Consider the following 144,179-nt stretch of genomic DNA (forward strand, 5'->3'; position numbering starts at 1 on the left):
AAGAAGAATTTGTTGAAGACCTTCTTGAGCATCATAAGAGGTTTGTTTTCTGATAAATAGTTTAACATTTCTTCCTTTTAAAAATGAAAATAAAATATCTTCTACAAAAAAAACAATCGATGATAATTTCCCAATACATAGACTTTAGGAGAAACGAGATTTGATTGTATTTGAAATTATGAATGTCGTTACCTTGGGTATACATATTTGAGTTATTCACAAATTAAAATATTTGTATACTATATATACCATAAGTTAGAATCAATTATCATGTTGTGTTTTAAATATTACTCGAAGATTGTAACTTTAACAACAAAGAAACCACAATTTCTCTCCTTTTCTTTTCTTCATCCAGCAGTTCTCCTTCAAGGAAGACATCAAGGTATTGCTTTATCAAGTTCCAAAATTGAAAACTGAAGGTACCAACAATGCCAACAACACCAACACTGTAAGGAATACTTCTTTTTGACATTTGTAGGATACCAGTTGGGAAAAACTTTCTTGGATATTTTCAATTCCATGTTGTAAGCATACTAGTCCAAATCTCCATCATGAACATGACCCATGCTTTCTACCGACCCATCACAACATAGTACCAGTACATAAATGACCGAAGAATAACAAGTTTGTTGAAGATGGTTGCTGCCTCTTCAAGATTGTGTTTGATGAAGACCTATATGTTGTGTTTGATGAAGACTTTTATGTACATTTCATGTGTATTGTTGCTTTGCTTTAAGTATGTCTTAGTTAGTGCTTAGAGGTAGTCTAAGAGTGGGCTTTTTGCTGAGTAACTCACCTCATAACCACTGGCCATGTGTTAAGAACAAGCATAAGTTTTCTTAAACTGTTTTTCACATGTTTTACACAAAAACACGTTTACTGCATAAAAATAAATTTGTTCTTTTCTAAATAAACATATTCATTTTCTTCACTGATGCCTTGGCTAAAGTCTTGTGAAAATTTGATTTTGTGCATCAGGTATTTTGACTAAGTCTTCTTCTTTTCAAAACGACTGAGTTTTAAATTGTTAAACTTTCTCTGTTTTCGTTTTGAAAAATAAATCTGTTCATCTGTAAATGAATAGATTCTTTTTGCCTCTGGTGCCATGTCAAGCTTAAACGTTTTTCTGTTTTATCTCAGCACCAGAATGGTTGACTAAGTCTCCTCACTTAACAAATTCTCTAACTGCTTTTGAAAATAAATCAGTTCATTTTATTTTCAATCTGTTCATTTTATAACAGCTTTAACTGTTTTTCAAAATTCTGTTATAAGCTGGCTTTCTATAAAATGCAAACTTGTTTCTGAGTTTAATAACGATTCAAACAGTTCATACATTTGCAAAAAACAAGTTTTGACAGCAGAGAGTTAAGTGTTTTCAAAGGATTAACATTTGTTCTTCAAAGATTTCAAAAATCACAAAGTGCTTGTTCTTGGTTTGGTTCCAAAAGCTTGGTGTGAGGTGCAGCTACTGTTCTAGCAATCTTGCCTACTGGTTTAAGGCAGATCTGTGTATCCTCAATCAGGTGTAGTCGTTTCACATCTCTATCTTGTAATAGTTTGGTTGAACACTCTTCTTGATAGGTGTTCTTGAAGAGTGGGTGTGAGTGTATGCTGAAATAGGTTTTTTCAGCAAGAGTACCTAAGTTCTTGTAGGTTTCAAGAACTGTGGGAATTGTACTTGGTTGTACTGTGTGTTAGTGATTTCCACCTGTTGTTGGTGAAGACTGGATGTAGCTCAGGTTGAGTGAACCAGTATAATTGCTTGTGTTCATTCTCTCTCACTCTCTGCAATTTCGTTTCTGCATAACTGATAAAACAGCAAAGAAATAAATCTGTTCAATTGAAAATAAATCTGTTCTTTCTGGGCATTGTGCATACTGTTCTTGATTTCTGAAAAAGCTGTCTTAATCTGATAAGAACATATATAATCTGCTAAAAGCCATTGGAACAGATTGACTGTGATAGGCCGCTCAAGAAACTGTAAATGCTATTAATTGAACCTTAAACAAATTGCTTAAAGTTGAAGCTTGCTGTTCTGTGATTCATTGTTCTTAATTTCTGGAAAATTGCTTGACATCAAGAAGAACACTCATAGTCTGTTAAAAGCCACTGGAACAGCTTGTTTGCAAAGGTCACTCAATTAATTAGCATGCTATCAATTGAACCTTAATCACTTGCTTGAAATTGAAGCTTGCTGGTTTGTGTTTCACTGTTTTTCAAATATGATATTTGTGTGTGTGCTGCTGGAAATTCTCACTGCATAATCTTGTGATTAACCTTGCTGAATTAAAAGCTTTTCAAACAAAAACAGTGTTGAAATAAATCTGTTCATTTTCACATAAATCGATTTATTTTCTGTAAAACTGTGTTAAACACTGTTTCTGCGAGAAAGTTTTAAAAGGTCAATTCACCCCCCCTCTTGAACTTTGGCACTATTAAACCCAACAAAGTTGACCCTCATTGACACTTCTTTATATCAGTAGCCATCTGGTTTTGCTGCAGCAAGTTCAACCTCACTAGAGTGCACACCATATGCAGTACCAACAATAGAGCACTTCAAAAAGTTCATCTTCAAGTTGGTCTCTCCATCCAAATTCATAATCTCCATTTTTTTTTGGCAGATCATTTTGTTGCAAAATTTCAATTGATTTTTTCTCACAATCAACCTGTTGTTCCAAGAAAATACAAACATGGTTTTAACAACCATGTTTGTATTTTCTAAGAACAATAGATTGATTATGAGAAACAACAATCAGTTGAAATTTTGCATCAGGATCATCTGCCAAAAAAAAATGGAGGATATGAATTTGGATGGTGAGACCAACTTGAAGATGAACTTTTTGAAGTGCTTTATTTGTTTTACTGCATATTGTGTACACTCTAGTGAGGTTGAACTAGCTGCAGCAAAACAAATGACTTCTGATATTTTGGAGATCAAGATGTAAAGCTTTATAAAGAAGTGTTAATTAAGGTCAACTTGTTATTCTTGGGTCATTTCTTTACTAGTACTATGTTGTGATGGGTCGGTAGAAAGCATGGGTCATGTTCATGATGAAGATTTGGACTAGTATGCTTGCAATATGGAATTGAAAATATCCAAGAAAGTTTTTCCCAACTGGTATCCTACAAATGTCAAAAAGAAGTATTCCTGACAGTGTTGGTATTGCTGGTTCCTTCGGTTTTGAAGTTTGAATTGTAAATTTTAATATATGATGTTAATTTTCGTGTATATTGTAATTTTTACATTTTCAATTACTTAGAATTATATATAAATAGGATTTCTCACTTTAACTTTCTCCCTTTTTTTTCTATTTTATTCTTATATCAATATTTGATTTTATTTCATTATTATGGACATTGCGTCATTTTCTAAATTTTTCAAACCCTAAAGCTTATTCGAAACACTTCAAAAAATTTAAATTTTAATATTTTCAAAAATTTAATATTTTCAAAAATTTTAAATTTAATATTTTCAAAAAAAAATTAAATTAAATTTTTTTAAAATTATTAAATTTTTAAACCCTAAAACCTTTTCAAAATTCAAGTTTTTTAAATTTTCAAAATATTTTCATCTTTAACTTTCTTTAAATTTTTTTTCTTTCTATTTTATCCTTATATCAATACTTTATTTCATTATTATGGGTATATATATTAACCACAACAACAATAAATTTGTATTAATAGCAACACTAATTTTACTTTAACAGCAACAATAAATTCGCATTAACCACAACAACAATAATACTACTAGCAGAATGCTAAAATGTTTTAAATTAAGTAAATGTATGATTTTTTTTTACAAGACAATTTTATTTGCTATAAAAAATTACAACATAATCAAACATGTAATATAATTCATTATTTTAAAATCAATAAAATTAATTTCTTAATTCAAAATACAATAAAATTTTATTATTAAATCTCAAGGAAAGTATTCCAGAACCCTGTTAAATATCATGAGTTTAAGAACCTCCATAAAATACCATGAGTTTCAAAATTTTCATAAAAAGTACAGGCCCAATGGTCATCGAAAATCGTCTTAGCAAGGAATCACAATTTAGCCACACTTATATCTATTATATCTAAGGAGAATAAACACTAAATAAAACACTATCTTTTTCTTACTCCAATATTATTTCTTCCATCACCTTACTGCCCCAACTTGGATCACAAGTCATTGTTACTAAACTCAACAACAACTGATGTTTATAATTGTTTTATATATCAAAATAATTGCATTATCTATAAGATGTGGGCTTCAAAGTCATATGTGTTTTTTTGCTAAAGATTGCAAAAACATATTGCGAGGATAAATTAACTTTATTACTTCTCATTTTTACTGTGAATTAATCATTAGATGCATTTATTTTAAAATGCCTTAATTTAAAATATTTCAAAATTATGAGAATTAAATATTAAAAATTATAACTAAAACTAAAATTGTACATAAAATATACATACATCAAAAGATAAAATAAAATAAGTCAGACTTTTTTGAAGTATGAGCCCGTAAAAAAAATAGATATTATATAAACTAACTATTATCAATCATAAAAAATATGTAAATATGGTTGAAATACTTATTATCCAGGATTAGTTGTTGAAATATTTATTATCCAAGGTTATTTTGCTGAGTTTTTAAAATAAATTTTTGAAACTTTCGAAAACTTATTTGTAATGTAAAGTTACACTTTTAAAATTTTAGAGAATTTAGTTATAAATATATAAAATATATTAAAACTATGTATTTTTTAATCATTTATTTATAAATAAATTTAATTATATTTATTTATTAAAGTTTGAAAATATAGAATGTTTTATTGAGATTTTACGTTGAGTTTATTAAGATTCTATTTTGATTAGGTATAAAATCATCTTATATAGTTTGTGTAAGATTATTATACGACAAGGGTATATAAAAAATGGGGTAAAAAATGAAAAAAATATGTTAATGGTGTAATTTTAGAAGAAAACTGTTTGGAGAGGAAATATTTGTAAAATATGCAATAAATTTGATTATTATATATGAAAATATTTTTATTGTATTTTGAATTAAGAAATTAATTTTATTGATTTTAAAATAATGAATTATATTATATGTTTGATTATGTTAATTTAAACATTCTGGCATTCTGCTAGTTGTATTATTGTTGTTGTTAGTGCGAATTTATTGTTTCTGTTAAAGTAAAATTATTGTTGCTATTAATACAAATTTATTGTTGTTGTGGTTAATATATATATTAAATTGTTGTGGTTAAATTACATTAAATTATATATGAAAATTTTGGGAGATGGAATTTTAAGTATGGAATTTTGTTATTGAAGAAAGTTTAGATATTTAGTCAGAGAGAAGTAGAATAAATAAACTTTAATATAAGTTTTTTTAAATATTGGTTTTTTGAATTGATAAATTAATTAAATAGCTATGCTGATTGAAATATGTGTATATTATTTTTATAATTATGTATCCGTGTTTTCATTGTCAGTAACAACTGTAATGATCTCGTAATTAAATTACATGGAGGTGAATATTGCAGGTGAAAAGAAATAGAATAAGAGAAGTATGAATACTCTTCCATATTAATTAAGAGTGAATTTTTAAAGTTAATAGATCATAACATTCACCATTAAATGTTGGAAAGGGAATGTGAGAGAAACTTTTTTTCAATAAGAAAATGGTTCGGGATATCAATTGTTAGAAATTTTGAAGAGAAAAATGAGAGTTTGCTTTGATGAGACCTAGATGCGTTAATACTTAACCCTATAATTTTGTATAAAGAGTTTTCATGATAATAAATAATAAACAAGTTATATGAATATTCTTATATGAATATTCTAAGGCATGTTTTACATAAATTGAAGCTCATTAAATGTTTTAAGTAAAGTCATAATCATAAATGCTTTTTTAAGAGATAAAATGAATCAAAGATGAGTATAGATATAAGACTATATACGCCTTAAAAATGACTAAAAGTTTTTATATAGAAATTGTATATTCTACCATGTTCATTTTAGAAAATAAAAAAGAAAACAAAAGAAATGCATTGTGATTCATAAATGCTTTTTTAAGAGATAAAATGAATCAAAGATGAGTATAGATATAAGACTATATACGCCTTAAAAATGACTAAAAGTTTTTATATAGAAATTGTATATTCTACCATGTTCATTTTAGAAAATAAAAAAGAAAACAAAAGAAATGCATTGTGATTCATAATCATATTGTATCATGCTTTTATTATTTTTTTAATTGTTTCCTTACGAAGATAAGATAAAGTTATAAAATATTAAAATTTATTAAAACTTCTAATTAGCACAAGTATAGGAATGTAATATGTGATATACGATGATGTTGATAAAATATGATTAAAAGGATGCAAACTAAGCAAGTTTGAGATAGTTAAAAAAAATACACATGTGTTATTCAATTTTTCAATATTCATAAATTCTTACTTGTTTTTTTGTGAATGAGTTAAAATTTTGTATTTTTTCAATTAGTGAAATTAATCCCATGAGCTTAAATTACTCTTTTCTTATGAGTTCTTTATAACTTGTTTTATGGTTTTAATTTTAGAGAGAGATTAAGATGGAATAATCAAAAATGATTTATATACTTGTGATAGTTAGAAGTGATTTATGTGCTAGTAATGAGTTGAATAGTGAAACCTCCTATAAGTTATTATAGAGGAAAATTATTGAATATAATTAATGTGTTTGGATGAATCAATATAAAATTATTATTTTTTATTTTATTTTATTGATTTGCTACAAGATTTAGTATGGTTCTGGGTGAGAAGAGAAGAATTTAAGGTTCTACTCAATTTTCATTCTAAAATAAAGTGCTCTAACATATATTTAACAAAGAATGAAATGTATATTAAAGGAAAAAATACCAAACTCAATGTTTTAATAGTACCGACACACTAACAGCTCGCAGATATTTTTACGAAGATAAGTTGAGTTAATGATTTTTACCTACCAACTTGAACTTGAGAGTGTATTAAAGAAATAATAATTATGAAATTATACGCAATTATTGTATACAATATTGTACTCAATTATTTAATAATGATAGAATCTCACTATGGATGGATAATAAAAACATCTTTTTTCTTTTTATATACAATTTTCTTATAAGCAAAAAATTAAAAAGATTGAAGACTGTTGAATTAACAAATTTGTGACATGTACATTGTACTAATCCCAAACATGAGGTTGCAAAAAGAACCAAAGGACTCCTAAATTAGTAATTTTACACAACCACAAGTGGTGAAAATACAAAAGTCGGAAGAGGAGATAACGGCGACAACGGTTGAACGTTGAAAATCTCCTTCACATCACTATCCCAAAACCCACGGCATTAACGACATCTCCCTAAAACAGTTCACCTCCTGTTCTGTCGTTTTCTCTTTCTTCACCTCCTCTACCTTCGTGATCTTCCCCTACCAACTTTAGGGGAGTATTAAAGAAATAATAAATTATCAAATTTTACGCAATTATTGTATGTAATATTGTACGATATTGTACCCCAATTATAAGCAATTAATTTAATAATGATAGAATCTCATGATGAGTGGATCCCTACCTAATTAGATTGTAATTTGGAAAGAGAAAGTCTCGCTACACTAGTATATATTTCCTATACATGAAGTGTGTACATACAATTTCAATTTTCTTATAGTTTTGATTGAAGACTTCCATTATAACTACTCGTTTAGGGTAAAACCTCAAATTGAACCAATTTCACATACAAAATAACTCATTCAAATCATTTTCATACTATAAGTACCTTGATGGTCTAAAGTTTAGACAAAAACGAAAATCAATTTTATGTTATAATACATGAACAACAGAAAACATATTTAATCCTTAATTTATTAGAAGATACTACTTGAAAATAAAGAAAATTGAAATTGAAAAGTTTATATAGTTATAGCACACTAATAATTAGTAAAGGGTAAAAAAAAAAATTTAGTCTTTTATTTATATTTCATGATTTTAGTCTTTTATTTATTAGAATATTAATTTAGTCCTTTTAATTTTTAAAATCATTCAAAATATTTTTCATTCGTTTAAAACTTTTAAAACTGAAAAATTGGACTAAGGTTGATTAAAGAAAGTGGGGGTGTGAAAACGAAATGAGAACAAAAATGATAAGTGTGAAACGCTAGATTGTGGGGTTCTGCTAAGTCACATGATGTTGGGTGTCCAAATAACAAATGAAAGGTTTTGTTCTTGAAAAATAGGTCGTCTTTGTGAATCAAGTAAGGAACTTCATTAATAAATCATCAATATCAGTAGAATGTAAGGGGAGAACATTTTGTTCCCTAAGTTTACCCTGAGATCTCAGGCGTTTGAACAATTGAGCATACCATGGAAGAGGTGTTTCATTATAAAACTTCTTGGTAAAAATATATAGGTTTCTTGATGATGAAGGATTTGGAAGCTTGATGGCAAATTTGACCTGATGGATATTTATATCGCAAGGATATACTTTATGGTGACTTTTGATTCAGAAATACATACGGATAATGTTATGAGCAAGGGTCCATGGATGATCTTTGATCACTGCCTCCTCATTTGATCTTGGACACCAATTTTCATTACTCCAGAAGCAAGAATTGAAATATCATTGGTTTTGTTACATACAAAAGTATCAACCACTTCAAACCTAGAATATTTAGTATATTAAGAAATAAGTGTATTCTTAGTATTGTCTTCCTTTATGGTAAATATCTTATCCCTTCTATATTGAGTCTTATTATTGACTCAATTCAATAATAAAGGCTAATTAGTAGAATTTTTTTATTTACGTTGATACAACATTAATCTCCGATATGAACATCGGCAAAAGATCTAGTACGCAACATCGGCTGGGACATGACGATACAGGTTTGGATATGTTTTATTGGATTAGGTTAGTGTATTGATGCCCTAGTATGACATAGGATCGATTTGCACGTGTTTGTGTGGAGATTGACTTCAGTATTCTGACTGTGGATAAATTGTACTTGAAACAAATCCTTTTTAAGTATTAACAGTGGATGAGAATTTAGACAAGAATATGGAGAGTGATAATAGTGAACAAGTAAGTTCCAAGAAATTGAATTTTCCATATGCAGATCCCAATTCATGGGACATTATTTAAAAGTAAGGCATACTGGACATGTGACAGCTTCTAGAAAGAATAATAAAAAAGGGTTAGAGTTGACATTTTGTGTGCAAGGTGTGGTGAATGCGAAAGGAAGAAGAGAAGTTTTATCATGCATCCGTTTTCATTGTCTTTCAAACACATTGTATGTTTGTTGCAAAGACTCCTTAAAAAATTATATTTGTTATTTATTTGAAGCCTAAAGCAATGTGGGAGCTATTTGGGTCCCTGTGGACAAAGCTAACACTTTTTAACACCAGGGAAGTCTGAGGCCACATGTTGTGACCTTCTTAACCTTTTATGCAGGGTTTCAATGGATGTGCACGGCAGTATATGCATCTCCCTAATATAATGGTTCTCGGGTTGTGTGGAGCTTTCATTCACTCCTTGTGGTTTCTTAATTATTTAGATTTTATTTAGATTTGAAGATGGATTTAAGAGAGTGAAAAAGAGTCGATATATGAGTGAGTGGAAAGTGAGATTATTTCGATCAAGAAAAAGAAAGTAAAAAAATAAAATAAAATAAAAAAATTATGAAAAATTGTGTTTGATGTAATAGGTGTGATTTACAAATTGTTTTATTAATTGATAAAAATATTAAATTAGAAATTTCTACATGAAAATCTTTTTCGCTCAACATTGTTATAGAGAGATAAAATAATGTCATTTTAGTATTTTCACTTCATTCTACATGATTTTCCTCTCCTTTCTAAGCATGTGAGCGAATGTCCCATATTTAAGCATATGAATTGATAGTAACATTGTGATCTTCGTACCTAAACCCTAAACCCTAAACAACATTAATGAAAAGAAAAATATTTTTTCTCTCACACAATTTTTTACCTACATTTAACAACTACTTTTCATAATAAAATATTATATTAAAATAATAATAATTATAAAATAAAGATTAATTAAGTTTCAATAAATTTGAGTATTTTTAATTATTTTATTATTATTTTTTTTTGCCTATTGAGTACTTAAAAATTTTATATTTTTTATTTGAGTATTTCTTGTTTAGTTTTTTTGTCTTGTCATCTTGGTTAGTTGTCCCACATATTATTTTGTATTAATATTAACATCGTAATTCTGTAGCTAATATAAAAAATAACTTTTATTGTTAGATGAAGATAAAAAAAAAAAACTAAATACAATTTTAGAATTATTAATTTTGACACACCTTAACTCTCTAAATAGTAAATAACAAATATTATTGTTAATGGAATTTAAACAATCCCAAATATGCACTTTCTCTAAAACAACACTTACTAGGTTGATAACGAGATACATATATATATAAAAGAATTATTAAATGGAATAAAGCACGAAAAAGAAGTATTTAAAAATTCATTATAATAGAAAAAGCAAAATTAATAATTGAAAAGAAGTATTATAATTTTTTTAATAAAAGTAATGTTTCAATCTGATTTAAAATAATTTTGAAATATAATAATCAATATATTATCCTCAATCTAAAATATTTTTCTTGTAATTAAGACATCTTGATTGTAGGGTAATGCATTATGAGGCTGTGACACTTCTCTTAAATGGCGTATTCGTGTTCGACATACGTATCGAACACCGACACTAGTATGTTACTCGTAGGACATGTATTGGTGAAGTGTCCAATTCAAAAAAATTTGTTGGATTTCTGAAAATTCTAACACGATTCTAACACAATTTTAAAATATATTTATGCTAAAAAACTGAAATATATTTTTGTGCACATAAATCGTTATTGTCAACTTATATAATTATATAATATATAAATTTGCGTTCTTGTGTCCATATCGTATCATGTCTGTATCAATATTTGTGTGAACTAACTAATTTGGTTAAACTGGGTTTGCAAACAAAAATAGACAAACCATAAAAAGAAACTAATTTACAAATCATCGAGCTTCATAGCATATAAATATAAATTTAGAAGTAAAAAAATAATTTGGCGTGATATTCTAAATTCAAATTTGTTGTTGCAGGAGAAAAACATTGACTTGAGAAGAAACAAAACAATTCTGAAGCAAAAGAAGTTATTTTGGAATAACATATAAAAAATATGACAGTTAAAGTTACTTGGAAGAATAGAAAGGAACGGAAAATCCTGCCTATATCCAAGGAAAAGAAAATGAAAACAAAATTTAGACCTAACATTTCATTCAACATCTATTTTCTTAAATCTTACATTGCATATTATTTTCTTTTCCTTCTTTTTCTATTTTATTTTAACGAAATTAGTGAAATTAAGCGCACCTGTTGTTTTGCTCAGTATTTTGATGCTTTGGGTTTGTTGGGCTTGAGTATAATTCAGCCCAATACCTTTTTTTTAACACACCATATATATATATAACGCAGTTTTGCTACGTTACACACAATAATACAAAACTTTTTTTTTTCTTTTTCTACGTGTCTCTCACTTACAACGCTGTGCATGAGTCATCTTCTTCTTTCTTGAGCTTCTTGCGCTGTTCCCTCTAATGGAGAAAGTCAATACCGTAAAAGAATGAAGAGTATTGGTGGAGATGGAGAAAAGAATAATGATGAAGGTAGCATCAACACTGTGAATTTTTCTCTCTCTCCAAATTTAAAATCACAAAAATTTGGGAGCCAGGATCTAACGGTTCCCATTGGGTGTGATGCTTGTTATATTCATTTGAATGGAATTCAGTTTATTTTGTGTCTGACACTGGTAATCGTTCTTTCATCCTCTCTTCTCCTCTTCTTTCCTCTCTCTCGCATTCGCATTTCCCACGGTACATCACATTCCTCATTTTGTTTCTGTTTTCTACATTTTTAGATCTGTCAATTTTCTTCTTGTTTTTTCAAGAAGATGGCAGACGCTGACGATATTCAATCCCTTGTTTGTGATAATGGAACAGGAATGATTAAGGTACACGATGTTGATAAAATCCATGTATGGTTTTCAATTGGGCCATTTTCCTTCTCTCTACATTTATCTCCTTTTCGAATGCAATTTCATCATAAATTCATTTTATGCTTCTACATATAAGCCCACCAAAGTTAGTTTCAAGTTGCTTACACAACTTCTCTTTCTTTCACTTGGAGGATAGACAATTCTTTCTTTTCTTTTTCTTTAATTCTTTCTGTTGTAGTGTAGAGTACTCATTTTTTATGATTCCATTTTTAAAAATTCGGGCACAGGAGTTGCTTAAAAAAATCCTACAAAAGGTTCCATAGAGCACCATGGGTTTTGACTTTCGAATCCCGGTTATGGGAATCTGAATACTAGAATCTCTGTGAACACAATCTTCCTTGTGGTTATTTCTAACTGTTAAGTGTGCAAACATGGTATACATATTTGAGTTATTCACAAATTAAAAAATTAAAATATTTGTATATACCATAAGTTAGAATCAATGATCATGTTATGTTTTAAATATTACTGGAAGATTGTAACTTTAACAATAAAGAAATCACAATTTCTCTCATTTTCTTTTCTTCATTCAACAGTTCTCTTTCAAGGAAAAAATCAAGGTATTGCTTTATCAAGTTCCAAAATTGAAAACTAAAGGTACCAACAATGCCAACAACATCAACACTGCAAGGAATACTTCTTTTTGACATTTGTAGGATAGGATTTTGGAAAAACTTTCTTGGACATTTTCAATTCCATATTGCAAGCATATTAGTCTAAATCTCCATCATGAACAAGACCCATGCTTCCTACCGACTCATCACAACATAGTACCAGTATAGGAATGACCAAAGAATAACAAGTTGATCCTCTGATATTTTGGAGATCAAAATGTAAGGCTTTATAAAGAAGTGTTAATGAATGTCAACTTGTTATTCTTGGGTCATTTCTTTACTGGTAGTATGTTGTGATGGGTCGGTAGAAAGCATGAGTCATGTTCATGATGAAGATTTGGACTAATATGCTTGTAATATGGAATTGAAAATATCCAAGAAAGATTTTCCCAACTGGTATCTTACAAATGTAAAAAAGAAGTATTCCTTGCAGTATTGGTGTTGTTGGCATTGTTGGTACCTTCGATTTTCAAGTTTCAATTGTAAATTTTAATATATGATGTTAATTTTTGTGTATATTGTAATTTTTACATTATCAATTACTTAGAATTATATATATATATATATATAAATAAATAGGATTTCTTTCTTTAACTTTCCTCAATTTTTTCCTATTTTATTCTTATATCAATATTTGATTTTATTTCATTATTATGGACATTGCGTCATTTCCTATATTTTTCAAATTTTTAAAATTTCAAAACCTAAAGCCTTTTCGAAACACTTCAAAAAAAAATTAAATTTTAATATTTTCAAAAATTTTAAATTTTAATTTTTCAAAAAATTTTTAAATTTAATTTTTTCAAAAATTTTAAATTTTCAAACCCTAAAGCCTTTTCGAAATTCAAATTTTTTTAATTTTCAAAATATTTTTATCTTTAACTTTCTTTATTTTATTTTTCTTTCTATTTTATCCTTATATCATTATTTTATTTTATTTCATTATTATGAGCATTGTGTCATATTCTATTTTTTCAAAATATTTAAATTTTAAATTTTAAACCTAAAACATTTTCGAAACACTTAAAATTTAAAACTTTAAAATTTTAAATTTTTCAAATTTTCAAAATCTTTAAATTTAAAATTAAACTGAAGGCTTTATAAACCCATCAACATCTTTTTCATTTTCCACAGTTTGAATAAGCGAGGAAGAAGTTTTTCGTTTGATATAATGAGAAGTTTTCTATTTGATTTCGTCATATCTTACCATTTTAGTTAGTTCAATCAAAGAACTTACGATCGTATTGACACATGCTCTTTTTTCATGTTGATGTTCGTGTTGTTTCTTTTCTCTCTCTCTTTTGATTTTTTATCTTCTGTTGAGTGAAAATTAGTGTTGTCCTTTTTGTTGTGGATGTTCGGGGTTTTTTGCAATGGCTATGGATCGTTGATTGAGAAAATATCTAGAAGCTTTGGTGTTTACGGTATGTTATGTGAAAATCTCTCCAAGGTTGCCTTTTTTTTTCAAGGAACAAAAGAAGTTGACAATTTATTGGCTTTGATTTTGTTTCAGAGTATGCAATATATTGATGTAAGTTATTGGGAAGAAAAATTTGTTGAAGACCTTCTTGAGCATCATAAGAGGTTTGTTTTATGATAATTAGTTTAACATTTCTTCCGTTTAAAAATGAAAAAAAATATCTTCTACAAATGTCAAAAAAAAGTATTCATAACAATGTTGGTGTTGTTGGCATTGTTGGTACCTTCGGTTTTCAAGTTTGAATTGTAAATTTTAATATATGATGTTAATTTTCGTCTATATTGTAATTTTTACATTATCAATTACTTAGAATTATATATAAATAGGATTTCTCTCTTTAACTTTCTTCCATATTTTTTCTTTTTTATTCTTATATCAATATTTGATTTTATTTCATTATTATGGACATTGCGTCATTTTCTATATTTTTCAAAAAATTTAAATTTTAAATTTTCAAACCCTAAAGCTTTTTCGAAACACTTCAAAAATTTTAAATTTTAATATTTTCAAAGATTTTAAATTTATTTTTTTCAAAATTTTTAAATTTTCAAACCTTAAAGACTTTTCGAAATTCAAATTTTTAAATTTTCAAAATATTTTCATCTTTAACTTTCTTTATATTTTTTTTCTTTCTATTTTATCCTTATATCAATATTTGATTTTATTTTATTATAATGGACATTGCGTCATTTTCTATTTATTCAAAAAATTTAAATTTTAAAATTTCAAACCTAAAACATTTTCGAAACACTTTAAATTTTAAATTTTTTAAAATTTCAAACCCTAAAGCCTTTTCGAAACACTTTAAATTTCGAAATTTTAAAATTTCATATTTTAAAATTTTCAAAATTTTTAAATTTAAAATTTTCAAAATATCAAAATCTTTAAATTTAAAACTAAATTGAAGGCTTTATAAACCCATCAAACATCTTTTTCATTTTCCAGAGTTTGAATAAGCGAGGAAGAAGTTTTCCATTTGATATAATGAGAAATTTTCCATTTGATTTCGTCATACCTTACCATTTTAGTTAGTTCAACCAAAGAATTTACGATCGTATTGGCACATGCTTTTTTTTCATGTTGATGTTCGTGTTGTTTCTTTTCTCTCTCTCTTTTGAGTTTTATCTTCTGTTGAGTGAAAATTAGTGTTGTCCTTTTTGTTGTTGATTGGTTGTGGATGTTCGGAGTTTTCTGCAGTGGCTATGGATCGTTGATTGGAAAAATCTCTAGAAGCTTTGGTGTTTACGGTATGTTATGTGAAAATCTCTCCAAGGTTTCTTTTTTTTTTTCAAGGAACAAAAGAAGTTGACAATTTATTGGCTTTGGTTTTGTTTCATAGTATGCAATATACTGATGTAAGTTATTGGGAAGAAGAATTTGTTGAAGACCTTCTTGAGCATCATAAGAGGTTTGTTTTCTGATAATTAGTTTAACATTTCTTCCTTTTAAAAATGAAAAAAAAAATAATCTTCTACAAAAAAAACAATCGATGATAATTTCCCAATACATAGACTTTAGGAGAAACGAGATCTGATTATATTTGAAATTATGAATGTCGTTACCTTGGGTATACATATTTGAGTTATTCACAAATTAAAATATTTGTATACAATATATACCATAAGTTAGAATCAATGATCATCTTGTGTTTTAAATATTACTCGAAGATTGTAACTTTAACAACAAAGAAACCACAATTTCTCTCCTTTTCTTTTCTTCATCCAACAGTTCTCCTTCAAGGAAGACATCAAGGTATTGCTTTATCAAGTTCCAAAATTGAAAACTGAAGGTACCAACAATGCCAACAACACCAACATTGTAAGGAATACTTCTTTTTGACATTTGTAGGATACCAGTTGGGAAAAACTTTCTTGGATATTTTCAATTCCATATTGTAAGCATACTAGTCCAAATCTCCATCATGAACATGACCCATGCTTTCTACCGACCCATCACAACGTAGTACCAGTACATAAATGACCGAAGAATAACAAGTTGACCCTCATTGACACTTCTTTATAAAGTCTTACAACTTGGGTCATTTCTTTACTGGTACTATGTTGTGATGGGTCGATAGAAAGCATGGGTCATGTTCATGATGAAGATTTGGACTAGTATGCTTGCAATATGGAATTGAAAATATCCAAGAAAGTTTTTCCCAATTGTTATCCTACAAATGTCAAAAAGAAGTATTCCTGGCAATGTTGATGTTGTTGGCATTGCTGGTACCTTCGGTTTTCAAGTTTGAATTATAAATTTTAATATATGATGTTAATTTTTGTGTATATTGTAATTTTTACATTATCAATTACTTAGAATTGTATATAAATAGGATTTCTCTCTTTAACTTTCCTCCATTTTTTTCCTATTTTATTCTTATAACAATATTTGATTTTATTTCATTATTATGGACATTGCGTCATTTCCTATATTTTTCAAAAGCCTTTTTGAAACAATTCAAAAAATTTAAATTTAATTTTTTTCAAAAATTTTAAATTTTCAAACCCTAAAGCCTTTTGGAAATCAAATTTTCAAAAATATTTTCATCTTTAATTTTTTTTCTTTCTATTTTATCCTTATATCAATATTTTATTTTATTTCATTATTATGGGCATTACACAATTTTCTATTTTTTCAAAAAATTTAAAATTTAAATTTTCAAACCTAAAACATTTCCGAAACACTTAAAATTTCAAAAATTTTAAAATTTTCAAACCTTAAAGCCTTTTCGAAACACTTTAAATTTCAAAATTTTAAAATTTCATATTTTTAAATTTCAAAATTTTCAAAATCTTTAAATTTAAAACTAAACTGAAAGCTTTATAAACCTTTTTCATTTGATTTCGTCATATCTTACCATTTTAGTTAGTTCAATCAAAGAGCTTACTAACATATTGGCACATGCTCTTTTTTCATGTTGATGTTCAGGTTGTTTCTTTTCTCTCTCTTTTGATTTTTATCTTCTGTTGAGTGAAAATTAGTGTTGTCCTTTTTGTTGTTGATTGGTTGCGGATGTTCGGGGTTTTCTACAGTGGCTATGGATTGTTAATTGGGAAAATCTCTAGAAGCTTTGGTGTTTATGGTATGTTATGTGAAAATCTCTCCAAGGTTGCTTTTTTTTTCAAGGAACAAAAGAAGTTGACAATTTATTATTGGCTTTGGTTTTGTTTTAGAGTATGCAATATACTGATGTAAGTTATTGGGATGAAGAATTTGTTGAAGACCTTCTTGAGCATCATAAGAGGTTTGTTTTCTGATAATTAGTTTAACATTTCTTCCTTTTAAAAATGAAAAAAAAATCTACAAAAAAAAAACAATCGGTGATAAACAAGATCCGATTGTATTTGAAATTATGAATGTCGTTACCTTGGGTATACATATTTGAGTTATTCACAAATTAAAATATTTGTAGACAATATATGTACCATAAACTAGAGTCAATGACTATGTTGTGTTTTAGATATTACTTGAAGATTGTGACTTTAACAACAAATAAACCACAATTTCTCCCCCTTTTCTTTTCTTCATCCGGCAGTTCTCTTTGAAGGAAGACTCAAAGTATTGCGTTATCAAGTTCCAAAAGTGAAAACCGAAGGTACCATCAATGCCAACAACACTAACACTGCAAGGATTACTTTTTCTTTTTACATTTGTAGGATAGGAGATGGGAACAACTTTCTTGAATATTTTCAATTCCATATTGCAAGCATACTAGTCCAAATCTCCATCATGAACATGACCCATGTTGTTTACCACCCCAAAACAACATAGTACCGGTAGATGAATGACCCAAGAATAACAAGTTGACCTCCATTGACACTTCTTTATAAAGTCTTACATATTGATCCCCAATATCAAAAGTCATATGCTTTTCTGCAGCAAGTTCAACCTCACTAGGGAGCACACCATATGCAGTACCAGCAATAGAGCACTTCAAAAAGTTCATCTTCAAGTTGGTCTCTCCTTCCAAATTCATATTCTCTATTTTTTTGGCAGATCATCTTGTTGCAAAATTTCAACTGGTTGTTTCTCAATAATCAACCTGTTGTTTCAAGAAAATACAAACCTGGTTGTTTCTATGAACAAGTAAATACATAAACAACTAGGTTGTTTTTGGACTCTATAATGCGTTAATTTTGTTATTGCCATAACTCTGATACACTACATATTTTTGTTGCAATTCTGATATGATATCACAGATTTGTTGCTATATGCACTAATTCATACTGGTTTTCAATGATGAAAAACTCTGATGCAAAGAGGTTTTTCTTCTTAAAAAATGAGTGAGGTATTATTGATTCTCAAACTCTTTCTTAATTTTATTTTTATCCCTCATATTATTCTATTTGTGAAGACAAATAGAGAGAAAATATTTATAAATGCGATTATTTACCACTTATTATTATATGATTGGTGGTACACTTATCATTCAACAAATTGTGAACAAATCGTGCTTCACACAAATCTACTTTCACATTTATGCATTATATTAATTTATGCTAATTTATAATGATTTGTGCATATGAAGTCACAACCCAAATATTGTCTGATATATATATATGGTAGGTGTTATAGCATGTATTTGCTAATTCACCTTACACTTCAGTTTGGAGGTAACCTTGATACTCCCTCATGCCATCTGATGCAGAGCAACACTAGTAACACCAACACCAGGAGAAAGTTGGAATGCTGAAGCAGAAGCTCTCATATTACATGAATTTATTCTCTTTATAAGTACCATCAGAATTTATATTTTAAAAAACTAAATTCGTACAATAAGTTATTTTACATGATACATACACTCACTATTACACATGAACCATTATTTGACAAGTGACTACTCGACTTGTAAATAGAAAAAAAAAAGTTTAACCTAACACATAATATATATTACAATATTTGTTAACATTTCATTTTTAACACAATTAGTTCACTTTGTTTATATTTAAATATATTATTTTTATTTTATAATATCAATTAAATCACTCATAAATTTTTCTCATTTTTTTCACTGTTTTTTTTTAATTTAAACAACATATTTTTTACCATCTTTGTCTCTTTTTTTCTTTCTCTTTTACATTAATGTTTAAGATTATTATATGATATTTAAGAAAACAACATATGAATTTCAATTTTTGTATTATATTTTATTTTGACTGCTCCAATGTTTCCCACTGCATGCAGGCAAATCACCACTTGTCAGTCAATTTTGAAAATGTGGTTTGATTATTAAGACACAGAAAAAAAAGACAACATATAATATGTATGGCCATTGTTTTGTTAATAAACCCAAGTATGCTGACAACTGTTCTGTGTACTGTTAGTTCTTATCTGGTTGGTGTCAAAACTCACCAACAAATAAAATGAGTATAGAAGACCAAATCAAGTGCCAGAAGTTGTCTCATGACAGAAATTTGAATCAACCTCAAAACCTATATCCTATTTTCTTTTCTTTTTCCTCTTCTTTTGTTTCATATTTAGATGCCATGGTAGTTACCATAGTTAATGATGTCCCAAGTTTTCTAGCAATATTATTTTGAAAAGAATCCAAACATCTTGGAGAGACTAGAAAGAATAAAAAAATTGAGTTCAAGATGAGAAAAACACAGAGATGTCTGTACTTTCTTTGTTATATAGTAATATTGGAAATAAAAATTGGTACGTGGGTTGAATTGAAAATCCACGAAAGTATTATACATCAATGTCTTCATCAACTTAAAAAATTCATGAAGTTTCAAGGATTTGATTGTAAAATTGTTTGATGAATAATATTTATGTTTCTTATAAAAAAAATTATGTGTAATTCATTGAAATTATTTTAAAAATAATTTATCAAAATATGTATCTTTTAATACTGTTTGACCTTTTATAAGTTTTAAAAATGTAAGTTAAGTAGCTATGGATTTAGTTGTCCTCTTAGAAAATTTGATTACTCTAATGGAATACTATACAACTTGATTATATTATTTAAAAGTAAAAATGAAATACCATAATTTATAAAAAGAAATTATTAACTTTTAAAAAAAATAATATCTTAATCTAATCTGCTATTTTTTTTTAAAAAAAAATATCTATATATGTTAGGTGAGAATTAACACTCCAAGAAAATCATAAAATAGAAACCAATTTTTAGATACAAAAATTAGAGACTAAACAAACTTTGATTTCTAAATTAGTTTTCATTATTGTTAAATAGTTTCTAAATTGGTGTTTAATTAGCAATTAAAGTTTTTGCTACCAATTATGTATCAACGTGAATATATATATATATATATATATATATATATATATATAAATTATTTTTAAACTACTTAACATATTTTAAATTTGAATTCTTTTTAGGTGAGGGTGATACATTATGTGTTTATTTTATGTTTTATAATTACATACATAAAATTCAACCTTGTAAAGATGTGGTCTGATAGTGACTCAATGGCATGATGCATTATAAGTCTGTCTAACAAATTCTCGTTAGGATGGTTGGCGTGTTGGTGATGCTCGAATGTTCACAAGTCTCCTTCTTTCAAAGTTGGTAGTCGGTCGAGTACCAGCGATTGCACTCTGACGCTTAAGTCAGTGTTCAGTTTAGGGATGTGTTATGGTGAGATTTGAAAAAGTACCTTTCTCCTTTGTCCAGCCCCTTTATATGAGTTTGTTTCTTGTCTCTATTTGTTACACCTTGGAGATATTGCATCCCTACTTATTCATTGTTAATGATCATTATTAATGATATTTGTTATTCATTTAACGCTCATGAAGGTTATTAATGATGCTTATTATTTATTTAATGCTAATGATAACTACTACTAACACCCATTACTTATGATGCTCTTTATGTTGTTACTTATTTCAGACGGTTGGTGTCAGACTCGTCCTATACGGACCGATACATTATATGTCAAAAGACATTTATTTTTTATAATTTTTCTTAAAATTTAATTTATATTAAAAGTATTTATTCATTTGTTATGAATTTTATTTGTATAAAAATAAATATCTATCGTTTGTGATTCTAATTATTATTATAAATAAAATTTGTGAAATAGGTAATTCAAAATTTCCCTCAAATTGAAAACATTTCCCTTTTTTTTAATTTTTAAAATAAATAATTATATTTATTAAAATAATTATAACCGAATAACTATCAATTCAATTGCAAATTTTCATTATTTCAACATTTAATTCAATGAATACATTTAAAACATAACTTAATTATAGAAAAGTTAAATTAAAACATTATAAGAATGCATTTAATTAACCACTTTTTTTATACCAAACAACTTTAAACATCATTTACTAATTTTATCATGTTTAAATTAACTTAATAATATATAAAACTTTAAATTAAACCAGGAAAGTATTGCTGAAGAAGATGACATTAACATATAGCAATCAATATTATGTGATACCGTAAAACAAAATAATTAAATAAAACTTAATTTTAGAGAAAAAAATAATTTATTACTGTATTAATTAAATTAGATATTATATTACAAAATTAAAAATATATATTTTTATATAAATTAATTTTTATTATTAATAAATAGTTTATACATTAATATTTAATTAGTAATCAATTTTAGAATATAAAATATTTGATAACTAAAATCTTATAACTAATTATATATCAATTTATAAACTATATTAATAGTGATATTTATATTTTACTTATATTTGCAAAATTGTTATATTTGAATTTGTTGCTCGATTTGTTGTCCAATAAAAAAATCTCAATTTATTTTATATTCTTACGTGATAATAATTACATTAAATAAGAAACTATGCGTAATCATTTTATTTTATACTTAATTCATTTAAAATCATATTGTTTCATATCCAAAATATTAACAATATTTTGTTGTCTATTTAAAGATTAATTTTAAAAAAAAACTATTGTATTGTCATATAATTGAGGTAACTATATCATCAATATGATTTTCATAATTTAATTATATATTTTGATTCAAGATAGTAGATAATTTAAATGGAAGTCTAGCTACAATAAGTATCAAACAACATTAATAATGCGTATGGAAAAAATAACATGTATTTGAAATATGTAATAATAAAAATAACAATTGTATATAATATATTTTTATCACTGTCTTTTTATTTGTTTACTTTATGTTGAATAATTTTTATAAAGAAAAAATATAATTTAAATGGTTTTCTATTACTAATTTATGTTATAAAATTCGTAGACATATTTAAGCTATATTTATCAAGTTGCTACTTAAAAAACTATAAACGACTTTCTTCATATATATATATATATATATATATATAATCAAAATTTTCAAATTTATATAAAAATTTGAAAAAGCTATATAATAAAATCTCTACATGTATAAAATAGTTTTACTCAACCAAAATATATATATATATATATATATATATATATATTTATTAGCCTTACACTTAAATTACATGGATTAAATTAAATATGATAGCAGACGCATTAATGAAAGAATTTAAGGACAGATTGTATAGTGCTAGTAACCACATAAATTAATGTTTTAACTTTTGTTTTTTTTATAGTTATCATTTATTAAGACAATTATATTTAAGGTGTAACAACACAATAAATGGTGTCATCTCTTTATTTAGGTATTTCACCACTTGATGAACTCACTTTTTCATTAGAACTTACACAATGACATTAAATTCCTAGTTTAAATGTATCAAATTAATATAAAAGTATGACAACTAAAAATAGAATATATCTAATTCAAAATTATTTTTTCAACTATGATTTAGGTTTAATTTTTTAAAATATAACTTTCTTGTATAATATTAAAATAACTATAATAATTATTGAAGATCCCACGTCGACTAGAGATTAAAGCATTTCATAGTATATAAGTAGATGCAAATTTTAAGAAATAATCATTTATTAGAGTGGTTAAGTTAATACTTTCTAACGGATTCAAATCTTAACTCTAAATGGGTGCAAACCTGTGCAAATTTCACATAAACATAACATACATTGCAGAGAGATAACATTGATATATTGTGAAGACTTTGTTTTTATGTTTCTTTCTATGTCATTATTTTATTATAAATTTTGCATCATGAAAGATAACAATGTCCAATGATGATAGAATAATAGATAAAAAAAAACTTAACAATGTACTAATAATTAATGGAATAAAATTATCCAAACTTGTAAGCATGTAGGAGAAACACACAAAATAGAGTAGGAAAAGAATACATGAGTCATAATTTTAACATGAAAACCCTCAATATAAGAATAAATACTGTGAATAGTCCAAATCTAAAAAATAAATTCACTGGTCATCCAAATCAAATAAATAAATTCAGTGTGGAGAATAAAAGGTATAAGAGTATCCAACAAGTACATAAACAATGCATACAATTAATTAAAACGCAAAAACAACAGTACTTACAAAAAGAAAGAAAATGAAAAATTACCAAATAGAGATAGTAAACTATCTTTCTCACCCTCTCAAGAGGTCTAATCAATAATTCAACTTTGAAAACAATGAACAAATTCTTACAAATTTCCTGGGTAAAATTTACCTAAATAATAAATTCAGAATTGCAATTTGAAAATCTACATTCTTATAGGTATGCAACAATAACAACAGTTTTTCTTATTCTCTCCTATTTGTTACCAAGTTTTTCTTAGTCTCTCCCTATTTGTTACCTTATTTCGCACCCTTAACCCTAGTTTAATCTCTTTTTAATTAAATAAATTTACCTTACACAGTAATTAAATGTTTATTGTCCACGTAAAAGGAGAAGAACGGCATCCACATGGTGTTAAAGTTGCAACGATGGCTGTTAGTGGAGAGAAGAAGGGAACTTCCCTATCCTTTTTTAATATTCACTAAATATGTAATTCTTGTTGTAAACCTTTTATTTATTTTTAATATAATTTTCAAGTACCATTTCTTTTAAATCACAGTTTTAAGAAACTAGCGAGATGAATTCAAACAGCATTCTTCTTCACCAGAAAGTAACTTCGATTGCTATGTCCAGGTGAAGTGGGAGAGCGATATTAGTAAATTTTCTCAGCATTCTTCTTCACCATAAAGTAACTTCGATTGTTATGTCCACGTGAAGTGGGAGAGCGATATTAGTAAATTTTACGAGAAGAAAATAAAGACCTGGCACACCCCAAATAAAAGCAGGTTATTCATATAAATACAAGCTTATGACGATAGCTTGCAGATTTTTCTTCAAGGTAGCTTTGACTGCCGCAAATAACTACGCTGGTCATGCTATGTTTATGAAACTGATTGGACAACAGAGCTTCGTCTCATTGTTGACCAAAATCATTTTTTTCACCATCATCAACCAAGTCACAAAAAACAAATATTAACAATCAAACCCTTTTAATGGTAAAAATTATAAGGAAGAAAAAGAAACAACGAAGCTTGGATTCCAAATGCTAATCAAACATTCATATGATCAAAAGTCCACACAAAGGGTATTTCTTTTACTTTCTCCACTTTCAACTTAAACCCTGAGCCAGGAACCCTGGCTGTATCCCCTGCAGTGTTATTGGAAATGAAATTTGCGAAAGTGCACAAGTGAATAATAATGTAAACTAAATTTTTTGCCTACCCCTGAAGTCCTAATCCACAAGCGACACAGAGACCTGAATCTTGATTATTCAGGTCTTTAGCTAAATGCTGAAAAGAAAAAGGTATATTCCAGGATACAAACTCTTGTGTGCAAATAAGAATAAGCGAGTTTGCAGTTGTTCATTAAAGAATGACAGAGAGCTAAGTAGGAGTCCTGCCTCTGGTTGAACGTGTAGTGCTCAAATTTTTATAGTCGAAAATCATTTGAACAGCCAGATAACATTATATTTTATACTCCGAATCGGAACAAATGAATTTTAATCCAGTGTAGAAGCTTCTTCCCATTGATGTCTAAGATTTTGCTTGTCTTTTATGCAAAGGTGGTGATGGTTTGATTAAGGTCATCGATGCAAAAAATCAGAAGTAGTGAATCAAACCAAATAAACAATATAAGAACATAATATACATACGGAAAGGCGTCAAAAGCATGCAATCATTGCAGTTAACTTTCAACCTCATCAGTGTCTTCCATCAAAGTCGGCTTCCGGAGCCAGTAAGGAAGCATGGAGATGCAGTGCCTCCAATAAATTGAACTGATGATTTGGCTAATTAACTACAAGCATGCTACGCTAAGCCTGTCAAACATCGAAAAACCATTTGATGCATCAGAAATAATTTAAGAAACCAAGCAAAAGCTCTGAATTGAAAAGATTATCATTGTATTCGACTCTATTAATTAATCTATATATACTCATATCATATTTTTCTTTCCTTACAGCGATGTAAACTACTAAAATCATCTAAAGCTGCCCCTTGCATCTAAAACCTAGTGCTGGGAAACAACACAAGCAAGGAAACTAGCATCATCGTCATGTCGTCATTCCTTCTTTCTAAATTCCAATCCAACATTTCCTTCCCCTCTTTACAAAATTCCACACCTCTGTACCTCCTCGAATCTCCATCACTTGTCTGAATTCGCTTCACCTCTGCAAGAATCAACCACCAACTGATTAGTTTCCTCGTAAAAATCAAACAGCATGCTAAGAATCACGTATGGAATGTGAAAGCTTGTAAAAATCACATCGAAAATGTGAAAAAGCAAACAAGCAAACGAAATAAAAGACAAAGAGCGGAAAGAAAGAACCTTCGTAGGTGTATCGGGGACTCTGTAAGCATCCGCAGTTATCCCCACTAACCATAAGCCAGGGAAAACACTCTACAAAAAAAAATATATATATAAGAAAAAAGGTTTAGAAAAACAGAAGCACGAAAAAGGAGGAAGGAGGGGGAGAAAAGTGAGAGAAAGTTAAGAAGCATACATCCATTTGTTTCTGAACGTTCTTGGGCCGCTTCCTGGGCCTGCGGGCGGGCCTGGAGCCAGTCATGACGAAGATGTCCTCTTCGATCTCTTCCCTGGAAAGAGCGATCCAGAATTTCCTCTTCTCCTTCTTCTCCGCGCACTGCGTGTCCGCGAACCCTCGCAGCCGGAGCGACTTTGGCGCGGGGTTCTCGCCGTGGTGCGAAACGCCGTCGTGAAACTCTCCCACGCCGTTGTTGGCGTGGTTCCGTGAAGGACCAGTTCCGATCTCGAGCGCGGACTTGGGGAGCGCCGGTTTGCGGGGGCGCAAGTTCCACGGCTTCTGCACGGCCTCCTCGGCGTCCTCGATGTCGCGCTTCGCGGCTTCGTCGTCGGTTTCGTCGTTGCACGACGGCGGCTGAGGCGGCTCTGGTGGCGGAGGTAGCGGCTTGAGGGAGCAGGTGGGGAGTGCGAATCGGTTGCGGGTGGTCCTGGATCCAACGCGGTGGGGGCGGGAGTCGGGGTCGGAGTCAGGTTCGGAGGCATGATCGGATGAGAGGGAGGATGGGCGGCGGCAGCGGTGGTGGTGCGCAGCGTTGGTATGGTTCTTGCCGCTGGCTCCCCATTTCAAGAAGGGGAGGGCGAAGTTGTGCAGAGGCTGGGACTTCACCGGAGGCTGCGCCGGTGCGGTGGCCATTGAGAAACGCAGAAAGTTCTGGAAGGTGGAGGAAGATTGGGTGTTTGGAAACGGCGTGGTTGGGAATGAGCGTAAGAAAATGAGGAAAAAGAAGAAGAGAAGAGAAGAGAAGAGGAAGAAGTATGATATTGTATGCAAACAAAAGAGTAGAGAACAGAGATAGTTGCTTCTTCCTTCCTTGCTCACTCTTTTCTTTGTGTTTCGGTGCTTAAATTCTATTTGTTTTTCTTCACATTTTTACCCTTTACCTTTCTCTCTTATTACTTCTAATTCTCCTCTTTTTGGATTTTAGGGTCCCAATCCAGCGGCCCACTACTGGATGCCGCCCCCTTTCTCAAACCATTTATTTCCTTGCAACCGCGGCGCTCCTAACCCAAACAAAAACAAAACTGTTTAATGCCACTTTCTTCATCACTCTTTCCGTGCACATCCTAAATCTCTTTTTTCACATTTTACCCTAACTTAATACCATCTTTTCTACTTTCCCTTCTTATCAAATTAACGCCACTTTTTTTTATGCCTTTAATCCTTCTCTTAACTCACATTTGGACTTGTTGTAAATGTTAAATTATTTTATTAATTTATTATGTTCATTATCAATATCTGCATTTGTATTCAATGAAAAAATTACTTATAAAATTGCAAAGAAGAATGCCCGTTGAGAAATGCTATGCTAAAAGATATTTATTTTCATGTTACAACCTTAACATCATGATTACGCTCATGCATGAGAGTCAAGAGTTCTTGAGTAGTATGAACATTCAAACTTCCCATTTTACTTGGTTTAGTTCATTTTATCTTTAAAACATTACATTCCCTCAAGTAAATTCTCCACGCCGGAATCAACATCATCATAAATACCTTCTAAAAGCGAACAATTATGCATGAAGTAAATTGGGATGGCTTCAAGAATTAACTTCAGTCAGTTCAGAAACTCACCCTACCAAATTTCCTTTTATTTTGTCAATAATACAAGGGAAAACAATCTTCTTCCCTCACCTGGTCTAAATTGGAAAGTCAAGGTATCAGTCAATTCTTCTGGAAAACAGTAATAGAACTAAATATTTCAATCTTCTCCCCTTCACACATTTTTACAAGCTGGATATCTTAGTTTATTTTTAAATCAACAAGGAGAAAGAGTCCATTAACTTAACTTGAGAAATGGTGACTTTGGTAAAGAAAAGTTAATCATTATATTGTGTTTGCATCCGGATAAGCATTATTCATCCGGGTGGATTTTTCAATTATTTATGTTGTTTCGATTAGTGATTTACGCTGATCTACGAGCGAGTAAATGCAAGTGAAGTGAAAATAAGGATTTGTGCATATGGTTAGAGAAATTAAGAATAAGTCACGTAAACTTGTAATCATTTACATTGATACCTTTCATTTTTTGTGAAGAAAGTCATGTCACCTCTGCGTAACAATGCAGATTCTTGAGGTAAGAATACCAAGTGGGAATCGAGTTGAAACCAATTACGTGACACAAAACCCATATGTAATCATTGTGCATAACATTGTGACAAAAAAAATCGATTATGTGTGTAATTTTGAAGGGATAACTGATGTTGGTTTATGGATAATCAATTATATGTATAATTTTTAGGAATAATCGATTATCTCATCCCATAATCAATTATGGGTTCCTTTATACAACTTAATAAATTATGTGCATATCCTAATCAATTATGGGATGACATAATTGATTTGCTATGTTTATTTGGTCTGTAATCTGATTTTGAAAGTAAAGATTGGTTGATTTATGTATATATTTTGGTAATCTTTGATTTGGATTAATGAGTTTTTTCTTGATTGCATAGGTGTGTTGTTTTTGTGTTTGTGATTAGCTATTCTTGGTGTTGTGGTGTTCATTTGCTTTGGTGCTTTGCAAAAACCTTAACGTGGTTGATAATCTACAAGGATGAGCAAGTTTTACACTTTTTTTTTGCATGAAGTTCATGTATATAATAATGACTTTGTTGATGAAGAGTTTTGAAAGCTAAAATAAAAATGTCTAATCCTTGTATGACTTGTTTTATGTGCAAATATGTTGTCTTTTATAATTGTTTGTAGATTTAGGTTATGTTTACAATTAATTTTACTGTTTAATTAATTTCTCTTTTGGTAAATAATTTATTTATTTAACTTTATATCAAAATAATAGTAACAAATACTTTAAGAATTTTATTTATTTTAAATTTATCATCAATTAAGATTATGAACCTCTATATCAACAAAATAGGATTTATGACAAAATTAATAACCTGCAACATCAACTTCATGACTTCTTAGAGTCTTTTGAATGATACATATTTCACTCTATCATTATTCTTATTTTTCTGGTACAAGATATGCATTTCATATTTCTTTTTCATATATATAACTGTAATGTACTATGTTTAATATTTATTATGCATGCACTTTATCGATAAGTTTCATTTCATCGTAAAAATCTTTACTATATTTCCAATGAACCATCTACACTTTTTTTTCCTTTACGCAATTAAAAATTTATTTAATTTAACCAGACAATTTTCTAACAATCATAAATATCTTCTGTCAATTTTACATAATTCAATTTTTTTTCAAAGTTAGTTCTTACACAGTATCATAAATAATTTTTTAATTTAAAACAATTATAATCCACAAATAAATAAATAAAATTATTTTTTCAATAATTTTTAAATAGAATTGTAGAAATATTATATTTTTATTAATTAAAAAATACAATTTTAATCACGAGATCATTTACAAACTTTCATAAATTTTTCCTACACTTTTTATTTTATTTACCTTAATTTATACAATTTCATTTTCTTCACATAGTTCAAATAATCTCAAATTCATTTCCTAAAATGTCTTCCCTAATTCAAACAAAAACACTAGAGAAAAAAAAATGGGAAATATGTGGTTCATTATTAGGAATACTAATTGGCTACAATTGATTTACTTGCATTTTTACTTGAACAAGCAAAGCAATTTTGTCTATACATCAAATGAAAAAGACAGGTAGCATAGGAATCCCTGGTCTCAAACCTATAAAAGAAGAAAACTTATCATTATTCCATTTAAGAGAAATAATAGATTCTTCTGAGCAGCTAATTTTCAAATTGATAATCTTTTTAGGAAAACCAAACTCTTTATGAAGTTACTTCGCAGTGGACCAATAAGAGAGTCCAAGTAAGGTATGCTGGAGCTAACTTGGACTTTTTGAAATGATCTTAAAGATCACATTACATCCTAAAATTACTTACCTTGTGTGGATGAAGCATTTTTAAAAGGTAATTTATTTTATAAAAAAATATGGATTGTTATGTGATAGAGTTTGTTGTGTTGAATAGAAAATTTTAAAAGATTTTTCTTTATTGAATTTCTGAAGATAATTTAATTATTTTAAATTAAATAATTTTAATTTAATAAAGTAAAGAATTTTAAATTCATTTTTTAAATCTATTGTTTATTTTCTTATGGTTCTTTTTCAAGATATTTTTATTGATATTACTGAAATTATTGTTGTAAGATAAATTTATATTTCTTTTAATATAAAGTAGATTTTATTTCATTGAAATATTTAATAATTTTATCAAGATTAAAATACTATTTATTGTATTTTGTGATGATTGAAGTTCTTTATGAAAAAAATAGGAAATATAAATTTATCTTATTAAATAAAATATTTTAAAAATTAAACAATTTAAAATAAAATAAAAATTTGTCCCAAATCTTCTTAGAACTCGTAGAGTTATCCACATATAGGTATAGAGTATAAAAGAGAAACTGACCAATACTACTTATTGAAAAGAAATTCTCAAATATCCTTAGAACACACAGTCCTAAAAAGAATGGAAATGTATTAATCCATTTCTTAAAACAAAATATATTTAACTAAGGGCAAATTTTTAAAAAAAATAAAAAAATCAAGAGAGGAAGATAAATAAAATTAAGTGAATATTTTTCTATGTTAAAATAAAATTATGTATAAACTAATTTTTTAAAATATTTTTATATAATTTTTTATCTTAAATTTGTGTATAAATTAATTATAACTTATAAAAATATCATTTATGTTTTTTTAAATATGAAAAAGTTTGTCTGGACATAATTTTTTTATAGAGACTAGTATTTAAGAAATGTGTGTTTACCCTAAGTTATTTTATTCATATTTAAAATTTTATTAATGATGTGTGAAAGACAATTATTCATGTTTAAAAACTATAGGATAAAGAAAATTTCATGTGTTGGGATTTTGACATTTTGTGCAGCAGTAGTGAGTGGGTATGTGATTAATACGAAGTCATGGCAATTAGTTTTAAAGTAATGACTGTATTTAATTGTTGTTAACATTTACAAATCCCTACCTTATCACATATTTAAAACAAGAAAATTGAATGACAAAATAGGAATAAAGGATCACTTTTAAATACTTGTTCCATTTATGATTTGTGTATTTTCCAGCAATATTAAATTAATCTAGGTCAGTTATATTATCACTTTTCTTCAGTAGCATTCAATGACATTATTATTTATATTTAATCAAGTTTTAAAGTAGAGATGCTTTAATCGTTTTACATGAATACTTATTTGTTTACAAATATTTGTTTGACATAAAAACTAAATTTCTTATATATATATATAGTTGATGTAATCTATATATATTTTAAAATATTAATGTTATATACTAGCGTACTATATATATGCGTTTTTTTTATATAAAAATATCATTTAAAATATATAAATAATTTTTACGGATAATTATCGATAAATAATATTGTTATTTTTAGTTAGGATTATACCGTTACTTTTAATCTAAGAAATTTATCGTTATGTATTTTATTTCATTTTATCAAATAATAAAGTTATTTTAGTTTAGTAATGAGTAAAATTGTTTAGTTAAAACTAATTATATTAAAAAGTTCAAATGATAAACATATTTTTTTATAACTAGCTTATAATAAATGGATCAGGTAAAGATTGTAATATAAATTGAAGAGTTATTTTTAATCCCATATAATTCATTTATAACTTAAATGGGTTTAGACTGCATCAACATTGGTTTGGTCGCACGGAATATTTTTCTTTTTGTTTTGAATCCTACCTCTGATATCTATTAGAAAGTTTTTGAATTAATAGTTTGTTTACATTGTATGACCAAAAAAAGAATGAAAAAAAGGAATGAGCGAACTAAAAACAATAAAGTTATTTGAATAAGAACTAAAAATAAAAATAGGTAGAAATTGATATGTTTCTTTATAAATAAATTTATTTTTGTTCTTTTTATAAATTTGTTATTATTATAATAGTAAAAATTCCATTATTTTTATAAGTTATACATACTACATTATAAATAAAAAATATATATAACTATATAGAAAATCATTAAATAAAAATCATTTTTAAAGAATAAAAATAAACAATTATTATAATAATTAAATTAAATATCATTTTAAAAATTAAAAAAATTATTAATTTTTATTGTTGATAAATAATTTTTAAATTAATATTAGTAAAAAATAAAAAAGTTGACTGCCATAATTGTAGATTCTAAATTTTGTTATCTTTCTCCACAAACACCAAATGCTTAGTGTGCAGAGTTTCTTATGAAAGCTGAAAATGACACCAAAGATATTGTCATTTGAATTTCAAAGGCTTGACATGCTCAGTGAAGTTGTTATTGTGACTAAACTGCTTGCAATTGGAATCCCTAATGAGTTATGCAATGAGTGTTTAACAAGTAAGCAAACTACGAACTCATCTATAGCTCACCTTCCTGCCAAGTCAAAACACATGAGATATATACTGAGATGTCTGTTGTCCTTTTGAGGTGAACTCACTAGGCAGTAATAAGTATTTTGTGACATTCACAGATGATTTCACAAAGAAGACCTGAATTTACCTAATCAAGAAGAAGAGTAAAGAGTAATGTGGTGAGGCAAAGTGAACAAAAACTAAAGTCACTAAGGACTAATGGGGTGGAAAGTACACTTCCACTGAGTGAAAAATTATTGTAATAGAGATTTTGATTCATGAAGTGATTACACTCTACATTCTAAAACACAATGGCACTGTAGAAAGGAGAATAAGACCATCTTAAACATGGTCAGAAGCTAACGACTAAGAAATTATCCAAAAGATTTTGGGGTGAAATTGTCTTAACAGCTATTTACATCTTGAAGAAAGCATGGTCAAGCTTAAGTTGGTCACTTCAGAATCTTTGGCTCCATGTGCTACAAACATGTCTCTGATGTGCAGATAAAAAAACTAAATGACCAGGGTGAAAAGTTTAATTTGCTTGGATATCCTATATAGAGTCTACAATCCTCTTAGTAGAGACTTGAAGATTAATGAAACTCAGTACAGGTATTGGAATGATAAGAGTGATGATCCAGGAAGATAAACAATGATATATCTTAATGAGGACATTGAACAATAACGTTCCAGAGGCAGAAATTTAGAATGAAAGAAGACCTCAAAGAATGAGACAAACTCCACTAAGATTGAGTGATTATGAAATCTTGTCCAGCTGAAGGTGACTTGGTCCACATGGCTTTGTTAGCAGAGATGGAACCAGTGAACTTTGAGGAAGCAGTGAAGGAGACATTACTGGATGAAGGCCATGAAAGAAGAACTTGGGATCAATTGAGAAGAACAAGATTCACTCGACTGTCAAGGGGGAAGAAGTCAATTACTGTGAAATGGGTGTATAAGGTAAAATTAAATCCAAAGGGTGAGGTAGCCAAATACAAGGTCAGGTTTGTAACAAAAGGTTTCTTGCATAAACAAGCTTGGATTATGATGAATTTTTTGTCCTGATTGCAACATTAGAAACCATAAACTAGTGGTTCTTGTGGCAAGTTATCACTGCTAACCAATAAGTCAGATGGATATCACATATGCCTTCTTATTTGTGCCAAATATGTCAAATAGAGGAGGAAGTATTTGTGTCACAGCTATGGAGTTTGAAGTTAAAGACAAGGAAGAAAGAAAAAGTGTACAAAATTGCTTAAGACTCCATATGGCCTGAAGTAAGCTCCAGGAATTGATGGCATCTTACTACAGTTTGGATTTGTGAAGTGCACCACTGAGTATGGTGTGGACATAAAGAGATTGAATATGACTGATTTACTAATAGTGTGTCTATATGTTGATGACCTATAGTAACAGAAAGTGAAGTAGAAGAAATTGATGCATTCAAGGAGGACATGAAGAGTGAATTTGAAATGGCTGCCTTGGTAAAACTCTCTTATTCTTGGAACAGAGTTAACTAAAGGTCGAATTTTCATGCATCAAAGCAAATATACTATTGATGCGTTGGAAATGCTTTAGATGTTGAGTTGCAATCTAGTTTCAACACCTGTTGATACTGAAAATACACTTGACAAGTCTTGAAGAGTTCACGGAGAACAAGATTTATATAGACAATTTGTGGGATCTATTACTTCATATAGTCTTAAAGGCTTTGCAAATGCATTGAGTAGTCAATTGTTTTTAGAAAAAATATATTATTATTTGACGAAAAAACTAATGTTTTTTAATTATTTTCAGAAGAGTTTGATTAGATGTTCCTTTTTCTATTCTTTGATAGGAAAATGATGTTTATAATTATTGTGATGAGTTTAAAAATAAATATATATAATAAAAAATAAATTTGTAATTAAATAATATGAAAAAATATTAAAATAATAGTATTGATAATTGCAAGTGGTTGTATTAAAATTATGGATTGTGAATCTCCTTTGATTAGTTAATTATGTTAACATTAGAAGAAATATATTATCATCCGATAAACATTGATGTTTTTTTAATTATTTTAAGAAGAGTTTGAGTGGATGCTTCTTCTTCAATTCTTTGATAGGAAAATGATGTTTTTGAAAATTCTTAAAATTGTATAAATTTTAGTGTGATGAGTTTAGAAATAAATATATATAATAAAAAATAAATTTATAATTTAATTATATGAAAAAAATATTCAAATAATAATATTGAGATATAATAAGGTACTATCTGTATTAATTATTATTTTAGATAATATATTAAATTGGAAAACCATCCAAAAAAGAAACCTAAGCCTTCTAATCAATAGGAACAAGAGAAAGTAGAAAAAGAATAGATGATGACGCAGAGAATTGGTTGTGGTAGATGAGTGTAAGTGAATGCAAATAACACAGCGAATCATGAAAATAATATTTATATAATTATAGTTATATAATGTTAGACGATAATGATACTGAGATGATTCAATAATGCAACATAGTTGTATTTTGGGTGGTGAAGTGATCGAAGGTGAAGACAGAGGATTGATTGAGTTGAAGCGAAAATGGCTGCGACACTGAGTCTTCCTATCATAGACCTCTCTTCACCCCACCGTCTTTCCACGGCGGATTCCGTGCGTCAGGTTTTCAACTCATACCCTTCTCTTCTTCTCTATCTGCTTTTCTTTCTCACAAACACAATATTGTTATGTGGCGAATGAATAGGCATGTGTGGAGTACGGTTTCTTTTACCTTGTGAATCACGGGGTGGACACCCAGTTTTTGAGGAAAGTCTTCCACCAAAGTGCCCACTTCTTCTCTCTTCCCCTCCAACACAAAATAGACTTGGCTCGCAAGGAATATAGAGGCTACACTCCTCTCTATGCTGAGACTCTTCATCCCACTTCACTATCCAAAGGTTTTCTTCCTATTTTTTTCTCCTAAAATTAATCCCCATTTCAATTAAGTTCATGTGTATGTCCTTGCTAACAGGTGATCCAAAAGAGAGCTACTACATTGGTTCTTTAGAAGATACCTCTGTTACTCATCTCAATCAATGGCCTTCTGAAGGTATGGCGTTACTTTGCATCCAATTCATTAGGAATGGGTACTGTAATCTGGTTTTTAAGCACGGATTTTTTTCATACAAGCTTAATTTGGGATTTTTTTTCTTCTGGCAAGGACACTCCAGAATTGCTGCCAAACTGGAAACCTACAATGGAATCTTTATTTTGGAAACTACTGTGAGTTTAATTAGCTCCTCAAAAAAAAAAAAATTGATATCAAACATGTATTGTAAGTTATTTACAGGCAAATATACATGTTCAACATTTGTTGCTTTTAGGTTTTGTTCCAAACAGTGTCAATAGCATATTGATTTCTTCGTAAATTTAACTGATCTATAGGAATTATAGGTTTCTGGCCGTTGTTTTGTTTAGAACTTTATTCTTGCGTCTTTTCATTGTGAGTTTATGTGCTTGTGTGCTATATGTGACTATGTACTGAAGGAAAGGATGGTTAGCCTGTGCCTGGCATTTATATGCACGTTGTCTTTTGTTTTATCTCTTGTATGATTTAGAATTTGCATATTCTTCTTATCTTCCACAGGGCTGCTGGAAAAAACCTGTTGTCTCTGATTGCCATGTCCTTGAATCTGGATGAAGATTACTTTGAGAAGATAGGGGCCTTAAACAAACCAGCAGCTTTTCTCCGCCTACTGCATTATCCAGGTTTACCGTTTATCTTGCTCTTTTGGACCTTAAAGATGGGTAAAGCACCTTCCCCACAAATCCATGCATGTGTTTGTTAGACACTTCAAATTTTATCTTCCATGTTGACTTCAACTTTATTTTTACTGCAATTTCCTGTTAATCAGCATGTTGAAAAAGGGAACACAATTTCTTTATTTTCAAGTATTTATTTTGAGGCCTGAACTATGATCTACATCAATGTAGCAGTAGTCAATATGCCATTTTGAAATCATAATGTAATATTTTTAATGAAATGTTGGGTATATTTATAATGTGCTTGTTTATTTTGGAAATACTCCTTTCACTAGTTGCTAAGTTGTAGCTAGATTTGAGTAACAAACTGAAATTATGACAGTAATTGAAGTTTATGCTTTATAATATATTCTGAAGTTCTTTGTGCCGTTTTATTTGTAGGGACCAGCTTTTCAAACCAACTATCCTGTGTAACTTTTTACTTTTGTGATATGCCTTGCAATTTCATTAGGTGAATTGGTCTCTGGTGAACAGATATGTGGTGCCTCTCCTCATTCAGATTATGGCATGGTCACTCTCCTAATGACTGATGGCGTTCCTGGACTGCAGGTTCTCTTCTCACCTATAATATACTTTCGGTTTTATTATTGTGCTATGTCCCGTCCCTGGTAATTAGGGAGAGGAAGTGGAGTTGAACTCCTTACTGGCTGGAGATCCTATCTCCCTGTGTCAGGATTCTGAATAGATCAGAATTTGAGTAAAAAAAATAAGAAAAAATAAAGGCAAAGGAAACATTCTCTGGACCAGATACTCCCAGGCCCTTAAACTGTATCATTCTTCCCTCTTTCCTCATCATGTATGCTGAATCTTCCTTTCCATTTGTGGACCACCACCTGTCCAGTTTGTTACTAACATGCTCATCTCCTGTCATTTCCATTCCCTCTTCTTGAAATACCTTTTGTTTTGACGTGGTGCTCCTCTAGGGTGTACATCCCCTACTGTCCCCTCCTATTTCACTTTCATACACCCTCATCTCATGCTTCCCTTCTCACGTATACGTTGTTTGTTAGAGCTCATATTGTTATTCATCTGTAAATTCTATTTAATATTTTGAATTCATAATTTCATATAATTAAAGGCTTGAGATTTACACTATAGATCTGCAAGGATAAGTTCAAGGAACCTCAAGTCTGGGAGGATGTGTATCATGTAGAAGGGTGAGTTAATGATTAACTTTTTTTGTTAGCATACTACTACTTCTGAGTCTGTATAAATCACAACTGAATTGTATTATATAGAGATTCTAGAATACAGTACCACTAAAAATTCTACGTTTTTTTGCTCTTCTTTCCTAGCCTTAGATGTTTGCCGTTTGTATCTGCAGGGCCTTAATAGTGAACATTGGAGACTTGTTGGAGAGATGGACAAATTGTTTATACAGGTATCCACATCCAACAAAGACTTTTTTTTTCTTTCATTTTTTACCAATGAAAATAATTGAGCTACTTCTCAATCGGTTTTTTTATACATATTAAAAGATCTTAGTCTACTGCCATACTGGTAATATCATTCTCAGTTTTTGTCATTACTATTGCAGGTCAACACTTCACAGGGTTATGTCAACAGGAAAAGAACGTTATTCTGTAATTACTGGACACTTCACTTCACAGTTGCTTTATTGTGTTATTGTTATTTTTGACTTTGAATGATAGTTATGATGGCATTTTATTTCAAAGGGTAGGAGAGAATAAATAGAATTTATACCTTTTCTCTTCATGCAAACCAAAAAGAAGTATGTTTCACCCTTAATAAACGATGTTAAGTTAGAGATGTTTGCATGATCCCAAATTCTATGGGCCGAGTGAGTTTTTAGACACAGGAACACCGAACCGAGCATGCCTTCTGCACTCATACACACACGGATATTTTGTGATTTCCCCAAATCTGTTTCAAATTATACATGTTTTAGCCTTTTTCTTTTTAGAGCTTAATTCTTACGCTATTAGTGCTAATTTTAACATTATGAATTAATTAGAAATTATGATAGGCAAGATGTTTAAAGTAGTTATTATAAAAGTTAAAAACTTAGCATACATGTCAATTTGTAATCGGAAAATAGTATAAACCCCCCTCACATAATTACATTGTCAATGCACTATTTTCTGTTTTTTTAATTCAAAGCTATTCATGTTTTACAAATTTTAAGTTTCATATTTTTTTTCATATTTTCCTTATTTAAAGTAATTAGATTTAATCTTTATGCACCTCAAACCTATTTAAAAAGTACTTGAAAAGACAAATCACGTTTACACTTTATACTAAATAAAATTATTTACTTTAAATATATATTTCACTAGTTAAGTACTCTTTAATTTGTATGCATTAACGTCAAACGTGAATGCTTTTGGGAGATAGTACAAGGCTAGATGACACACATCTGGTTAAAGGTTCTCTCTGTCATTTTGTCTTGATCGTGCTACTCTGCCACAGCATGACTTCCCTGTAAAGGATTTGAAGAATTTTGAACTTAAAAATAGTTTATTTTAAGCATGGATGTCACTGAACCAGTTAGTTGGTGTAGGATATGCTTTATCCACTGAAATACTGTATCAGATGTTGATGATATCTTTTCAAAGAGTCTTGATGTTTAAGTTTTTATGACTTTATCTTAAAAGATTAACGAGGAAATTTACTGATGTCATGGATAGTGAGAATGATGTTCTTTCTACCCATTACTTGAAAAATTCATCGTCTTTCTGCATTCTGAGGTTGTCTTCTAGAGCATTTCCAGGAAAATATGAATGAATAATGTGCAATTTTTCAGGCGGCATTCTTCCTCGACCCACCCTCAGACTGTTTGGTGGAATGCTTTGAAAGTTGCTGCAGTGAATCATCTCCTCCCAGGTAGAAAATTTTTTTTCAACCAGGCTGAAACTAAGAAATAAGCAATAAGAGTTTCTTATAAAAAAGAAGAAAAAAAAATAGAGGAAAAGAATGTTGACTTGAGTTTTTTATATTATCATTCAAATATTCGCATTATTAAAAAAAAATATCTCTCAGCAAGGTGGTCAGGGTTTTGTTATTGATTAATTTAAATACTTCTCTGCTGAAAGTGGATACAAAATAAATCAGAAGGAAAAGGTGGAAAACTAATTTATTATCTCTGGACGAGTTATTCTTTTTAAATTAAAATCAATTTATACGTTTGGCGTATAAATGCTTTTATATAATTTAAAAATATTATTTCTAATTTCTTATAAATTAATTTAAATTTATAAAGAAGTTTTTTTTGTTCTAAAAGTTATTATACTAGAGAAAATTATCCAAACTACACTAAATACTAGGACGGATAAAGAAAAGTGACAGAACCAAAGATTATCCTTTGGTGAGGGTCTTTACTAAAAGCTTATATGAATACATTTTTTTAAATTTTTCATTAACACGCAAGTTACTGCTATGAACTTAGTCAATTTTTGTTGCAGATTCCCTCCCATACGCAGTGGGGACTACTTGAATGAACGGTTCAGACTCACATATGGTTCTGAAAGGGAACTTAAATGCTCTATATCCACTTAAACACCCTTCAAATGTATCCTTTTTTTCAAGAGAAAATGTGCTTTTAATTTTTGTACTTTTGTTGTGGTAAAGGTTCTTTATGTTCTTTTGTATTTGAGAATTTAATTCTTCTGTATGCAAAAATATAGAAACTTTCACTATATTTACTTTTATCAAATTTCATCTTGTAGTGTATTTTTCCAACTCCGTCTTTAATGAATATTCGAAAATATAAAAATTGGTTTAGAAATTCTTAATTTTTTAATGTCTTCATTTATTTTAGCATCTGGTTCGATAAGTGACATCTCATCTCACAGGAGATATTCATGTCTTTATTCTAATGTATTAGAAGTGTTTATGATTATTATTATATTTTTATGTACTACTAATTTTTAAAAAAATCAGTTTTTTATCATGTGAAAAAAAATTGTTTTTTTAATCAATGCATTAAACATGTTTTTATTAATTCTCTTGATTTCATAAAAGATGTTCACCTGTTTTATATCATATATAATATTTAATACGATTTCTATATTAAAAAGATATAAATATCCATGTAGAAAAGATAAAATTTCAGTGAAAAGTGTCACCATTATAATTATTTTATTATAATTATCGTATCAATGAAAAGTTTCATTGTTATAATTATTTTATAATTATTATTATAGCAATGAAATGTGTCACAACTTTAATAGAGTATATATCTATGTCTCTGTATGTTCATTCGTTAATATATGGTTAATATGATTTTGCATAAAAAAAATTTATCCATGATGTGTTTTTTAATAAGTATTTGTTAGGTAAACTATTTATTTTTGTGTGTTATAATAATTTATTTATAATTTCTATATTTTATGTTAATAATTTTATATATAAACACTACCTTGTTAAATAGAATTGTTAGAATGTATGACTTTAAACTAAAGGGGTGAATGGTTTAAAAAGGGTTTTTGCAAACTTTTTAGTCTAGAATGAAATTCTTTCGAGAAAACTTGATTCTGAATTCAGTTTACCAAACACACAAAGCAATTTAGCACAGCACCAGAAAAACAATCGGTTGTTTATACCAGTAAACAAATATAAACTGAAATTAAAGAGTTCAAGGGATAAAGAGATTGCACACACAGTTTATACTGGTTCACTCTTAAACCAAGAGCTACATCCAGTCTTCCCAGAAACCACTGGGGGAAACCACTAAGCAATCAAACCTAGATTACTTACACACACCACCAAAGAAGTGACATTGATCCCCTCAAGACACACACTTCCTTTGGCTCAGCACAAACACCACCAAGAATGTTGATCTTGACAACCTCAAGAGCACACAACACTTCTCGGCCTCACACAACAGAGTTTACACAAAATACAGAAGGATTACACTTGTTACAGAATGATCTGAAATCAATACAAGATGAAAATCCTATTCCACTCTCTCTTGATCAAAGCAATCTTAAAGCAATCTTTAACTCTTCAAAAGCAAAATCAATGAAAAACTCAAATCTGTTTTTCTATGATAAACGTCAGTTCTTGTTTGTTACATAAACTGAAAAACTATTTATTGCTTTCAAAGATTGGTCAAAGCATTTAAAACTGGAGCGCATTCAGTTATAAAATCATTTAAAGCTCAATCAAAGCACAAAACAGTTTTTTGTTATGGTTCCAAAACAAACAATCGGTTGAATGCTCGAATCAATCGGTTGTTTTGGTTTGACAACAAGTCAACCACCAAAAACAGTTTTCAACCTTTCTCAAAACACCTAAGTATAAAACAATCGATTGTTTTTCACTTAGTTTGAAAAACACTTTCAATTAAAAAGGTTTGAGAATACTAAAGCTTTGGATTCAATCAAGAGTGGATTAACATAGATAATCTACCCCAGATCTTATTCTAAAACACCTCAGCAACAACAAGCACATCAAGCCTTCCATCAAACTCAAAGGATTTGGATTCTTCAAAGCTTGAACACACTTGATTTAACATAAATAACTTTAGGAATTGAAATGACTTTACAAGATGGGGTTCTCTCTTCAATTAGAGATTCATTTGTTTGAGAAGTCTTCCTCTTTTTTATGTCTTCATGATCATATATGTCAATTTCGTGCATAAAATCGAGTTTAATGTTCCGGCTTCTCCAACCTTCAAACCAACTTCAATAATCTTCGCCAAGAAGAACGGATGTTGAAGTTGGTTCGAAAATTGAAGAAGCCCGAACCTTAGTCCAACTTTATGGACGAAATTGACATTACCCTGCATTCCATGATACCATCCGTATATGAATTAGATATCAAGAGAAAGAAAAAGAGATAAACCGATTAAGCAAAAGAAAAGGAAAAAGGTAAATAACATTATTTCTTTTGAGTCAAACTTTAATAAAGTATATATCTATCTCTAGATGTTCATTCGTTAATATATTTGTTAATATGATTTTGCATAAAAAAAATTATCCATGATGTGTTTTTAAATAAGTATTTGTTATGTAAACTATTTATTTTTGTGTGTTATAATAATTTATTTATAATTTCTATATTTTATGTTAATAATTTTATAAATGAACACTACCTTGTTAAATAGAATTAAGGTAAAATAAATATCCTTGGGAATTGAAATGACTTTACAAGATGAGGCTCTCTCTTCCATTAGAGATTCATTTGTTTGAGAAGTCTTTCTCTTTTTTATGTCTTCATGATCATATATGTCAATTTCGTGCATAAAATCGGGTCTAACGTTCCGGCTTCTCCAACCTTCAAACCAACTTCAATAATCTTCGACTAGAAGAATGAATGTTGAAGTTGGTTTGAAAATTGAAGAAGTCCGAACGTTAATCAAACTTTATAGACGAAATTGACATTACCCTGCACTCCATGATACCATCCACAAATGAATTAGATATCAAGAAATATAAAAAAGTGATCAACTGATTAAGCAAAGGAAAGAAAAAAAGATAAATAACATTTTATCTTTTAGGTCATGTAATTAGAAAATGGAGTGACAATTTGATTACAAGTTGTTGAAACACTCAATTTTTTTTTTCTCAAATGCAAAACTTTAAGTTCTCGATAACAAGTTATACCTCTTGGATTTTGGTTTTTCATTTTTTTGTTAAATCCAAAGATTTTGATTTGTCATTTTGTTATTAAATCCTAAACGCTAACAGATCCATGAGCAACTGGTTCTATACAATAACTTATGTCCTTTTACAATAATCAAATTCCTTAAAATAAAATAGTACCTACCTTTCATTATAAAGTAAGCCTTTGAAATACATTGAGAAAATTATAACATAAACTTTCCTAAAATAGAAAATTTAGCCCAAACTATTACCCTGTTTGCAAACTTAACAATTGGAAATAACCACAAGGAAGATTGTGTTCAGAGATATTCTAGGATTCAGATTATTAGAATCCCATAACTGGGATTCAAAAGTCAAAACTCAGGGTGCTCTATTGAACTTTTTGTAGATTATCAAAATATGATATTCAAAAAACAACTCCCGTGTCCAAATTTTTAAAAATGGAATCATAAAAAAATGTGTACTCTACACCAGAAAGAATTAAACAAAAAGAAAAGGGAGATTGGTCTACCTTCGAGTCAAAGAAAGAGAAGTTGTGTAAGCAACTTCAAACCAACTTTGGCCGGCATATATGTAGAAGCATGAAATGAATTTATGATGAAATTGCATTCGAAAAAGAGATAAACGTAGAGAGAAGGAAAATGGTCTAATTGAAAACTGTACATGAATTTTATCAGCATACCTTAAACATTCCTGTTCCATTATCACAGACAAGGGTTGAATATCCTCAGCGTCTGTCATCTTCTTCTAATATCTGCTCTGCTGGAAAAAAACAAGAAGAAGAAAATTGACAGATCTAGAAATGTAGAAAACAGAAACAGAATGAGGAATGTGATGTACCTTGGGAAATGTGAATGCGAGAGAGAGAGGAGAGAAAAGGAGAAGAGAGGATGAAAGAACGTTGGATCCTGGCTCCCAATTTTTGGTGATTTTAAATTTGGAGAGAGAGAAAAATTCACAGTGTTGCTGCTACATTCATCTTTCATTCTTTTCTACATCTCCACCAATACTCTTCATTGTATTGACTTTCTCTATTAGAGTGAACCGCACAAGAAACTCAAGAAACAAGAAGATGATTAAAAGGCACAGCGCTGTGAGTGAGAGAAAGGAAGGAAAGGAAAAAAAATGTTTTGTATTATTGTGTGTACATAGTAAATTTTGAATTATGTTAATTTTTAAAAGTAAAATAAAAATATTTTGAATTATGTTTACAATTAATTTAAAATTTATAATTTATAATTCAAATTTAAATTTCAAAACTTAAAATTTAAAATTCAAAACTTAAAATTTAAAATTTAAAATTTAAAACTTAAAATTTAAAACTTAAAACTTAAAATTTAAAATTTAAGATTTAAAATTCAAAATTTAGTTTTTAAAAATAAAGAAGTCAAAAAAATGACAAATATCTTCTCTCGTACATTTTTAAAATAATAAAATAAAATATAAGTATAAAAATAAAATTAAAATTAAAATAAAATAAAATAAGAGAATTCCTTTATATATAAGTATAGATTATTTTATTTAAATTTAAAAAATCTGATAAGTACTATCATCAAAATAAAATGAAATATTAATATAAGGATAAAATAAGAAAAAAATTATTAGTTAAAAAAGAGAATTCCTTTTAGCTTAAAAGGCGGAAACACAATGCATCTGCATTTTTTTATATTTACTATATTATATATTATTATGTATATTCATATATTTTAAATATCAAAATAAGATAGAAATATTTTTTCTCATCATTTATGAGTTTCAACCTACAATTTTAATAATTAAGTTGCAGTAAAAAATATATTAAACAAATTTAAATTATAACACAATAAACATAACCAATTTTGATTTGTTGTTACTAACATAAAACTAAAAAAGAGAAATATAATAATGAACAGAAAAAATAAAAATAAGATAAGAAACTCAGTAACAAACCTTAAAAAATATTTATTTTCCAATCTCTTTCTTCTTTTCCACAAGACTGTTATAGTGCATTCATTATCTCCATGCCCACATCAACAATGATGTCAAGTTAACTTTGTACCTTAAAGAAATTACGTCATCATTGTGAATCACTAATTTTGATTGGTTGTTACTAACATAAAACTAAAAAAGAGAAATATAATAATGAAAAGAAAAAAAAGAAGAAGAATAATATGAGAAACTCCGTAACAAAACTTAAGAACATATTTATTTTCTAACCTCTTACATTTCTCCGCAAGAATGTCATATTCGCATTCATCCTCCCCACATCAACAATGGTGTCAAGATAACTTTGTACATGTGCAGTATTCCGCCTTCGGTGTACGAAAATGAAAAGTAAAGCAAAAAACATAAAAATGATAAAAATGAGTAACATTGACAATTAAACAACCAAGAAAAGAAAACTACTTACCAAGACTAACGTGCGATGTGTGCTTTTAAAAAACTAAATTCAAAACTAATTTACGTTCAAAAACTTCATTCTGATATTTGTTTTACATTCAAAAACTCCATTCTGATAACTATTTTAATATTTACAAAAATATGAAATAAATAAAAATAAAATTAACTTTTTTATATATAAAAAAAACAGTTATATCAAAAACAATTATGAAGGTATATATATATATATATATATATATAAACAGTTATATAGGTATAGATTCTAACCATTTGGAAAGATGATAATTAGAAAACAATCCAAAGCTCACCACGGCATAATTTAATTATAAATCATTAAAAAATTATTTAATTAATTATTAAAACTTCGTGCATGATTAAATCGCAGTTTAAAAATTGTATTTCAATAAAACTGTATAAATAAACCCAAATTTATAGAAAGTCATTCATCGTAACAATAAAGGAAGTATATCCTTTTATACTTGTAGCCCATAAGATACAAATGGCTCTTAAAATTTTCTGGCCTTAGAAAAAGGACATAGTTTATTGTGATATCCCATATTTTTTAAAATTATTTTTTGTTTTGTTGATCTTTTTCATTTCAGAATGGATAATCTAGAAAAAATTTGCATTATAAAATCTAGAAGGTATTTTTAGACTGAAAATATTTTCCAGATTTTATAATTCAAAATGTGTTACTTTAAAAAAAATATTTTGAATTATTTTCAGATTATAGAATATCTAGAAGATATTTTTAAATTATAGAATTTATTATAGAATTTAGAAGATATTTCTGAATCCGGAGGTATAAATAGAAAAAATACATTTCCAAATTCAAAATTTTAAATATTTTTTAAAAAACAAAATAATCTCTGACCTATAAGTATCCGAGAAGGGAGGTGCAGGAAGAAACAGCCATCTTCTAAATTATTCACAATTGTGGGTCCATCATACAGGCCTGTACATTTAGATCCATCCTGTATTAAGAGAGTTGGATAAAAAATAAAGACAAATGCTTCCCATACCCAATATTTTTAAACTGCACCCAACATATTTTTTTAATTTTTAAAAATATCCTTTATTTCGAAAATAAAAATTCGAAATTGAAAATAATATATTTCAGAAAAATAAATCCGAAAGAAGTTATTGAGTTTCGAAAATAAAAATCCAAAAACAAAAATTAAAATTTTATTTTAAATAAAAAATCTACAATTAAAAATAATACATTTCAAAAAAAAAGTTTGAAAGAGAGATTATTGTGTTCTAAAAACAAAAATGAAAAGCTCATTAAATTCATAAAAAAAATTTGTTCCAAAAGAAATACTGAATACATATTCCGAAAAAGAGAATCCGTATGCATTTTTATAAGCACCTCATTTTCTTTAAGAAATTTTCGTCCTTTTCCCTCTGGAATAGAATGCAGTAATATGGTGAAGTAATATGGTGAAGAAAGCAATTCCCCAAAATTAAAACAGAACGTTCATTTATAAACACAATCATATAAGAAACAGAAAAGGAATAAAATAAAATTAATTATTGTTTAAAAACTTAATCAAAAAATAATTACAACTATTTTTAAGTTTATGAACTATGCTTACATCTCTCAGCTCATAAACTTTTAAATTGTTTTTAAAAGAGAGTGGACTCCCACTTAACTTCATTATCGTCTCTCTGTTTTTTTCTCCATCCTTAATTATATTTTAAATTTATCATTACATACTAACTTGGATAGTTGATCTAGGAGACTGATATAGAGAAAAAAAAATGACATAAAAGGAACAAAATTTAATTAAAATGGTGCAATACAAAAATGTGAAGTATATTAGCGATATTTTAAAATTAATTTATAAAACTTTTTTAAGTATTTATTAATTTTATCCAAACAAAACTTGGTGGCTTTATTTTTCATTATTAGAAAAATCAATTTCAATAAGAAAAAAATTGTGATTTTGTTTCATGGTTAGTAATTGTGTTTCTTCACATACATGGATAGAATAAAAATAAATATGAGTTTAAATAATATATTAGGAAATATGATATGATTTATATAAAAACTAAAATGATATGATTTATATATTTTCACAAATTGTGAATAATATATCCGCCACAGAGTATTAATTATGATTACTGTTTTTTTTTTTGTAAGCATATATTTGAAAATTTCTGACGAATTTAATCTCTTGCCCAAATACAGTAGTTTTGTAAGGATAGAGATTTTTTATATGGATTAAAGTAGCTTTAGTACTCTCATTTATATTTTTTATTATTAATAAAAAAACGTATAAAAAAATGTTTTTAAAATTTATTACATATTTACGTTTCAAAAGACTATACTTGTGACATAAATATATTGTTTAAAAAATTGAAACGTGTTAATAGGTTAATGATTAGATGGGAAGGTGATTAATAGAAATTTATTTTCATTATTGTTGTATTAATAGTAATAGTAATAATATGAGTGATATTAGGTAAGTAATGATTGTGTAAGCACGCAATGGGGTAGAGTTGTAGATATGATGAAGTGGGGAAATGGTGGGAAACTTGGGGTGGGATTTGAAGCAATCCATAAAAAACTGAACTCCCACGTTTCAATCTCTAATTATTCCAAAACAAATAAGCAAAAGAAATTAGAAGCCTAATCTCTAAGGTTGAATCTAGAATAAAAAAATGCAAGTAGGCCATGTTTTACCCCAACAAAAAGCCTCTCTAAGTGCTCACTAAATCTATAATATAGTTGATTTTGAACAGAACTTGAATGAACAGTTTCTTTAACACAACATACTTTTATATAATTGCATAGGAACCTTTCATCATTTGAAGAATCAAGAAACGAAATGATTGGGTTAGTGTTAAGCCATATATAAATAAATAACAATGAAACAAAGAAACAGGAGACACCCCACATATCCTCCTATTTATTTGTTTGTTTATAAATAAATCATTGCACCATCATGTGCCCTCATACATACTCTGTCATTCCCCTATTATGTTACAAATAAAATCTTCACCAATTCATCACAGAACATGCTTTCAACCAAAATATCATCTGCCAAATCTATTTCCTCCTTCTCTTTCACTTCCTTATTTAATTACCACCCAATCATCTCCATTAGATCACCCATTTCATTTAACTAACTTTTTTAACTTTTTAATTAATCAAGAGTACCATTCACGCAATTTTTAATATTTTTATTATAAAAGCTAAAAAATTTATTACATTTATAAATGAATGATATTGTGGACTCAAACTTTTTAAAATATAAGAATGGTACGTGCAAACAGGACACGAACTAAATGATGGATTAACGACATTAGACATCCAAGTAAACGATTCGTGCAACCGTTAATCACATGATTACCAGCTAAGCCGGTCACATGGCCAGATATATACTTAACAAGGCTTAGTCACTCAACAATATCTTAAGCCAAGTGGGTTTTGCAACTGTTCCTAGAAGATGGTTGCACGTGCACGTGTGGAGAATCTCGCTATCACACTTGTTTAATGGTTAATGATTAATTAATAAGACTGAAGGAGGATTCCTTGGTGATGCGGAGGTGACCGACTACACCCTACACCGGTTAAGAAGATGGAAGGAATTATACAAGGTATCTTTTAAAATGTTTAATTATATAATTTAAACTGTAGATGATTTTAATCTATGAAAGGATTTTAGAATTAATTAATATGTTGTGCATGAGAAAACCGAGTTTTAATATTTCATAGATAAAGATAAATAGAGTAGTATTTAAGGAGTGGTTGCGTAAGGAAAAGTTTGGAAGAAGTAATAATTGAAGATTTTGTGATAAGCAATTGTTGGATAAGAGAAAAGTGATAAGTGAGGAATAGTGAGACATATAATAATTGTTAAAGGAGGAAATATAATGCCCCGCATGTCTAAAAACCCTATTTATAATAATTTGTTAGTGATTTAGGAAAAGTTAGGTTTGACCGCGGACCAGATCCAGCAAAATAAAAACAAATAAACTTTGACCATGTTTGCACGTGGGGCAGAGAGACATGTACACGTGTAATTTGCTGTCTGTCGATTAATTGGTGCGTCTACTAGGATTCACGTGGGTTTGCCACAACATGTATTCAGACGGTGAAGAGAATCTTGCTTCAGTCTTCAAACTGCTATTTTCTCAAAGATTACTGTCTATAACTCTAGGGTCCTTCTTCGTATAACATTTATTATTTATTTATTTTTAATTAATACAATAAAATCATTTATATATATACTAAAATAATTAGTTACAATATTAATTAAATTAAAAATTATTTTAAAAATTAAAAAAATAAATTTTAAATTAATATCTAATTAATTATCAAGATTTTAAGTATTTAGTTTCTAAATTTGGTAGTAAAAATTTTGGTTGTTAATTATATATTAATTTAAAAATTATTTAACAATAATAGAAATTAATTTAAAAATAAAAAAATTATTTAGTTTCTAAAATGATCTTTAATTTAGTTATTATTACAATTAATTAATTTTTTTTCTAAAATTGATTTCTATTTCATAATTTTTTTAGAGATGTTTCTTAATCAGAAAAATAAAATAAAATCCAAATTTTAAATCTTAAAAAAAATTATTTTACAAAATTAAAATTATTTCAGGTCTATATTAAACATCTTAACCCGATTAAATATAAAATTTGAATTCAAAACATTATTGTATTTGAATTGAATTTTACTTAGATTAATAATGTGTTTATACACAGAAATTTTGTTTTATCACTGTATTGTAGTATTAATATATTGAAAATGTTAGGTTAGTAATTAATTTAATTTTTTTTTCTTGAAAGTTTGTTTAATTATCAATATTTTATTATATATGGCATATGGGTAGTTAATATAATTATTGAGAATTGTATTGTATTGATTGGTTGGTTTAATTCGTGGGAAAAAAAATAGTTTTCAATCATTGTGGAGAGAAAGTAAAACACCTTAGATTGAAGACATGACGGTGAGACAATCAATGATGGTATAGGCAGCAATGACAAATCCATGACAGAAGAAAAAGACATGTTGAAATGACTCTTACTTATTAATATGGCTCACTAACATATTACTTAATATCAACATATCATTAGGATTAAAAAAAAAATTAAATTATATGATAAGTTATTTTAAAAAGTCTTCCACAGTGAAAAATAAAAGTGTAAAAAAAATCTTGACCAATTAAAATTAGAGAACATTTTTACCATTTGTGAATAATTATATAGCCTAACAAAGGAACCATTTCAGATTTAGCAATTGTTTTGTAAGAAAACCTAAGAGAATAAAGTTTACGTATAGATGAAGATAGTTATCCTTTTTGGATTTATCTCCTCCCCACATGATATAATTGAGCGTTATGACATTTTATTCCTATAATCATTGATTTTATTTATTTTGAAATTCAAATTTAACAAACATTTCTATTTCTGGTTAAGCAAAAAAATTGTTTTACCTACCTAACATGCATATACCATTTTCATTCTATTCTCTACCTTTTTTTTTTCTTAATCTCAACGCATGTATAATATATGCAACTAACACGATCTTCTCCTTCTAACAAAAACACAACCTTATAAAAAAAAATGAAAAAGTTGTCACATGACATCTTTATCTAATTTCTATTCGCCACTTTATATTCCATTACTTTTTCAAATTCTTATTCTTATTTTTGTTGAAAATATTTAGGGATTATTCATAACATTATATAAGTTGAAAACTATACTCTTTATCACATAAATACTACATATAAAATAAAATGTATAGAAGTGTATACTGCTTAATATATTATAATTTTATTTATTTAAAATCGTTAAATTAGTCAATAACTTTAATTTGTCGTTTAAGTAATCTATCTACGAGTGAATATAAGCTATCTATAAATAAAATTTTATAGCATAAAATTTTAAAAGTACCGATACTTATTAATGTTCATAGATATCTTTCCTCCATATAATTATTTTTATGGTAATGTAAATGGACAAATTGCTAAAAGAATTGATATTTTTATCGATTAAAAGTTTAAAATCCGTAAAATCTAAACAAATTGTAACATAATTTTTTTGGATTCAAGACTTGTGTATCACTCAACATGAGATTCCTTTAAAATTGATCTTTTTCGTCTTTTTGGGAAGGTTTAAAGGTGGTGTACCATTCAACTTGCAATTAATTTAAAGTTGATATTTATTTTTACTTTTTCAAGCTCAAAGTTTAAGAGTTGTATAGATAGTTTTTTATTAGACTGACATTCAATCTTGATAAAATTGTGTTTTATTACTGTTTTGTTTTTCTATCATATGCAGTCTTTCCTAAACTAGTTTAGTGTTAGTTTTTTTTTTCAATTTTCAAAACGTTTTTAGTTTTTTTTTTATTATTATGTAAATATTCTACATCTCTCACTTGAGAATAAGATAGATTATTATTTTCTCATTCTTTTCCTTACAACTTTTTATCTTTTCACCCTTGTCTTTTGTTGACATGGAAAAAATATGCTCTTTAAATCTATTTTTAAATAGATGTGTTGCATACTATTTTGTTAGAGCGCTCTTATCCACTCCTTTGTGTTTTTGTCTTCTTGTTTTCTTGGTTCTTTCTTGATTTTTCTTTTACTATGGGTGAAGAACTCTTTGTTCACAACTTTCTCTACCTTACCCAGATGAAAATTCAACTAGTGTCTTGGTTTCCTATAATTTTGACTCAACCAATCATCACTCCTAGAGCATATATATGATTATTTTCTTCCGTGAGAAGAATAAAGTATAATTTATCAAAGGAAAATTGTCTCAACCACCCAAAACTAACACAAATTACTCTACCTGAAATCGGTGCAACAACATGGTTTTTTCTTGCTTAGTTCACTCTGTTTCTATCTCCTTCTGACAGAGGATTATATGGATGGACATTGTTGTAGACACGTGGAATGATCTTAATGTTATGAACCAATTTATCCCATATAAGTCTCAAGTGATCATAAAAATCGCCTTGATTCAACGAAGCTTCCTCCATTCAGAGATTTTGTTTACCTTAGTATTAGTGGTTTTGCCAGTTTGGTAGGTGTATCTTGGGAGGGTGGAGGAGGTTAAAGTGCAATTGTATAAGGGTTGGATCACCCCTGAAGTGATTCATATTTATTAATTTATTTTGTTGATTAAAAAAAATTAAAGTCAATCACACTTGGACTATCATTGATCTTCCACCCAATAAATCAATTATTAGACGTTTAAAAAGAGCTATTGGACATGAAATTTTTTTCAGCAACCAAAGCATTTTACAGCTCAAAGCTTTAAGTGATTTTGATTGTGTCACTTGTCTTCAAACTCGTAGACTTTTCACAAGTCGTCTTGTTTATCTTGGTGACTCTATTATATCGTGGAAAATTCAAGAAACATGTCATTATATTCAAAAGATATTCAAAAGTTAAATATCACGTGTTTGTTTCAACCACATGTGAAATTCAGTGGATCACTTATCTTTTAGGAGACCTTTGTGTTTCTTATTCCAAATCGAATCTCTTTTAATATCAAAACAAGTGTTCGATGAATGAACAAAGCATATCGAAATCAATTATTATTTGCGAAAAAATCAATTATAACTTAACTTAAGGAGGCCAATAAAATAATATGTTCTTCACTATTTGTTTTATTGTCATATGTACTAAGCATTTCGTGAACTAGCTTAGTGTCAGTTAAATTTTTCTATTTTCTAGTGATTTTAGTTTATCTTTTATTTTAAGTTATGTATATATATTCTACATGTCTCTCTTGAGAATAAGATAAATGATAATTTCTTTTCACTTCATTTACCGTGCACGAATTATGGTTCTTTTCTTTCTCTCTTCATCCTTATCTTTTATTGTCATAAAAATATGTGCTCTCTAACCCGAATCGGTTTTTAATGCATACTAACAAATTTTCAAAAATTATACAAAATTTTCGTTGTTTAAGAAAATTTGATCGACATGTTAATATATGGAAAAATTACGAATATTATGCGACTTAACGTTACATTAGTGTTGGAGATCCCACATCGACTAGAGATTAGAGCCTTTCATTGTATATAAGTGGATGCAAACCTCAATCCTATGAGCCGGTTTTATGGGGTTGAGTTAGGCTTAAAGTCCACTTTCGTAATATGGTATCAGAGTCATTTCGAGCCTATCCTAGCGAGTGTTCACTTTCGTAATAATTAGATCTAGAAATGTTTAATTCCTCGTTTAAGAAACCTTATTTACTTTACTGATTATAACATAGCAAGAATGTTGTATATATGCAGCGAAAATAATCCACGTGAAATCAACTATTATAAATATCCTTAAGAAATCGCTCTAATATTAAGGAAACTTTTTCATCCGAAAGTCATGTAAATAGAAATAGAATAAGATGGAAAACATTTAATTTCAAACTTTTATATTTTGTTTGATGTAAGATTAAAAAAATGTATTAAGTTAGAATTTTTAAAGTAAATCTTTCCACTACAATCATATGTCACTGCACCGCTGGGTCTCAGTCATTAGTTTCCATACCCATTCTTCTTCTCTCCTTTTTCCGTTCTGTTCTTAAATCTCCGCATAACATATTTGATGTTTGTTGCATGGTTTACTTTGTTGGGATTTTGAATTCTTAAAAAGGAGTGTCTTAAAACAGTTGAAATTTTGAAGATACCATCTGTAACGAAATAAGTTTAAAACACAATGGCCTTCACATGTCTCAAGAAACATGAAATGACTAATAACTCAAGTACAGACGTAAAAAGATGTCTTTGGAAGACCTAATAATAACTAGTAGCATCGTGAAGGATACGAATGAAAAAGAGTTTGAGAGTTGCCAAAAGAAAAGTTATGATATTTGAAAGGGCAACTTAGCGCACAAGACTCGCAAAAATAAATATGCAGGAACAAAAAGCACGATCTAGAGTGCATAAAAGCTACTCATAATCCCAACTTTAAAACCAAAAAGAACTTAACTTAGCAAGATGATGATGGTGAGAAGTTAAGTGATGATGCAGCTCTTGCAAATACGTGAAAAGGAGTGGCGGCAATTAACATAATCACTCATGCACCTGACATTGCCTTGTCTTTCCTCGTTACACTTAGACTATAACTCCACTTTTCAATATACACGTAAATGGTAAGCTCAGACTTCCCTCAAAATACGAGTTTCATAGGTTGCTAAAATTCATTTATCACTTAAATTAATACATATTTAAATCAGGTTTTATATTAAAAATATTTTTTTCTTAAAAAAACAGTTTAATTATTATGATCTATGATTTTTAGATGATATAAGAAAATTATATGTAAGAAGATGGAAAAAAGAAAGAAGATATTTTTATATGTATATTTACATCACTTCATGTATAAGAAATATATATACTAGTACAGAGAGTTTTTCTCTCTAAATTACAAATGTAAGACCATTCAAAAAAAGGTTTTCATTTATTTATATATTATAAAATATATTTATCTTGTGAGATCTTTAATATATCATTTTACACCAAACTTACAATTTGTGTGGATGGTTTAATAATTGATAAACTCAACAAATTTTTATTAAAATATATTTTAAAGATTATATATTATATTAAATAAAATTTAAATTTAAGTGAATCTTTATAAAATAAGTTTAATAGATAAGATTTAGGTAGATTTATATAGTATAAATATCTTTTATCTTTGAAAAATATTATAGATTTAAAATGTGTTGAAAAAAAGAAAGAAGAGAAGAAGGAAACTGAGGAGCATGAATGATTGAAGAATGGAGGCAATCCAAAAAAGAGGGGCAACATGGTCATTGGAGATGACTTGAAATAGCAAATGGCAATGAGTGAAACATCAGGGTCCGGAATTCACGTGCGAATCACATGTGATGGAACGGTGTACGGACCCAAGGAAGAAAACTCGGGCCCTTACTCCACTTCTTCTGCGATCGACACTTCCAATTATTGGGTGCCTTGTGACAACGCCACTTCTTTCACCCCAAAACATTTTCTTTTCTTAAACAACCCATACCATACTCTCAAATAAATAAATACCAAAAATATTCCGATAAAAAAAAAGGTTAGACAGATTAAACTATTCCTATTTTTGGACGCAATAAAGCTTCCTTTTTTAATTTCACTGTCTCAAACGATACGTCTTATTTTTTAAAAACAAGCTATAAAGAAAACATCTGAGTTATAATAAAGCTTTTGGCTTTGGAATATTTTTGATACGTTTACCTTTTTCAAGCAATAGAGTAAGATTTATTTGTTTTACCAAGAACTAGTTAGGACAGGGAAAACGGGACAAAAGTCGAAAAGGAAGTGGAAAGCTACCTAAATTCACGTGCAAATCACATGGCAAAGATATTACTGATTCGGGTTGAGTTCGTTTTGAGTAGATAAAAAAAGAATAAACAGTACTATACATGACTTAGTTATTAAATTTGTTAAAGTGGTGCAAAGTATTAAATTTATTGTAAAATAGAGATTTACATTAAGAATGTAAGTTAAGTATAAATTGTTGTTGATTTTGGTTCTTAATTAAAAAATTGTAATGTATATAATATAGTGGAGAGTTGAGAATGGTGGTGGTGGAAAAGGTGAGGGTAGTGGGAAGGGAAGAAGGGGAAGTTGGAAGAAGAGGAAAGAGAAAGATGATGGATGTGTGTGTGTTGTCGGGTAGTGGGTGTTCCGTTAAGGAGGGTTATGATTTAAGAAGTTAGGGAGAGATCCATTATTGGGGTTTGTGGAAAGACCCAGCCCAATGGCAGGGAACACGTGGGACAGCTACCACGCACTCGTGGGGACACTCTTAATCATCACCCGACATCTTTGTCTCTCATGCATTCACTTAACAATAAATAATACTCCTCCTCCCTTCCTACTATGCTCCATAATCTCCTTATTAATCATTCCCATCTACTATCACCTTCATTCTACTACCTATACTTTCACAACACAATTACTCATCAAACCACCCATCTTTCTTACCATTTCTACTTTCCTTATTTCATGATTATGATATGTAACATTCGTATTTTTATCGATATTTATTAATATATTAATATATTATGAATGTAATATCTAATTAATATATTATATGCTAAATTTTCATATTTGTATCTCATAAAGTATTTCTCTTCGTATTAATATATAAAAAAAATTTACAAATAAAATATTTAAAATAAAACATTTGTTCTTCTGACAGTTGACCGAGAAGTTCTATCACTTGTAATTTCATTTGCTCCCATGTAAACTAACACGATCATCACAAATTTTAAAAAAAACAAATACAAAACAAAGCACATGGTAAACTAGTTATTTTTTAGAATTCTAAAATAAAATTGATTTTTAAAAACACACATAATTCATCAAATTCTCATAATTTGCACAAAGCCATAAAGTGAATATCACATTTATCATCCACATTATTCCTGTTAGATTTCTACGGATTCACATACTCAGACACTCGGTTCTACTTCTAGAAAACTCGTGTATTGAAATTAGCATTTAAAGACATTGTATTTGTCATACTACTCATTCTAAAATCAAACAACCACTTCTCATCAAACATCTCATTTAAGTGATTCAACAAAATATTCAAAAACAGTTCAACTCATTTATATTATCATTCAAATACTTTCAATTCTCAATCACAAATACTTTCAACAACTTATTCACCTTAAAATCAATATAAAATATTCAAAATCAACCATTCCAGTCAATATATTACTTTGCTTTTCAAAATAGATAATCCTACAAGCAAAAATTGAAATTGGTGATGGTAAAAGAAACCATTTTAGTCAATATATTCATCCCCCACATCTAGATCTTCTAACATATGATTCTCTTTTAAAAAAATAAAACTAGCTTCCCTTACTTGAACTTGAGTAGATGCTTTCTAAGAGCTCCACACTACCAAAAGCTCATGGGTAGCCTAACCTGCACTAGGACCCTGACCTAACAGGAACTATTTATGAAGATAAAAGCATCACATGCAAGCTTAAACTAAAGACAAACCTAACTAGATCAAAGCTAAGTCAAAGGAAAAGGGGCCAAGAATCAACTTACTTTATCTGAGATTTTGATCGGGCAATCTTGTAGAGTTCACTACCAGGAGTCCAATAACAAACTCCGATCGTCAAACTGATAAGCAAGGAAGTCAAAATCTCAGAGAGAATGGTGAGAAAAAGAAAAAAGAAACAAAAGTGAACTTAGTCTATCAAAGATTTTGATAGAGCAGTCTTGTAGTCTTTGCTCCAGGAGTTTAATGGCGTACTCCGATTTGATCGGGCAGTCTTGTAGTTTTTGTTGTTAAGAGTCTAATGACGTATTCCGATCGTCAAACTGATGAGCGAGGAGGTAAGAATCTTAAAAAGAATGCAGAGAAAAAGAAAATAAATTTTTTAGAGACATAATGACTTTTTTTTAAATAAAATCTGAATAACTAAAATTTTATTTATATATTCTTTTAAATTTAATAATAAAATATTTAGATATCATTTTAATTATTTTTTATTTTTTATTCTTAAACATTCTGCCAACTTCAGAATTTAAGCTAGCGAGGGTTACCAAAATTGTATATTAACTTTGAGCTATGGTTCAGATGTTTGTGAATGGAGTTGAATCAAAGTTGGGCATAGTTAGGTGTGACTTGTGTCAATAACATATATTTTAAACTATTCTATAGTTATTTTGATTCCCAAAGTATTAGTGTAGGAGGATCTTACACTTTTTTCGAATTTTAAAGCGGGATATATAGGTAGATAAGTTAATAAGGTAGTGGTCTCTGTCATTATAATCAATGTCCTTCTTGTATTTCCCACTGAAATGTGTAGATATTCTTTTTGTCAAAAAAGGATTGGTGAAATATCATGAAGGAGTATTTAATGAGTGTACAGTAATGTTAATTGTTGGTGTGAAATGTTTCTTAAAATTGTGAATAATTCGAAAAGAATGTAATGAGCACACTGTTTCTAGTCTGGTTAATTCCTTGAAATGCAATATGGTAGTACAAAATTTGTGATGGATAAGGCGTTTTCAATTATTAGGTGGAAAAGCTTTCCGTTTCCTATGGGGGAGGGTCTTACTTGTAAGTTGCAAACTCAATTGTATTAACGAAGCATGCCAAACAGACAATTAATTGATTGTATATCAAAGTCACATTTTGAATAATTGCACACAAGAGGATCTCGAAGGTGCTAACTCATAAATACTCACAAGTTACAGTGCTGAAGAATTTACTTCAAAATCAAAAAACAAATGTGAACTCACACGACCATTATTAATGATGGTAAGGTGAGAAACACGCGCCTTCGGAGAGGGTGGTGGAGAATTTGGAAGAGTGAAGGGGTGTTCAAATGATTGTGATAAGGAAGGTGTCGGTGCGTGAAGGGACAGCATGACACCCACGATTTTGTTTACATTAGACCAAACTCCTGCACTGTTCTATCTTCCTTAGATAGTTTTAATTGTGTAAATAATCTTACTTCAATTACATATTTTATCTTCAAAATTCAATTTTTATTCAAACATATTTTTTATTCATTTAATAAAAACTAAATTCATTTTTCTACCAACTCTTCTGTACGGCTAAACAGTATTCAGATTTTTATACTTGCTTTTTTTTTTATAAGTTATTGAAAATGTTATTACCACCACATTTTTTAAACTATAACTATTACAATCGGATTAAACCTTTGTTATTTGATGAAAGCAGTTGATTCACTGGTATCCCCAAGTAAAAAATTGCTTGCAAATTTTGTAAAGATCAATATAAAAAAAAACTATTTTAAACTAATATTTTATTATTCTATTTTATTTTTTTTTATGTATTTTCTCTGGCTTTTTGTCCATCCACGCTTTTTAGTTCTCATCAATAAATGAAGCCAAAAAATAAAGTACAAGACTTCATCAGCTTATGATATTTATAGTAAAAGGTAGAAAACTTAGTCAATAACTAGGAAAGTAGGGTCTCTATAGTCTCAAGTTCTAGAAATTGAGATAATATATATATATATATATATATATAAATATATTAGTGAAAATAGGAGGATACACAATCTCCAAGTCTAAGACTATGAAAAAGAAGTTATAGTGAAATAGACAAATTTGGGTGATTAACAAAAAGAAAAGTCTTCAAACCCTTAATTAGTTCCTAGACATCTTTGAGCAAAGATATCCTAATAATATACATGTAATTTAATCGATAACCCAAAGAATACATAAACCATTACAAGATTTTATTCTTTAACAACCTCAAAAAAAATGAATATTAAAATAAAATTTTCAAATACTAAAAAACTAATAAATATCTATATGTAGAATTATAGGTTGTTATTGTATAATCATTTATTATTTTTTTATATTGTGAAATGAAATTAACTTTTTATGTAAATTTAAAACTTCACTACTCTGTATTTTCTTCTGGTTTAATATTGTTTAGTTTATAATATTAAATATTTTACTATTGCTTCATTTCACCTTAAATCAATAAATATTGATAACGATTTAAGAACTAGTTAATTTAAAAAAACATCACTGAAAACGGCTTTATATCACTTAATATAAGGTTAAGACAATGGTTAAACGACGGATCTGTATAATGTATTCTCTGAAATTACGATAGAGTTGTATCTCTAACATTACAAATCATACTCCCTCTGTTCTTAATTAATTCATATTTTTGTATTAAAAAATATTACTATTTGTTGTTTTCACTTCTTAATGAAAACTTAAAACTTTTCATTTTGATTTTGTGTCCCAATACATACTTCTATTATTTTAGAATATTTCAAGTTGTATTTTTTTTTTTAAATATGGATACTTTAATGGGGATAAATGCCTTGAACATAATTTAATAGGCAATTTTTTACATTTGTTTAGGCGTTATTTATTCTATTATTCCCTAACTCAGACTTGTATTAACAAGTTATCGATGTAACACTCTAACTTTGGGATAAAAATAATACAAATATATGTGGAACTATATCTAAATTTATCCTAGTAGATTTTATGTTTCACATAAAAAATTAGATAATTATGTTCGTGTTAAAAAATGAAATTATAAATAGACAGGAGGACATTAAAAAATAAATAAACAGTGTTTTTGTGTCTCTATTGAACGAAACGAGAAAAAAATAAAACTGTAGAATTTTGTCATTTCTTTTTGACCAATTTGCTCCAATCAAATAAGGGTAACATCTGGTTTTTCTTGATTTTTTCTGTACTAAAACAAAGTGTCTTAAAGTGCTATAGAATTTAAATTGCTATTGTAGAGAGAAGTATCACATTTAATAATACTTGACTATTTCTATGACAGAATTGTGTAAAAAAAAGCCGTGAAGAAGAAGTGCGAAAGCAATAATGATAACGTATTAATTTTCCATCAAATTTTCACCTTTTTTTCTCTCTTTCATTATTCATTACGAAACACATATATACCAAACATTCTTGGTTAGTAAATTAAGAAAAACTTAAATGTGACGGAAAATGTTTTCGAAGAAAAAACTAAACGCAGTTGTTGAGTTGAATTTGAGTCTAATGGTTTATTTTCATAACTGTGAATGGATATTGACAGACATATAGATAATAAATATAAGTTGGGAAGATACTAAATTACAAGATAATATTAGTTTCTTTTAAATATTTGAGATTGTTTATCTAGGGACCAATTATTAGAAGATATCCACTTGGTAAGTAATTGATTGAAAAAATTTATTTATATTTTTTCATATTTATGACATTCATTTTTTTCATTACATAATTGATATGATTGGAACTATTCTTATTTTTTAATTTTGTTTGGTTTTAACTAGTTCAATTATTTTGGTATTTCAGTTATTTTTGCAGAGTATATTTGATATTGTTCATTACTTTAATTATAATTTGAGATTTAAATTATGTTTTAATGTTACTATTGATTTGTAGTAATGTTAAAAGAGGATGGTATAATGTTGTGGTGAAATTAACTCTTATAGTCCACACATCATAATTAGGTCCAATGAGACTGAAAGGAGTCAAATTTGGACTCTAATGAAAGTGTAGCGTTTGAGGGATATTTTGGTTTTAAAATTTTTAATTGGATTACTCTTTTGACAAATAAAAGCTAGCATAGAGAGCTTTAATATGCTCTTAAGCTATGAAGTTAAGAAGACATAAATTCTTAAGTTGAAATTAAGGAGTAAGTTATGCTTTCATTATAAGAAAATACGTGACTATTGATTATAATATATTATTTATAATTAAAATATCTTTTTAAATTTGAGAGATTTAGCGGTTGATTTTTTAAAAAATTTATTCAAATAATACATATAAAAAAAAGAAATATATTTTTTGGAATATATATTTTGATGTTTTTATCTCAATTTTTTTAATTATAAATAATTGTGTTATTTCACTAATATAATAGAAGTTTTTTTTATAATTCAAAGATTAAGAACACAAACCTTTAACTATTGGATTAGAAGGTTTATTAATGTATCGTTCAAGATCTTAACCTCATAACAGATGTTTATTTGTACCGTATGATATCTAAATCTTTTAACATGTTTTATTCATTCGATTGAGAACAATATATTTGATATTTGGATCTGTGAAACTTATTCACTAGTCTTACTATACGAACTTTAATGATGGTGTGACAATTTTTTGTTAATCCTCTTTAATTAAAGATTAAATTGTTAAATAATATTAAATTATTCATTAAAAAGAGTATGGTATTTAAAGAAGACTATAAATGTTCATGTCATTATGTCATTATAATTGCATATAAATATATACTTAAAGAATAAATTCAAGGTAAAGTTTAATAACATTAATTACTAATTTAATGTTCAAAACCTAACTTGAAAATCATACCATTTTCGCAGAATGAGAAATAAAAAACAACAACCTGAAAACAACAAATTGAGAAAAATATATCGAAAATAACAAAAAAGCATAATACATAATTTGAATTAAACTATAAAGTTTTTATATTAAGTTTATTGTAGGCTATTTTCTTCTCAAATATTTTTCTAAATGATGACAATTTTTATTAGAACATTGTTGATATATTCATCAACAAAAGCAAACTAGTTATGAGACGGATGTGATCGCATAAAAAAATCTTTATGTAAAAAATTGATTAGATGAGTTGGAGTATTAAATGTTTTGTACATCAGGTTATATTTTGGTACATTACCAAATGGATTTTGGTTTTGAAAAGTCAGATATTGTATATTTATGAAGTGTTGAAGAAAATTTGAATTTATTTTAAAAAAAATGTATGTAAAGTGTAAAAACGTATAACATAGTTTAATAGTAAAAATGGTGAAAAGGGGGAGGGAGGAGAGAAGAGACGTAAGGTATTGTGGCACGTGTAGTGCAGAGGCATGTTGGTTCATGTGAGTGTGAGTTGGGGGCAGGTTTTTTCTTCCACGCTTTCTTCATTTTCGCTCCACGTGAATACCAATCGCACTTGTCTCCTCTATCTCTCACCTTTCTATTTCTTCACTTTCGTAACTCCGTCCTCATAACAATAATAATAATAAAAAATTGAAAAAAGAAAAAAGTGAATAATTTGAAGCATTGTGTGATGATTTAAGCAAGGTGGTAAAGGAGGAGGAGCGTTTTGGTGGGACGCGCGGGCGGTGTGCGTGGGAAAGGAGGAAGAAAGAAATGAAGTAGTGTGTTTTGTTTTGATTTAAATAAAAATTTGAAGAGTGACAGGGCACAGGGTGTGAAAGAAGAAGAAAAGGAAAAGTTAGGGAAAGCGACGTTGTTGGCTGGGGGGAAGACCCTCGTGGTGATCGCATGGGTGGAGATTTGTGTGTCGCGTAGGATAAGGGATAATAGGGACCCACCGAGGGACAACCCAAATATAATGAAAAGGTTATCTGTTTGGTTCCAATCATGACCATTGGCTGTGCTGATTTTGATGGATGTCCAGGGATGATGCTCATCATGCCTGTTCCTACCTCTGACATTTTACCTCAGCCGTTGATGTAGCAACTCATTTCACTCCTGGCCCAAATCTTCAGGTGCCACCTGCCCCACCCTGTTAAATGCTCAAGATTTCTTGCGATTTGCCACCCCACACTCTATCCTACCTAAACCTAACTCCATTTATTTTCCTTTCTACAATTTTATCAAACTCCTCATAAACTTACCCACATTCCTTAATTCATAAAATAAAACCACTATTCATTTATTACTTTTATAACATTGCACATGTCTTATCACCCTCGCTACGAAAACTTTAGAAAAGGAAAACCAGTCTCGTCAGCCAAAAAATGTGACATGAACAATGATGTGATGTATATAGTTATCGTCCTATCACAAAACCTTTCACAAATCTTCTTTCTCTGCCTGATGGCTCATTAGTGTGAAATAACAAACTTCTTTTTCTGAATTCAAATTTTAAAAGGGGATATCGTTTTCGTGTGTTTTTCCTGGTTGTGCTCCACTACTGGTTTCGTTACGTATTTAGGGCACAGTAAGAAAAAGATGGTATGTTATAGTGTAGGAATTTTTGATATAATGTTTGAGTGGTATTATTATTCAGCGGTCAATGGAATTAGTTGTGGTGTTGTGGAGTGGGACTTATCCAATGGTGGAAACTTAAGATGGCGTGAAAGTTATCCAAAAAGATGAGAGTGTGAAAGTAAAGTTATAATAAAGTGGAGTTTATTTACCAAATGGTCAAAGGTAAAGAATAAAGAGGTTAAGGAGGGGAAGAGAGAGAAAGCAGGTGGGTTGTATTATTTTGGGGGCAAATGTCATGATTGAGATAACTGGCCTTGCTGACATAAAGTCATCATTGAACTTACACACTACTCCCACCCATTCTCTCTCCTTTCTATATAACCTCAACCCACACGGCCCCCCTTCCCACTCCAAAACTCCCCTGCTTTTCATTCATTCATTCATCATCCCCTTCTCTCTCTCTCTCTCTCTCTCTCGAGCTCAAACTACATCCCTCTCTACCCAACTTCTTCAGCCGCTAAATTTTATAAAGCTAGAGATGATGGTTCAAAAGGAAGATTTGGGTTTGAGTCTGAGCCTCAACTTCCGTCACAATATCCCAAATCCTCAACATCTTACACTCATCTCCTCCTCAACTCATTCATCTTCCCCTTCGGCTTCAAATCCTTTTAAACCCTCTTGGAACGACCCTTTCGCCTCTTCGGGTATGTCCTAAAATTCCTCCTCTTTCCAAAAATAAAACCTTTTTCCTTTTTATTTCCATGCTTATAATGTTCCAGATCTGTTCAAGTTTATCTCTTTATTTCCTTTCTCTCCACATCTGTTCAAGCTTTATTTTTCATTCGCTTTTTGTCCCCATATGCATGACCCTCAAATTTAATCATTTTTTTTTGTGTTCATCCAGATCGAAACTCGGACACATGCAGAGGCGAAACCCGATCTTTCCTCCGCGGAATCGACGTGAATCGGTTACCTTCGGCCGTGGACATGGAAGAGGAAGCGGGAGTTTCGTCCCCGAACAGCACCGTCTCGAGCGTGAGCGGAAAGCGGAGCGAGCGAGAACCCAACGGTGAAGAACACGACATGAACAGAGCGTGTTCCCGCGGAATCAGCGACGAAGAAGACGGCGAAACCTCAAGGAAAAAACTCCGACTCTCCAAAGACCAATCAGCTATTCTTGAAGAAAGTTTCAAAGAGCACAATACCCTCAACCCGGTATGCTTAACAGAAAACCACCTTAATAAGTTATTATATTTTCTGTAGTACTAAAACAAAATTGCTAACGTTAATTAATTTAATGATTTGGCAGAAGCAAAAGCTGGCACTGGCAAAACAGCTAGGCCTTCTACCAAGACAAGTTGAGGTGTGGTTCCAGAACCGGAGGGCAAGGTTAGTTTACAAATTATACAGAGCACGAAATAATAACCGGTTTTAATATAAAGTTTATTTTTTATTAAACGTGTTCCTTGTGAAATTAATTTCAGGACTAAACTGAAGCAGACTGAGGTGGATTGCGAGGTGTTGAAAAGGTGTTGCGAGAATCTGACGGAGGAAAATAGAAGGTTGCAGAAGGAAGTTCAGGAGCTTAGAGCACTCAAACTTTCCCCTCAGTTTTACATGCAAATGACCCCACCCACCACACTCACTATGTGCCCATCTTGCGAGCGGGTGGCTGTTCCGTCCTCCGCCGTTGATGCCGCCACACGTCATCATCCCATGGCCCAGGCCCAGACACACGGTCGGCCCATACCCATTGGGCCGTGGGCTTCGGCTGGTCCCATTCCGCAGCGGGCCTTTGATGGTTTCCACCAGTGATGTGGAGGGAAGGGTGTGAATTAGAATTAATTTTATGGAGCTACTTCTACTGGTACTAGGGTGTAGGTGTGTACCCCAAAAAGAAAAAAATGGGGGAAACAGTGAGGAAGGGTTCGGAATTGTGCGTTCCGAAGTGCGATCTAGGATATGGTCATTAGAAGAAGGGATCTGGTGGGTCTCCAATGTTTTGTACCACTTTGACTCATCATCTTTTGTTTTGTTTGGATGACCTATATTAGTTAGGAGCTTTTCAGTTTTTAGTATTACTTAACCTTTTCCCCATGTCAAGACTAAACACACACTTTGTGTAAAGTGCAATTCTCTACTTAAATTATATATCTTTCTTTCCATACCCTATTTCACTATTTCTTTTGCTTTTCATCACGATTCCACTCACTCACACACCCCTTTCACCCTCGGATACTTTATTTTCTTTTTAGTATCTATATTTCCCAGGCATCTTATATCCACAACTTCCGATATCTTAATAAACAAGTTTCTCTTTCGGATCATATTTCTACAATATTTTAACTTCAAACGTTCTTATTTCATTATTATACCAATACTTCACAATTTTCAAATGCTTTAAATCAGATTTATAACATTATAGTAAATAATCAACTTTTAATACGCCTTTCCTACATCTTTATCATGACAATGAAATAAAACAAGGGAAATACGCCTTTCTTGGAAATAAAAGACGTTCAAGAATTACTTTCCAGGAAATATATATATATATATATATATCACCACCATATTCATAAAAATTATAAAAAAAAGTGATAATTTAAAAATTAAAAATAAATATAAATTATTGTTTTTTTAATTTAAAAAATTGTGTAATTACTTTACATGTTAGAGTGAGAAAAAAAGTGATTGAAAAAGTAATTTATGACGGCGATTTAAATGTTTATTATATTTTATAAATTTTTGTACACATCTAAATTTATGATCTCCTCTGTATTTTTAGAATAATTTAGTAGCTGTATTGGATATGTGTTGGTCAGCATCTATCTTCTGTTCTGTTTTCTTAGTCGACAGAGGAAATTGTTCACTGCTGTGATGGTGGGGCCTTCTTAAATCTTGGCATTCAACTATATTAAAGTTTCATGTTTGTTCTTTGATGTGAAGTCAAAATTTGATGTATTGTTTGGAAAATAGTTATTCATCAATGCTTGAAAGATCCTTGTTGGGTTTGGAAGATTTGGTATGGATCATTACTTCTGGAGTTTTGGGCATGAATAACAGGTGAAAATAACTGTAGTAAAAAAAAAAGGGAAACGTGGATTTGAAAGGATTGATAAACTTCTCACTGTGAAATTAAATAATTGTGATTTTGATTTTGGGGGTGGGGCCCTGGAATGGAAAATATAATTGGTTTCTTATTTTAAGGGTCAATTTAGGTTGTAGAGTAGCACTGTGACCACGCCTGTTCTATAAATAATGGTTTAAGAAATTTGGGTCATTATCAGCCCAAATAACAATGCTCTGTTTTTGTGCATAACATAACAGGCTCCCTGTTTTCATGGATTATGTTGATTGATAAACTCCAAGAATTGATATGGACAAACTCAAACATATAAAATCCAAGGATTGACCAAACTCACGCCTATGTTTACTATACTAATAAACTTTTATAATCCAATGATGCAACTTACTTATTCAATATCTTCTACAATACAATAAGATGCTGTCAAAATATCTACATGTTCATTGAATTAAGTGGACTTGATGAATTTCCAAAATATTCAACGTTAATTTCGTAAGGAAATCAAATGGTTGGCTTATTGTTTCTCATTTTGTGTCAACGCTGAATGTGACGTGAATTCTATTTGATTCACCCATATTTCTTCTCTTATAGGATTAATGCCATTTTCTTGGTGGGATTTATAAACATTGACTAAAGGCTTTTTTATGGTAGAAATTGTGTATAAAATAGTACTTGGCTTCATGATTTCAGATGGAAATATTTGACTGCTTTTAGTATTTTAGTAAACAAAAGAAAATATTTTAGTGACCTAATTTTAACAATGTCAACTAAATGGATTAGCTCCAAATAGAAAAGGTTCAAAATTCAACCAAAGTAGCCCAAATAGAATTGTGTATTTTTCCTCATACAAACTCAAACCAACTTACCCGCATTGATTAAGAGTTTTGCAGATGTACTTTTATAGAAATTGAATTAAGTTGGATTATTGTAAATAAATATAAATATTTAATATAGTTAAACATTTAAAACTAAAACTTAAAAACCCACTTATTAAAACTACAATAACTTTGAATTAATTATGTTCTACATGGGTGATACCATATTTAATTTGTCTCATCTTAAAAAAAAATGATTGTGACTTTTAAAAGCATGAGTCCACAACAGTTTTGCTTTCAATGGGAAAATTGCTTTTCTTTTCCCTGCCAGTGCAAAACATGGGTGTTACTTTAGTTTGTTATAAAAAAGTATTGTTCTTATACCTTATTTACATTTTACAACAGCAATATACACAATTTGGATGTTAGTTGATGAAAAATATAGTGGCTTATAAGATTATGATAGGGTTCATAAAGTTTATCAAACGCACACGTGTTTTCATATTGGGTTTCTTGAGAAGTAGGAGAAACCATGTTCAAATATTATTTATGTGCTGTTGTACTTTGTTTTACTCTAGTTAAGTCCATGGCAAATCCAATAATAACAATCTCTTGCATTTGAATCGTTAACTTTGTTGCGTTCATTCAAGGAAATATATTATTATTATTATTAAGAGACAATGATGTATAATCCAAAAACTCTCAATAATAAACAAACTTATTCATTATCAAAAGATAAATTACGAAATGAATCTAGACTATTAATAACACCTTATTCGAACTACTACTACCTTTCAAATAACTAAATCAACATAATAATAATAATTATAATTATAATTAACAAATTAATAGCTTGAAGAAAATAAGGGATCATAAACCCCAAAGTTGTAATTATTAGAGGAGTAACCAATTATAAATACACTATGCAAACACAAGGGAGAATAAGACTCAAATCCTAATAAATGTTCTAGCTTAAAACACATGACCAGAACAAAAGTTATAGTTTTGAAATATTTTTATTTCCTATTTCTACAAATATTTTTTAATACTTAAAAATATTTAAAATAGATGGTATATACTTATTATTTTAAACGTTTCATTAAATGTTGTTTTCATTGTGCAAAAAAATGTTACATTTTTTAATTGCTTAAATAAAAAGGAAAAGAGGAAGTTTTTGTGTGTGTTGAAAACGAGAACAGAGACTTTATTTTGCAAGGTTTTTTCCACTGTATTGTGTTCTCTTCTCTCTACAAGAAATAAATGGTTTGAAAAATAAGGAAGAACGAAAACCATAAAAAAGGAAAGTAACACATACATGAATCCCAAGTTTGAGAAGTTGGAAGTCCTTTTTGAGTTAGATCTCAGCAATAATCGCTTCGACGGGAAGTTCTGAGTTGATCAGTTCGTGTTCGACTTGTTCAAGAATTTCAGAAACTCGCCGAAAGAAAGTGTGTTTTCCCGTTACAGAATCAATTTTGCTTTTTTACTCTCGTGGATCCAAAGGTAATTGTTATTATAACAATGTATTTTCATTTCATTGCTCATTGCTCTGTTCTAATAATCAATGCATGTTGTTTTCAAATTCCATTGTGAGATTAATTATGACCGATCTTGATTCAAAGGAGTGAAATTATACATAATAGCAGCTTTAGACTAATGTGGAAAACCAACGGTGTTTCAGTTGCAACAACCTTGGATAAACTATATATGCTGTAGCAGATATATGTCAGGTAATACCACTTGTTTTCGTTGCATCCTTCGTTTCATTTATTGTTCCAAGGGAGGCAATTGTCTTTGCTCCCCATATTTTCCAATTAAATTAAATCAATGACTATAGAAGATTTTGGATTATCGATAGTTCATAAAATTATATATTGTCAAACCAGTTGAAAGGGGTGAAGACAAAGAATAAAAGCTAAGAGCTTAACTATTAAAAATTGTAAGCTTAACTAAGATCTCAAACTATACTTTATCAATTGATGCATTGGATTTTCTTTAGAAGGATGTGCCTAAGAAATATTTTGTTTTCTCATCTTCTTGCAGTATGCCTTTTTTCCCTTGTTCAGCTCAGGAAAGTTCTCTATCTTCCAAATGTTATTAGATTTCATCTTAGTTAGGTGTCAAGATTATTTCCTTTATTCTGCTGATTTTCTTAACTCTAAATCTAATTTTGGATATTGCATATGGTCCTTTGGAGAATAGATTGAGAATCTTACCTGTGTAGTTTGGTGAGGGTTGTAGCAGAAGCATACTGTGCTATAAACCATTCTCACCCAAATTCACCAGAATTCTCTGCTGTGAAATAGCAATCCATACTTAGTTCTGTAATATCTCTATTAATTGAGGCAGTTACTTGATTTTTAATGTTACCACTTGCAAGTATAAGATGAGTGGTGGTTTATTTAAAATCAGTGCTTATTGTATTTATCTCCTCAATTTCTTTTGCATGTGTACTGGTAGAGATACGATTCACACTTTACTAAGTTTACTTGAATGTTGAAGATAAAGTGTTGTGCATGAGAACACTTTACTTTATTTGTGACTTTTGCATGTAGTGATCAATTTGTTTTGCTTACAGATGTTTATTTGGTTACATCTTTTACAGGAAGAGAAGTGTCCTTTTCTTCTTTTGCTATTTTGTTGTCCAAGACTAAAAGAAAAACACTTTGAATATATGTATTAAGTTGGTATTACATGATTGTGTGAAGCCTAATATTCTTATAATATCTCAAGAGGAGAGTTTTATTTTTGCATTTATTGTTTGTTACTAGTTTCACAGTGTTTCAATCAAATGAGTTAATTGGAAAACTTTATTTTAGACTTTTTGTATTTGGACTTTTATCTTCGATAGTTTCAATTTAACACTTGTTTAATATTAATTAATTCTTAAAGCCCGTGCACTATGTATATAAATTCTTAATTACCAGATAGTTTTGATTTTGTCTATCAATAAGAAAAATGCTTTAATTGTATATTCAGAGCTTTATTTAGATAGTATCAATACTGATTTGTAGGATCCATATTTATCTTCGTGATTCATTTTCTACTTATTTGCATAAATTTTGGGCTAAATAACATGCATGCAATAATTATGTTTTATTAAGCAGCAACACAACTTCAAAATGCAAAGGATTTTTTCTTCTTCTAATCTCTGTCTTAAACTATTAACTAAATTGAAATAGTAAAGTTGTATTATAATAAACTTGCAGAAACAGAAGCTTGTATTTATTTTCTGCATGCTACTTTATTAATAAGTTGAAACTTAAGGTTTTTATTATTATTATTTTTTTTAAAATAAAGTATATTTATTATTATAAAATATAAAGCGGAGTTTTGCAGCTACTTTTTATTTCTGGATAAGTTTGTCTTCACTATTTTTCTGTTTCTATTACTCAAAAACATTTTTTTATTTTATTTTTAGATTTATTTATTTATCTTTACATTGGTGGTTAGTGGGTATTGATGTTAGTTATCCAGAAATTACAGGTATTTCTGGTGATAAAATAGAGGAAAGCAAAGTATTGTGATTTTAAAAACTAATACACACACATATTGGAAGCCCATTCGCTATAACTAGAGACGTATATAATTATAGTTCAGTTGAGTATGAAAACACATGACGTTTACTTTAAGTATTTTCTTAAGAAAAAAAATGAAGTTGAAAATATATTTGGTTGATTAAAAATTAATTATTTTCTTAAAAGATTGTTTAATTTTGACTCATTTATGTGTGTGATTCTAAATTAAAAACTTGTGCTTACTTATTTGAGAAAACTGTAAAACAATTTGTCGTAGATTGTTACTAGTGGAAACAAAATTCAATTATACTACCTCATTCTTATATGTTTAACTGTTCAAACCTTATTTTCACGGAGTTTCACTTGGGAAATTTATATAACCTTTTAAAGTAAAATTTTACTATACAAACAATCTCAATAAAAGTAACTTTTTTTTTTACTTACAACTCCTTATTAAACTTAGTAAGATTATTTAATAATGGACTCTGTCTTCAATAATCTTTCATATTATTTTTTCATAGTAATGGATCTTGGTATGATTTTGATTTACAAGAAGACGTAATGGTCCAAACACAGTTAAAATTAACTATATTTAGGAGAATATCTAAACTAGTAATATCCCGTAATTATAAATTTTTTATCAAGTACAATTTCACATAGTAAGTCATATTAAGTTGAAATCTGATTATAATAAAATTGTATCACTTAACACAACTTTAATTCAAATACATTGAAGTCGTGTTACATTTACACGATTTCTTCATAATAAAATCATGTGACACACTGATATAACTTATCCATTTTAATAATTTTTTAAAATTTAACTTATTTGAGTAATTAATGTGTAAAATTGATCTTAATTGATAAAAATTCATCGATTATGCCAAGTTGAGAAGATTATTGTCTAAATATGATAGTTCTAGGCTAGGTATTCTATAATATTATGTAATTTATTGTGCATGCATTCAATAATGATTTAGTTTCATTAAATACTTTATATACACTCAAAATTACCTTCATGTTGTGATATAATTAATACCTTATATATAAAGAATGTAAATAAGAGTTGGATCACACAGGTATCATAACCGTGATATCACTTGTTTGTTTTTCCTAGATCCCGGTTACCTAAAAAGAATCGGGAATTAGAGGCTGACAGAACGAAATTGTTAGAAAGCAGGACGGAACAGTGCTGTCTTATTTTGTATCGACTGGGAACTTCAATTTGAGTGTCTATTTGATGAAACACACTCTTTTCCTACATTGTACTTGTAAACTGCCCAAAATAAAGAACAACACTAATTGGGCCATAACATCCCTTTATTCATTTCTTTTTATGATGTACTTGCCAGCATAAGACAAATAGCATAATAGTGAATGAAGCCACAATTCCACTTTTCCCCAACAATGCTCAGAAACTTTAATGCTTTGTTTTTGATTCAGGGATGAATTTGAGATAAGAGTAAAATAATGGACTTGCGTCATATCCCCTCATTTAAACTCAATTTTTTGTATGACTTCTAATAAATTTAATCAACACTATAAAAATGTTAAAAAAAATTATTAACCTTTGTCTCCAACAATCTGTAAGTTGTAATTGGTGAATACTAATTCACTACAGTTACCTTGTACAAAGAAGAAATGGTGAAATCCGCATAAGGGCATAAGAAATTGAAGATATTGCAAGGCCTAAGTAATATGAGTAAATCTGTGTGTGCCATAAATGTTTATGGGGGAAGAGGAAAGGAGTATCCAATTACAACCTTAATCTGTGGAAAGAAACATCCTTATCAATTTAATTACATCCCATTTAATTAATGTAGTAAGCAGTAGAAGGATTTGATATGACAAGGATCTTCAATATTATTTACCTTGAAGAGTTTCTTGCATTTCTTGTACTCCTCTTGATAGACTCAATTCTCTGAAGCCTTATTTGCTCTCTAAACTTAGCTATGAACTCATCAGCCTTCTTATCCACATCTGGTCCTTCATCACCACTTGTTCCACTGAAACCCCCATCTATTTTTGAACTTTCTCCGCCAACAACACCTCCACCCTTCTCACCAATGATTCCTCCTCCTCCACCATCTTCATCCTCGCTTTCCGTGTCCTCTTCTTCATCATCATCATCAGATTCCACGAGTACCTTGTTAAGAAAGCTTTCTTTCTCAGCTGCCTGTGACACCAGAGGCACGCTTGCATTCCCCATGAACTTGTCACTTCCAAACGACACCCTTTGCATGGATTGTTTTTCTTCATCCACTATTTTCCCCACCGGCATGTTTCTCTCATTTGTGAAGCTTCTCTTCAACTCCTTATCGAAGGAAGGTCCGTTGAATGAAACACCGTACCTTGGCTTCATGGGCACTGATTTCTGAAACATCATTGGTGGGGGTGGTGGAGGTGGAGGAGGACAAGATTTGTAGAACCCCTTCTTCCTCACTACATCCTCTGCGTTTTTGGCAGGTGATTCTGTTGAGAAAGAAGGCGCAGGAGACAAGGAACTTGCTCGGAAAGAACGTGAAGTTTGAGGCTTTGGTGGGCGAGGTTCCACCTTAGAGAACTCAGGTTCCTCCTTTGAAGATTGATGGGTGAAGGCATCGTCAACTTCTTCTTGCTTGGGTTCCATTCTTCCTGATCTAGAACGCCATGGAATGGGAGAAGGAAGCACCACGCTCTCTTTCTTTTTGTCCTCGGCTCTTGGACCTTCAACTTCAGCATTTTTATTTGAATTGCTTGAAAATCTTTTAGAAGATGTTGACCTATTTAGAGATCGAACACCAACATCAACATCATCGGCTTCAACTTCTGCTTTTCTATTGGAGTTGCTCGAAAGCCTTTTGGAACTCATTGACCTATTTAGAGATTGATCATCAACATCACCAGCTTCAACTTCAGCACTTTTACTTGAATTGCTTGAAAATCTTCTGAAGGTTGTTGGCCTATTCGGACATTGAACATCAACATCAACAGCAGCAGCAGCACCATCAGCTTCAACAAATTCTGCTTTTATATTCAAATTGCTTGAAAATCTTCTAGAACTCATTGACCTATTTAGAGATTGAACATCAACATCTTTATCATCATCAGACAAGCGAGACTTCAAGCTTCGAATAGGCAGAAGCAAAGGCTTGTCCCCACTCTGGTCATCAAAACTAGAAAGCTTTTTCAACGGTGGAGCAACCACAACAACAGGTTCGTTCCTCCGGTGCTGGTTGCTCCACGTTTGGACTTTGGTTTCATCGGACTCAGCCGGGCTTTCAGCCTCGTCCTCGAAGAAGGAAGAGACCTGAAGGAACTTGGAGACAAGAGTTTGAGCGGTGTCGAACTTTGAGTTGTTATTCTCTTTATCTGCTTCATTGTTTCGGCGACTGAAGAGGCCGTAAGAGATGGCGACCCCGACGAAGAGAAGGTGGAGGAGTTCCCAGTTTCTGGTGAGTAGTGATTGGTTGATGAAGTGAGGAGCTTGTGAGGGAAACAGGGGGAGAATAACGAAGAAGATGAGAAAGAGTGCGGCTTTGTAGAGGAAATGGTAATAGAATTTATCTGGGTCTTGTTGGTTGTGTTGAAAGGGTAACTTTTGTTGCTTGGTAGCGTGGATTGCAGCAGCCATTGGAGAAGGATGAGAGAATGTATGGTGAGAGAGGTGAAGAAGAAGAAGAAGGGGAAGAGAGTAGTTTACTTGGAAGAAGAGGAAAAAAAGGTTAAGATGCAGCGTCAAAGACAAAATGTCAAGTCTAGCCTTGCCTTTATTCCTTTTAGCCCTTTCGGTTCTAAGACAAAGATGCTTTGCCTCCCTGCATTCTCACTCACTACATAAACTTACTTAACTTCCTATATCATTATTCATTAACTGTTGCTAACAAACATTTCTAAATTCTGAAACTTCTGCTTTTAAATTTAACAAACTCACTTAGTTGAAGCTTTGTTTTTTCTTGAAATTTTTCATATCTTCAAAAGTTCTCCAGTGTCTTAAAATTCCAACCAAACTATACACCTTGAGACTGATTTGGGTTTGCATATTATTGAGGCACCTCCTAGACTTTCTGCTGCAACATGATCTGTTGATACTCTTTTTCTCCCAGTGTGAGCTGTTAATAATAGTTTTGGGCCACAGTCACCCAAAAAAAAAAAAAACTCAGGCGATACCTTTCTTAGCTTCCCTTTGGTTCTAGAAACTTTAATTTTCGTGGACATGCATATATCTTATTAATTTGACATGAAGAGAATAGTGCAAAATTGGCACAACTGAAGTGAGCTTTAATAGGTTTGACCAGTATTTTCCCCCAGTAGGTTGATGGAATAAAACTAATCGTAAAAAGAGTGAAATGAAAACAACAATTTGTTCAGGTGATGGTCCATTAAAGCAGATTTGGAGGAACATATGCACACGGTCCATCAGCATCGAATCGTTGCCTACATCTACTAACAGTTCCAAAACTCATGCTCATGACCACCTATATATCGACCTTCGGAATTTCAGATACAAAAAAGGGTTCACTTTGGAATAGAAAAAAAAATGCAAGGTGCAAATTATTAGCGTTGGAATTAGTCACGATTCCCCTCTTGTACTCCTACCATGCCTTTCATTCGGATGGAGGATGTTGGATTTATGTGACAATAGAAAAGACAAGTTCCACACAAACAATCTTGCAGTTGGAGTTGCATCCAACTGTGAAGGATATATGTTATATTGGGAGGGTCGGAGGACTAATTACATGTCTTGATCTTCATCATAGATCAACCGATATCATGTTCCGCTTCAATGGATCCATCAACATCTTAAATCCAGGAATGTTCAAGCAGAATCAGAATAAAGCTAAGTGTACCGATGAGATTATCGTAAAATTTTATTTTAATTAGCATATTATATTTAATATAAAGAATTGCAACTACGTTAAGTTTTGGTCTTATACTTATCTATTTTTGGCTGCTGTTGGATTCTCTTAAAGTTTACGCAGTGACTCAAAATGTTCCCTTAAAGGTTACGCAGTGACTCAATATGGATGCAAGTGTATATGGAATAATAAGCATATATGAGTTAGGGATTTGTGTAATGATGCAAAGATGCACAGGAAGAGAGAAATCTGTTGTCAAAGTGATGAGTGGGAAAGTTCTAAAAATGTTAGATGATTCAGCAACGGTGACTTGTTCCATTAGTGTAACTATCCACTTTATCAAAGCAGCCATAACTTGCTATTGTCTTTTAAATATTTCGGGCCATTTTTCTTTTTAAGTGAAAGACAATAAAGAAAGTTCATAATGACTATAGAATTGTGGATCATATAATTTATTTAGTGATAATTATTTTTTAAATCTAAAATTATTTACTGCTTTTTAAGAAAAATATGCTAAAACCTAGTTGTGCATGAGAGAGTGGGAATACATTTGTAACAGTTGTTGGCATTGAATCTGATTCGCAGCCATCTGCGTTTGAATATTTAAAATTCTGAGAATGGAAAAGGGTTGAGTTAGATGCTCTTTACCGCCACACCAAGAAAACTCAATAAGGAACATTAAGTCACACACACACATAGATACCCAAATAATTTTCATAAAATGAACGTAGTTCATGTGGCTGCTTCAGTTGTGTTTTGCTTCCAGTTTTTCATTTGGGGTAGGACAAGTAGAAAAAGTAACAATAAAATAACTCACTTTTCAGATAATGTAATTAAAATTGAATTTCAAAATACTTAAAAAATTAAAAGTATAATTAAAAAAGTAATTATAATAAAAATATTATTTTTATAGATAGATTGGACATTCATCTGTGAAAAAATTATTAATGGATAACTCCAATTATATCACATTTTAAATTAATATACTTTATATTCGCCTCAATTCCCTGTCCAGCACCATTTACACTTTTATTTCCCTAACTAGCACCCTTTTGCTTTTATTTCCCTATCTAGCACCCTTTTATTTTTTATTTCCCTATCTAGCACCATTTCAAAAATAAATAAAATAATAATAAATTATTGTTTTTTATATAATTTTAATTTTAAATATATTAAAAAATAAGTATTTTTAATGTTTAAAATAGTTAGAAATATAATTAATGAATAAAGAAATGAGTTTTTTACAAAATAAAAATAAAAAAGTAATAAATTAAAAATGTTTAGTTTAAATTTTTTTAAGAATAAAGAAAATAAAAAATTAAACTCTACAACAACATCTATAAACATAAATTAGTATTTATTTTTATTATTATTATTGATGATGTAATCATGTTAATTTTAAGTAAAAAATACAGGATATCATTATAAAAAAATCAAAGTCAATTAGTATTAATTAATATTGAACGCACAAATAATATTGAAGTGTCTATCTACCCTAAATGCAAAATCTTAAAAAAAAGCTAATGCAATTGCTACACTTAATGCTTAAAAATGAGAAGAAGAAAAATGTAAAAATAAATAAATATAGAAAATAAAAACAACAACATTACATCGAATCTTTCATGTTACAAAAGACTATTTGATGAAACTCAGAAATGAAGAGTATTGGTTTGCATACACTAGTCAAATACTATGTCCAAGTCCTGACATGAAAATAACTTCAAAGACGAGACCTAAGACTCTTTAATAAATAAGTATAGAGACCTCAAAAGTAACCTAATAAGGACTGATATGGACATAAGAGAACAACATAATTAAACAAAAAAATGTTCATATTGTCAAACACTAGGACACAAAAAAAAAACATATCCCAACATTATTGAATTGTGCATTTCTCGTCATTAATTATGTTTCATTTGGCACAAACTATTTAATGTACTATTGAAAAAAATATCAAATGAATGATCATCTTTCATTTATTTTTCTTTTTATGATTAACATCTACTTATTTAGTATCGTCTTATATATCTTATCTTTATCTTGTTTGGATTTTTTTTTATATCTTGTATATTTATCTTATTTTGTTTTTCCTTTATTTTATATCTTATATGTTTTTAGTTATTATTTTTTGCTCCCATTGTTTATTTATTTTTGTTTTTATTTTATTATTGTTGTTTTTATTTTCTATACTTATTTATTTTTACATTTTTGTTCTTCTCATTTTTAAGCATTAAGTGTAGCATTTGCATTAGTTTTTTTTTTAGGATTTTGCATTTAGGGTAGACACTTCAATATTATTTGTGTGACCACTATTAATTTATACTAATTGACTTTGGTTTTTTTATAATTATGTCTTGTATTTTTTACTTGAAATTAACATGATTACATCATCAATAATAATAAAAATAAATACTAATTTATGTTTATGGATTCAACTTTTATGTTGTTGTAGGATTTAATTTCTTATTTTCTTCATTCTTAAAAAAATAATTTTAAACTAAACATTTTTAATTTATTACTTTTTAATTTTTATTTTGTAAAAACTCATTTCTATATTTATTAATTATATTTCTAACTATTTTAAACATTAAAAATACTTATTTTTTAATGCATTCAAAATTAAAATTATCAAAAAAAATTAATTCATTATTTATTTATTTATTTTTGAAATTCTGCTAGATAGGGAAATAAAAAATAAAAGGGTGCTTGATAGGGAAATAAAAACAAAAGGGTGCTAGATAGGGAAATAAAAACAAAAGGGTGCTAGTTAGGGAAATAAAAGTGTAAATGACGCTAGATAGGGAATTTACCCATCTATTTCAATCTAGAATAGAATTTATCCAATTTATCACCGTAGATAATATAGTAAATAAGTGATACTAAATAGAGAATAATACTTTAATTTTGGGTTACGTTTTAATTTCATGATTATGCGTTTAATTGAGGTTAGCCGTATAATGGTTGAGATAACATTGTTTTGTTTTACGAAAATCTATACGAAGAATGGCAATCGTTTGTGTTGTTTCTCCTTAATTAGGTTTTATCTTCTTAATTGTCTCTTCTTTCGACCTTTAAATTAAAGTATGAGAACATTTGAGAATAGACTGCTAATGCTTTTCTGTATTTTTCAAAATAAGGTTTGGCTGAAGTTATATAATAAATGTTTATATAATATATTTTGTTATTTAATATATATTTTAAAAATCAAAAGAAATAAAATATAAGTTTCAAATTATTTCACTTTATTCTTTTGTATACTCGAATAAGTATTTACATTAATTTTTTATACAATTAATTATATTTAAAACTGAGTTTGAAATTAAGTGATTTACATTTGAAATTTTTTTGTATTGAAAACAACACACTAAGGTTTGCAACCTGTTATTTTGTAAAAGAAAACTTAATTAAGTTATAAATTTAGATATTTTTAATTAGTTTTTTATAAAAAAAGTATTAAATATTAATTTTTTTTATTAAATATTAAAAAAAATTATATATTTTTCAATTAGTCTCTATCGTTTAATTTTTTTATTAACTTGCTGACATGATTCTTACTTTGTCACTTTACTTAGTTATCTCACATATATATATGCATGTTATTTTGCATTAATATCAAATTATATAGTTTTGTGTGAAGGTGGTGGGTGATAAAAAAGCTTACAACAAACTTAGTTATGTTTGAGTCTATCCCTTATTTTGTTGTCCTTGTTATGTTTGTTTTGAGTGTATTTTGTTGTCATTGTTACGTTACTCAATCTTAGGCTGGTTTGTCTATTCTCTCAACACCTAATTAAGTTTTAATTTTTTTTTGTTTTTATTTATTTTCATCTAGTAATAAAAAGTTATTAATTAATTAATTATAAAATTAAAAAATAATGTTAACAAATAATAATATATGAAAACAATAAAGTGATTTTTATAATAAAAATTTAGTTAAAAAATCCAAATTTACGAGGACTTGAAATTTAATTAAGACAACAAAAATAAGAATTTTATATCTTAATGTGAAAATTCAATAAAATGAATACATTTACCATTTATTTTATTTCATAGAAATAATTTTCACGAGAAGTGTGTTGATATGTAAGGAATATGGAAATATCTTTAAGAAAATTAATGTAATTTTATTAATAAAATAAAATGGAAAGCTTGAAGTGTATAATACGATTTGGGGAAGAATTTGGGGAAACCTGTGATCTGTCTTATGAGTATCTGTCTCTTTGTTAGCAAAACTCACCTAACAGGAAAATCCCTAAAGGCGGTGACTTTCGTGTCATTCTCTCCGAGATTTTCACCTTCTTTGCATCATAATCGTCCTTTCTCCCCTCTTTCTCTCTTGCATCATTTACTTTCGGGTGAACAGAGTTTGTTGAGACAAAGAGTCAATTTCTTGTTCTCCTAGATCCTGGGTTAGAGATTCCATTTCCCAACTTTCTCTCTTATTCGATTCTTTTCCCTTATAATTTTCCTTCCTGGGGACAATTTTTTCCTCCCTTGGTCTCTCATCGGGTTTCCTCGTCCGGAACAATCAACCTTTTGAAACATAACATGGGGAATTTTGAAATTATAATTGTGGTTTATACGATAGGTATTTGTTAATTAGATTTTTTTTTACTACCTGGGTGCCCTGTAGTTGTTTCGTGATTTGGAAGTGAGTTATGCATATAGAGGAATTGAAGGGGGGTGACATAGGAGAAGGTGAGGAGGTAGGAGGGTTGACGTCAGTGGGTTATGATGCAAAGAGGGTATTGGTTGGAGCAGGTGCTCGTGTGCTATTCTACCCAACCCTTTTTTACAATGTTGTCAGGAATAAGGTTCAGGCTGAGTTTCGATGGTGGGATAAGGTTGATGAGGTATGATTTCTGCTTTTGAGCTTAACTATGTCTTGAATCATGTTACGTTATTTTGTGTTGTGTTTGTTTTCTTCTTCAATTTAGTTATGTCACAATGGTTTTACATGAAATCCGACAAATTTAATGTGTATGTGTAGAGGAAAAATACTTGCGGGTTAAAAAGATTGTTCCTTTTTTTTATAAAATTTATTGGATAAGCCTGCTATGTGATTCTTATGCTTTTGTTTGGTCATGTATAAAATAATGTTTAGTTGCTTTGAGTGTTTGGTTATATCTTCAATTTGAATGTTTTACATGCACTGCGACAAATTTAATGTGTATGCGATTATCAACTCATAGAGGGAAAGTGCTTATGGGTTAAAAACATTGTACTTTTTATTAACATTGATTGAAGATGTCAACTGGGCTTTATCATTTCTTTTTTCTTGTTATGGTTTTATTGAGATGATGATGCAACTTGTGGACCGGAGATCATATCTTGTGATAACATTACCGTATATGGAGAAGGGGTATTGGGGGTTTAGAATATTAATTGTTTGATGTAGAAACTCGTCTTAACTCATTGCATATATAATTTGAACTGTGAAACTATTAAATGATTATACTTTGGCCTTGAGAGGAAGTGTCTCATTTTCTTTTTAACTAATATGACATTTTAAAAATTGACTCTATATAAAGTTGTCTTTTGTTATTTGTGGGACACAAGGTTGATCCTAAATTTTATGCACTTAATTTTCAGTTCATATTGTTAGGCGCTGTTCCATTTCCTATAGATGTTCCACACTTGAAGGAGCTTGGTGTTCGTGGGGTCATCACATTGAATGAGTCATATGAAACTTTGGTTCCGACAACATTATATTATGTGAGTTTAATCTGTGTTTTTATTTCTGGTTAAGGTATTAATTAAAGGTTGATTTTCATTGTTGTTTATCACCCACCTTTCTAAGTAAATCCTTTTGACTACTTCATTTTATATCTAAATGATATTGAATTATAAATTTGTAAATTGTGAAATTTGAGAGTTAAGTTCATAGATTTTGTTGTCATAGAAATTTGACGATGATTAATTTGCTTTGTTGTCTTTGCAATTTCCAAAAGGTAATCAAACATTGATTATGGAATAAAACACATATTATGGTTAAATGAACCAAATATTACTTGGAAATGGTTTATAGGATACTAAACCCTGAGGCAACTTGTGAATTAGAGGCAACATTGCTACTATTAACTTACAGCATTTTTTTAGTTTAATGCTTATGTGTGTATCGTGGTTTTTATGATAAGTTTAGAATATAAAACTTTTACGAGTGACTTTAATTTTACTGTGAATCATTGTGTTCTAGTATGCAATGTGCTTTAAGATATTTAGGGTACAACACTTATTTGTGCAACATAATAGTTAGACTAGTTCTTCGCCAACATTTGTGTTCCTAATGCATTGTGTTATATTTTAATTGCGTGGGTTATGTACACATAACATCTTGGGTGTTTTCGTGACCTCAAAAGTTTATGTATGAAATTTTATCGTAATTTCTTCTTGTTAAACTTGACAGACTCACGGAATTAACCACTTAGTGATCCCTACTAGAGATTACTGTTTTGCTCCTTCATTGCATGACATACGACGTGCTGTGAATTTCATACATGGTGAGTATTATGAAAAATGATTAGACATATTCATGTTACTTTCTTTATGTGGGACAAGTTTGATTATTGATTTTAAGTTATTTGTAAAATGTTGCATACTGTGACGAACAGAATGGGAACATTATGAATTAATTTCAGTAGTTGCATGTTCAACATTTCTTATTCTTTTTATGTTGTATTCCTTTTCTGCATTCTGAAGTATTTCGATCACTTTTATGATGTATTCCTTTTCTCTTCATATATAATTTAGGTAATACACCGTTTGTAATTATTTTGACCTTTTCCATTTCTTTTTTTAATGAAGAAAACGCATTATCTGGACACACTACATATGTGCATTGCAAAGCTGGACGTGGTCGCAGCACAACTATTGTTATTTGTTATCTGGTTGGTTTCATAACTTGAAAATGAGGGAACAGCAGATCAAAATTTGTATTGTTATTGGCTAATATTGTTCTTATTTGTTGAACTTCTGTGTAGGTGCACCACAAAATGATGACACCTGGTGATGCATATGATTATCTGAAATCAATTCGACCAAGAGTGCTTCTAGCTTCCTCTCAGTGGCAAGTAAGTGTGTGATGTATCTTTCAATTATTGTCATTGTTGATTTTGAAGTTTTAAAGACTTCATATCTTCAATTTTCCTAACATCATTTGGTGTATTAAACCATGAAATAGAACTTTATATTTTCTGTGATTTTGGACTGAACACTTAATTAGTTTTGAAAAACTATTTATAGTAATATTAATCGTCATATAATTTAATTGCTGACATTTCAGGTTGTCCAAGAGTACTACCACCATATTATGGTGAGGAGGGCTGTTGGATGTGCTCCTACAACGAATCTATTAGTAAAGGCTTCTGAAGGGGCAATAGGTTCACGAGATCTTGTGATATTTGATGACAATTCTGTAGTCATGGTAACTGGGTCAGATTTAGAAGGTTACGACCCAAGTAATCAATCAAGAACTGTGGCAAGTGAAATATGGGCAGATTTAAGTGTTGTGTATCGTGTACGAGTTGCTGGACAAGCGGCATTGGAGAGAATATCATGCCTTTGGCTACGATATGGTACTACTACTAACCACAATATTTTTACTGAGAAACCAAGCAATCATCACTTGGGAGAAATTAATGTTGATATCCACATGTACTGAAAAATAAGTCATGTTTTCCCTTTTTTTTGGTCTAAAGGGCTGTATATTTTGTCTAACTCATTTTCCTCTGTATATTCCATTGTTTGCTCATTTGGGTCAGTCAATGAATGTACCTTGTTTATATGGATGTCATGTTTGCTTGTCAAGGTAGCCATTCCAAATTTTAAGAAAACCTTCTTGCAAGCTTATCATGGATGCAGTGCTTCGAAAAAAAATGAATGTAAGAGGGCTATCAACTTACACTTGTGGGAGTATAATCGGAATTCCTACTCTATTTCTTTTAATTAAAAGTGGTGTGACTTTTCTATGTTTAAGAATATAACTTTTCACTTGCCATAATTTGAAATGCAACCATCAATTTTTAGGTTATTACCAATTTTTCTTATGCTCCACCCATCATCTCCTTTATGATTGACAAAAATCCTTTGAGCAGTTCTATGCTTCTTGGTTGGAGCCTACTTGGTTTGTGAATCTAGGTTAAGGCTATACTGGATTGGTGTAAGAGAACGAAGTGAAGCGAATTGGACTATAATAAAGATAGATTGGATGGAGATGAACCGGATTCGGGTTTTTTCATTGTTTGAAATTTGAGTATTTATAATAAAATCGATTGTGTGACTGTCTTTAAACTATAAAATCGAGATTTCTTTAAAATATATCATAATTTATATACTTTTTATTCTGGTTGGTTATTGTTACTGTAAACTGTTTGATGCCTGGGAGAAAAACAAAATGAGGTGCGAAATAGGGTGAGATAAGAAACAGGCATAGGAAACTCAGAAAAATGAGGTGAAATAAATGTTATTCTTAATCAACATTGTAATTTAGAAAACATAAATAGCTATATTACTTTGCTCTACCCTTCATTCCATCTCCTACCATTCCACTAAGCATAACCAAATTTTGTGTATACTTTAGATGTTAGCCTTATCAGTTGATAACAAATTGTATCTGAACCTACTGTGTAATAACTTCAATATTTTCGTTTCACCTTTCAGAACACTAATGGTAGTTTAGCTGCTTATTTTCTTTTTAAATGACAACTATCATCAAATATTGTTTTACACTTATCAATACAATCATGGGTTTTCTCATAACATCACGCTTTTACCTACAAATTGCATTGCACTACTAACTAACGACAAATAACAATCTTTTTGTAAAATAGTTCTTTTAACTAGTACAAAATTAAATAAGGGAAACTAATCCCATCTAATTTTATAAATATATACCATGCTATGTACTTTTTTCAATACTAATTTATAATCATCATCTTATCAACACCAAAGAAGAAGCAGAAGAGGTTACATTAACAATAAAATTGGCGATATGCTTGAACAATAGAAAAAAATATGTTTGTATCTTAGTTAATATTATATCTACAAGAGATTCACTTCATTTTGATACATACACAATCATACAAACAAACTATCATTTTTATAATACAAACACATGGTTGTTAAGCCAAGTCATTTGATAAAACCTTGAAAGCTAATTCACAAATATAGTGAAAGGAAGGAAGAATAAGATTGGTAAGTAATAAAAGGAAATCATAAGAGGTCCCGTGCAAGAGTCATTGGTTTTTCATTTATAATGGTCACATCTCTACTATTTGGAGAAGTTATCAGATGGCGATTGGAGGAATCCTTTTCTTCACTCTCATCTGAGTCAGTAAGATCATCATATTCTGATCCTTCATCATCTGTAGTCATAAATGTTTAAACCTTTAGTATAAGCTGTTGATTCAATATTCTGAACCAATATTTTGTTTTTTATGAATCACATGAGAGTTCATTTTTTGTTTTCATTTTCATTAACAAGTAATAAAATTCTGTGACATCCATAATATATATTTCTTTCACAGACAGCTACCAATAAAATAAATCTGAAAGAGAGCTTAGAGTGTAAAATAGTGAGACAGAATTGTTATCTTCATAACTTACCAGAAAGATCAAGATGTTCAGGGAGATGTCTAACAGCAGCAACCTGAAGACTTTCAGGCAGAAGACAGTTACAGAAAGAACCTGGAATTTCAAACTGAATGTGGTCACGTTACAACTACAATACCACTCTGACAAAACTTATTTCCACAATAATATGAAAATTTATTTTGTGCATCCACTGCAAAATGTAATTTAAAGCATATACAGGGACACTTATATGAGCATGTTGAATTCATAGTAAATATGCAGAGAGACAAAAAAAAATGAAAGTTATCTACTACCAAAGTAATGATGCAAAGAGAATTCTCACCGACACGAGCCAATCGATTTATCCATGCTGGAATAGGCTTTCCAGTTAGTTCTTGGCAAACTTCATCAGTAAAATGGTTGCAATTCTTAGCAATCAAATGGTAACTGTCTCCATGATATTTTGAAGAAAGGCACTCCATGAAAGAACGAAATTCTGAACCAGACATATTAGTGCTACCTAACAATATTGAACGTCTAAAGATGAAACCAGGACAATTCCTAGGTTCCACCTCAAATATACCACTTGTTGGGTACTCATGTGCTCCAAATCCATATTCCATACCATGCACTATTCATCAAAACAATTTGCTAAAGTCAGTTTAAGAGTGTAATAAAATAACAAAGCAACACTTATCAATAATTTGTTGGAAAATGTGGTGCTACACTCTCATAAAATACTCTGTAAATCATTTTTTTTAATTAGTAACTTTTACATATATTTTTGTAACTGCTAAGTTGACAATATAAAAAGATTTCAAATTCTAAAGGAGGTTTTTTAAGAAAAAATGTCAGTATGAAATTTAATAAAGAAGATTTCTACTTATCTTTTGGGATTCCTCTCCTATTGAAGAATTGTTTATTTACAAATTCAAATTTATAATCACTTCTTCATTTTTATAACTATTTAGTTATTGAACTTATGTTCAATGTCTTTTTCTATGATTCGTCTATTATTAAGAACTATTTCATAATTGAGGTTGGTATAATTCCAATTCAATAACCATCAACTCTTGATAATAAAAATAGATTGTGTTTTTGTGTAAATATCTTTTTATGAATGCTTATGAAGTTATGACTATTTTTTTTATTTTTTTTCTCCTAAGGGGAGGTTATAGTTCAAAGTTGGAACAAAGAGTTTATCACTTGCAAAATTAGGATTAAATTAAATTAGAAATTAATGTTGAATAAGAAGAAATTTTAAAAGAAAATGATCACTTTAGGAAAATGTTTCTAATACACTAATGGTTTGATTCCTAAAATATTATTTTAAATATAATTTAGCTTCATTCTTTATTCTGTTTAAATTATAAACAAAAAAACACATTCTTTCTTTATTCTTAACTCAATATATACTTAATTGACTGCACTACTAGTAAACCATTAAACATGTGAGGACAATATTTTACTTTTCATTTCATTACTTGTAGACTGACTAAAATAACTCATAAGAAATCATATAAAGATAATTGATATCTAATTAGAGAGTGAAAGATGTTATTTTACTAAGGAGGTATAAACTTCTTACCCTAAAGTCATATGTATCACCAATCTTGGTACTAAGTTTACAATTTCAATTAATGCATTTCCATATTAATCAGGTACTTTTTATCATGTTAATATGAAGCATCGTGATGAATGTAAATTTCATACTAGTTTAAAGACCAAAAATATTCAAAGAAAAATACCATATACCAACCATTTTAAGTAACATGAATATCCTTTTTTTTAACCATCATACTACATTGTTAAAGGTTTATCACTAACTAAGGTAGTTTATATGGACCTTGCTCAATTAAAAATCAAAGCTACAAACCATATTAGAAATAATACAAGAAACCTCTATTGATGAGAGGACAAACTATTGTCTAGTAATGCATTCTTGGTTGATCAAATACCCACAATAACTTCATTAACATTATAAATTATAACAAACAAAACTTAATTCTCAATCAAAACAAAAAAGTAGAGGAAGTAGATTATAGAGATCGCACAAACAAACCTTCTATGCCTGAATGAAAAACTCCAACACCAAAGAGGTAAAGATAGTTGTTGGCAGGTGTAAGATCATACACATTGAGATGCACCATATGACGTTTCTTTTTCTCTCTATCTTCCACCATTTCCAAGCTCGACTTCAAGGGGAACTCCGACATCGTCTGTGTTTTTCTACCTCCCTTCTCTCTCAATTCCCCAAATTACATTTTCAACGTTATAATTTCATCTTCTTCGCCCTACGAAGACAATCCTGAAAAATTGTAATCAAAAACATCATTTTATACATGCACATCAAAACCCTTTTTACAAAAATATAACATACGACGAATGGGAAGTGGAAAATCTTTTATTTTCATATGGTTTTTATCTACGATAATTGAAGAGATAAAAAAAAACTTAATTAAAATTGTTGCTTTTTTTTCAAACTAAGAAAATGCAGACCAGATTAAGGGTTCGTGTGCCTTTGTTGGGGAAATTGAATAGGATAAACATAAATATGAAGAATAAAATATGAATTGATGAAAAGAGCAATAGATCCAAAAAAATGAGAAAGGGGAATGAGAGAAATATGGAGAATGAAGGAGAGAATCTTACGAAGGGGGAAGAGGTAGGAAAGTGGAGGGAAGGGAGAGGGTAGAGCTTGAAAATTCAACAACAATTTGGGGTGCAATTTGAATAAAAGAATGTGAGGTAAGTACTTAATCATCAAGCCTAAATTAAAATGTTAGAATCTCAGAAAGGATCTCTCTACAATAAAGCCTTTCTCACCAAAGACAGACAAAACAAAAACTGTTCTAAATAATTTATTATTTTCATAAATATTTTTTTTAACTGGCTAATCAGTTTTATTTTATTATTACTTATTACGTGGTTGTTTGATCCTATTTTGATAAGTTATTTAGTTAAATAAATGACATGAAACATTATGTGCCTCAATTTCCGGCTCAATTCCCTATCTAGCACCATTTATCTATTTATTTTTCTATCTAACACTCTTTTGTTTTTATTTCCCTATCTAGCACCCATTTATTTTTATTTCCCTATCTAGCACTCTTTTATTTTTTATTTCACTATCTAGCACCATTTTAAAAATAAATAAATAAATAATAAATTATTATTTTTTTAATAATTTTAATTTTGAATGCATTAAAAAATAAATATTTTTAATGTTTAAAATAATTAGAAATATAATTAATGAATAAATAAATGAGTTTTTACGAAATAAAAATAAAAAAGTAATAAATTAAAAATGTTTAGTTTAAAATTATTATTTTTTAAAATGAAGAAAATAAAAAATTAAACTCTACAACAACATAAAAGTTGAATCTATAAACATAAATTAGTATTTATTTTTATTATTATTGATGATGTAACATGTTAATTTCAAGTAAAAAATACATGACATATTTATAAAAAAAACCAAAGTCAATTAGTATTAATTAATAGTGGACACATAAATAATATTGAAGTGTTTACCTAAATACAAAATTTTAAAAAAAACTAATACAAATGTTACACTTAATGCTTAAAAATGAGACCAAAAAAATAAGTATAGAAAATAAAAACAGCAACAATAAAATAAAAACAAAAAATAGATATAAATAAAGAATGACAGAAAAAAAAACAACTAAAAACATAAAAGATATAAAATAAAGGCAAAACAAAATAAGATAAAGATAAAATATATAAAAAAAAATTCAAACAAGATAAAGATAAGAGATATAAGGTGATATTAAATAAGTATATGTTGATCATAAAAAGAAAAATAAATAAAAGATGATCATTCATTTGATATTTTCTTCAGTGGTACATTAAATAGTTTATGCAAAATGAAACATAATTAATTACGAGAATTGCACACTCCAGTAATTTTTTTTATAGTTTTAATTTTGAATGCATTAAAAAAATATATTTTTAGAATTTAAAATAGTTAGAAATATAATTAATGAATAAAAACATAAATAGAAATAAATAAAGAATAGCAGAAAAAATAATAATAACTAGAAACATATTAAATGAATGATCATCTATCATTTATTTTCCTTTTTATGATCAACATATACTTATTTAGTATCGTCTTATATTTATCTTGTTTTGATTTTTTTTTATATCTTTTATCTTTATCTTATTTTGTTTTTCCTTTATTTTATACCTTTTATGTTTTTAGTTATTATTATTTTTTCTGCAATCTTTATTTATTTATTTATGGTTTTTGTTTTTATTTTATTGTTGTTGTTTTTATTTTCTAGACTTATTTATTTTTGCATTTTTTTCTTCTCATTTTTAAGCATTAAGTGTAACATTTGTATTAGTTTTTTTTTAGAATTTTGCATTTAGGTAAACACTTCAATATTATTTATGTGTCCACTATTAATTAATACTAATTGACTTTGGTTTTTTTTATAAATATGTCCTGTATTTTTTAATAATATTTTTTAATATTTTTTACTTGAAATTAACATGATTACATCATCAATAATAATAAAAATAAATACTAATGTATGTTTATAGATCAACTTTTATGTTGTTGTAGAGTTTAATTTTTTATTTTTTTCATTTTTAAAAAAAATAATTTTAAACTAAACATTTTTAATTTATTACTTTTTTGTTTTTATTTTGTAAAAACTCATTTATTTATTCATTAATTATATTTCTAATTATTTTAAATATTAAAAATATTTATTTTTTAATGCATCCAGTGTAGCATTAAGGGTAGCATTTGCATTAGCTTTTTTTTTAGAATTTTGCATTTAGGGTAGACACTTCAATATTATTTATGTGTTCATTATTAATTAATACTAATTGACTTTGGTTTTTTAATAATTATATTCTGTATTTTTTACTTGAAATTAACATGATTATATCATCAATAATAATAAAAATAAATACTAATTTATGTTTATAGATTCAACTTTTATGTTGCTGTATAGTTTAATTTTTTATTTTCTTCATTTTAAAAAAAATAATTTTAAACTAAACATTTTTAATTTATTACTTTTTTATTTTTATTTTGTAAAAATTCATTTATTTATTCATTCATTATATCTCTAATTATTTTAAACATTAAAAATATTTATTTTTTAATGCATTCAAAATTAAAATTATTAAAAAAATAATCATTTTTTATTTATTTATTTATTTTTAAAATGGTGTTAGATAGGAAAATAAAAAATAAAAGAGTGCTAGATAGGGAAATAAAAACAAAAGGGTGCTAGACAGGGAAATAAAAACAAAAGGGTGCTAGATAGGAAAATAAAGATGTAAATGGTGCTAGATAGGGAATTTATCCACATTATGTGATGAGAATAATTTTTTATATGTAAATTTTTTATATTATTATTATTATTATTAATATATTTTTATTCTTCTTATTATTAATATTAATAAGAAGAATTAAATCGTAGCTATTGACCTTTGTATTATTATGATGATAGATAATACATTTACTCATTATATGCATATTATTCCGTACTTAATACACCTAATCACTATATACAATAAATTTCTGCATATCATTATTATTATCATACATATTATTATATTATTACTATTATGCATACTATTAATATTCTAAATAGTTTTATTATTGTTATTGTTGTTAATATTGTTATTAATAATAACAACATTAATACATATAATAAAAAATAAAAAACACACTTGATTACATATGAATTATGTTAGTATATAATGTTCATAGTCATTATATATGGTTTACGAGTGGAACACTACCGCAGCTAATCATTGTATATAAATTATTTTTTATATATCATTATTATTTTTATTATTATTATTAATATCATATTATTATCAATATTAATAATACTATATTTATTATTATATATATATTATTATTATTATTAATAGTAATAATATTAATATTATTTTTTATTAATATTATTTTTATAAATAAAATTTCTAATAATAATATTATCAATAATAATATTAATATTAATATCATCATAATTATAATATACAAATATTATTATTATTATTTATATGACAATAAAGTATATTTGATGTACTGATTGATTATATATATTCTGACATAAATTTGATTCTCTTTAAGAATCAAATAAAAAAAAACCAATTTTCTATTATCAGAATTAAATATTTAATATTCTATGTTCTGTATAATTGGGAATGAAAATAATGAATGATATAATTTATAAGGGCGGACCTAATAATTTTCTCATAAAATTTAATGAACAATTATATTAATAATACGTAATATTATAAGTTTTTTACTTTAATTTATAATATTCCTTTTAAAAAAATATCATTAAGTTAACAAATTATGTGTGTGAAAATTCTATATCCGTATATATATTATTTATGGGCAACATGTGTATAACAGTTATTTACATTATTTACTCAAAAGTTGTAGTGTAGGCGTGTTAGAATTCCTGTGCGTTATTATTACATATATTATTTATTTTTGAGTTTTTAGTGTGTGCTATTGAACATGTTTAATGAATTCCTTGATATAAATAAACCAAAAAGTTAAAAGAAATCTATTATTAAAAAGATCCTACATGATACATCCTTTTTCAGATAAAAAAAATATGTATTAAAAATAGTTTTTTCAAGGTAAAATTATGAATTCTGAAATAGAGTGAAATAAATTTCTAACTAAAATATGTGAAATATAATTAAATAAATTTAAAAAATATAAAAGTATGAGTTTCTTGAAATTTATGCTATCAAAATATTAAGTATTAGTTTTTTTAAATACTGTAATATCGTGAAGAAAAAATAAATTGTGGAGACATGGATTGTGAGAAGATTTAAGAGAGTGAATTTGAAGTGATTTGAGAAAAAAATATAAAGAAAATGAGATTGTTTAGATTAAGGTAGATTAGAGTAGATTTATGACGAAAATTTATTGAAATGTGTGAGTGATATGATGGTGGTAAGAAAATTTTTAATTTTTAGAAAATGTATAAGATGTAAGTTTTCAAATTTAACCTTATCTTTAAAAATATTTAATATAAAAAATATTTATTTTTATTGAATAATTTTATTTTTATTATAAATACATTAAAAAAATATTTTCATAAAATTAAATTTAAATTAATTTTTATTATTATTATTATTTAATAAATTTATTTTAATTATTATTAATTATGTAATTTATATTTATATTTATTATTATTTTTTATAATTTATTATTATTATTGTAATATATATAAAGTGTTATTTTATATGTATAAATAATTTTTATTTTTTAGATAATATTATATAAGTTTTTGTTAGTTTTTTTTTGCCTTTCTTCGCTGTACATTGAAGAATGTTTTTACTCTTCTCCTGCAAGTACTTGTTTTTTTCTTCTCACAACTCACAATTGAACAGATACAAGCGCATAAACAAAGCCTAAAAATGGTATAGAAGAAAAAGTTTAAAAAACTTTTGTAAAGAGTAGATCTTATAAATATCCCACACGAATCATAATTTAAGGGAACTTCTTTGTTTTTATATTATGTCTCGACAATAAAAAAAATATGTTATATGAATTTTTTGTCAAACTTTTTGATAGTTACGCTTTTATACTATTTGGTATGGTACCACATGCATTTTCTCACCAAAAAAAAACTAATTGCAAAATTTTTGTGTAAACACAATAAAATTGAGAAGTAACATGTGATTTCTGTCCTTGACATGACCCTACTTCTATTTGTTCTATCCGTCTAATATCTGGAGATACTTAGTTTTGAAATTAGATAACATTTACTTTAAATAAAGATATTTTCAAATTATACGTTGTACAGTATAAGAAGTATTTTATTATTTTCCAAAAAATGACACGAGAATACAAATTTCTATTATTTAATAAAATAAAATGGAAAAGTTGTTTAAAAGTAAAGAATAATATTTAAAGTAGTGGGTGTCATCATTGGAGAAATACAAAATTTAACATAATTTTGAATTAAGAGCATAAACTAGAGGGTCCAAAATTAGAAGCAATGATTATGTCCGTCCAAGACTGAAAGGGAATTGTTTTATTTTTAATAACTATTCACTGATTGCCTTTCTCGCATAACTACACGTCACTGCAAATCCTGCAGTTTAGGCCTCCAGATCAAATATTTAAAACTTAAACACAATAAATGCTTTATATAAAATAATCAAAATTCAAATTATTCCTAATACTTCAGATGTGTATAGATGGAACATCAAAGAAAATTCAGAAACGTAATTAATTTTTGTCAAATAGTTTGGCATCTATTATATACCTATTTAATCTAATTAGTATTATTTTGAATATAAACGTAGTATTGTTTCAATTTCACACGTGAAATGAATTTTGAAAACAAATCTTGTCGTTTTGGGCTTCCCTGTTCCTTTCACCAGCTACTAAAATTGCAACAGATAGAGAACGTGATATTCACGGGAAAAATCTCGCTGCCTGCTTTCCCAATGTCATACTCAGACTGGAAGACGTCTTCTTCAGCTACAGTAGTAACAAATTTATATTTTGGAGCTAAACATTGATGAATGTTGGATAACAACTAATACAATAAATTTAATAAACTCAAGTAAATTTTAAAACTAACTCAATATTAAAATAAAATAGTATTTACTCCGAATTATATCTTCTAAAACATCCAATAATATATTATGAATTGACTCTTATATTTAATAGATATGATATCTCCAATTAGTACCCGAGTTGATAGGTCTATGGCAATATTCATGAAGATCACCTATGCACTTCGTTTCTAACATGTTATTAGCCTTCAAATTTAACTGCTTCTGAGTTAATATAGTCATGTTGGTGTTCTTTGTGCAAGAATCATTGGTAATGTGGAACTGTGATGATGAAGCAGGAAAGATATTTATATACATAATAGGGATAAATTGTCACTTGCATGTTAACATACATATCGGATTGGATATCTGCAGTATAGTGGTTAGCTCGGTTGTTATACATTGAGCCAAGAAGCGTTATATGCTGCTTTTGAGTTCTCATTTTCCAACACAGTTATCTTCATTGTCGATGACATTGTAATACAAGGAAGATACCATGCCATCGAACTTTGAAACTACTTGATGAGTTGATAACCCACAGTATCGTTTCCCAAGACGAGCAATAAAGATATCTATGATCTTCCTGAACATGGAGTCTTCTTGGATGAGTGGTTGCTCTACAAACTCAACCAGGGGCATCCACTGCATCACATCACACAAGAGTTTTTGGAAATTCAGATCAGTTAAACTTTGAATGTAGCAAGATATCACACTTTCATCATCATTTGACAAAGTAATAGTCACATCATTATGGAAGATTTTTCTGCATCGACTTAGCGATGATTGCAAAACAAGGAAAAGGAAATATAACAAAGTTTTTTCTGTATAGATTTAGGGATGATTTCAAAACAAGGAAATGGAAAATTTAAAAATGAAGTTATGTTTTATTTATTGACTATTCCAAGTGAATGGAGAACAACAAACATAAGGAACTGCAAGGAGATGAGTTATCCACCTCCAAAAAAGTTTCTTTCCTTTAATTGTCATCATGAGTAAGAATATCTCACCTTTGCTGCTTCGATTTCAAGATCATCAACAATGATCTTAGATGACAGGGGTCTTAGCATGCAGATGAAGAACAAATCTGACTTCTCAAAGGCCACATTATGAGCATGCCTAGAATTGATGATGAAATTCATCAGATCTCGAAGAAAAAAACAAGAAAACTGCGGAAGTACTGGAATAAAAGGTAAATCAAATCATGTCGTACTCTGACCATGCTAGATTCTGTCACTAAGTAGTTTATTAGAAGAGAAACTCATCCAGTAATCCAATTACTATAAGTTATTTATGAATAAAGTATATACACAGAATGAATAGTTATAGTTTCAAAATGTATTTTCTTAAAGAAAATTTACACATTCATGATGGCTGGGAGTATGAACGGAGTTGTTACCTAAATGCTATGACTTCAATGAACTCTGTATCGACCTGCAACATAAAGCAGCTAGCATAAAAAGAAAGCCCCTTATAGAATTTAAACCTACGATACAACCCCATGAATAAATTCAATACCAATTTACACCCGAGGAAAACATAAAATTTCATCAAACTTACCCCAGTTTCCTCCTTCACTTCTCTTACTGCTCCAGTATATATCTCCTCTGCCTGAGATCAATTCAAACAGGTAAGTGATAAAGAATTCAAGTTGCAATATAATTACATAAATGTGATAACCATTCAACATCATCTCTAATTTAGTCTTACATTTCATTTCTAGAGCATTAAAGAAAATTCAGTGAAGGTACACGTTAAATACCTCAAGAATGAATCCAGTTGGTATCTTCCAAAGACCAAGAGTTGCTGGACAGCAGTGTTTCTCTTGTACTACAAGCACCTTTATAAATTTTAAACAGAAAATTACACAAATATCAGTGCCTGCCTGCATGATTCAAACGAGTTGCTTCTTTCTAAGGTTTATTATATCCATACTTCATTTTTGTCGTTGATGACAAATCCACCAACTCCAACTTGATGTGACGCATTCGCTGGAAGCATGCTGGGTCCTTCAGGAATCCAGTAAGTTAACATCACATATCCTGGTTCAGCATGGTGGTATTGGAAGCCCTCCTGAGACCAAAATGAGTTACTAATAAGTTCAACAACACAACTCTTCCATAAGTAAAAGTAAAGGCTGAACTAAATAGAGACAGATATCCATTGATCGTTTTCTACATTTTTGTGAACTTGTACAGGGTGAACATGAACTTACGGAAGGAAATCTCTCATTTGCATGTTATTTTCTTTATTTCGTGATTGGTAGACATGTGAAAAGTTGAATTACCTTAACAGCAACTGGAACGAGGTCAGATTGCTCTAACGGCAACTTAAGCCAAATTCCCTTTTTTCCCTGTAAATTATCAGATATCTTAATATATAACTTAGATATTGATGCCTTCACAGCGCAAACAAATGCAGTCTGAAAATAAAAGTAAATGGAAAATACTGATATGCATTTGTTTCCTCAAACAAGACTTATCGTGGAAGCCCTTCTTCCCCAATATATGCTAGCAATACGGATAAAATTTATTTTCATAGGAAGAAATACCAGAATCACATTTAGAGGTGACTATTTTCCAAGTAGCATAGTTCATGTTAGGGAGGATGAAACCATGGACAGAGAATTTACCATCTTTTTCCACTGAAAGAGAGACAAACGCAACAAAGATGCGAAGGTATATGGGTTAGATGGTATCCTATCCGAATCAATGACAACTCCCCCATATTCATCATCAAAAGCATCAAGCACTCTCAGATTTCTGTGATAGAAGCTGGCACTTGATCCATTGGTTCCATTAATTCTACGGGAACTCGTTTCTGCTGCAAGATTATCTTGACCAACTGAACTACTTACAACTTTATTTGTGAAATAAGCGTTGTCCGAACCACTGTAAGTCCTCAGAAACAACCCTGAAATTAAACATTAGAAGGTATTAAACCCACATTCCTATTGGACCCCCAAAAAATCCAAAACAAAATAATCAAATTTTTCAAACAAGAAACATAACTTCCCACATTATTTGAAGTAGAGAAAAGGGGGCATCAATTATTAGTGAAAATGTCGACTTTAGAAACGAATTAACGAAATTAACCATGGCTTATGCCTACCTCATCAGCTAAAATCAGTTCAGATATTCAGTTTTACTGGTTAGAAACTAAAAGAAGAAGCTCAAACTAACAAGCAGGTCCAGTATCATGAAAAAGAAATAGAAACAGAAAAAATCAAAGGAAAAAATAAGAACAATAGAACCTCCAAGAATTTGGGTAACTGTAAGTTACCTCTGCGGCACTTGAAGTGGCTAGAAAGTTTAACTCCAACTTTGTGCCTGAAACCGGAGATCAAAGTGGAATAGGATCTTCCAACATTGGCAACATCAGATGTAGACACGGAACTAGAAGAGAACGATTTCAGGTCCATCTAAATCAGATGTCTGAACTCAACTCACAACCCAAATCTCAAACTGAATCACTGTCCAAATGTAAATATAATATAGATGGTACCCACGTATATTCTACAATCTTCACGAAATTCTAGGCAACCTTAGCACGTATCGAACCGTGACTTGACTAAAGAAACATCATGGTCATGGTCGTGATCATGGTCATGGGACTCATCGTTTTCTTCTGAGGCGGACTCTACCTTCTCTTCCAATGCTAGAGTGAAGAAGCTGATAATCCAAGTGGGTGCCAACAAATAATAGAAGATATAATTTCAGCACAATCCACATTGGGACAAAGCTAGTTTTGACAGCACTTAGCTCATTAAATTGGTGGTGCATATTGAAAGATGCGTGATTATGAGTCATATAATGTCAGAAAAATCTACCAGAAACGCAACAAAATTGGAAGTTTGTTATAATAAAGTAATAAATGGAGAAAACGAGGGAAGTTATTTATTCAAGTTAATGATAGCGGAGTGCTCTATAGCATTCCAGACACTGTAATTAATTATTCTACCCTACACTTTCTAATTTTTACTTAATTAAATTTTCTCATAAATTTAAGTATTTGTATTAATTTTTTACTTATTTAAAATTTTAATATTTTAATTAAATATTTATTATTTAATTTTTAGTTAATGGATATTATTTTGATTTCTCATCTGACTTATTTATTTCTACGTGTTAAAATATGGAGATTTTGTACTTAATATGAAATGTATTGCGGTTAATGTAAACGAATAAGTGAATTTTGTTATTTTTATTAAAGATTGATAATAAGATAATTTTATCATCATTTACGTTAGTAGTGACGGTGACAATTCTTAGTTGTTGGGATAAGGTTGTAATATTGAGGAGTGTGACTTTTTTTTATTCAACACATTTTTAATAAAAATAAGAAAATTCACTAGTTGTTTTCACAATTTCACATTTTTTTTAATATAAGATGAACGGACAATATAATAGTAATGTGACTTAGATAAAAATTAAATTTAAAAAAAAATATTTAATAAAAAAATTAATAGAAATCCAATTAAACTATCAAAATTTACTATGAATATTAAAGTTAATTAAATCTTTAATGTTTTAAAAAATCAACTTTATATTAATAAATAATTTTATTTAAGTCTTTTCTTTCAAATAAATTTATGATGAATATTAAAATGAATTAAGTCTTTAATTTATTTTTTTAAAATTCAACTTTATATTGATAACTAATTTTTTTAAGTCTTTTATCTAAAATATACTAATTTATTTATTATTAATAACTAATTTGGAGGATATTATTTTATAATTACTATTTTTATATATTAATAATAACTAATTCGGAGGATATTATTTTATAATTACTATAGATTAGAGACAATATCCAGGAAATGAGTAAAAAAACACTTGAAAAATCAATAATATATTAGAAATAATACTTTTAGATTAACTTATAAAGTATTTTTTTTATTAATTTAATAAATATAAAGGTGTATTCATAATTTAATAATTATCTAAAATTAGAAACTAATTATAAAATTTAATAAAATTAAATTTATTTTATTTTATTATTTTTCTGGTGAAATTTAGATTTAGGTAATATTTTATCTCTAAATCTTTTAAAATGTTTCAGATATTTGTTAGTGCTTCCACTGCATCCTTTGATATGATTAATTGCAACAAAAATTACTGAATCCCACTCGTTAATTTCATTTATGATAAGAATTTTGATTATATTAGTTATAATTTCTTCATTATCATCTTCTTCCTTTTCTCTTAAGGATTCATTATCATCTTTTTGTATCACTTTATTATTCTAATTTAAGAACCACTTTATTATACATTTAAGTTCTGAAAACTTTCATCTCTCCAAACAAAATTCGAAACTATCTCTCATATAACACTATAAGTTAAAAACAAAAAATATATTTTTTAAAGTTTTATTTAAATTCTGACACTTTCCATCTCTCAAACAAAATATAAACTTCTTTCTTGTTGAGCATCTTTCATCCAAGTTTGAATAGAAAGTAGAAAAATGACATCTAAAACATTATCATTCTCAGTCAAATTGTTATATTTCGTATTCTTCCAAAGTCTTTGGATAAATTCATATTCTTTGGATTGAAAGAAATATTTTTAAATTCATAAACTGTCCCAACATAAGAAATTAAAGCAAAAAAAATTTGAAGTCCTAATCAGTATTTTGACGAAAAAAATAATATAAATAAAATGCTGAGTAAATGATTTTCACATTTTTAATTTGCACCGCGTGGAGATTATTACAATGAAAATTGGTAATTGCGCGTACATTTTGTTTCACACGTGAAATAGAAAAGGCTATTAAATTAATGAAATGACTATTTATTTATTTCTATCTATTTTACGTATATAGATTTAGTTTTCAGAAGATGCAATTCCGCAAAATATGTGCATAATCTGATAATATATATATATATATATATATTGCAAAAAATGATGATATTTTATTTATATTAAATTTTATCTAATTTTTTATAAAAAAAACAAAAACAAATCATTCAACCATTAAAATTAAAAATTATAAAATAAAAAATATCCAAAACTTGTACTTAATTAACAAATGTCTCTCACTCTTTATATAGTATAAAATCATGGCAGGAACCAAATTCTATCAGGTATTTTGTTTTATATCATACAAAATTATTTAATTCAGTGCCGATACCACAGTTGAATTTTAAATTCAAAAACCCATGCTATGCTAATGTAGCACGTTTCAAACATGCAATGCAAAATGAAACTTGAATATGTTGTTACAGCTGGGTCATTTATATTATATTCAACTTTAGAGTTATTAACTTTAGAGTTGTTAGAAAGCCATACTTGATTTTAAAAAGAAGACAAGGAAAGAAAAGAAAGAAATAATGATAATAAAATAAAATAAAATAAAATAAATAAGTGTACGAAAACAATAATCCATCAACACATAATTTTTTTTATTCACAATCTAATCACTTCAAATATTTTATGTTGTATTTATACTTGAGTTTGTATGGTTACACTGAAACCAATAGTATTTATTATAGTATAGGACAAGGTTATATTTAGTTAGTATTAGAGACGCAACACGTACTTAAATAGTCGAATGGGTCAAGGATGTACTATGTTGTCAGAGTCGAATGACTCATGACCTCGTAAAATATATAAAACTCTTAAATTTTCATTTAGGTTGTGTTTGAATTGGGGAGAGGATTTGAGGGAGTAAATTTGGAGTGATTTGAGAGGAAAGTGTAAAAAAAAAGAGTTGTTTGGATTAGGGTATATTATAGTGGATTTGTGAAGAAAGTTTATTGAAGCTTGTGAGTGATAGGATGGTTGTAAAGAAATTTTTTTTTTTTTTTAAATATGTAAAATGTAAGTTTATAAATTTACCCTTTGTTTAATAAATATTTCAATAATAAAATATGAGATATTTTTACACAAATTTTAGTTAATTAAAATTTTATAAATATATATAAAAAATATTTTCTTAAAATCAAATAAAATAAAAATAAAAATTAATTTTTATTATTGTTAATATTATTATTTAATAATTTATTTAATTATTATTAAGTATGTAATTTATATTTCTATTTTATTATTATTATTTTATTTATTATTTGAAATTTTATTACTTTTTTATACATAGTATTTCTATTTTAAATTTTAAATATATTATTATTTCATAATTTTTATATGTGTATAAAAATAATAGTTAAGGATAGTTTTGACTTTTCATTTATATGATATAAACTTTCTCATGTTTCTTCGCTTTTCTTCTCTAGGCACAACAGATAATTTTTGCCCTCATCCCGCAAATCATCACTTTTCATTCTCTTCAAATCAGTGGAAGCAAATAAAATTTTTCCATGCTTTTCAGTCCGAGTGAACGTTCACTCAGATGCAAACAGAACCTTAAGCAATGTTAGATCAGTTTATTTGCAAACCACAATTAAAGTGTAATTTAGTTTCTTGATGGACCAACAAGCGAGTCATGACAACAAGGGTCTAACCAAAAGGTATAATAACATAGACAATCAGACGTTAAATATAATTTTTCTCAATTTTAACCTACAGATTCTACTCGTACTAACTTAAACGTCGCAGATTCTATCACCATCATTCATTGAAAACGGAAGAACTAATTAGAAGAACACATAACCGAGAAGATCAGAAAAAAAAAATAACAAAGATGTAGGAAGAAATGAGTTTGTAAGAACACATTAATTAATTTATGAAGAAAAGGAAAAATTAATTTACTAGAAGGAAGAATTAATTTACTAGAAAGTGATTTTTACACACTCAAAAGAAACAAGCAGCAGAAAGTCAATTAGAATTTCTATTTGAACTTATTTTTATTCTCCTGTCCCAACATCAATATTTACTGTAAAATATATTACATTATATTAGGTAATATAATTAATTATGTTACATAATATAATCAAATAATAATAATAAATAATTAAATATAAATAATAATAATAATAGTATCTATAAAAAATATTATTATTACTATATTATATTATAAAAATATATATAAAATCATAAGAATAACAATAAAATTAGAAAAAAAATATAAAAACAATAAAAATAAACAGTAATTATAAAAAAATAATAATAATAACAATAGTAAAAATCATATTAATAATAATAAAATTCTTTTATAATAAGAAAGATAATTTTATAAACATATCACTTTATCATTTCTTAAATTTATTACATCAATAAACTCATAAATTTTTCTTCAAGTTTTTTTTAAATTTTTTTAATTGAAATAATCAGACTTTTCACTCTTTTTTATTTTTTTTATTATATTTTCTATTTACTCGTTTTCAGTACTCAGTCAAATCACAACTAAGAATCAGTAGTTATATTCTTGTATATCAAAATTTTAAAAATTTAATTATAACACAAATATCTTTAAAAAATATATTAAAACATTCAAAAAAATAATAAATATTAAATTAATAATAAAAATAAAACCTATAACATTGTTAGGAGAAAGTAAATCAAAGACCTAAAAATAATAATTATCTTATGTCAAAATATAATAAATGTAGAAATTACAGTTAAAATAATCTGACCATTTGAAAAGCATCTCTTTAGATTATATTAGGAGTAGTATTAGAAACATTTATTTCCAAGTCATATATTAGAAATTTGAGTTCAGCAAGTGATGTCACTCTTGATATAAGAATATACATTTGACTAGGAAAAAATTTGTTGACAATGTTATTTCAATGGTTGTCCTTACTTTTATTCATAGTCATTGTAAAATAAATGACAAAATTATATTGAAACTTCAAAACTATATATCCTCTTATAGGATATATTTTTTAACTATATAACATCAAACTCAGAATATGTATTTGAACGAAAGGTATGAAGAACCAATGTTGGCATAAATAACTTTTTTTTTTCTTGTTCCTTTTGGGATCAGTGCCAGAATTTCTCAAAAAGTCATATATGTATATGAAGGAGATCCCACATCGATTAGAGATGAGGACAATTCATTGTATATAAGTGGGTGCAATCCTCAACCCTATAAATCGATTTCTTTGTTTCCTTTATAAATTTTTTTTAATGTCATACAATATTTATTAAAAAGATATAGATTGCCTCTGTAAGGACTGAGAAAAATAGTCTTAGAGTATAAATGGTATAATTAAAATGGCACCTGAATATTTTATGATTAAAGTGAAAAGGCTATATAAATAGAAATTTAGTTATTTAGGTTTCATTTTAAAAGAACTATCATCTCTCTAAAAAACTCATTTTCCTTTTTTTTGCCTTCTCTCTAAAATCCTAACCTCCTCGTTCATCAGATCAACAATCGGAGTCCGCCATTGGACTCCTGGCAGTGAACTCTACAAGATTGATCAATCAAAATCTTAGATAGAGTAAATTCATTATTGGCTCCTTTTCCTTTGAGTTAGTTTTGATCTGGTTATGTTGCCTTTTAGTTTAAGTTTGCATGTGAGGTTTTTGTCTTCAGAATTAGTCTCTGTTAGCTCAGGGTCCTAGTGATATAGTTAGATTTGTGATCAAGACTCTGTGGTGCAGGTTAGGGTATCATTAAGCTTTTGGTGGGTTTGGAGTTCTTAGTGAGCATCTGCTAAAGTCCAGGTAAGAGAACCTTAGGTTAGAAGATTTGAATGTGAGTGTGACGTGGTCATAAATTCCAAACTTTGTTGCAAGATTTATTGTTCTGAGTAGATTGTAGTTTGATTGAAATTGAAAGTGTTGTGATTGAGAATTGGTTGTTTGATTTAAATGGTTTTAGAATTAGAAATCATATATATGTATAAATGGACATAATAGCTCAATGATTCAATGAGAGTGATTGTATCATGCTAAACAGGAACTGTCAATGTAATGTGTAGATTTATAATTTTTGAATTGAATGAGGTATTGATTTATAATCTAATAGGTATATTAAGTTATGCAGAATTTTTCTGCATATTTCACTCAAGCTAGCAAGTTTTGGGTGCTCTCTGAAGGATTTTAGCTCAAGTTAGTGAATTCTAGCTCAAGCTAAAGTTTCGGGTGTTCTATGGAGGATTTTAGCTCAAGCTAACGAATTCTAGCTCAAGCTAAAATTTTGAGTGCTCTCTGGAGGATTTTAGCTCAAGCTGGCGAATTCTAGCACAAGCTAAAATTTTGGGTGCTCTCTGGGGAATTTTATCCCAAGCTAGCGAATTTTAGCTCAAGCTAAAATTCTGGGTGTTTTCTGGTGGATTTTAGCTCAAGCTAGCGAATTTTAACTCAAGCTAAAGTCTAAAGAAAAAAATAATAATAATAAATAAAAATATTAAACTAATTTTTATTTGCTTTTAAAAGATTGATTTATTTATTTCTATATAGTTTTTCTTATAAAGTATGTAAACTTTTATTTCATGTATAGTTAATTGAAAATCTCTTTAATTAGATATTTATATGATTAGTCAATGAATTGTTGTGTATTTTGGATATTCTAAACATTTGTATGATTTAATTGTTTGTTGTTGGATATTATGAGGTTCAAAATATGAATTTTAATCAAGACATAGTATTTTCTGGAAAGAAAATACCGTGTTAAGATTGTTTAGGATGTGCATTGATTAGGGATTCGTCTAGAAGGAGATATCCTGACTCTACTGAGATAATGGAATCATATAGATGAATTTATTCAGGTGGTGAGAGTCGAAGGAGGTTCATATGAATGGGTAAGTTGTTTGAAAGATAACTAACTTGACCTGTTATATGAGTTAACCATATCATACTAGGAGAGAGATGATATTGAGATTAATTATGCGCATAGTTGTGTGGATTTCACAGTGATGTAGTACGACAGGTGCAGATCTTTGAGTCTAAGTCAACGCACGAGTCTTCCGGAAGTATGAGTCAAGTGTCTATGTGTTATGAGTCAGTAGAAGTCTAACATGAGAAATATGACTATTGAAATTGTTGATAAACACTTGATGGTTATGTGGAATGCATGAGAAAGGATGAATTTATGTGGATGTTTAAAGTTATATTATGTTATAAGTTTTTAAAATACCTAGCTTACCCTTTGTTTTGTTTTGTGGTTGTTTTTCTTTGATCTGTGATGATCGTGTATTTACAAGGGAGCAGATGATATTACAGGTGATAAAGTTTCTCGGTGAGAAGATGGATGATGGAAAATGTTTATTTTCTTTTAAAATTTTGTTTTTAATTCTTTTATGTAAATGTTTCAAATCTTATAAAGAAAAAGATAATTTGAAATATTATATGAAAGAATTGTAGATATATTTGTATTATTTTTATATATTTATTTTACTATTTCATATGGAAAAATATAAGGATGTTACCAAATCAACTTTAATTACTGAATTAAAACATAAACTAAAATAGAAGATAATGTGGATTGGTATAACATTTAGTATAAACTAGTATTTATAATTTATAATAAATTGTAGTTTATAAATTTATAATATATGATTTATAACTTATTAGTTATATAATTTTAATTTGATTTTCTTGAAAGTCTTGTTTAAAGGATTATTTCAACTTTATTTTTCAAGATTTGTTAAAAAGTTTAAATAAAATAGAAAATAATATGTTACTGCCAAAGCTAATTAAAATAATAAATATTAAAACATTATTGAATTGCAATATAACAAAAATTGAATTCAACTAATTACATCAATGACTATTGTAACAGAAAACAGAATATAATTACAGATTTTGTTCAACCTCATGTCTTTGCACTTGTTAAAAGAATGGAAAATAAAACAAAAAATAATATGTTATTACTTAAACTAATTAAGTATTAGGTATAGTGGATTATGGTATAAAGAATTTAGTTTCTGAAATCAATTAAATATAAAATTAGATATATTGATTTCTCAAAGGTAATTAGTTAAACTAATCACATTATTAATCTCATTTAGAACAAAAAAAAGTTGCAAAACTTGATTTCTTTATATATTGATAGATAGATATATAGCCTATTTTCGAAAATGAATTTAATTACTTGTTTAAAAGGGGATATGTTGGTATATTAATCTGTTTGTCATTAATACTTTGGTTTTGATTATATAAATTGTCTATTTGTTGAAATGGTTAGAGTTTTTTTTTCTATATTTTTTATAAAAGTTTTCAATATTTGGTAATATTAGGTATTATGTAACTTCACAGCTCACGTGATTAGAGTGTTGAATAATAAAGAAAATGATTATATATATATAAAATGTAATTATAAAAGAAAATGACAGGTGGGGTTTGGCAAGAAAGGCACGTGGGCAAGATGGAAAGAAAATGACAGAAATTGCGTGGACAATATTCTCACGTGATTTCAACCGACACAAGATTATCTAAAGATTTTCCATTTGTTTCTCAATAATGGAACAGGGATAAGGTCCTTCAATTAATTTAAATTACAACTATAATTTTTCATAAAAATATATGTTTAATCTTTAAATTTTATTATATTATAATAGTATACATTAATTGTTAATTAATTATATATATATATACACGTTAAATATAACTAAACAGTTGTGTGAGTTCATGCATTTGATTTATTCATATTAAATAAATTTGATTTCAAAATTGGTCACATTTCGGAATAAATAATGTATCCGAATGGATATTGGAGGCCAAGTAATGTTAATCCACGTCCATACACTGTTTACTTCATTCTTGGTTGTCCTATTCTTCACGTATCATTTCCTCTTCGCGTGCCTTGGTCGGCTAGCGGAGGTACCTGCGATTGCACTCCGACGCTCAAGTCAGCGATGGTGCTCAAGTGAGAATTCTCTGATATTATGAAAAACGTACCTTTCCCCCTTTCAGAAGTCTCTTTAGTAAGTTGACTTGGGCCTTGGTCATGTGGGCCAAGCAGCTGACGATTAGAGACGTGCTTAGTGATCTCTGGATCGTGCTTGGTGGCCTCCTGAAATCCATAAAATGTTCCAGAAAACGTGTTTGACTTATTCAGTGGAAATTATAACTGCTCATTCTACGTATAATCACGTTCTTTATTTAATTAAGTCATTTAACGCAAGTCATTCGATCGTCCGGTGCCGACCGATACAAATAAGAAACTAAATTTTCTTTTCAATACAAATATGAAAGGCTCAATTATTTAAAAACACGTGAGTGTTGGCATATTGTACTTAAACTTTAATTAAAATACAAAGGATTATTTCATGAAATTAGAAAGAAAAAAGAGTCATAGATTTGTTAAAAAAAGAATGATTAGCAAATCTTGGTGTCAAGCGTTTCATAAGACTAGAACGGTTCTTACAATTGACAAATAAGAAATGCGTCAAAAATGATTACTAACAGTTCATATTTATTTTTTGAAAATGTTTATAGAAATAAATAAAGGAAGATCACCTAGTTGTACTGTGCTTAGCTGTTCTTTCTGTATTCTATCAAATAGGTAAATGATCAAATGTTACATTTAATTTGTTCTTTGAAAAGTTCTTTTCATAATAAATTACGGAAAATTATTCTAGAAAACTGATTCTAGAACATATTATATACATTTTGAAAATTCCTTTCTAAAATATTTTCTGAAAATTCTGTTTCTTTCCAGAAAACGTTTTCCAAAATACATTTTATCGATTTCAAAAAAGATAATCCAAAAATTATTTAAAAAGGAGTAAAATAATATTTTTAGAAATTGATGAAGTACAGGAAAAGTTTTGATAGGTTTCATGAACAAATACCCCTATTTCATGTTAAACAGTCCAAATTTTGGCCCATGAAATCAAGCCCACAAGTCTGAAACTGAATAATATGAAGGGTGTTTCTTCCTGCACCCCTACATTCTTTTAAAATATCAAAATTGTCCTTTACAGTTTTAGGTGTTTCTGGAATAGTGGTTCCATAAGCAAATGATATTTTCGAAATAGAAAATCTGAAAGACAAAAAATCATTCTGGAACATCTTTTCCAAAACACATTTTTTATTTATTTTCTGATTTATAAATCCAGAATTCATAAAACATGTTCTGGAAAACACGTTCTTCTGAAAATATTTTGGGAAAAAAAATCCGAAAATCATTTTTAAAAGGGGTAAAATAGTCTTTTCAGAAAGTGAGGGGGTGCGGGAAGAAATTTGCGTAATACGAAACAAGCAGGCCCATGAAAAGGCAGAAATTGGTAGGGCAAAGGAAATTCTTTCTGCACCTTCATGAGTTTCTTCTTAACCCCGTACTTCAAAAAAAAAATATCCAAATTACTTTTGATATTTTCTGTTTATTTTTTTAATTATAGAATATAAAATCCAGAGAATTATTGAATTACTAAATTCAGAAATTAAAATTTGTGACTTTTATATTCTGAAATATTTATATTTTGAATTGTACATTTTATAATGTAAATTTTCGTATTTTAGATTGTACACTCTTTTGTATTATAGATTGAATAATTCAAAATATAATTTTGTATTATAAATATTGAATTTAGAATGGATTTCATTATGATTGAAAGGAAGGAAGGAAAATTGGGTGGAAGAAGAAATCCCCAGAGCAATGGCCTAACCAAGAAAACCCAACAAGCAAGACCATGTTATTTACACCCTCCATTACTACTAATATACTTCTCTTTTGTTTATATTTTTTAAACATAGTCTTATTTTGGAATTTTAACGCAAGTATTTACATAATTCCGAAAACAATTTTCGCAAGTGTGTCAAAATTTAACACATTCCAAAAAATAATACTTTTAGAGAACAATCGTAAGGAAAAAAATTTGGGACACATTGTTTTTTAAGGTAAAACTTCACTCCAGCGTTCCTTTCTATTTTTTTTTTCTTCAAGATTACATTAATTGTCGTTTTATCAATTGTATTCTTACTTTAAAAAAATTTAAAAACAACTAAAATATTTTTTTATGAATAATAAATGGATTGGAATTTGCACTTCATTTTAATATTTTTATGATTATGACATGACTTTTTGTTTAAATCAAATTAAAGTTGACATTGGAATAATTTTTGAAAGTATGACAAATGAGATCAATTTTAATGTTTAGGTCTAATAAAATCCTATAAAGTCCTTTTAAAAAATTAAAATTAAAAAAAAACTAAAATAGAATATAATTTGAATTTAATAATGAATACAGATTATATTATTTTCATTAGTTACTTAGGTGTTTGGTTTAACTTATATTTAAAATATTTTTCTTTGAAAAAGTTAAAATAATAAAATATAGGGTAATTAATTCGAACATTCTAAGTTTATAGACTTTTGAAATGAAATCATTGCGTAAATGCATCGCATGTGTGAATCTACTAGAGTGTATATTCGTGTCACGGCAATCTCCTTGTATAATATACAGCGAGCTCCCAACCTGAAATGCAAGTAAACAAACCAAGCTATAAATGTCTAAGTATAAACATGAAAAATGATAATAAAATATTTTCCCACACGCTTTTTTTATTAAAATTTCTCAAAAAATACAAAGTTTTTTGTGAATTTCATAACTTTTTGACTTTTCTTTCCCTTAGTTTTACACTATTCACTACTTTTTAATTTATAGAAAAGTTATTTAAAAAAATGTATTATTGTCCTTGCTTATAGAAAGTATGTTTAAACAGAAGTTATAGAAAAAATATTTAGTTCCGTAAAGTAAAATTAATTTATACACAAATTAATTTGAAGAAGTTTTCTCATGTATTTGTTCAAAATTAAATTTAAAAGTTTACATAAATTAATTTGATGTTATAAAAAAATTTAAAAATAGTTTTGGAAATTGTTTATCTAAAACATACATTGTAAACTTTGATGTAGATTGACACATACCTAAATTATATCATTTTGTTGAAAAAGTCCTCACTTGCCTAAAATAATATTGTGGTTAGGTTTAAAATGAACACAGATGCCAAAAGTAGTAAATGACTTTTTATAAAGTAGTGATAAAAGTGGACAAATGAACATGGAGTAACGACTTTGACCCACCAGACGCAAACTTATTATATTTTTTAAAAAATGTAGATAAGGATATATTTGTTTTCTTTAAAAAAAATACTATAAAAAAATCATTAAATAGTATTCTTAAACGGGGTTGGAATCAAGAGAATGAATCGAACTACCTCTTCGGTTGGTCGGTCGATGGTCTGCAGCTCACTCCTTTTTCTTGGCTGAACTCTCACACTCGTTCTTCCAGTCCTCCTTCTTGTTAATTCCGAGTTCGGATGGTACTTGCAAAAGGTACTCCGATACTCAAGTCGAACTTCAACACTCGACACTTTGTGTTTAGGATTAGATGATTGCGTAACTGATCTTTTGAGATTTGTGTTAATTTATATAATTAATTTGGGCCAATTGCGGTTAATGGACCTAATAAAAGGAGTTTAACAAAAACTAAGTCATTAATCAGTCTCGTTATTGGCATGTCGGTTGGTTTGGACTAGATGTTGAGTCAAGATCTTGGTTGTGCAGTTCGTACCGATATAAATAGTAATTAGATAAACAAAATAATTAGTCAATATATTAATTAAATTAAATACTAATTTAAAAATGTAAAAATTATTAATATCTAATATAGTTTCTATTATTAATAAAATATTATAAAATAATTTTTAAATTAATATTAATAATATTTAGATATTAATTTATAAATTTTATTAATAATAACTATTTTAAATATTAATTAATTTTTAATTTATAAAATAAAGTTAATAGGTTGACTTATTTTGGAATTGTAACATTACGGGAGACCCGTAGCTAATTATGTTCTTCCAATATACAAGTTTTTAGGTCTATGAAAAAACTAAATCATTGACCTTAATGTTAGAATACAACAGTAAAGGTTTATTTGCTTTAAAAACAAAATTATGTTTGAAAGAATCAAATTTACAGAATTAAAGAGAAAAAATAATCATGCTTAAAAATAATATCTCAAAAGTAAATTTTGAAGAATTGGTTTTACTTGTATGACAAAGTAAATAATTCATTTTGAAATATAAATGTATTTTTTTTTACAATTTAATAGGTATGAAATGTTTTTATTCAAATATCTACAAAACAGAGTGTAATTCCCGTTAAAAATCCATAGAAGTTTAGTAAAAAATTCCTAATACTTTCATTTGTTTTCATTAAATTAATCGAAGTTGTTCTGTAAAACCTCTAACATTTCGAAGTTGTGACGTTATCTTCTTTGTTGTGAAAACAAGTTAGAATAAGAAAAGTAATTAATTTTGAAGTTAGAAGTTGTATTAAAAGCATTTGGTATGAAGAGTAGTAATTAACGATGTGGTTATTTTATATTAAGATCTGCACGTTCTTCTGACCAAGTTTTGGTGAGTGTGACTGAAAACGGACTTTTATGTGAGTGGCTACGTAGCAGTGAAAAACAAGTCTTCAAATCACTTGCTCCACATTCAAAAATAGATAAACAAAAACCCAAACCATTTATGCTAGCCAAATTTCAAACCAACCTATGCAAACTGGTCGCAATTATGTTCATATATAATTTCCTGGCAAATGTAAAATTTCGTTAAGATTACGTACTTAGAGACGAGTAGAGACTAAAAACATGATGTGCAGGTTACAGAGATTTTTCCATGAAGATTTTAAAATGAATAAAAAGAAAAAAAATTTAACTTCCTCAGTTAAAATTAATTTATACATCATTTATTTTAATTTGTAAAAGTTGTAAAATAAAAAAAAAATTGGTTTTAAAATAAAATAGGTATAATGAAAATGTTATCTAAATATTTTATTATTAAAAAATTATATAAATAGAAAAATTAGTTATTTAAATTTTATTTTAAAATAATCACCATCTTATTATAAAAGCTTTGAACTCTTGACAATGATAAGACTAAAATTGTTTGATCAAAATTTTGATTGAAGGAAGTTCAATTCTCCTATTTTTTATTTGAATTGATTTTAAGTTTTCATGTTTATCTCAATAGATTTTTTGGCATGTGACGTTTAGAAATTCAGGATTAGTGTCTTAATCTTTAGTTGATGTAGAATCTCCAACACACCCTCACATCAAAGTTGTCAACTTGTGGGTGAAATCATATATTTATTGATGGTCCGATTAGACTAATAAGTCCAATCAACTCTAATTAAAATAAACTCTAAATGACTTTGATTTCATATTAAGAATTAAAACTTTAAAGTCTTAAATTAAATGTAATATTTTAATTTTTTTTATATAAATTTGTTTTCAGAAAAAAGTTACTAATAATTATTTATTTAATCATTCTATAAATAAGGATGAATGATTTCAAACAAAATAGGTATCTTCAAACAATAAACTTACATAACCAAAATTGAAATAAAGTATTTATAATGATAAGTTTTTTAAATGATCCAATTAAAAAATCCAGTAAAATTATACTTACATAAAAACTAAACTAAAAAAATTAATGACTAAAAAGTTACAAATGGTAATAATAAATTTCACGTGTCATCAAGAATACAAATTAGTTGCTAAGTTAATAATAACTTTTTATAATCTCCACTAACTATTTTCAAAAGATATATAAATTTAAAATAAACTATATTATTTATTAAAATATATTTTTTATAATAGTAACAATAACGAATAATTATCCAAAATTGCTTTGAAGTTGAGAAAAAATAAAATAATTAATTTTTGTGGTACATGTGAGAGTAATAAGCCTTTGTTATGCAAACTACGTCACACAATAAATAAATAAATAGGATGTTAAATATTTAATGTAGTTCGATGAATTTATCATTTTAAATGAATTTACATTTTTTCTTGTAAGAGTAGTTATTGGTAAGATCATCTTTCTTGAAATTTTAATCTAAGTTTTCATTTCTTCGGCTTTTTCGAGTATCTTGGAAGTGTGGGATAGCTGCAAATGTACTTTGTTAGTATATTTGCTAGTATTAGTGTTTATCTGAAAGGTTAAAAAAATGTCTTATCTCTGGGATTATCTCATAAATATAATTTTAGAGTATATTTTTATTCATATGTTATGTAGACATATGAATAACAAGTAGAGGAGAGAAAAAAATTGTTATTCTATCCATATTTTGTTTTTTCCCTTTTTATGTAACAATACAAATGTGCTAAGTGACTGTTACTGAACTAATAATGCCTCAATTTAACCTTCTAAAAACACTAAATTAATTTTTAAAAATATCAATTTTATAAACCAAATTATCTTGCTATTTTGATAAATTCAATTTAAAAAATAAAGATTAAAGACTAAAAAATAGTTATAACCAGAAAGATAGAAAGATTAAAGATGGTTGAATTAACAAATTTGTTAAATGTACATGGTACTCATCTCAAACAGGAGGTGGCAGAAATAACCAAAACACTCCTGAATTAGTAATTTCACACCACCATAAGTGGTGAAAATCCAAAAGCCGAAAGAGGAGATAACGGCGACAACTGCGGAATGTTGAAAATCTCCTTCACATCACTATCCCAGAACCCGGTCCACATAGACGGCGTTAACGGCATCTCCCTAAAACAATTCACCTCCTGTTCCGTCGTTTTCTCCTTCTTCACCACTACCTTCAATTCCTCCACCTCCTCCTCGCGCCGCCGCTTCCTCTCGCTTTCGGCGTCGGCGGTCTCCTCCACCGCGCCTGCTTCGAGCGGGAAGTTGAGGATGGCTTTGGAGCCGCGGAGTCTGAAGGCAGCGCGGTCGTAGGCCTTGGCGGCTTCGATGGCGGTTTCGAAGGTTCCGAGCCACACTCTCGACCCGCGCTTGTTCGGATCGCGGATCTCGGCTGCGAACTTCCCCCAAGGCCGTTGCCGGACTCCTCTATAGTGCTTCTTCTCCGGCTGGTTCTCCGGCAAGACCACCTCCGGGTTCGGATCTGGGTTCCCAAATTTGATCCACTCGGTTTTCTTGGGGAGAGAGATTTGCAGCGACGGTTTCCGACTGATTTGAGGTTTCTTCTGAAGGGGCTTCGGGGTGTCGAGGTCGATTATTTGGGGTTTGGAGTCGAATTCGAAAAGGGGTAATTGAATTTCAGGTTCGAGGAGTTCAGTAAGGTAGTTATTGAAGGATAGGGAAGAGTCAGAGGAAGAAGATTGAGAAGGGCTAGGGTTTGTTTGATGAAATTGGAAGGAAGGTTGTTTGTTTTGGGGAGTGTTGAGTGGAGACAATTCACCTAAAAGATGCAACTTGATGCGATTCAAAGCTGAAAGTTCAGCTGCGTTGGCCATGCCTTAAGTTGAAGGTCTTTTGGTCTTTGCAGGTAAAGTGTTTGAAGTATTGCAAGGTGTTTGAAGAATTGGTTTGGTTTGGTTTGGATTGGGTTGAAAGGGGTATATATAGTGGGGAGAAAGGTGATTTTTTTAACGTCTAGGCAACTTTCAACCATGGTGCTACGATGGAAGCACGAAGCATCCTACAAATTGCCTCATCAATTATTCTTTATGGTGAAGACATGGACGCCTTGAATTGTCTGCGCTAGGGAACACCCTATTAACCTTGTTCCATATCATGTCCACATCAACTGCATCTTCTTTTTATAATTACCTCTTCTTCATCATCTTCTTTGTCTTTTCTCCCCTCTTTACTTTACAAAGCTAAGCTACTCTTTCTTTCTATTTTTACCTCTCTTTTTATTATACAACATGTTTCAAGATCATTTCTCAAATTAAGAATACACCCCATATATTTAAGTACTTTCTTTATTTTGTTCAAGTGTTAAGTCGTTTCACTTTTAAAGAACTATATTTATTTTCTAATGAAATATACTGAGTCTAATTTTTCCACACTACACAATTTTAGATAATTAAGTCCAGATGACTTTGTTGCCAAGTTATTTGAAGACCAAGGAAAATGAGAAAGCGAAACATGACACGAGGATTTCGTCACTTGGTTGATTTAAAACTATTGCTGAAACGTGTAAACAAGCAAAAATATATAATTTAGTTTTGACTTTTAAACAAGAAAAAAAATATCATTTTTACAATAATCAACTCTTGTCAAATGTAAGTCTTTTGTTTAATTTAACAAACTTAAGTATAGTAATGGAATGGATACATGCTCTCAATTTGTACTTTTTGTGTTATAAGTTTTTATTTATATAAACGATAAGTACGTTTTATCTGATAAAAAATCATTTTGAGTATTAGTAGTACATTTCCAAGATTTATAAATATTTATTCGTGAATGTTTATATTTTTTTTTGAAGAGAATATTTTTTTAAAGGGTCATCATTAAGATTTGTGTTTAAAATTGATTTACACAAACAATTTAAAAAAAAAAACTAAATACTAGTTAATAAATTATGTTAAAGTTAGACGTTTTACGGACATTACTTATCTTAAACTAGAGGACATTATCTATCTTAGAATTAGTAAGTCATCTCATATATAAAAAAGGTTGTGTAAAAAAGTTACATACATTTAATGTTGTATAAAAAAATATTTATTAGATCTGTTTGAATATGAACAAATGATAAGCTAAAAAGATAAAAGACTTTTAAAACTCACAAAATGATTTGTAACGACTTTGTTTTTTCCAGATCTATATAAATAAGTTATTTCTAAAGAAAAAAGTTGATGACACTTAGAAATTTGTTCTTTAACATTTCCAAGCAATCCTTAATCTTTTTTTTTTTCAATGAGAAAGAATATTATTTGTGTTCATAACTATCTAAAAGAATGTTCTTAAACTTGTATTTGTCGATGTTTATTTTGTTCAATAAACAAAACTTATGATATTTTATATTACAACCTTTATCTGAACAAAATATTATAGTTAGAGTAATTGAGTAAAAAAATATTTGTGTTTAATCAAGAGTAATTACGTTCAAAGAATATTTGTAATTTAGTTGAAAATGATTGTGTTTAAAAAATAGTGATAAAAAAGTATTTATAATTTAATCCAAAATGATAAATCTAAATAATAATGATAATATTACTCAACGATAGTAGAATTGTAATTAACTTTATTTAAACGTAGTTTATCAAATTATATTTCGTGTTATTGATATGCATTTGAGTTTTACAAAAGCAAGTTTTAGAAAGATTTTTTCCTAATCCGTTGCGTGTAAAGAATTTCATCAAAGCAAACAATCTAAACTTTATCTATATCTATAGAAGTCTATGATTCAAAGCTCTCTAAAATCTTCTCTGAATTATTTTCAAAATTTTAAATACACAATATCGACGAGTTTAGTTTGAGTCAATCCAAATCCAACTGTTAACATTCTTGATAAATGCTTAAAAATGTAATTTTTTTTATAGTTTAGGTAGATTAAAATTATTATTTTAACCTTAGTGGGACGTTATGATATCCCTTTTCGTCCAAGTTGTTTAGATGCAGATACCAACCGTAGATTGAGATAAAAGATTAAAAAAAAAAACCAGTAAAGAAGAATTAAAAAAGTTTTCTAGAATGGTATTTTTATAATTTTTCCTTTTTATGTTAACTTCGCCCTTAACATGGAGATTGTTCAAAGTTTTAGTTTGGGAAATAGTCTTAAATAATTTATCTTATTGAATGAAACAAAATAAAATATTAAATTAGTATATAATTATTTGCATATATCAGTATGAAATAAAATCAATTTTTTTATTATTATTTGGAAAGTAAATAATAAGTTTGAATAGCTCAAAATAAACATTGCACAAAATGAAAGCAAATAAATTTACAAAATTGTCTACATTTATTTTAAATAATAGCAATAAATTTAATTTATTTCATATCTCTGAAACATAACCTTCAAGACCCAGGCATGTGCGCGTAAACTTCAAGAGTCTTCAAATGAAGGATTCTAGAAAAGAAGAAATTTCAACTTTGTTTTGACAATTACTTCATAATAAGACCGACAATGGAGGTGATAGCGTGATCTGGATCAAAGTTAATATGTTTTTTTATGAGTAAGAAGTAAGTTATCTAACTCAAAAACAGTAACACAAGAACCCTCAGTCATTACACTGCAACGTCTCTACCATTGACTTCGTCTTCAATTTCATTCAATTATCTGCTCTCGTGTCTGCCACGTACATTATCATACTCTGCTCATTGTTATCGTTTTTCTAAGAACATCATTAATTGCAGTTTCTTTTTCTCCTACTTTCACTGAAGCTTTAATTTGCTTCGTTTCATTGAACTGTACACAATTTGGTCATAATCTCAAGTGGATACTCGCATGGCCACTTTGTCAACGTGATGTTATTGAGGCCTTCTAGATGCATGCAGAGAAGAGAGTCTCTTTGCATCTTGGAGACCTTTTCTTAAACATATATATTAGAAACACTTCCAAAAATAACATGTAATACTTATTCCGACCGGTTATAACTGGGCATATATGCCGTACATACTGCAATTATAAGACTATATTATAAAGTTTTCATTATTATAAATAAATGTAACATCTCCAATCTCCAACATATCCATTATGTTTGAGGTATATATACATGTGGCCCTCTGGGTAGAACATGCATGGACCACCACAGTGGTTATGCTTGAGAACTTTAAGTAGAGAAGTTTATTTGTTTTGGCCTTTTGGATTGAGCTCCTATATGTCCTTATAATTAATGTCAAACTTGTTTACGAAACACATAATTGAGCTTTACTGATTAAGTTATTTCAATTAAAAAGAAATGAAGGGTGAAGTAGTCAAAGTTTATAGGTTTTATAAGTCATGCTAATTTGTTTGGTTCTTGAGGCCTGTTTCAACCACTCCATTTTTTTATTTTTTGTTAGTAAGGGACCATTGAAAGGATGAGAGCATCTTGCTCTGGCACATTCGTTTGGGAAATTCCATTTCTAACAGAAAGTGAATAGCTGAGTCTAACTTCTTGCCAAGTCATAGACACGATATAATATATAGTGCAGTTATAGTCACAAAGTTATAATGAATATTTTTTCTCTCCATAGATAATTCGTAAAAAGTCCATCTAGGGTTGACCCAACAAATCACGTAGAATCTTGGGGAATGGTAAATGCTTTCCCATACAAAGAAAGTGCTTGAATATTTCAACCGCTGAAGTGTTAAATTGTCCCTTTCTTATCAACGTTTACAGACTGCTGCTGCTGGGAAAAATTACGACTCTTCTTGCCTTCCAGAATCTGGTGCAAATTAAGTGGTGTGAATTCAGTAAAGAACGTTTGTGAAATTTTATTCCTACCATTTATTTTAACTACAATTCTACCACCGAGACGAAGATTACACTGTTGGCTGACCTATCCTCAAACAAACTCTTAATAAACCAGCTCAAATTCAGATTGTCGCCCACAACCTCAAAACCATGATTAAGAAGATATTTGACCCTCTTCTAATCAGTAAAAAGTTCAATAAAGACAATATAAATAGGTAAATAACATAAGGTAAAAGGATTTTTAAAGGGGTATTCTTCTAATGAATACTAACTTGATTGTAAGTATGACATGAACTTCATCAAGACTGAAGATCAAAAACCATCAAAACCGAGGAACAACTTTGGTTAATTCATTACAAGAAAATCAATAACTTTAGGATTAGTCAAAAAAGAGACTTTAACCAATTGCTAAAGTTTGAGTAACTTTCACCTTATATCACCTAAAAATTCTCCGTTATATGATTTGAAATTACTGAGTTTTGTGTCAGCCTATGAAAAGACTCTTGGCGTTGATCCAACAGATTAAAAATATTTAATAATATAGTGTGTATCAAACTGATGTTAACTAGAAAAAAAATTTAGAGATACATGCTAAATATTTTTAAAAATTACTAAAATTTATTTTTGTTGGTCTAACCCACACATAAAAAAGCTATATAAAATTTAGAACCAAAGTGACCCACTCAAAATAGAAGAAAAATATTTAAACAAATTAAAAAAAATAAATTGTGTCCATATAATTCATGCATTGAAAAAAGTATATGAGGTTAGAGTGGGTGTGACCCACTCTTTGGAAAGGAAAACAAAAAACAAAAAACATTGGTTTGACGACTTTTAAGAGTGATAAAAAAATTAAAAACATTTCAAATTTTATTATTCTATTTCAAACCTGCCAAATAAAATATGAAATTTTTGGTACATGAAACTATTTTTTGTGAACTACTATGCATAGAAGAACCAATATATGCTATTCAAAGCTAACATGATTCTGTACTGGAATAAGTATATGCATGTTATGTTTGTGTAACAATTGAATAAATGGAAACTTGAATAACTATGTTATACTATACTCTACTTCATATTCAGGAAAAGAAATTATTCACACGTATTACACGATTGTATGGATTGAAAGGTTAAGAAGATAAAATGGAGGAAACTTGCATAACCATGCTACATGGGAATATATGCTCATAAAATAAGTGCATCATACAATCACCACTAATTGAACTATTCATTCTTAATTGTATTCACACAAGCTTTTCGGATGGTAACAATTGCAAATTTATTGGGATATCATGTCAGTAGTAACTTAAGATTAGTTAGAGAATGATGTACTTCATACCTACAAAATTATATTTTTTATAACTAGTATATGATTGATGCACCCAAATGTTTCATATAATCTATTTTTTTTATTATTTATCAAAAAATAAACTACACTTATCTAGCTAGTGTTGAATAAATTCTTCACTCAAATCAATAATTAAACCATAACATATAAAAAATATAACTAAAATGATCTTTTATTTGTAATTTATCACAACAGTTCCAATTGTCGATATCTTTCTATTTCAATTATTCACTACAATGTATTATGAACTCTTAAAACTAACCTTAGGGAAATCTCAACCCACGTTTCACTTCCACATCACATTCATTTTACAACCTCAACACCACCTGATTCTAAACAAAAAAAATCATAAAAAAGTACCCAATCGAATCTTACAATGTACCAGTCAAGATTGAACTCACCTTCAAAACCAATGACGGAGGTTAAGCTCCAAACTTTAATCACCATCCTTAGCCTCCTACTGACAACCTCTTCATCAGCTTTTTAAAATGTAATATTCGTCCTTCATATTCAAGGTTTAGATTCATCGGTTTCTGCTTAGGTGGTTTCAAAGATTGAAAGATTTGGAAGATTATCTCAACACTCAAGACCATAATAATATCAAAAATTTCACAAATGGATAGAAGAGCACGATTAGGGTTTTTTGCAACAAAGAAGGAAAAGGGGAAAACAAAACTTAACCGTGTAAGAACAAATTACGTAAATAAGCAAACATGTGCTTAAATATTTTTAAGTATACATTTCAATTAGAATCGACCAAACAATGTCCAATAAAATAATATTATCTTGTGTCAGTCTAACCCACGTCATTTCATTAAATTTAATTTTAATTCAATTTCTTTCAATTTTATTATACACCGTAGTGACGTTATCTATCATTAATTAATTTTAAATATATTATTATGACGTGTACCTAAATGTCACATATAATAAATTTTTATTTGTAAAATTCTTGTGTCCGTCTAGACTACAATTAATTCATTCAAATCTTTAGAATTATTATTGTACTCAATTAAGTATGTTTAGCCTACTCTAATAACTTTTCGAGTTTGCTTTGGAAGCTAACCTTTCGGTATTCTTAGGGTGATTCACATTCATTTAACAAGGAACATTTTGAGCACATTATTGTTTGTCTGACTACAAGAGCTCATTCTACTCCACTTCACCAAAAAAAATGCAGAAGAATTTGAAGAATTTATATACAAGTTATAGTATAATTTTCATGCTGGGTCATCTAAAGTTATGACACCAGATAATGTTTTATGCTGCAATTGGTTGCGAGCTTTGCTGTGAGAGTGTAGTATTGAGATCTTACAATGCATCAAGGAACTTTTTTATTGAATGAAAAGACTCAAGGAGGGAACGACTTTGCCAGAACAAATAGTAAATGAAAAGACGGAGGAAGCTGTAGTTTAAAAGCATTTAAGTAGAAAACTGAAAAACCAGAAGAGCTTAAATTAGAGATGATTATTTTTCAGCTTAAAAAATTAACAAACGTATGCTAACTTTGACAACAGATTTAAAAATATACTTTGTGGAGCCTTTTTTTATTTTAAAAATAAAATTTGTTTTTCTCTAACACGTGCTACACTGGGACAATTAGCACCATCGATCACGCTTATCTGAAGGTAAAAAAAAGTCGCAGATAACATCTGCCGACAACTGAAACTTTTGCATAAGGTTAGTTTGAAGAAATAAAAAAAAGACGGCTTCATTTTCAATTAATCATATCTCTCACCAACATATATTCTCTGAGAATAAATAAAAATGCAGAGTTGTGAAAAAAAAAACAATTAAAACGACTAATTGAGGTGCATATTCTATTGTGTAGTTTTCATATACTCCTTAATGCTACAAAAAATTCATTTAAACTTTTATTTTTTATTTTTTCAAATATTATATCTAATATCAGTGATTTTACCTTTGATAGGACCAATTGGATTCTCTAGATACAGGAGTTGTTTGATTTGGATTTTGTTTGTTGTTAATCTTTCATTACATATATTTAACAAATTTTATTGGCACGAACAATGAATAACTACAGGGAAAAGGCTGTAGCAATCAACTTGTTGCTTAACTCATACGTTGACATAATGTAATTACTTGGTTCGTCAGTCATTGTAATAATGAAGAATCCAAAAGATGTCAACTTGTGTCAAGAAACATGCCACCTGTCATGTCATCATTATTCAACGTTAAATCGATAAAATTTATTAAACATATAATGAAAATATCAAAATGAAACAATTAGGCATATAAAAATCTAATTTGCACAATTAAAACTTCAAAGACAAAAAAACATAATTATAATACATAAAAAAATAAAAAATTAGTCATCTATTATCTTCTTAGAATTTTTTATTAATAGGTATAGTCTACATATGTATCGTTTTTGTAAATATATGAGTTTTGGTCAAGTTCTTCCATATTTTATATATTTTTTTCTTTTATTGAATAATACTTTTTTCATGTGATGACAATGATTGTTGTTACTTAAGGTATTAGCATAACTGAGATGTCAAGTAACATAATGATGTCTAACATAAAAACTTTTAATATAAAAAAAATCAAAAATTATTCTTAAATCTATTTTATACTCTAATATTAAATATGGTTACTATGATTCACCAAATTGTTCAAGTTCTTTATGACTTGATTGATTTGATTCCTATATTTTAAACTAGTAGAAGACATGTAAAATAACGAAATGTATGAAAGAAATTGTATTATTATTATTATTATTATTATTATTATTATTATTATTATTATTATTATTATTATTATTATTATTATTATTATTATTATTATTATTATTATTATTATTATTATTTTTCCGTTTTATTTTATTTATTTATTATTATTACTTTTATGAAAAAAAGTTGGAGGCCGTGAAACTAAACATTTTTTTAAAAAGAATTGTTTTAAGATCTGTCGCATCATCGGAGCTTTATTCCCCTATCTTCTTCTTAAGTGTTTAATCTTAAATACGGGATTAAATTATTCTGAAAATTAATTTTAAAAGACTTATTATCTATCTTTACATTTAATTTTTTATTAGAACAAAAATAGAGTATGAAGTCTTTGAAAGCATATAGAAGAATTATGAGATTGAAGGTTATGTATGTATATTGCCGACTAGGATAAGAACCCACTAATATGCCGACCTTCACACTAAAAATTTGAGCCGCAAATTTTAGTATTGGCGTCACACATTCAGCAGCCATGCTCATGGCTATTAATATTAAAAAGACAAATGAAAGCAGACAAAAACCTTGGAGCTGTTGTACCTATGCAAGACCACTCCAAACATCTCTTATCTGCCATTTCCTCATAATTTTTTTCATCACACCTTCATCAAATGTCTTTAGATTCCTCTCACTTCAATCACCTACTTGTAAAAGCTTAATAATTTCCCATTACCCAAACTTAAATTGCATTATCAACGCACTTGATTCCTTTCTATCTGATGCATGCACTCTCTCAATTATTGTAAACCCCGACCATATATGTTATTATAAAATCTACAACTTGTCAATAATCTGTAATTTAATATTCAAAAGAATTTCAACTTGTTTGAATGAAAAATATTCTACGTAACTATGCATAGATATGGCCAAACTGTTTAGTTAGACCTTAGAATAAATAATAGTAGCATTGAAGGAAAAAGGATATATATATATAATAATTTCAGCATAGAAACGTGAAGTGATTAGCTTACTACTTTGTGCACGTGGTGATTTCTTTATCTGCTTCTTATTTAATTGATTGATTAATTAATTTGGGTCTTAAATTTGACAGCTGGCGAGGAAAATCCATTGTGGGCCGCAGATGTTCAAACTGGTATTGAAGATTTGAAGCAGACATATTATTTGACGTAATAGGAAAAAGATGTTAAGAAGACTCAAAGATTGCGGTGCGCACGGGTTGGTGGTTGGCACGTAGTGACTAATACATGCTACACATAATATCAATGACAATTTTTCAAGTCAAAGTCAATTGTCCTATATTTTTTATGGTCATTGGTCAGCTTCAAAGCCTGTGTAATGCTTATGCTACCTTACGTGGGACTCTCTTCCTCCTATAAAATCTTTTTTTAAATCACAGATAAAATAACTCCACGTTAACTCATACTTTCATATGTCTGCGCAGCAAGTATATTTAGAGCATCTTGGTGATAATAACTAAACATTAACGATGGTGTTGTGTTGAGGTAAAAGGTAATAAAGTTTCAGCGGAATCATAACATGTGTTCATTAATATGCAGATTTGTGTTGATGTGTATCAATACATCTGAAATTTATTTTGGAATATGCACATGTGTGTGAAGTTTTCTTTGAAGTAAATATCTTCCAAAAGGCATTTTCCTCCATTTTGCTAAAGAAATCTATCAACTCCACCTCACACTTTGGTTAATTTTTATTTCTATCAATAACATGTATGTATACTAAAATAAAATAAGAGAAGTTACTTTAAATATAATCTTGTGTATCTTGTTACATCTTCATTATTGATGGGAAAAAGCATATAAGTTTGGTTTGATATAAAAAGAAGTAAAGGAGAGAAATATGTGATAGATTCGAATCTCCCTCTTTACTCTAGATGTTAACAATTAATATTTTGTGACAAAAATTTATAAATTTCCTTAATTATTTGATAAATACAATTATTTGTACTAGTCTTAAATCCAATTAAGTTTATCAGAATTATAGGCTCCAAAGTCAAGCATATCATTCTTTTCTCACCCAGGACTTTTCTTTCTTTCATATTTTTTTTTTACCAACAAAAAATAATAAATAATAGAAGTATTTTAGAAATACTTAAACCCTTATACAAGCAAGTCTTCTTGTAACTCCTTACATGAAGCAAATTATAGACTTCTCCCACTTGAATATTAAAGTTCCTACGCATATATAATTTTTTATACATTAATATATATATATATATATATATATATAAAAGTTTGTATTTTTTTTATAATTTATCTATATTTTTATTTTTAATTCGTATATAAATTAATTTTAACTTTTATAAAAATACCTTTTTTAATACTTTTTTTCCTTAGAGAAGTTCCTCGAAATAAATTTATGATTGATAAAGAAGATTTGATTATAATAGGAACAAAATAATTTTAGTTGCATGTTTATGAAAATAAGAATTATTTCTATAAATGATAAATCAAAAGAACAGTATTTATTTTTAAAATGTAAAAACAAATATTACACGAATAAATAAATTTATCAAATCATTCACACTATGTTTACTGGAACTGATAGTGTGGAATTGGAAGAGATATAGGATGAGAAAAGCAAATAAATGTGCCAATGAAAGGAAAGTTAGAAAAGCAAATGAAAGGAAAGTTAGAAAAGCAGACAAAAAGTGAGATGAAATCACGAAAAACAATATTTTTTTTTATTCCTTCAAATTTTCGCTGATTTTAAGAGATTTGTGAACAAAGTGGATTTTTTTAAAATTAATTATATATATAAATTATATTTTAATATAAATATAAGTATAATGTTTAATATATATTTTTATATTATAATAAAATGAATAATTAAAATAATAAATAAAAAGAAATTTAAAATTTAATTATTAATATGCATTTTTATTATTATTTATTAATTTTTAATTTAAAAATTATTTTAATTTTAATTTTAACTTTTAAAATTTTTATATTAAATTATTTATAAATCTTTTAAATTTATTATATCTATCAAAGCACACACAAACTCTAACATAATCATCACATTACAAACTTCAATAAACTTTTTTTATAGATCTACTCTAATATATCTCAATCCTAACAACCTAATCACTACAAATTTACTTTCTAAAATCTTTTCTTAATCCAAACACACCCTACATTAGGAAACTCATAATGCGGAATTGGAAGAGAATGACATGAAATGTTCCTTGTAAGGGTGGAAAGAAAGACAATTGGCGTTGTTTGAGAAGATGAAATTTCGCCGTCTCTTTTAGGCTCTGTTTGGATTGAGGAGAGGATGTGTGAGGATTTGAGGAAGTGAATGTGTGAGGAAAGTGTGAAGAAAGTGAGGGTGTTTGGATTCGGGTATGTTAGGGTGGATGTGTGAGGAAAGTTTATGGGAGTTTGTGAGTGATGTGATGGTTATGATGAAATTTTAATTTTTTTTTAAATGTGTGAATTGTTACTTTACAGATTAACCCTTGCCTATTAAAAAAATTAATAATAAAATGAGTTGTTTTTGTTTAAAAATGAAAAACTTTCACACATTTCGTAAATTTAAAAATTATAATTAAAAAAATATATGTTAAATGTAAATATGTATAATATAAAAACTATAATTAGAAAAAAAATATGTATTCAACAAATTAAATAAAAACAGAACTTCAAGTAATAAAATTGAAAAATAAATCAAATCTTATATAAATAAAAAGATATTATTTTTTAATATTAAAAACCCTCTAGAAATGAAAAATAAAAAATACTATAACAACAAAAATATAACGTAATTAACAATAAAAAAATTTCATAAAAAATTATAATAAAATAAATTATAACTCATAAACATAATAACTATATATAGAAATATATTAATATAAACATAAAAAAAAATAAAAACAGAATTTCAAATAATTTTTTTAAATATTAAACATATACTATAAAATTAAAAAATAAATCACATCTTATATAAATAAAAAATTACTATTTTTTAATATTAAAAAACTTCACAATAAAACAATTAAAAAATACAACATAACAAAAATATAACTTAATTAACCATAGAAAAGGATTTCATAAAAAATAAGGATAAAAACGTATTAGTAGTATAATCCGATATAGTTCAATAATTAATTATTATTATTTTGTTTTATTAAATATTTGTGTTAGTTAAATTTATTTAATAAATAATATTTATAATAAAGTGTAGTTTTTATTAATAAATAATGTAAAAATACGTGAAAATATATTAATTATATTTTCAGTTTCTAATGAATAATTTAAGTTAGAATAAAATTATTTTAAGTGATGGATTGCTTTTAGAGATTTTTTGTATTAAACAAATTAAATATTTAGTATAAAATAAAATGAAAAATGTTTATTATAATCTTTTGGTGATGACCATGATCCAACCCAGGTAATATTTTCAATTTTAATTAGATATAGTATATTTTTTTCTTTAAACAAAACTAAATTCAACCACATTTAATAAAATATCTGATTAGAACTTGAAAAATAAGTATCACCTGATCTACTCTAATAACTAATATATAAATGAAATATTTTATTTAACTATATTTTTTTTACACTGATTTATAATATTTTATAAAATAATAAACAAACTTAAAACTTCCTTAAAATTTATTATGATTTGTTTCTTCATTTTAAATATTATATATATATATATATATGTATATTAAACATTGTACAATACATTTTTTAAAATACTAATACATTCCAATGAAGCATTATGATACATTCAAATGAGGGTAAATTTGGAAATAAGGGATGCTGACATGGCTTTTCTTCTACATCTTTTTATTTTGAGGGGAGAGGATATTTACTGTTCACAGGTATATCCTTTCCTTCACTTCCCTGCACATCCCTTGATCCAAACCATGGATATCCACTCACATCCTTCCTCTTGAACAGTACATCCATGGAAGCAAACAGGAGGTTAGTGTGATAGTGGGAAGAAAACTTCTCATCCCGTAACAGTGGTGGTTTGATAAAAAAAACATTGAAAAATTAAATAAGATTTCGTAATTGAAACGCACATGGAAAATGAGTAGAAGTAGGAAAAATAACGAAGATTGTAATTAATTACTTTATATATGTAATATAACAAAATAATAGTAAAAAAAATTAAAAATAATAATCAAATAGTATAAATGAAATACTATAATAATTATTACAATTAAAAATAATCATATTATTATTAATATTAATAATAAAATTATAAAAAATAATAATAAATTTATAAAATACTAATAATATTTATGTTAAAACATATATAATTATAAAATTAAAATAAATTATTTATAAATAATAATAAATTTATAAAGTAACAAAATTATAAAATAATAATAATAATACAAATTTATCATCATTCATTTTAAATACAAAGACTAAATCGTAATTTTACAAATTTATTAAATAAAAAATTATTTTTTCTCTAACATATGAATTAAATTATTCACAAATGTTCCTTTCATATTTTACTTTAAATTAATTTTAACCACAAAATAAAAATGTAATCTTACAATTTTATTAATTAATTTTTTTACCAATCATATTTATTACACTACTTACAATTTTTTATAAGAATTCATTTCATTTTTCTTCATTTTTTTACTTTCTTTTCCTCAATACAAATAACTCTACTTTTCACAATTTTTCTCTCCTTTCCTATAATTTTGTTCTTCCTCAAACTTATTCCTTGAAATACACACGCTCAACTACTGAGTAAAGGATCCGATCAAACAAAACATAATTACTTCAAGCAGTAAATTTTAATTTATATAATATTAGTATCACTACAATAAATTTATTAAATAATAATTAAATTTAAAAAATAAGCATAATTTATCATTATATTAATCATTAGATACTAAAAAATTATTAATATCTAAAATAATTTCTATTATTAATAACAAATTTTAAAATAATTTTTAATTTTATAATTAATTATAAAATAATTTATAAATTTGTATCTAATTAGCTACGAATATTTTAGATATTAATAGACTAATTTAAAATATAAAGTAATTATAACTAAAAAATTTAATAATTAATTATTAAATATCAATAAAATTAGTTTATAATTTATTATTAATAATAAAAAATATTTTAAATATTAATATTTTTTTAATTTATAAAATAATTTTTAATTTAATTAATATAATAAAATAATTTTTATTTAATAATTTTCTTGTAATACAATGTTATCTTTCATTTTACACAAATATTAAACGTCTAATTTCTATTCCAATGCTTCATTTGAAAGCAGGGTTGATTTCATTTTCACACCAACAAAAATATTTGTTTTATATAAGTTAATGAGGCCAAGTATTTGAAATTAACGTTGCGCTTAGAAAAATAATTCAGTTAAAGTTATTGGATTATTTAAATGAATCAAATTTTGAAACTTTTTTATTCATAATTAAACTTAAAACTTGAAATACTTTAACATTTACTAAACCATTCTATACTAGAATATACAAATTACATACACAACCTTTATGAAAAAAATATCATTTTAAATATTCAACGTTGATTATAATTTTATTTTATTTATTAACAAAGAATTGATGAATTAAAAGTCGTAAAATAGTTGTGAATAAAATTTAAAATTAAATAACAGTTCCCGTTTGACATATGTATATGTGTGTGTACAAATTGATCACATACACAAACACAAATCATTCATTAGTTATTCCAATATGGCAGATCAAACTTAAATAATTGAGTTGCAAAGATGTTCATACATGAGCCACATTGAAATGAAGAAGCAACATAGTAAGATGGTAGCTGTTTTTGGTTAGTGACAACTAATTTTGGATAAAATAATGATAAATTGGGGCAGTGATGGATCATGTTTTTCCGCAGTGTAAATCCAAACTCAAATGATGCAATATGAAGTTGAAGGTGATTGGTAGTTACTGTCATGGAAAACACTAAAAAGCAAAAAGCATATGATTCTACTGTGATGATGTGTGAGGCAAGTTGAGAGCAGTTGGGTCCTCCGAGGGTTATTAAATTTGGAAGAGACTTATCCAAACAATGCAAAGATCATAAATGTGTCCACAATCGTTGTATCCGTATTGTTTGGTTCCTGTCCTTCTCCAACTCATTCTCCACTTCTTTCTTCCCTCGCCATCTTCTTTCACCTAGATTCCTTTTTCACTGAAATACACAGATCATTCGCTTATATCTGAGTGAGTTTTCAAAAATTTAGTACCTACTTAATTACTCACCAATTAATCAATTATCATATCTAATCACTCCTAAATTTCAAGAAATAATTATTTTAATTACAATTTAGCGGGATCGAATGTCCCCTGTGGAATTCCTCTTATCTTTTCTTTTATATCGACCATCCTTCTACCGTGTCCGAGAGAGGAGATGTACCTGCAAAGGTAGGTAATTTGACGCTCAAGTCTGCTGAGGTCAATATCAATGATTTAATTGAAGATTCAAAATAATCTTATCTTTCACCATGAAGGTCCCCTTTTATTTATACTACTCCGATAGGTCTTGTCTTGTCAAGATGGTTCAAACAGGCACAATAGATGTTAATCCTGTTTTGTTATCTTTTTAATTAAAATTAACGTACTTACCTCTTATATGGCGCGAGTGTTAGTTTTGGCCGGAAGGTCGTTAGGCCATCTAGATGGTCGGTCATTCGACTTTATGACATAACAATTATATTTGTATACCATTTACATTGAATTCATACGAGATGATACCAATGTAAAGTTTTTATATTTGATTTATTTTATATACAAGGAAAAAAATTATAAATTATAATATTTTAAAGTTTTGGATGGATTGTAATATTAAATTTATGTATTTATTGTTCTTTCTAATAATCAAAATGGATTTTTGTAAGATAAAAATATTGATACATTACATATGTGCTCATTATGAGTATTACTCCATCAAGATACAAAATTATGATAATTAGTGTAGAGTTTCTTGAAGAATGATTGAATAAGTGTCTTTGGTTTTCTTGTTCTAATTGCATAGATGTTGTTCTAATTAGATAAATCAAGTTTTTAAGTAAAAAACCACATCTTAAATTGTTTGGATTAAATGGATGTAGATTTGGAAAGAATTGAATTAGCATAAAAAAATTGTTTCATCTTCTCTAATTTTCTTGAATTTTTGTTTTTGGTGTTCACGGAGTGTTCACTTAATTTCCGTTATCATCAAACTAATTCACTCATGGTTATGATTTTAGTCATTTTTTATTTTACAAATTAAAGGTGGACAAAACTCACATAAATGTTTCTAAAACATAATTTAAGAAACTATTTTTGGATAGTATTTTACAAACAATAACGACCCATTTGTTTCCGAGCAGAAAAAGGAAGATGTTTATTGTGCATGAAGAAAACACAATAATCAAAATAAAATATCAAAATCACAAAAAAAGAACTCCTTTTACTTTCAAATTTTCTTCATATTTTAAAAAAGATTTGCAAGGAATTTTTTTTATCTATATATATATATAATTATTTTTAATTTATTCTATTATCCTTTTTTCATTTTAAACTCAAAATATTATAAATTTTTATGTTAACTAAAATTATAATCTAAACACATAAAATATAAACAAATAATAATAATAATTTTTATATAATTAATTATATTATAAATATAATAGATTATATATTATATTTCAATTAAGAATAATTATAATCCAAAAAAAATTAATCAAATTAATTTTTTAATAATTTTTAAATAGAAGGATAAATTTGTAAGTTTACATTTTTATCAATTAAAAAAAAATACAATTTCAATCGCATTTATCACATCACTCATAAACTTTCATACATTTTTCACTATATTCACCTTATACTAAAAACAACCTCACTTTCTTCACATTTCCTCTTTAAATCATCATAAATCCATCTTAATGAAAACATAAATTAAGTAATCACCAAAAAACATTCACATCACAAACAAATGAACCTAAATTTAAACAAACACTTTATGTAATAGTTATACTACCCATTTGGATATAATCAAGTCAACATTATAGTAGAAAAATAAATCATGTAGTAAAAATAAAAAATAAAAAATATTAATTTCACACTTATTAAAGAGTTTAATTCTTAATTTAAGAAATCTGATTAATTATAAGTAAGAGGTTATTGTAGTCAATGTTCACGCTCATAATATATTAAACATATTTGATTAAGAATGTATATTAAGTGAAAAGAGAAAGAAGGTCCTGTATCCTAATATTTTAAATTTATTTGAGTACAAGAAAAAGATGGCCACAGGCTTCATGAGCAATTAATTAAATAGAGATATAATAGCCGTAAGAAAGAAAATAAAAATCGGCGATTATGCAGCTTGCAAAAGTGACAACAGGGAAGACAAACACCAAGCAAGTTGTCTGCACCTTTAAGCTAAATGACGTCACGCCCTTTCGTCACCCAAAAAAATTGACTCAAACTCATTATTAATAAAGAAAAATTAAAGAGAAAAAACATCTAAGAAAATTATATAGAATAATTTACATTATATTTTGGCTATCATGTTGTAATTTAAATTTTTTTTTTATTCCTCAGTGAACAAAGACTTGACGTTGTAATATAATATTAGGATTTTGTGTTTTTAATTTATTCCTAAGTTAATATGATAAGACTTGTTGTAAGAAAAATCTGTGGGAGTGGAAAAAATGGTCGAAATAAAGCACGTGAGGAAAATCCGCACTAATTCCTTGCCGTTTACACTTTACGCATGCGAACCTTCAGCGAAGCTAAGTAGATGACTCCAACACGATGAAAAAATTAGACATCCACAAAAAATAATATAAAAACATAAAAAATTCAAACGATAAATGAGAAAAGGCCAAGTGCATGAACCTACAATCCTATAAATACCCACCAATTCCAAACCTTATAAGTTCGAATATTCAATACGCTCTTCAAAAATATCCAAAATCCTCACTTTACTCACTATCATAAATCTTTTTGCAAAGCAATTAGATTTAAACCACAATACTATAATCGGAAGATCGGAAACGGAGATGTTCGAACAAAGTAGTACATACGAATCGGATTTGGCACTCTATTCGATTCGCCGCCACTTGCTCGGCGAGTCCGAATCAATATTCGGAGCCCCAACATGTGCATCGGGTCGGACCTCAAGTGTCAGCATCTTGTACTCCTGTTTGAGCGACAATTGGGGCGACCTTCCGTTAAAGGAGGACGATTCCGAAGACATGGTGCTCTACGGCGTGCTCCGTGACGCTGTTAAGGTGGGGTGGGTCCCTTCTCTTGAGGTCGGATCGCCCGATAGCGTGTTGTCGGGTTTTCCTACGGATTTCACGGTGAAGCTGGAACCGGACGTGTTGCCGACGGTGACGAGCTCGCCTCCTTTGACAGCGGTGGTGAAGCAGGAGAAGAAGGCTTCTCCCGCCAAGGGGAAGCACTACCGCGGCGTGCGGCAGCGGCCGTGGGGGAAGTTTGCGGCGGAGATCCGGGACCCGGCGAAAAACGGGGCGCGGGTTTGGCTGGGAACGTTTGAGACCGCTGAGGATGCGGCCTTGGCTTACGACCGCGCCGCCTACCGTATGCGGGGGTCGAGGGCGTTGCTGAATTTTCCGTTGAGGGTTAACTCGGGCGAGCCCGACCCGGTGAGGGTGACTTCGAAGCGGTCTTCATCGCCGGAAAGTGGGGCGGGTCCGGCGAAGAGGAAAAAGGTGGGGGAGTCTGGGCAAGTGGGAAGTCAAGTGGCAGAGTGTAGACGTGGCGAACAATTATTGGTTACCTGAGAGAAATTGTATGGGTGGTGTTGTGTTTATTAAATACACTTGTAATTATTGAGGTGCGTGTATTGCACTTACCCCACCCATCCTCCAACTCAATTTTGGAACCTAGAAAAAGATGAGGGAGATTTTAAAAATATGGAATTCAGAAGATAATGAAGGAGGTGAAGATATGTGATTTAGCTATGTGAATACCAAATTTTTTATTTCTTTGTTAGAAGTTATAATTATGAATGGGTTAATTTTGATAAATGAGACGAGACCTTAACTTTTGATTAATTCCCCTGTTCGTGGGAATGGATCGATGTGAAAGGGTTCGTATGAGATCAGGAGAAAGAAGTGTTTTACCAATTGACTATTAACAATTGTTATTTGGATACAGAAAAGTATGGCACCAATGGTAAAACCTTTTGGCTGAAGAAGAAATAATTTAATGGTTATATTGTGGTAAGACTTACCAAATAAGGTTTTTAGTGTAATCTTGTTTCCGGTTTTTCTTTCCAAATATTAACCAAGTAATGCGTCCACACCGGTACACACAAAGGCTACTACAAAAGCATTATAACAGGACAAAGCTGAAAAATGTGAAATTATATATATACTTATGCAAATAAAATAAAAAAACTCCTGTATAATATTTTCATTTTGTAATCGATAGGATAAAAGCTGTGTTGCACGAAATAAAAGGCCATACAATAGATTGAATGACAACGATTTCTATTATTTTATAGAAAAACATAAGTTAATAATTAGTTCATAAAGGAGACGCATTAAAATTATGTGGACAGATCATTTCAATCTATTTTGACTCAACTTATTATTGTTCTACTAAAAGTAGGGCGAGAGCAGTAATTCCAACTTAAACTAATAACATATTTTAAGATGGAATGACGAATTAGTTTATCAATGTAATATCCTAGAAAATAACATCTAAATATTATAATACAAGTTCTACGTATTTTTATACAAACTTGAAATTTTTCAAAATATTCCTAATACATGATTAGAATTTATAGAAATACAAATATTTACATATCCATAACTCAAAATAAAACTCTGAAATCTCTAAGGCTTTCCTGCACTTGTATGGTCATATGTACACGCAGTTTAAATACAACACAAAAAGCAAGGGTAAGCTAGTGAAAATAAAATTTTATAATATACGAAATTAAATTAAAAGAGAAAATCAAATTACATGGCCAAATTCTCAATTATTCAATCTTCTTCAAAATCCAACATAAATCAATCACATAGATCTCACATGGATCTACACATCCAAAATATTCAACAAACAACGTCTTGAGGAAGACCCGTATTAAGTAAGTCTTACTAGAGACTAACACTTGATCCAAAGATTACCAGCGAATCCAACAAAAATGATCAGGGTAAGTTCAATACAACTCAAGCCGTGCATCTCATATGTCACGGTGTGCATGAACTTCCCCATCAGCTTCTCACCACCTGATATCTTAGTCTATGTGACTTACATCATCAGTGAAGCTCGGAGATCTCTGTTACCACATAGGCATCAATACTTAATACACAGCAAACATCAGTCCATACATTATCACAAATGTATGAATTCAATTCCATACCATTTTGTCATACAATATCATTCAAAAAGTGATCTACAATATTCAAAAGTCAATTTGACATAAAAAAAATAACACTTTAAAAATAATTCATCAAAACCTAATATTTCCACAAATTTAAATAATATATAAACAAACAACCCAATATATATAAACACACAACATCCCTGCAAGAGAAATTGAATATTGGGACCACGTCCCTTTCACATCCAGATCTTCTAGCCTAAGGTTCAATTAAAAATTAAATTTAGCTTCCCTTACCTCAAATGTTTGCTTTCCAAACAACTTTTAGAATTTTATTCCCCACGGTCTAGATAAGCTTCAAGATTTACGGCCTAATGCAAGTTATCCAAACAAAACAAAAATTCAGTATATAGTAGAATAAGTTGAGATGATTAAACTTCTCAAGTGACCCCACCAATATTGATGACTAAATTCTAAGGAAAAAAAAGAACAAATGATATTTAGAGTAAAAATGAACTTACTCTGTTTGAAAATCTGATCGGGTAGAAATGTTTCTTAACTCCTCAGCTACAACATAGTATTATCAGATTCTAAAATAGATGAGGTATGGAGTGAAAAATTAAGAGAAAAGATAGAAGGAAGAGATGGAGAGAGAAAAATAAAATAAAAAGAATGGTGTTGTGACAAAGGCACGGGTTTTGTTTTTTTTTTAAAAAAAAAGCGCTGTTACAATCACTTTTCAATTCTTTTATAATATTTTTTTAATTTTTTGTTTTAAATTTATTTACTTATTTATAATTATTAATATAATTTTTTAAACAATAAAAATATAAAAATAACAAGAAAAATTAATTAAACTTTAATATTTAAAATAAATAAAGTTTAATATCTAACTCATTTTCCACGAAAAAAATGTCGTCTCCAACAGTTTTAAAGTTACAAAGAATTTGATAATCTAAAGGAACCCACTTGATGTTTATTCCACTAAATCTAGGTGTGAGTACCTTGTAAAATTGGAATGGAGTGCCCCTAAAAAGTGTTGATATAGAGACAGGACAAATTTTGAGTTGTGACTGACAGCACACTTATTGTTCAATTTCTTTTCTGAATTCATACTTCAATTAATCACGGATAAGATGTACAATAATCATTTGGAACAACTATGGAATCCAATAACTCAAATAAAAAAAATATAGAAATTAGAGGAACCGTAAAGAGAGTACACACTTCTTTATAATGAATGAGGATGATATATTGAGAACGTACTTCATTATATAATATTTAATTAATGATATAAAAAATGTATTTTTGGCATTTTATTAAAAAATTAAAATTTAGAAAAAAAAATAGTATATACTTAGAGCAAAATTGTCAAAGTATATTTTTCAACAATCCATACATATCAAAGAATTTCAGTTTTTAAAATACCTTCTTCGAAGCATTTTGACAGTACTAAAAAATATTAAGGGAATTCAATCTTACCTTCGTCATATAAAATTAACTTATTAAAATAAAAATTAAATTCACTTATACATTATAATTTATTTATATTTTTTAATTAATCTAAAATTTACAATACTTTTTAAATTAAGAATACAGTATCTCAAACCTATGTAAAATTCAATAATAAATAACATGATAGATATAAAACTTGACCAAAATGAATTGTAATTAATTTTAATACCATTTTAAGAGGATAATATTTAAATTTAGTTCTACCTAAAAAAAACATGGTAAAATAGAGTTTAAATTTTGTTATATATTATAGTTTTTTATTACATATATGATTGATGTGAGATCTCAAATATAAAACAAAAACAAATTTAAAAATATTGTAAAATGAAAATATTTTTCCTTTCAGACAAAAAATAAATTTATTTAATATTAAGAAATATTTTGTAAATTTGAATATTTTTTTTATTTTTTTTTGTCTATTGAATATTTAAAAAAATTATATTTTAAAATTAAATTTTTATGATTTATTTTTTTAAACTGTGTATTCATGGATGATATTTCGTCTAGTCATCTTTGTTTATTTGTTTCCACTGTTAATAAATATCGAGTTTTGTAATTTATATAAAATAATATATCACTTAATATTAGAAAATATAGAATGACAAATAAACCTGTTAATAAATATTGTTATAGATGATTACTAAAATGCAAGAAAAATTCGTTACCCAACATATCTTCAAATAAAATAATAAAAATCATGTACTTTTACAATAAATATAATATTATTTTATATTAATTACAAAAGTATGAATTTTTTAATACGTGAAAACAAGTTTACATCACTCCATTATTAACAGAAAAAAAATTAGATAACAAAAATTTAAAAATTTTAAGTACACAAATTAATTCTTTTAATAAGGATCCAATTCAAAATTATTACAAGTTAATTAAAGTTAAATATTTTTATTACATCTTTACACACCAATGCATTATAACTTTAATGAGTTTAATAAAAGATGTTGATTCTCCCACTTTATAATCAATGATTATAATTGTTAGGGAAATTAATTTTCTTCTAGAGATGATGTTAGGCTGTCAGCAATTGGATTTACGTAACTACTCCAACATCAAAAGCAACTAATTCTTGGAATTTCCTATCAAATGAGAAAATTGGGTCATAATTGTGTTATATTTTAATGTTGCTTTTGCTTTGAGTATAAATCAAAGAGGTAGGAGTCGCCTACAAAAATAAATGCAAATTATTGATAAACACATTATACTTACAATAATTAAGATTCTTCACTTATAATCAAATCATTGTTTTTAATATTTTCAGAACATAACACCAAACCATGTACTTCATATAACCAATCCCTACATCATCATCATCATCATCATCATTATTATTATTATTATTATTATTATTATTATTATTATTATTATTATTATTATAATATATGTATATATATATGAAATCAACGATAACATGGTTGTGAAAAAAAGAAACAAATAACATTTATTTTTTTTCTTTTATAAAGGGAAACATGGTGCCCCGGCCACCACACCATCACAGTTACGAATTGCAATAATTGATTTTTCTTTTCAAAAACGATAAAACACTCATTAATTCATTGTCTCATCACATGGTTTTGACCCAAAGCTAACAAGTATCTAAAACTACAATATATATATATATATATATATATATATATATATATTATAGTTTTAGAAACTAGGATTCGAGGAGATAGTCGTAGTTCGGATTAATTTATTCTTTTTTATATACGGATTAAAATGTTTTTAAAATATTTTAATTTATATTCAATTTATTCTTTCTCAATAAAAAAATTATTTTCACTTTTTCATATCCAATTCACAGATAAACTTATGTTTTCTTAATCTCCTCCGATTTTATTCAACTCGTTCTTAAAGTACCCATTTCCACTAAAAAATTGAAGAGAAAAAACTAAAGAGTTGATCAGTGACTTGGAGATGAGAAAATAGAAAAAATAGTCACTTTATTCCACTGATAGTAAAAATTAAACATATATTTAGATAAAAATAAAAATATTTTGAATTCTAAATAAAATAAATTTATTGAATTAAGTCTATAAAATATATCAACACTAAAAGGAGTAATGTTTGAATAGTTTTGGTAAAGCAAGACAAAAATGCATGATCATGCTAAAATAACTATATGTCGATTTCATTTATTTTTATTATTTTTTAAATATAAAAAGTTAGATAATTTGGATTATTAAAAAATACAGAATTTACACAATGTTACACACTTTCACGTGGATTCTCTTATGAAAAGCTTCGTTATATAAATTATGTACATAGCGAATAACAAATGCACAATATTTAACCTAATATTTTATGTTTTGAAGAAACCAGACGCCGTTGAAATTATTTTATTGATTTTACACTTACCCGCTGCAAATGCTATCTTCACTTTCCTGAAAACATGATTAGGAGCATGACTTTCCCTTTTGTTCAACGTCATTTGGGTCAGAACTATTAATTCAAAACAAATAATTAAGTGCGTTCCGGAATTCAATTCAAAGATGAATTCTGAGGTCTCAATAACGTTAGCACACATTTGTTTATGCATAAATGAAAAACTAAGAGTTGCCAAAGACAAACATTGCTTCTCTGAAATTCTTAACAAAAACAACACTCACTTACACACGATGATCTTGAAAACGAAACGTGTAAGCAGAGTATAGACATAGTAAAACATACTATTCAAATAACAGTATATTTTGAATATCATGACATCAATAAGCTACAGTGTCTTCACATTGCAACGTTTTAAAATAAAGAATATTTTTGTGTTTGAAAACTGTGGTATATTAATTAGAATTTGAGAATTGTGGAGGTTCAAAGATGAGAAGGTTTTCGTCAACCGCAAAAGGCACCGCACGTGTTCGTCCACGACACAGTATGTAAGACCTTACACAATTGTCGCACCTTATCCTCAACGTTAGACTTTTCAAACTTTGACCTTCCCTTTTCTTCTATGATACTTTTCAACCATTGTTAAATCAAGGAACAGTTTTCTTTTATATGAGAGAATGTTGACTAAGGAAAACATGGTTTTCAATAATTTACACACAACCACAAGTACAAAATCTTAGATTTATTTATAAATTATAATTATTTTTAATTAAAATATTATTAAAATATTTATAATTATAAATATTTGATACAAAATTATTTTTATATTAAATAACATTACTATTTTTATCTTTATTTTTTTAATTAATATAATTATTATATAAATTTATTTCTTTATTATTAAAAAATATATTTATTTTTATTATTATTTATATTTATAATTTATTATATATAATATGATTAATTATGTTTTTTATAATTTTGATTATATTTTTTAGATTTAAATTGTAATCCTATTTTAAATAAAAATAAAAATAATTTAAATTTAAAATAAATAAAATAAAATAAAATTATTAATTAAATATATATACAACTTTTTTCGTATTACCATCCTACAAGATTCATAATTTTGTTGTTGTAAAATCGTATTAACATATTGATTACTTTTGTTGTTGTAAAATCTTATTAACATATTGATTATTTGTGATAGTTTTTAGTTCTCTTTATAAGTCTCTAGAAGAGTGAAAAAATGTGGTGTTGTTGCATCAAATCACAAGTTTAATTAATTTAATATAAAAATAACGGCTGTTATGCTATAAATGTAAAAAATATTGGAATATTGACAAATCTTCATAAAAGTGTCATTGGTATTACAAAGTTGTATATTTCTTTGAATACCATTCATAACTGTAACTGGATTTTAACAGATTGGTCCAAACAATCACTCATTTAATGAACTTGTTATTTTTCAATACTTGCAATGCCAAGTGGCCCACAAACTTTGCTCTCAATACAACCTGAAAATGACTTCAAAAATATATATAGAAATAATATAATGTTAATTAAGAAAGTAATTTAAAATAGTTGTCTTTATTTTTAATTTAATAATTCATAAAAATTAATAAAAAAGACATAAACAATTACTTTAAAATAACTTGATCTTACAAATATATTTAAATCGTTAAACGTAGATTTAGAAAAAAATAAATAGATTTGGAATAAAGGATAGTAAAAAACAATTAGATTTTATGAGCTGGGCACCGTGACATATTCAGTCTTAGTTTATTCTCACGTATGAAGCAGATGCCAATGTGTTTATATTTTTTACTTTTGTATTATACATATAAAATACTGAAATAAAAATTATACTGTTACGTCGAAAAGTCAATCATAAGGTTTGACTGAAGGTCAAGGCAGAAGAGTTAAATGTAAAAAATATAAATAAATAAAATTATAATTGGTTATTGTAACAAAATTCATAACATGATCCAAATTAATAGGTGTGTTTTAAAAAAATTATGTAAAAAAGAAAAGTTCAAATAGGTTCTGAGTTCAATAAAAATAATATAAATAGGTCATCAATTTAAGAGGTAATGTAGAATGAATTTATCTGATAATTATATAAACTGATTTTGACTTTAACATCGAAGCGTCTTGCAGGTACACATCCAACCGTGAGAGGAGGCCGAGAAGAGAAATCTAGAGATTCATGAATCAAACCCAACCAAGTGAGTTTGTGATACTATTAACCCAACCTAAAGTCAAAGGAGTGGACCAAAAGCTCAACCCGAGAAACCCAAAAAATCTGATAAGTCAACAAAATGTGAGTTTGATTTTAAATAAGTAGATAATACTGATATATTTCATTTTTAATACTATAAAAGATAATAATTTTAGTATAAAATTTTAATTTTATTGAACTTTCATTAACAATTGAAGTAATAATCAAGCATCTCTTTAGTAATTGGTCATGTGTACTTATAAAAAAAATTAATCTTGTAATTATTCCAACTCACATGTATTTTAAATCTACTGTTTTAAATGTATATTAATGAAATGTTTTTTTTTTATAAAATCACGTGACAATCACTAAAAAATACTTTACGTATTCTAAAAATAAAATATATTAATATTTCTTGTACTAAATGCTCTAAAAATAAAATATATTAAGATTTATTATACTAAAGTGACTATTACATAAAATCATAATGTCATATGATTTGAAGATAGAAATATTAAATAAAATAATAATTTGAATTATAAACATTTATAAATAAAGTTGAAATTATTGATTATAATTAAATAATTTATTATATAAAAGTAATAGGTTTATTAATTATTTTAATTAAATACATTAATTAACTAGACTTAATATTTACATTGTAAAAATATGTTTATATATACACACAATAAAAGTAAATAAAAATTTAAAAATTTCTTAATGTTAGTAGATTGAGTCTAGTTCGTATTAACTATAGTGAATAAGTTGGATTTGATCTAATTCTTTAGTCAATAATAAAATAAGTTTAGTCCATTTTACCACCGTTATTTGAAGCTAATCATATCAGATCAACAAGTCTTACATATTATTTCTCTTAAATTTATATTTTTAGGCAATAATTTTAAGAAAATAATATTTTTTTTTATTTAAGTGAAGGAATATATAGTGAGAAACTAAGAACACATTGCCCCATCCTGAATTTTAATTATCAGTAAATACGCATTAGAATTTTTTTTTACTTTAAAGAAAATTGTTTTTTTAAAACTTAATTAGCTCTTCAACTGGATCTATTTTGCCACTTTAATTTAAGGGTGATTAACTTATTGAATCTAAAAATTCAAACAAAACTAATTAATTGAATTAATTCATTCATTTCACTTCAAATTACAAACAAATTTTTTTTATAATGGATTTATTGTATGAACTAAGCCAATGACCCAATCGACTATATTTATCTTTTTACATTTACAATATAGTTTACAACTTTAGTACTTTTTTTTTTATTACTTTTGTCTTTTATTCTTTTTCTTTTTCATTCATTTTATTTTTCTTATTCATATAATATTTTTAAGTGTCTCAATTTAATCATGTTTATGATGGATTTTTTTTTATCATATTTAGGGAAAAAGTTAAAATAAGAAACATAATGTAATATACCATATATAGGTGATAATTATTGAAAACTAAATATAAACAAAATAATAAAGTATTCATTAAAAGTTAATAAATATGTTTATTACGCACTGATATAAATTTAACCTTCTATAAGATATCCATAAAAAAAAAACCTTGCATGAAATAAATAATAAACAGAGATAAAAAAAAACTTTATAAAAATAATATGATAATTTTATCATAATCGCTTGACTTGAACCAAACTAATAAAATGGTTTGGATCAGATAAAAAAAATCAAAATCTATGCCAAATCAAATGAATTAAAATATTATTGATACGAATTTAATTTCACCCTAAAGTGAAAGCAAAGCAAGTTATAAATCTTCATACCCTGATTAATTTTGTCTATTTTAATGTGGTGACTATTTATGAACTAGAAATGGACCTTGGATGTGTCCCAAAGAGAGCAAAAATGAGTGGTGTTTAATAATTGATTATGCCGAAACAATTTCATACTAATTATTTCACATGTTCAATGGCATAAAAATAATGTATTTGTTATACCATAAATATTGAAAATATTTAACTTTAAGCTAAGAGTAATTACAAATGAATATATTTACTATCCTTATTGTATACGATATAAGCAACATCTGGAAAAACACCAAAACTCAGAATCCAAATTACAGTTCCGAATAGCACATTTGGAACAGAAAATATCAAAATAAGTTGCTTACAAAAAATAACATTCTGAGTTATATTTTAAAATATTCCAATTTTTTTAGATGATTTAGAATGAATAATCATAAATACTTGAAAATTGATTTAGGATTACACATTTTGAAATCTTCATTTTGAAATATATACTCTTTTTCAGAAATGTGTAATCCAGAAACTTTTTAATATACTTTAGAAATCATTTCCCCAAAAATATTAAAACTTCAAAAAACATTTTCAACATATTCAGTATTTCGTTATAAAATATACATATTCTAGAATGTCTCCAAATGTGTAATAGTTTTTTTTATAAATTCATATGAAATGAGGTGCAGAAAGTAATTGTAGATGTACTTAAAGCAAAAGCCTATTAAATGATGCATGTTATTCGACACATTTTTTTGGACCAGAATAAGGGTATTTCTTCCTGCAATCCATCAAATCTTTTCCTTCACCCCATCAATTGCTGAAAAGACTGTTTTTCCTTTTTAAAATTGACTTCCGGTCTATGTCTTCCAGAAATTTTCCAGAACATATTTTCTGAAATTTGAAAAATGTTTTCTAGAACAGTATTTTCGAAATCAACTTTTCAGAAGGTATATAGTATGCTCATGAATATGTTTTCCAACATAGATTTTTCAGAGTATGCCGAAATGAAGGTGAATCAGATGAATAGATGAGGACTTTTGGTCATTTTACCTAATTAATAGGGGTGAAGGAAAAAATTTGATAAAGTGCATGAAGAAGCATCCTTTAAAATTTGGTCTCAACATTTATCTATGCCATTATGCTTATTTGAACTGTTGCCTTTAAAAAAACTGAAAAATCAAAGCGCCAGTAAACAACTTCTAGGTCAAAGTTTGTTCTTTTAGATCAAATTTCCTCGTGCATCTATTTTGACCGAAAGATGCTCTGCTTGATATGTCACTGAACGAAAATAAAAAAACGTAGATACAGGCAAAAAGTGAATAAAACTTCAGATGCCTGGAGATTATACAGCAGATAACTTCAAGAACTGCTTCACCTAAAAAAGCCCAAATTGACTACCTTAATGTCCATCCCCGGATTTCTTTGATATTGCAATGACATTGAAGTTAAGGGAATCTGGATTTTTCTGGATCATGCTCTGGATAACTTTAGCTGCATCCTGTCGTAAATTTAGATGTGCATATTAGTAATTAAAAATAGTGTAGTAGAGAAACAAACATGCTGGATGAAAGATAATAAACCCAGTAGCTTCAGACATGATCAAATAACTAGGATCGGCAAGGGTTGATTGAAAATGCCTATGGTGACGGGTTTCAGCACAACCCTCCAAAATTTGACTATATGGGGAACAAAGAAAAAGGCATGTTCAAGCTGATGAAGGTGGAGAACTATGTTAACAAAAAGTAGACGTGATTTCAAGTAATTAACTTGAAACGAATGAAACTCAATTTAGTAATAGAAAATAAATACAATGAGAAAAATGATACACCAAGGAGAAAACCCTCTTTGCACACAAATAGAAAACACCCAAATCCTATATTCATAGTGTATGCCACTGTAAATGGGTGCCAGAAACAACATTCACAAG

At 28.1% G+C, this 144,179-nt stretch overlaps 10 protein-coding genes and 1 long non-coding RNA gene across 17 annotated transcripts in view; 5 read left to right on the forward strand and 6 right to left on the reverse strand.

Moving 5' to 3' along the window:
- Positions 1–14,071: 14,071 nt before the first annotated feature.
- LOC137808103 (uncharacterized) lies at positions 14,072–18,506 on the forward strand. Of its 3 annotated transcripts, XR_011080669.1 has the most exons (7): positions 14,072–14,121; positions 14,211–14,281; positions 15,375–15,424; positions 15,517–15,585; positions 17,210–17,259; positions 17,351–17,421; positions 17,713–18,506. It is a non-coding gene; the product is annotated as an uncharacterized lncRNA (long non-coding RNA). The 3 variants fall into 3 exon arrangements; XR_011080667.1 differs by lacking the exon at positions 17,210–17,259; XR_011080668.1 differs by lacking the exon at positions 17,210–17,259 and having other exon boundaries at positions 17,834–18,506.
- Positions 18,507–24,577: 6,071 nt separating this feature from the next.
- LOC137808104 (uncharacterized) lies at positions 24,578–27,122 on the reverse strand. Of its 2 annotated transcripts, XR_011080670.1 has the most exons (4): positions 26,047–27,122; positions 25,872–25,943; positions 25,504–25,713; positions 24,578–25,362 (listed from the first exon to the last, which is right to left on the reverse strand). XR_011080670.1 is itself a non-coding variant. In XM_068609053.1 (3 exons), the coding sequence occupies exons 1-3, from the start codon at positions 26,719–26,721 to the stop codon at positions 25,708–25,710; spliced, it is 753 nt and encodes a 250-aa protein (XP_068465154.1). In that variant the 5' UTR covers positions 26,722–27,122; the 3' UTR covers positions 25,403–25,707. The 2 variants fall into 2 exon arrangements, 1 of the variants encoding a protein (XP_068465154.1); XM_068609053.1 differs by lacking the exon at positions 24,578–25,362 and having other exon boundaries at positions 25,403–25,713.
- A 7,661-nt stretch (positions 27,123–34,783) lies between these two features.
- Positions 34,784–39,926, forward strand: LOC137808105 (2-oxoglutarate-Fe(II) type oxidoreductase hxnY-like). The gene is made up of 11 exons (XM_068609054.1): positions 34,784–35,113; positions 35,196–35,388; positions 35,463–35,540; positions 35,662–35,713; positions 36,078–36,199; positions 36,705–36,802; positions 37,352–37,410; positions 37,578–37,634; positions 37,791–37,836; positions 39,018–39,097; positions 39,676–39,926. The coding sequence occupies exons 1-11, from the start codon at positions 35,036–35,038 to the stop codon at positions 39,767–39,769; spliced, it is 957 nt and encodes a 318-aa protein (XP_068465155.1). The 5' UTR covers positions 34,784–35,035; the 3' UTR covers positions 39,770–39,926.
- A 23,983-nt stretch (positions 39,927–63,909) lies between these two features.
- LOC137808107 (homeobox-leucine zipper protein HAT4-like) lies at positions 63,910–65,802 on the forward strand. The gene is made up of 4 exons (XM_068609057.1): positions 63,910–64,341; positions 64,542–64,852; positions 64,947–65,026; positions 65,122–65,802. The coding sequence occupies exons 1-4, from the start codon at positions 63,933–63,935 to the stop codon at positions 65,450–65,452; spliced, it is 1,131 nt and encodes a 376-aa protein (XP_068465158.1). The 5' UTR covers positions 63,910–63,932; the 3' UTR covers positions 65,453–65,802.
- A 6,947-nt stretch (positions 65,803–72,749) lies between these two features.
- Positions 72,750–74,783, reverse strand: LOC137808106 (uncharacterized). Of its 2 annotated transcripts, XM_068609056.1 has the most exons (2): positions 72,927–74,783; positions 72,750–72,824 (listed from the first exon to the last, which is right to left on the reverse strand). In XM_068609056.1, exons 1-2 carry the CDS (start codon positions 74,666–74,668, stop codon positions 72,812–72,814), a joined length of 1,755 nt encoding a protein of 584 aa, XP_068465157.1. In that variant the 5' UTR covers positions 74,669–74,783; the 3' UTR covers positions 72,750–72,811. The 2 variants fall into 2 exon arrangements, with proteins under 2 accessions (XP_068465157.1, XP_068465156.1); XM_068609055.1 differs by having other exon boundaries at positions 72,750–74,779.
- A 5,270-nt stretch (positions 74,784–80,053) lies between these two features.
- Positions 80,054–83,725, forward strand: LOC137808108 (phosphatidylglycerophosphate phosphatase PTPMT2-like). Of its 2 annotated transcripts, XM_068609059.1 has the most exons (7): positions 80,137–80,302; positions 80,527–80,746; positions 81,486–81,608; positions 82,300–82,393; positions 82,698–82,780; positions 82,874–82,963; positions 83,176–83,725. In XM_068609059.1, exons 2-7 carry the CDS (start codon positions 80,552–80,554, stop codon positions 83,551–83,553), a joined length of 963 nt encoding a protein of 320 aa, XP_068465160.1. In that variant the 5' UTR covers positions 80,137–80,302; positions 80,527–80,551; the 3' UTR covers positions 83,554–83,725. The 2 variants fall into 2 exon arrangements, with proteins under 2 accessions (XP_068465159.1, XP_068465160.1); XM_068609058.1 differs by having other exon boundaries at positions 80,054–80,746.
- A 1,161-nt stretch (positions 83,726–84,886) lies between these two features.
- Positions 84,887–88,251, reverse strand: LOC137808109 (deSI-like protein At4g17486). Of its 2 annotated transcripts, none has more exons than XM_068609060.1 (5): positions 88,116–88,251; positions 87,526–87,771; positions 85,807–86,094; positions 85,497–85,577; positions 84,887–85,255 (listed from the first exon to the last, which is right to left on the reverse strand). In XM_068609060.1, the coding sequence occupies exons 2-5, from the start codon at positions 87,677–87,679 to the stop codon at positions 85,104–85,106; spliced, it is 675 nt and encodes a 224-aa protein (XP_068465161.1). In that variant the 5' UTR covers positions 87,680–87,771; positions 88,116–88,251; the 3' UTR covers positions 84,887–85,103. The 2 variants fall into 2 exon arrangements, with proteins under 2 accessions (XP_068465161.1, XP_068465162.1); XM_068609061.1 differs by lacking the exon at positions 88,116–88,251 and adding an exon at positions 87,963–88,103.
- A 6,080-nt stretch (positions 88,252–94,331) lies between these two features.
- LOC137808110 (nudix hydrolase 8) lies at positions 94,332–97,821 on the reverse strand. Its single transcript, XM_068609062.1, has 10 exons — positions 97,552–97,821; positions 97,326–97,464; positions 96,676–96,956; positions 96,331–96,396; positions 95,979–96,116; positions 95,806–95,883; positions 95,604–95,654; positions 95,443–95,477; positions 95,054–95,162; positions 94,332–94,688 (listed from the first exon to the last, which is right to left on the reverse strand). The coding sequence occupies exons 2-10, from the start codon at positions 97,462–97,464 to the stop codon at positions 94,485–94,487; spliced, it is 1,101 nt and encodes a 366-aa protein (XP_068465163.1). The 5' UTR covers positions 97,552–97,821; the 3' UTR covers positions 94,332–94,484.
- A 15,344-nt stretch (positions 97,822–113,165) lies between these two features.
- LOC137808111 (ethylene-responsive transcription factor 5) lies at positions 113,166–114,565 on the reverse strand. Its single transcript, XM_068609063.1, has one exon. It carries the CDS (start codon positions 114,127–114,129, stop codon positions 113,287–113,289), a length of 843 nt encoding a protein of 280 aa, XP_068465164.1. The 5' UTR covers positions 114,130–114,565; the 3' UTR covers positions 113,166–113,286.
- A 17,374-nt stretch (positions 114,566–131,939) lies between these two features.
- Positions 131,940–133,044, forward strand: LOC137808114 (ethylene-responsive transcription factor 1A-like). Its single transcript, XM_068609067.1, has one exon. It carries the CDS (start codon positions 132,118–132,120, stop codon positions 132,862–132,864), a length of 747 nt encoding a protein of 248 aa, XP_068465168.1. The 5' UTR covers positions 131,940–132,117; the 3' UTR covers positions 132,865–133,044.
- A 10,405-nt stretch (positions 133,045–143,449) lies between these two features.
- Positions 143,450–144,179, reverse strand: part of LOC137808113 (ubiquitin carboxyl-terminal hydrolase 3) — a 7,089-nt gene continuing 6,359 nt past the window's right edge. The window contains exon 9 of the mRNA XM_068609066.1: positions 143,450–143,750. Within this exon, the coding sequence (XP_068465167.1) occupies positions 143,652–143,750 (99 nt within the window). The 3' untranslated portion in view covers positions 143,450–143,651. The remainder of the gene's footprint in view (positions 143,751–144,179) is intronic.

The sequence above is a fragment of the Phaseolus vulgaris genome, chromosome 3 (assembly GCF_000499845.2).
Source record: "Phaseolus vulgaris cultivar G19833 chromosome 3, P. vulgaris v2.0, whole genome shotgun sequence".
In the NCBI taxonomy this organism is placed as follows: domain Eukaryota; kingdom Viridiplantae; phylum Streptophyta; class Magnoliopsida; order Fabales; family Fabaceae; genus Phaseolus; species Phaseolus vulgaris.

Coding starts and splice junctions, on each gene's coding strand:
- LOC137808109 (XM_068609060.1), bottom strand. CDS start 87,679: ATGTCGGAGTTCCCCTTGAAGTCGAGCTTGGAAATGGTGGAAGATAGA. Junction 85,578..85,806: donor AAATCGATTGGCTCGTGTCG/GTGAGAATTCTC, acceptor TTGAAATTCCAG/GTTCTTTCTGTAACTGTCTT. Junction 85,256..85,496: donor TGAACATCTTGATCTTTCTG/GTAAGTTATGAA, acceptor TTATGACTACAG/ATGATGAAGGATCAGAATAT.
- LOC137808104 (XM_068609053.1), bottom strand. CDS start 26,721: ATGGCCACCGCACCGGCGCAGCCTCCGGTGAAGTCCCAGCCTCTGCAC. Junction 25,944..26,046: donor ACGTTCAGAAACAAATGGAT/GTATGCTTCTTA, acceptor TTTTTTTTGTAG/AGTGTTTTCCCTGGCTTATG.
- LOC137808107 (XM_068609057.1), top strand. CDS start 63,933: ATGATTGAGATAACTGGCCTTGCTGACATAAAGTCATCATTGAACTTA. Junction 64,853..64,946: donor AGCACAATACCCTCAACCCG/GTATGCTTAACA, acceptor ATGATTTGGCAG/AAGCAAAAGCTGGCACTGGC. Junction 65,027..65,121: donor TTCCAGAACCGGAGGGCAAG/GTTAGTTTACAA, acceptor AATTAATTTCAG/GACTAAACTGAAGCAGACTG.
- LOC137808106 (XM_068609056.1), bottom strand. CDS start 74,668: ATGGCTGCTGCAATCCACGCTACCAAGCAACAAAAGTTACCCTTTCAA.
- LOC137808114 (XM_068609067.1), top strand. CDS start 132,118: ATGTTCGAACAAAGTAGTACATACGAATCGGATTTGGCACTCTATTCG.
- LOC137808111 (XM_068609063.1), bottom strand. CDS start 114,129: ATGGCCAACGCAGCTGAACTTTCAGCTTTGAATCGCATCAAGTTGCAT.
- LOC137808108 (XM_068609058.1), top strand. CDS start 80,552: ATGCATATAGAGGAATTGAAGGGGGGTGACATAGGAGAAGGTGAGGAG. Junction 80,747..81,485: donor GGTGGGATAAGGTTGATGAG/GTATGATTTCTG, acceptor CTTAATTTTCAG/TTCATATTGTTAGGCGCTGT. Junction 81,609..82,299: donor TTCCGACAACATTATATTAT/GTGAGTTTAATC, acceptor TAAACTTGACAG/ACTCACGGAATTAACCACTT.
- LOC137808110 (XM_068609062.1), bottom strand. CDS start 97,464: ATGGACCTGAAATCGTTCTCTTCTAGTTCCGTGTCTACATCTGATGTT. Junction 96,397..96,675: donor TCTTTCAGTGGAAAAAGATG/GTAAATTCTCTG, acceptor GATAATTTACAG/GGAAAAAAGGGAATTTGGCT. Junction 94,689..95,053: donor TTGAAATCGAAGCAGCAAAG/GTGAGATATTCT, acceptor GATGTGATGCAG/TGGATGCCCCTGGTTGAGTT.
- LOC137808105 (XM_068609054.1), top strand. CDS start 35,036: ATGGCTGCGACACTGAGTCTTCCTATCATAGACCTCTCTTCACCCCAC. Junction 35,114..35,195: donor CGGCGGATTCCGTGCGTCAG/GTTTTCAACTCA, acceptor GCGAATGAATAG/GCATGTGTGGAGTACGGTTT. Junction 36,803..37,351: donor ATGGCGTTCCTGGACTGCAG/GTTCTCTTCTCA, acceptor TTTACACTATAG/ATCTGCAAGGATAAGTTCAA.